Here is a 144,179-nt window from a genome sequence, read left to right on the forward strand (position 1 = left end):
TTTTCTATCCTCATTATCATCCTTAATTGTAATGGCAATTGTATATTATTCTCACTTAGTTATCCTCTAACAATTGAAGGAAAGTCAAGTGAGCACAATTGACTTTAGTCCACAACTCCTAATCAAATCCTAATGAAAGATTAGCCTTAGTGGAATTTAAGCCAACTAGCAACTTTCAATTACCAATCAACATTAGATTTTGATAATTCAAAGGTCTCTCATTGCTCAACCCCAAAGCCAAGAATAGAAATCTACTCCATATTCATAAATTGTATTTTCACAAACACTTGGTGGACATTAATAAGAAACATCATAAAATTGAAAAATTAATCCAAAATTAAATCTACCCACTACTAATTATCAACAATAGTAAATCAAATAACACCTATGGAACATAAAAAACCTCAATGCATTAATTAGAAATTAAATTCAAAAAGATCCAAAATTACAAACTAAGATAACTTGAATTGCAAGATTGCTAAACAAAATTAAACTAGAAAAACTACAATTATAGTAGTAAAACGGGAATTAAACAAGATCTAATCCATAGATTGAAACAAAAGTTTATCAAAGAACAATAAAACCTAGAGAGAATAGAGAGTTTCTCTCTCTAGAAATAAAAATAAGCTAATTTCTATTTAATGGTGTGTTGTATGTTGGTCTTCATCACCGCTCAGCCTATTTTCATCTAATTGGGCTTGAAACTGTGCCAAAAGAGCTTCAAAAATCGCCCCTCACGTGCGTTATTAATGAGGCAGGAATTTGGGTTTCGGCGTACGCGGCAATGCAATCTACGTACGCGGACAATGAGGAGATGCATATGCGGCAATAGTGGTGCGTACGCAGCAATAGTGGACCGCATTACCGCATACGCGGAATCCTAAACTCATGCCTCATTAATGAAGCACGTGGGGGACGATTTCTAAAACTCTTTTGGCTCAATTTCAAGCCCAATTAGAGGAAAATAGGCTGAGTTGTGATAGAGACCAACACACAACACACTATTAGATAGAATTTTTAGCTATTTTTTACTTGTAGAGAGAGAAATACTACCCCTTCTCTCAAGATTTTATTATTCTTTGATCAACTTTGGTTTCAATATATGGCATAGATCTTGTTTAATTCCCGTTTTACAATCATAATTGTAGTTTCTCTAGTTTAATTTTGATTAGTGATCTTGCAATTCAAGTTATCTTAGTTTGTGATTTTGGATCTTGTTGAATTTAATTTCTAATTAATGCATTGAGATTTTTATGTTCCATAGGTGTTATTTGTTTTACTATTGTTGATAATTGGTAGTGGGTAGATTTAGTTTTGGGCTAATTTCTCAATTTTATGAAGTTTCTTATTAATGCCCACCATATTTTTGTGAAAATGCAATTTATGGATATGGAGTAAATTTCTGTTCTTGGCTTTGGGGTTGAGCAATTTGAGACCTTTGAATTGTCAAAATCTAATGTTGATTGATAATTGAAAGTTGTTAGTTGGCTTAAATTCCACTAAGGATAATCTTTCATTAGGATTTAATTAGGAATTGTAGACTAAAGTCAAGTGTGCTCACTTGATTTTCCTTCAATTGCTAGAGAATAACTAAGTGAGACTAATATACAATTGCCATCACAATTAAGGATGATAATGAGGATAAGAAATCTAGTTCTCACCCCTAGCCAAAGCTTCTCGGATTGATTGATTGTCATCCCTTTTTGTTGATTTTAACCCCTTAGCTCTTTTAGCTTAATTTCATATTTCTTAGTTATATGCCCTTTTAATTGTCATCATTTTATTGCATGCTTGTTAGATAGTCGATTACTTGGTTGATATTTCTAGTTGTTTCAATTTAATTGTTAGTTGTTCATTGCTTTTAGATTTTAGTCACATTACTTTTCCCGCAAGCGATTCAAAACCCCCTAATTTTCTAATTAATGATGTGCATTCAATTGCAAGTTCTAGGGAGAACGACCCGGAATCCTACTCCCAGTAATTGATTTGATTCTTGTGACACTTTTCTAAACTTTGATTGGGGATCACTTGTCGGTTTAGGCTATACTTGCAACGTTCGAATTCGCGAACCTTAGAATTTTTTGAACGACATTTATCATCCATCAAGTTGTTGGCGCCGCTGCCGGGCACTTGCATTTGTGTGTCATATTATTGGTTTGTGTGAATATGTGCATATGTGAATAGTTGCTTTTTCATTTTTTCTTTGGTTTTGATTACTAGTTTTTTTTTTTACCAAAGATAGGAGACTCGAACCCGCAACCTCTTAATTGAGTATGGAGAGACTATGTCATTTGAGCTATTACTCATTGGCGGTTTTGATTACTAGTTAGGATTTATATTTAGTAGAAATTGATAGTTAATTTTCCTTAGACTTTTTTTTGTCACTATAGTTGCATGAGCTCTATGTTTCCTCTATTGAATGACGCGTTCATTACCGGATCCGAGTTTAGCCACATTTGATCCTGAGATTGAAAGAATTTTGTTACATCTTAGGCAAGTTCGGCATCGGTTGGCCTTTAAGGGTAGTCAAGTGGCTCGTGCTAATTCACCAACCTTTTCTGAGGTTGATTCAGCGTCATCATTCAACGAAGGAACTCTCTATTCTTCTGTTGACTCTTCTGATATTGCTTCTGTTGCTTCTAGTGATACAGGTGTTGAAACCATGGCCGCTACTAGGAGAAACACTCTTAAGGAGGCGGGTGCATCAGATATTACTCTCCAACCACTTCAAGTCCGATATTCCAATTTGGATCCTAACTTTGAGTTGAAGACTGGTTTAATCAATTTGCTTCCCAAATTTCATGGCTTACCTGCTGAGGACCCCATTAAGCATCTAAAAGATTTTCAAGTGGTATGCTCTACCACTAGGAGGCACAGATCGGATGAAATTGCTATCTTGGTCTTCACTTTCCCTTTCTCTATTAAGGGAAGAGCAAAGGAGTGGTTGTGAATTGGGATTTACTCCAGAGAAAGTTCTTGGACAAATTTTTCTCATCGGAGGTGACCAACCAATTGAGGAAATAAATCTCTTGCATTATACAAAGTGAGTCGGCAACACTTCATGAATATTCGGAGCGCTTCAAAAAGCTCCTTGACTCTTGTCCTCACCATCGGATAAATGACTTGGTTTTGATTAGCTACTTTTACCATGGTCTTAATCCTCAAGATAAGATTGTCCTTGACGCCTCAAGTAATGGCTCCCTTGTGAAGTATAAGACGGCGGACGAGGCTTAGCAACTCATTTCCGATCTAGCTGAGTCCACTCAACATGTGAGATCAAGAAACCATCCAACAAAAGTCATTGTGAAAGTATCTCCTAGTGAATCCTCACTCACCAAGACTTTGGGAGAAATGACTACTGTCCTTAAATTCACCAAAATCAACAAAAATCCCCAAAAGCTCAAGTGCCACCACAACAATACCAATCGGAAGCTCTACCAAGAGTGTGCGGTGTATGTGCTTGTAATTCTCACTATACGGATGAGTGCCCACAAATTCAGGAAGACAATGTATTGGCGGTGGCAAATCCGTCTTACAGCCGCTCCAATTACCACCCGGAAAACCAAGGCCCTTATCAACAAGGGAATAACTACAACCAAGGATAGAGAGATAATTACAATCAAGGGGGGAGGCTACAATCAAGGATGGAGAGATAGTAGAAATCAAAGGTGGAACAACACTTTCCAACACTACCGCAACTAACAAAACCCACCAGTTCAACAACATCAAGGCCAAAGATACCAACTCCCACACTAAAGGCAACCTCAAGTACCTCAACTCACACAACCTCAAGTACCACAAATTACCTACCCCCTTCTTCCTTAACCCAAGCCCCAATGGATGACACCCTTCGTACCATTCTCCAAGAGCAAAAAAAATTTCAAAAGAAACAAGACACTTACATCTCTACCTTAACCGAGGTTTTATCCCATTTGGCTCTACCATCCAATAATGACCAAAACACCTTTCAACTTTCAAGTTCAAGCAGAATCCCTTCTCAACTATTACCCAACCCCAAGGGTGGCCTTAATGCCATTACCTTGAGGTCCAACACTATTCTAGAGGAAAGGGTCCCAAATGCTCAAAATCCAATGGAGGATGTTTAAGAAGAAGACATTGTTGAGATAGAGGTTATAGATGAGGAGGAAGAGCAAGAAGTTGCTAGTGAAGAGGTGGAGCAAGCAAGAGACAAGGAGTCTAAGGAGAAAGACATAGCGGAGAAGCCTATTCCGGTCCCTTTTCCAACTATAGAGAAGAAAGCCAAGAAGCACTTGGAATTAGATCCTAACATGGTGGACATTGGCAAGAAAATTGAGGTAACTATCCCTTTATTTGATGCAATCCGCCAAGTCCCAAAGTATGCAAAATTTTTGAAGGATTTGTGCATTAGTAAGGATAGGATACATGACTTAGAGACCATTGCCTTAGGGAGTTCTATTTCCTCCTTGATGGGGACCATTCTTGAAAAGTGCAATGACCATGGACCTTGTCTTGTTTCTTGCACTACAGATGGTGTTGTGTTTGCTAACTGCATTTCTGACCTTAGGGTTTGTGTTAGTATTATGTCACTTTCGTATATGACAGGTTGAATCTACCTCCACTGAAGAGGTCAGCGGCTCGATTTGTATTGACCGATAAGAGTATAATATCTGTTAGGGGGATTGCGAAAGATGTTTTGATAAGCACAAGGGGTTTGGTCTTTTCGATTGACTTCTATATTCTTGAGATGCCTCCGAATGATTCCGGAAGGCCATCATCCATTTGGCTAGAAAGACCATTTTTAAAGACTTCAAGGTTTAGGTTGGATTTTTTTTTTGGTACATATTCCTTTGAGGTTGATGGAGAACAGTGAGCTTTAATCTAGAAGAGGCCATGAAACACTCACCGGAAGAACACTCACTTCTCTGATGTGACATCATTGATGCGATAGTAGCCGAGGTTCATAATGAGGCTTTTGATGAGATGAATTTGGATAAAAGTGCAAGTGTGGAGAACCCTAATGACTGATGAAGTCACTTTTGCCACCTCCAATGTTGCCGGATAATAATGTGCCAAGTCATGAATTGAATGATATGTTGAAACCTCTACCTCCCCATCTAAAGTATGCCTTCCTTGATGATAATCAAAAGTTTCCGATGATAATTGAAAGGGATCTCACCTCCCAACAAGAAGAAAGATTGCTTGAAGTGTTGAGAAAGCACAAGAAGGCAATAGGATGGAATATAGCGAACATTAAGGCTATAAATTCGTGCATTTGTGAGCACGATATCTTCCTCGAAAACAGAGCTAAACCCGTCCATCAACTCCAAAGGAGGTTGAACCTCACCATCATGGATATTGTGAAAAATGAGGTCACTCGACTTTTGGAGGCCGATATCGTTTATCTTATTTCGGATAGCGAATGGATTAGCCCAGTACAGGTGGTGCCTAAGAAGTCGGGTGTTACCATGGTTAAGACTGAGAGTGGAGAGCTCATGGCCACCAGAGTACAAAACTCATGGAGAGTTTGCATTGATTACCGGCGAGTGAATCTAGCAACCCGGAAGGATCACTATCCGCTCCTATTCATTGATCAGATGCTAGATCGCTTATCAGGTAAATCACACTTTTGTTTTCTAGATGGCTACACTGGTTACTTTCAGATTCACATTGCTCCTGAGGATCAGGAGGACCACTTTTACATGCCCCTTTGGGACGTATGCCTACAAACGGATGTTGTTTGGTCTATGTAATGCACCAACGATGTTCCAAAGGTGCATGACTAGTATCTTTTCTGATTTTCTTGAGCATTGTATGAAGATTTTCATGGATGATTTGAGTGTGTATGAAAACTCATCTGATCTTTGCTTGGATAATTTAGCTATAGTGTTAGAAAGATGTGCTAGTTCAAACCTTGTACTGAATTTTGAAAAATGCCACTTTATTGTGAAATAAGGTATTGTCCTAGGCCACATGGTTTCTAGTAATGGTATATCTATTGATCCTGCTAAAGCTGGGGTTATTTTTGGTTTACCTTACCTCTCTTCTATAAGGAAAATCCATGCGTTCCTTGGTCATGTAGGTTTCTATCGGCGATTTATCAATGACTTTAGTAAGATTGCTCTACCTCTCTCCTGCTTGCTCCAAAAGGATATAGAGTTTGAGTTTGATGATTCTTGTAAGGAGGCGTTCAATTCCCTGAAGAGCGCCTTAACCACAGCTCCCATACTAAGAGGGCCAGATCGGACAAGCCCATTTAAAATTATGTGTGATGCTTCCAACCATGTTGTAGAAGCCGCGCTTGCACAGCGCGTTGGTAAAGATCCTTATGTCATTGCCTATGCTTCTAAAACATTGGATAAGGCACAATCCAACTATACTACCACTGAGAAAGAGTTGTTAGCCATTGTTTTTGCTTTGGATAAATTTTGGGCTTACTTGATTGGTTCAAAAGTGGTAGTATATTCGGATCATTCAGCTTTAAAATTTCTTTTGGCAAAAAATGAATCTAAACCTAGATTAATGTGTTGGGTTTTACTTCTCCAAGAATTGATCTAGAAATCAAAGATAGAAGTGGGACACGTAACTTAGTGGCGGATCAATTAAGCCGCCTTGAGTACTTAAAACTTGATCCCACTCCTATTGATGATTCATTTCCATTAAATTCCTTGAATTCAATCTCTAAAAGCATACCTTGGTATGCTCCAATAGCCAATTACTTGGTAGCCCACACCTTTCCTCAGAGTTTTTCTAAGCATCAGAGGCATATGCTGAAAAGTGAATCCAAATATTATATTTGGGATGATCCCTACTTGTGGAGGTGTGGTGCTGATCAAGTGGTCAAACGGTGTGTGCCGAAATCAAAATTCCAATCCATACTCTGGCTTGTCACTCATCTAAGAGTGGTGGTTATTTTGGGCCTCAGAGGACTGCAGAAAGATATTGGACTGCGAATTATGGTGGCCGACTCTATTTAGAGATGTCAGCCTGTTTTGTAACTCGTCATATATGCTAACGATTTGGAAAGTCATCCAAGAGGGATGAGATGTCTCAATAACCTATGATAATCTATGAGATTTTTGACATCGACTTCATGGGTCTGTTTCCAAACTCGAATGGATTTATCTATATCTTGTAAGCAGTCGATTATGTTTCTATGTGGGTGGAAGCAATTCCTACCCGTAAAGATAATGCTAACATTGTTGCCTCTTTTGTGAGAGATCGCCTTGTGTGTTGCTTTAGATCGCCACGAGCAATCGTGAGCGATCAAAGCACCCATTTTTGCAGCAGGAGGCTAGAGACAATGATGAGGAAGTACGGCATTATTCATAAGGTGGCCGCTGCCTACCATCCCCCAAACAATGGCCAAGATGAGGTTTCCAACCTGGAGATTAAGCAAAATTTGGAGAAGATGGCGAAACCATAATAAACCCCAATTTTAGGGTTTATCTTGTATTGAATTTGGTGGGTTTCATCAATTTTTCATACATTTATCCACTAAAATTGCATGCTTTCCTCCCAATTATGCTTCATAGTTAAAAAGATGCTTTCAAGACTTCAAAGATGTTAATTTTTAATTCTCTTCTATTACTGTTTGATGTCATGATGCGTTTACTAGGTGATTTCAGGATCAATAGGGTAAGAATGGCTTAGAGGATGGAATGGAAGCATACAAAAGTGAAAGGATCCTTCAAAAGAAAGATCTCTAACTCCTTGTGGCTTTTGGGCTTTACACCATGATAGAGCTTGGGCCGGTGACCGTTCACTTTGAGAAAGCTAGGGTTTGAGGGATGACTTCTATGAATGACACCGACACACCGTAAGGCTCAACCTTCTCTACCGTATATAGGCCTTCCCATCTTGACCTCAACTTTTCGGGCATCAACCTCAGCCTTGAATTGTATAGTAGCACTTAGTCACCAACTCTAAACTCCTTTCTCTTGAGATGTCGGTCATGCACCGCTTTGGCTTTCTCCGTATAGAGTCTTAAGTTCTCATATGCTTTCAACCTTAAACACTCCAATTCTTCCAGCCGCAACTTTCTTTCAACTCCGGCCTTTTCCAAACCCGAATTGCACTATTTCTCTGCCTAGTATGCCTTGTGCTCAATCTCCACCAGGAAGTGACACGCTTTTTCATAGACCAACAGGAATGGACTCATGCCAATTGGTGTTTTATAGGCCGTCCGATAAGCCCACAAAGCATTCCAGAATCTAGAACTTCAGTCCTTCTTATGAAAGAATGAGGCATTTCATCTATGTTTTAGCTAATTTTTTGTTTTTAGTTCTTCTAGAGAGAGAAACTCTCACTTCTCTCTAGGTTTTAGTGTTCTTTGATTGGCTTTTGCTTTAATTTCTAGATTGGATCTTGTTAATTTCATTTTTTATCACCTTAATTGTAGCTCTTTAGCTTTCTTTTTGCATAGATATTTTACTAATAGTTTTCTTTTATCTTAGTTTTTCTCTTATTTCTCAAGTTGTGAACCTTGTTAACTTTGAATTTTTATTAATGCATTAATATTTTTATGCTTCAATAGCTTTATTTTAGTTATTATTATTGATAATTGTTAGTGGCCAATTTTAATTTCTATTAAATTGTACAACTTAGTTATGTCTTTGACTATTGCACATCAAGTGTTTGATGAATTGTTTTCATTAGTAGTGGAGTATTTTCTATACTCTTAGCCTAGGCTAAGGAAATTAAGTGACCTTGAGTCATTAGGTCTAATAGAAGTGATGATTTGGGAACCATTGTTAGCCAATTTGATGCTTATTGACACTAGTTTTCTACTAAACTAATTAGTGGTTAGATTGGAACTTATGGGTTGATGTTGACTAAGTCTATTTGACACACTACAATTATAGAGATAAACTTAATGGGATGGATCACTACAAAAAAAGTGGATTAAAATGGCAATAATTATACGGCGGTTACACAAAACTGCCATTTTTTCCTGCCAATTTTAGCGTTTTCAGTCTCTGCCAGAATTTTTCATATTTTTGTGGCATTTTAGTTTATTATGGAGGTTTAGACCGCCATTATGATTTTCAGTTTCTCTTTTAATTGGATGATTAGTGTTGCTGCATATGAGAAATTGGGGGTAATGTAAATTGACTCGCGTTTCTGCGTTCCTCTTTCTCGTCGTCGTGGTGTTCTTCACTGCTCTGCTCGCATCGTGTTCTGCTCTGCTCGTGTCATGTTCTTCTTCTCACATCGTGTTCTGCTCTGCTCCGCCATGTTCGATCTTCGGCTCGCGCCATTTTGAAACATTCGCTTTGCTCCGCCGTGGTGTCGTTCACATCTCCCTCTTAAGTCTCTCAGGCATGAAAAATTTCTCTCAAATTTTACTTACTAGTGATTTAATTTGGTTGAATTTTTGAAATAATAAAACTACTCCAACCATGTTCAATTAGAAACCTTAACCCCAACCACTTTGAATTTTGATTGATGTGCGATTTACTCTTTTCTCTTCGCGTTCCTTGTCACTGCTTGCGATTTACTCTTCTCTATTCAATTTCCTCGCCATTGCCTATGTTCCTCATTATTGGTGTCGTTGTTGGCGTCTCCGTCATGTTCGTCGCTGCTCGCCTCGCCGTTGGGTTCGTCCCTGCTCGTGTCGCCATCTGTTCATCGCTGCTCGCATTTGAAGCTTCTGATTTTTTGTCTTCTCGCTTCCAATTTTCTTGTCACCTTCCAATTTTTGGTACTTTTGATTTTGGTTTGTTGATTCAAAATCTAGTATTCATGATTATTGAGGAACATAATGATAGAGATCCATGAGAAGATAATGTCATTGAGGGACATAATAGATCTTTCTCTATGTAACAGCTCTGCTTCCTTACGTGAGGTGTGAAAAAATGTATTATTGTTATCATCATAATGGATTTGTGTTTTATAAATTTGTGAATCATGTGTATGTGTGACATTGCAGATTGTATTGAAAACCTTGGAAGATCTACAAAAGATTTATCTGGCGATCATACCTAAAAAGGAAGTGGCAAAGATTAAAGACAAGTCTACAGATCAGGTTTGAAGATTTTAGTAAACTTGAAATATAGTTGTAAACTCACTTGTTTGCAAGCTCATGTAAACTCTTCTCGTAGACTCGTACATGCATTGAACCTGTCATGTTAACAATTGCAACACAAATATAGTTGTTACTATGCTCAACCTGTTTTCTAATATATATAATGATGATGCACTTGATTTTTCTGTATTTTTTAATTCACGTTTATATTGTTTTGATAAGTTTCTTCTTTATAGGTATGAGTCTTCAGATTTAATTATAAGTTCTGGATTAATAATATATGATTTAATTATGCTTCTTCGATTCTGGATTCTGATTTTTATATGGCAATGTTTAGGTCTTCTCAATGCTCGATACAAGTAGACTGTACCATGCAGCAGCTACTTGTAAGTTGTTTAGAAACTGGGCTAAATACCCTTTCTGCTATTCACATATTGATTTGAGAACACCTGTTCCAAAGGTGAACGATGCACTAGTCGCCACTATCATACACCGAGCTGGAAAGGCACTAAGGTACTGAGTACTGACCCTTTCCATGATAAGTTGAATCATTAGAATCATCTGTTACTGTTTTGTTCCTATCATCTTTCTGATTCATTGTCTTATTTTCCTCTCATAGGTGCCCTTCGGCATTCTCTACAGGATAGACTAAGAAAAGGATAATCAGGTAGGAGCCGCGATGAAATATATCTAAAACTTCGAACCAGTACAGGTAGGCCAGGATCACTTGTAGTCCCACTTCCTTTATTTGGAAGCTCAAACACAGAAATGCAGATAAAATTGCTAATGCAGAAATGCTTAATTACATTACATGCATTAGCAATGTGAGACTTACACCTTAGTTCTGTTCTGAAATTCTACAGCACTGCCACTGAAATTGATTGACTTACCTGGATTGGACTAGCGGATTATGGATCACAAAGCAGTGAGTAGTTTTAAACTATATTCTCCTTTAGTCCTAGTTTGAGATTTATCAAATATGTTCTGGCAATTACACCTGTATTCTCCATTGAGGTTTTTTTTTCTCGTATACTTTCTTTGAAGAACAGTGTAATGTCTTCATGTTTTTCATTTTCAGATCAGTGGATATGTGGAGCACAATGATGCTATATTGCTGGTACTCATTCCTGCTTCTCAAGCACCAGAAATTTCTACATCATGAGCCCTCAGAGTGGCAAAGGAGTATGATGCAGAATGTGTGTTTTAAGCTCTTCTTGCTTTGTATTATCCTGTCACCTCATCTCAAATTTACAGCTATTTGTTAGATACATAAAATCAATCTTGAGATTCCATTTAAGAACTTAAACTTTTTAAAGAGTTGGTCCTAGATGTAGCATCATTTCCATTTTGACAATGAGGTTAAGACTTAAGAGTTTGATCCTTGGGTATACCTATCTCTTAAATGAATGAGTTCTAGCAGAAACTAGATTAAGCCTCTGCATTGTCAAGTTTAAGCCCAAATGGAATTTTTTGAGGGCATGTTAGTGATATTTTGCCATTCAAGAATCTCCATTAACAGTTTAAGTATTTAGGAAAGAGGGCACCTAATACCATTAAACCGCTTAATTTTAGAAACGTCATCGTTATGTTTACCTAATCATAAACTCATGGTAATGTTTCCTTTAACTAGTCTTTTTCTTGGGGTTTTCAATTGTAGCCACTAGAACAGTTGGTGTTATCAGTAAAATTGATCAGGCTGCTGCAGAACCAAAAGCTCTTGCAGCAGTGTAGGCTCTCCTATTGAACCAGGGACCCCCCAAAACATCTGATATTACATGGGTTGCTTTGATTGGGCAATCTGTATCTATAGCTTCTACACAGTCTTGGAGTGCAGCATCTGAGAACTCTTTGTAAACTGCTTGGCGAGCAGAGACTGAAAGTTTGAAATCAATATTGACTGGAGCTCCTCCAAACAAGCTTGGGAGAGTTGCCTTGGTTGAGTCTCTTGCTGGACAGATTTGCAACCGCATGAAACTAAGGCTTCCAATTCTTCTCACTGGGTACTTAGTTTTTGTTAGCTTATGTTTCCTTGTTTAGTATAAATGTCATATTTCCCAGCAAGGAACAGGATTAAGGGAGACTGAGCATGTTGTGTAACATGAAAATGGATAATGACTGCAAAGGGAGTGCACATTCAATTTAAAAGTGATGAAAAATCACATTGTTAAATTTAGATTTATACTACTAATTATCTGTAAAATGCATTTATAACTAATAACAAATGGCTCACTTTAGAGTGTGTTGTTTAATTTTATTAAGTTGGCTTGGGGTTTTGAGTGGCTTCAAAAACTATGATGATCCTTTGCTAAAAATTAAAAATGCTACAATCTTTTGATTTTTATATGGCAATGTTTAGGTCTTCTCAATGCTCGATACAAGTAGCCTGTACCATGCAGTAGCTACTTGTAAGTTGTTTAGATTTAATTAGTTCTTTTATTGCGGTGAAAAATGAATAACGGCATTTATTTCAACTTCTGTGAGCTTCTTGAACATAAATATCACATACCTTATTTAATTTGCAGATTGTAGCTGTACACTTAGTGTTGCACTTTGCATTGGTGACTCCTTTATAATATGTTTACCCTTTTAATTCTATAGGAGGTGATGAACATGCCAGATTTGGCTATGCAATCTTTGGCCTTAACAATTCACCATTTAAAGGAATTTGGGTTTGAGAGAATTGTATGCTCAGGTTTTTCTTTAAGGCCATTCTCAAGAAATATGGAAATGACCTTTTCAGCCAATGCGTTTCAACAACTAGAGGTAATTATATCTGGAGCATAATTTTTATTGGCATGCTGGATGATTTCTTTTTTCTTTTTCTGTTTGTTTTGAACTGTGATAACAAACTGTTATTGTATGTACTTTAATTTTCATCACACCATTTTGGACTCTGTTGTGTATACTTGTTGCTAATGGATGTTTCTATGTGATTTCAGATTTTAAAAAATAATAGTGATGGATCTGAGAATGGAACCTTGCTGCAAATTATGAATCGCACCCTTACTATATTCGGTTCTAGGCTTCTTAGGCATTGGGTACGAGGTGCTTCTAGTTTTGATAATCCACCATTGAATGTTGAATTATTGATTCTTTCAGCTAAAGAAAATCCTTTATCTAATTGTTCTTATTCATGAAACAGGTATCTCACCCGTTATGCGATCAGACCATGATTTCTGCTTGTCTTCATGCTGTATCTGAAATTGCAGAGTCCATGAAACAGGTATCAAAATATTTATTTTACATGATTCGCTTTCATTCTCATGGGAATACTCGTAGTAGTCTCACGATGGAATCGAACCCTATTGAGAACTATGAAAATTCAAGCATCTCCTTTAATTTATATAGCTTTGATGAGACTTGTGACACGGTGTTCTTTGACATGAAAAGACTGTGGCCCTTTCATCAAGTGGATGAACTTCAATAAGTACTGACTACGTACTAATAAGTGGTCTTTGATTACATTAAGGATTATCTTCAATCGTAACCATAATTTAAAGCCCTGGTGAAGAGCTTCATGAAAGATTAGTGCTAGCTGTAGGGGAAAGGATATTGGCGGAGACCACTTTATCAAACTTTAATTTCTTCTTTTTTGTTTTATAGTTAGTATATTGTGAAGCATGCAATTCTTTCTGTTTCCATAAATAAGCTAATTAGGAAACCTAAAAATATATCAGCAATAGTATTTTTATTTTATTTGTAATTCATTAATTCCAGAATTGTGTTCTTTATTTTAATATGATTTCATGGTTGGTGCTGATTGTTGCAGTCACACTATGTTTTGTTGCTCTGTTCCTTCAAAGAACAACTCCCAACATGTTCGTGTCCATGCAATGAAAGCAGTAATGGCTTGCTGGGAGATTGAGCAATCCTTACAAAGTCTAACAGGTGCAATAATTGTGTTCTTTTTTCATTTTTTATCTTAAAATAATAATAATAATAAACCAAGTTGTGAAATGAAAATTAATTAAAATGAACATGATTTTTTTTCAGAAAAAAGTTGGGCGTGAAAATAAGTACTCTAGAGCAAGACAAAAGAAGGATTGGACTGAGGATAGAAATTATGATGACAAAGTGCACCAAAAGCTATGATGAAAATTTTATGTATTAAGAGCTACATGTTAAGATATTTATAATTAAAAAATTATATTATGTTAGATACTTTATTTGTATAGGGGTTATTACTTTTGATTTTTAATACTAAAAAATAATATATTATGTTTAATACATTGTTTTGAGTTATATAATATTTTCTTTATGAGTATTGATTTTTTGTTATTGAAAAAGTATAATAAAAAAATTATTTGTTTAATTCGATAAAAATGATGGTTAAAATTTGTCTTTGTAAATGATAAAAAATGTCACTATTATCCGGAAAAAAAGGCGGTTTGTAACTGCCATTTTAAATAACATGTAATGCCATTTTAATTCGGTAAAAATGGCGGTTTCAAACGCCATTTTAACCAACTAAAAATGCCGTTTTAACCAATCAAATTATTGCTTTGTCAGGGTAAAAACGGCGGTTCGTAAACGTCGTTTTAACCAACCAAAATGTCATTTTCATCCTGGAAATAACGGTGGTTTGAACCGCCATTTTAACTAATCAAAACCGCTGTTTTAACCCTGGAAATAACGGCGGTTTGAACCGCCGTTTTAACCAACTAAGAAATTGCCGTTTTATTTGGAAATAATGGCGGTTTGAACCGCCGTTTTAACCTATCCAAAAACCGCCGTTTTAACCATGGGAATTGTGGCGGTTTTTAGAAAACTGCCGTAATAACCAGAATGGCGCCCAGAATTACGTCGTTTTCTAAAACCGCCATTTCTGGTAATAATGGCGGTTCAAACCGCCGTAAATACCCAAAAAAACTGCCATTTTAACGAAATTTTTTTGTAGTGGATCCCTCATATTTGTCAATATATGCTTATTAGACAAGGATAGTGATATCAATTTTTATGTCTTAGCTAAGAGTTCTTTTGCCATTCATATTTTAGTTTTAGTTGTTTAATTAATTCTATAATAGAATTAGATTCATATATTGTCTTGTTAGATTGCCATTTACTTAGATATTGCTTTAATTGTCTTGATTTAATTTCTTGCGATTTAAGTTTCTTGCATGTTAAGCCTTGTTAGTTTAAATTCTTGCGTAAGTCTTTCAATCCTGGAATTTTAGCCAACTTTGATGCACAAATTTGCCAATTCTCGTGAGGACGACTCGGGAGTAATACTCTCAGTTATTTTTATTGGGTTGAACTTGTGACAACCAATTTAAATTTGATTGAGAGCTAGTTGTCAGTTTGGAACTATACTTCAATGTGATTCTCATTGATAAATTCTAGACCGACGATCGGCTCCCATCAAGTTTTTGGCGCCGTTGCCAGGGAATGATTGCAATGTGTCTTAATGTTGGTTATGCAAATATGTAGATAGTGTACATAGTTTACTTGCTTTAATTTGTCTTTATTTTAAGTCTCTTTAATTCATGAGCTTATGCTTTCTAAGTTGAATGACTCGGTCACAACCGGATTCTAGTTTAGCCGAATTTGATCTTGAACTTGAAAGAAATTTACTTCACATTCGGCAAGCTAGACATCAGTTAGACTATACGGCTAGTGCATCAGCCTCTTTTAAGGGACCTTCCGCCGACACACTAGTCCAATCCGAGAGCGATTTAGAATTCTCATTCAACGAAGAAACTTCTTACTCTTCTGTTGGGACTGCTGACATACCTTGCTGATAATCATATGGAGGAACCTCGAAGGATCACCTTGCATGAACAAGGAGCGCCTGACCTTGTTCTTCAACCACTCCAAGCACAGTACCCAAACATGGAAAAATAGCTTGATCAATTTATTACATATGTATCATGGATTGCATGACCAAGATCCTTTTAGACATTTGAGGGATTTCCAAGTGGCTTGTGCTACTGCTAGGACACATGGCTCCGATGAAGTTGTTATGGTCTTTGCTTTTTCCTTTTCTCTTGATGGTAAACAAAAGAATGGTTTTATTCTCAACCTGACGAAGTGGTAACCGTTTGGGATTCATCGTGAATTCCTTCCTCCGAAAAGAACTTACTACATTTGAAAGAAGATTTCTAGCATTATGCAAAGGGACCAATAGTCACTCCATGAGTATTAGACTAGATTCAAGAGATTGTTGGAGTCTTGTCCTCATTGTAGGATGGATGATCATTTACTCATTAGCTATTTTTGTGGAGGCCTTTGTGCACAAGACAAGAGGCTCCTTGATGCATCTAGCGGTGGCTCTCTTGTTAAATACAAGACGGCAGATGAAGCATGGATATTGATTAATGACGTTGCCGAAGCAACCCAACATGCTAAAGTGAGAAATAATCCTCCAATGAGTGTGGCGGAAGTGTTTTCTTTCGATTCGGCTTTGACTAAGGTATTTGGAGAGATGACTACTCTTCTCAAAAAAATTCATCAAGGGCAAAAATCATCTTCATCTATCCAAACTATTCAAACTCCACTCCAAATCCTACAAATTGAGGGGGACCTCCAAGGGTGTGTAATGTGTGTTCTTGCACTTCACACTATACTGATCAACATCCCCAAATTCAAGGAGATTATACTCTTGCGGTAGCTAACTTTTACAACAACCGTTCTTCCTACCACTCTTAAAATCAAGGCAATTACTCTCATGACAATAATTACAACCAAAGGTGGAATCAAGGGCCGCCCAATCCTCCTTCTCAGTACCAACACAATTACCAATTCTCTTCTCAACCACCATTCAACAACAACTCTTACCAGGGCAACAAAAATCAACACAATCAACCATTTTAACATCTACAACAAAACAAATCCAACAACCAAAGATACTAACCACCTCACCAAAGACAAGTCCTTACCAACCAACCTTCTTTTTCTTTTACAACCCAACCATCTATTGAATAATCCCTTCATCCATTCTTCCAAGAACAAGAAAGAATCCGGTCTATGGTGAAGAGACAAGAAACCCAAATGGCCTCTATAGCCGAGATGCTCTCTAGAATATCCTTACCTCCTCCCACTAATACTATCAACACCTCCTAGGCTTCTAGTTCCTCTAGCCTTCCTTCCCAACCCCTTCCTAACCCAAAAGGTGGCCTTAATGATATCACTTTAAGGTCCGAAACCGTGTTGAAAGAAGTGACTCCCAAGACCATGGAGGATATCCATGATGAGGAGGTAGTTGTTAAAGCACATATTGAAAATGAGAAAGAGGAAACAAGGTAAGAAAAAGATGAAGTGAACATCAAAGAGCTTAAGACGAAGGCCGTGATGGATGAGTCCATCCCTTTTCTTTCATGGTGAAGAAAGCTAAAAAGACTCCGGAATTTGACCTCAATATGTTGCAAATCTTCAAAAAAGTTGAGGTAACAATTTTTCTCCTTGATGTTATTCAATAAATTCCTAAATATGCCAAATTCTTGAAAGATTTGTGCACACATAAAAATAGAATTTTGGTGAGCTTGAAACTTTGTCTTTGGGTAGCTTTATATCCTTATTAATGAACTCCATTCCGCAGAAATGTTATTCGGGACCATGCTTGATTTCTTGTTGGATTGGTGGTGTTGCTTTCTATGATTCTATGTGTGATTTCGGAGCATGTGTGAGCATCATGCTCCTTTCCGTGTTTGCAAGGTTGAAGCTAGCACCTTTGAAGAGGTCGGCCGCTAAGTTTGTTTTGGCCGACAAAAGTGTCATCACTATAGTTGGAATAGCAGAGGATGTGCTTAGTAAAACTAAGAGGAAAGATTCCTTACAAGCACATCCTCTACTATTCCAACTACAGTGATGACACGTTTGTCGGCCAAAACAAACTTAGCGGCCGATCTCTTCAAAGGTGCTAGCTTCAACCTTGCAAACACAGCATGATGCTCCCAAGTCACACATACAATCATAAAAAGCAACACCACCAATCCAAGAAGAAACCAAGCATGACCCAGATCACTACGTTTTTCTAGAATGTAGTTCATCAATGAAAATATAGAGCTATCCAAAGACAAAGTTTCAAACTCACCAATTCTATCCTTATGTGTGCACAAATCTTTCAAGAACTTGGCATATTTAGGGATTTGTTGAATAACATCAAGGAAAAAAATTACCTCAATTTTTTTTTTGAAGACTTGCAACATATTGAGGTCAAATTCCAGAGTCTTTTTTTAGCTTTCTTCACCATAGAAAGAAAGGGAATGGTGATGGACTCATCAATTACTGCCTTCCTCCTAAACTCCTTGATGTTCACTTCATCTTTTTCTTGCCTTATTTCCTCTTCTTCATCCCCAATTTGTGCTTCAACAACTATCTCCTCATCATGGATATCCTCCATGATCTTAGGAGTCACTTCTTCCAACACAGTTCCAAACCTTAAAATGATGGCAATTAAGCTACCTTTTGGATTAGAAAGGGGTTGGAAAGGAAAGCTAGAAAAACTAAAAGCTTTGGGGGTGTTGGTAGTATTAGTGGGAGGGGACAAGGACATTCTAGTGAGCATCTTGGCCATAGAGGTCATTTGAATGTCTTGTCTCTCCACCATAGATCGGATTCTTTCTTGTTCTTGGAGGAATGGACGAAGTGATTCTTTAATAGATGGTTGGGTTGTAGAAGAAGAAGGTTGGTTGGTAATGACTTGTTGTCTTTGATGGGGTAGTTGGTATCTTTGGTTGTTAGGTTGGTTTTGTTGTGAATGTTGAAATGGTTGATTATGATGATTTTTGTTGCCTTGGTAAGAGTTGTTGAATGATGGTTGAGAAGATGATTGGTAATTGTGTAGGTATTGATAAATTGGATTGGCCGGCTCTTGATTCTACCTTTGGTTGTAGTTGCTCCCTTGAGAGTTATCCCGCCACTCTGGATGTAATTATTGTCATGAGAGTAATTGCCTTGATTTTGAAGGTGGTAGGAAGAACGATTGTTGTAAGGATTAGCTACCACAAGAGTATAATCTCCTTGAATTTGATCAGTGTAGTGTGAAGTGCAAGAACACACACAACACACCCTTGGAGGTCCCTCAATTTGTAGTATTTGGGGTGGAGCTTGAATAGCTTGGATAGATGAAGATGATTTTTGTTGAGAAGAATAGCCATCTCCCCAAGTACCTTGGTCAAAACCGAAGCCGAAGAAGACACTTCTACCTGCACTCTTTGGAGGATTATTTCTCACTCTAGCATGTTGAGTTGCTTCGACAACGTCATTAATCAATCTTCATGTTTCATCTGTCGTCTTGTATTTAACAAGAGAGCCACCGCTAGATGCATCAAGGAGCCTCTTGTCTTGTGCACAAAGACCTCCACAAAAGTAACTAATGAGTAAAGGATCATCCATCCTACGATGGGCACAAGACTCCAACAATCTCTTGAATCTAGTCTAATACTCATGGAGTGACTATTGGCCCCTTTGCATGATGCCAGAAATCTCTTTTCGGATGTAATCAGTTCTTTTCGGAGAAAAGAATTTGTCCAAGAACTCCTTTCTCAATGAATCCAAGCGGTTACCACTTCGTCAGGTTGAGAATAAAATCATTCCTTTGCTTGTCCCTCAACAGAAAAGGAAAAAGTAAAGACCATAATAGCAACTTCATCGGAGCCATGTGTCCTAGCAGTAGAACAAGCCACTTGGAAATCCCTCAAGTGTCTAATAGAATCTTGGCCACGCAATCCATGATACTTAGGCAATAAATTGATCAAGCTATTCTTCAATTTAAAATTAGCGTCCATGTTTAGGTACTGTGCTTCGAGTGGTTGAAGAACAAGGTTAGGCGCTCTTTATTCATGCAAGGTGATCATTTGAGGTTCCGCCGTATGATTATCGGTTGCAATACTCAAAGGTATGTCAGCAGTCCCAACAAAAGAGTAAGAAGTTTCTTCGTTGAATGAGGATTCTAAATCGCTCTCGGATTGGACTAGTGTGTCGGAAAGTCCCTCAAAAGAGGCCGATGCACTAGCCGTATAATCTAACCAATGTTTAGCTTGCCAAATGTGAAGTAAAATTCTTTCAATTTCAAGATCAAATTCGGCTAAACTAGGATCCAATTGTGACCGAGTCATTCAACTTGAAAACCATAAGCTCATGCATTAAAAAGACTTAAAATAAAGACAAACTAAAGCAAGTAAACTATATAAATTATCTACATATTCACATAACCAACATTAAGACATACATTGCAACCATTCCCCAGCAACGACGCAAAAAATTTGATGGGAGCCAATCGTCGGTCTAGAATTTATCAATTAGAATCACGTCGAAGTATAGCTCCAAACAGACAACTAGCTCTCTATCAAAGTTTAAATTCGTTGTCACATGTTCAACCCAATAAAAATAACCGAGAGTATTACTCCCGGGTGTCCTCACGAGAATGGGCAAATGTGTGTATCAAAGTTGGCTAAAATTCTAGGGTTGAAAGACATAAGCAAGAATTTAAACTAACAAGGCTTAACATGCAAGAAACTCAAATCGCAAGAAATTAAATCAAGACAATTAAAGCAATATATAAGTAAATGGCAATCTAACAAGACAATATATGAATCTAATTCTATTCTAGAATTAATTAAACAACTAAAACTAACTAAAGTAAGAATTGCAAAAGAACTATTGGCTAAGGTATACGAATTGAGATCACCATTCTTGTCTAATAACTATATATTGACAAATATGAGGGATCCATGATGCGTGAGCATCTTTCCTATCTTTTCCTAGTGAATTTGCATGTAATTTGTTGAGTTTAATTAAGAATTAATTATATTTTAGCCACTATGGATGCTATTTTGAGTTTTGTGCAATACTGTTTATTTTAGGTAGCATTCGGCTGGATTTGATGGAGTTTCTGCAACACAAGAATCAAAGGAGATGGCAGCGAGGAGCGACGCGCACGCATGCCTGACGCGTGCGCGTGATTTGGAAATATCCATGGCGACGCGTGCGCGTGACTGACGCGTACGCGTAATTTGAAGATTTGCTCAGCGACGCGTGCGTGTGACTCGCGGAAAAAGACCATTGACGCGTACGCGTGACATGCGCAAGGTGCAAAAAAACGCAGAAAGACGTTGGGGGCGATTTCTGGGCTGTTTTGACCCAGTTTCCAGCCCAGAAAACACAGATTAGAAGCTGCAAAATGGAAAATCAAGTGGCCCCCACCCATCAGCAGAAGACTTGTTCATTAATTCGAATTTAAATTCAAATTTAATTTTTAAATAGGAAAAGATATTATTTTAATTTTAATTTTAGAAATTTGATTTTTAAATTATTAGGATTAGTTATAAAAGGGGATTCAGATCCATCAGATTGGAACTCAGTACATTTTACCTGAATCCTTATTTTCCCTCTCAATTATGAGCAACTAATCCTCCATTGTTAAGGTTATGAACTCTGTCTATTTCTATCGATTAATTTAATTACTTTTTCTATTTTAATTCATGTATGGATTTATAATTTAAGAATTGTTATCGCTCTTTATCTTATGAATTTGGGTGAAACGGAAGTATGACCCTCTTTCTACTTGAGTTCTTGTAAAACTTGGAAAAGCTCTTTACTTGAACAACAGCTTGAAAACATATTCTCCTAAATTTTAATTATCTGGATTTAACGGGATACGTGACATATAATCCCTTTATTTTTGGGTAATTAGAGTTTTTGTGGCATACAAATTGGAATTTGATCATCACCCTCTAATTGGAATTAATTGACCAAGGAATTGGTTGTTGATGAATTTTAGAAGAGACTAGGAAGGTATAAGGAATTAGGGACTAGTCACATATAGTTTGCCATAAATTAAATTCTACATAATTAAAAGAGTTAGTAACAAAAGTTAATCCGGAAGAATAGATAACTCTTAAGCCTTGACTATCTTCTTCATATTTTCTTCCCAAAGTATTTACTTGCCTTTTTTCAATATTCTTTATATCGTTTAATGTCTTTTATATTGCATCTCAACACTATTTTCTGTTTGTCTAACTAATCCTATCAAACACTATTGTTGCTTAATCCATCATTTCTCGTGGGATCGACCTTACTCACGTAAGGTATTACTTGGTACGATCCAGTAGACTTGCCAGTTAGTCTGTGGTTAGAAAATCCGCACCAAATTTTTGGCGCCGTTACCGGGGATTGATCGTGATTGACAACTACTCGTTGTTTGATTTTTTAGATTAGATAATTTTATTTTATTAATATTAATTTTCTTGATTTCGCTATTTATTTTTTTTTCTTTTTTCCGTTCTTTTGTTTTCATTTCCCTTTTTCCTTTTTTTTATTTTACTTCTTTTTTTTTCCTTTAAAAAAAACTTTACGTCATTTTTTTCTTTTTTTTCGTTACACTTTCTTTCGTTTACTTTCCCCCTCCCCTTTATACCGTATCTTTTTTTTATTTAATTAAAAAAATAAAACAAAAAATATAAATAAATAAATAATTAGGATTAATACTTTTTTTTATTTCTGAAATTAAGTTTGGTGTCACCTAGTGATTTTGTTTTATTTTACTTATCTATACTTTAAAAAAAATTCGAAAGTTTTAATTTTTTTGGTTGTTTTGTTTTATTATTTTACACAGGTTACCTCACAGGGACTTCTCTGCACTCTGACGTAGAGAGTCCCATCTTTTCTTGTCTTCTGTTTGTTTATGCGTAGGAACAGAGATAAAGAACATCTCTTAGACTTTGATCCTGAACCTGAAAGAACTTTCAGGCGGCGTTTGCAACAAGCAAGACTTTACAAGGCTGCAGAATCCACTATGGATCCTAATAATAATGCTAATGCCAATGTGGCAAATCCGAATGGGGATGAGCAACAAAGGAGAGTGCTTGGCTCTTATTCTGCCCCTACTGCGGATCTTTATGGAAAAAGCATTGTGGTGCCTCCTATAGCTGCAAACAACTTTGAGTTGAAGCCACAATTGGTCACCCCTGGTGCAACAAAACTGCCAATATCATGGACTTGCTCATGAAGATCCAAATCAGTTTATATCCGATTTTCTGTAGATTTGTGATACTGTGAAGACAAATGGAGTGAACCCAGAGATGTACAAACTCATGCTCTTCCCGTTTGCTCTGAGGGATAAAGCAAAGCTGTGGTTAGATTCCCAACCAAAGGAGAGTCTGAATACTTGGAAAAAAGTTGTTACAGAATTTCTCACTAAATTTTTCCCACCAAAGAAGCTGACTAAGCTCAGGTTGGAGGTTCAGACTTTCAGACAGAAGGAGGGTGAAACTCTTTATGAAGCTTGGGAAAGATACAAGATACTGACTAGGCAATGCCCTCCGGACATGTTTTCCAAATGGACCCAACTAGATATCTTTTATGAATATTTGGGTGAGATGTCCAAGATGAGCCTAGACACTTCTGCAGGCAGTTCACTGCACAAGAAGAAGACACCAGAGGAGACTATTGAGCTGATTGAATTGGTTGCAAGCAACCAATATTTATACTCATCTAACAGGAATCCTGTGAACTCTGAGACCCCTCAGAAGAGAGGCGTGTTGGAAGTAGAAGCTGTTAATGCTCTTCTTGCTCAAAACAAGCTAATGTCTCAGCAAATAAATCTACTTACTCAACAGATGGGTGGCATGCAAGTCTCAGCTATCAACACACAAAATTCACCACAAGAAATCTCCTATGACATGACAGGTAATTTTGTGCAAAATGATAATTATGATTATGCTCAACCTTCTTCTGAACAGGTGAATTACATGGGGAATGGTCCTAGGAATCCCAACAATGATCCATATTCTAAGGCATACAATCAGGTGTGGAGGAATCACCCAAATTTTGGATGGAGAGATCAACCTCAGAGACCTCAGAACTTCAACAATAGTTCTCAGGGCGGTTTCCAGCAGAACAATGATTTGGAAGCAATATTGACAGGTTTTAGACAGGAAACCAGAGCATCCATCAAGAACCTGGAGATTCAAATGGGTCAATTAGCCACAAAAATTAATGAAATTGATCAGCGGACCACTAATAGCCTTCCTGGTAACACAATTCCAAATCCAAGAGAGGAATGCAAGGCTATCACCGTCATAAGTGAACAAGTAGCAAGTACAGAAGCACAAGTTATGCAGGAAACCAGAGCCTCCATTAGAAACTTAGAGGTGCTAGTGGGCCAACTGAGCAAGCAAATACTTGAGAGGTCTGCAAGTACATTTCAAGAGGATACAGTGGTAAACCCAAGAAAAGATTGCAAGGTTATTCAATTGAGAAGTGGTAAAGTATCTGGCTCTGAGACCAAGGCCAATGAAGAGCTAGTTGAAAAGGAAGCTCCAGAGGAGAATAAGGAAGAAGTAGAGCACGCCCCTCCAAAGCGTGCGGACAACCCATTTTCAGACTCTCTTGACACTTATCCTACATTGCCAAAGGCTCCTGAGTACAAACCAAAAATGCCATATCCTCAGAGACTTCAAAAGGATACCAAGGACAAGCAGTTTTCAAAGTTCTTGGAAGTCTTCAGAAAGTTGCAAATAAATATTCCTTTTGCTGAGGTTTTGGAACAAATGCCTCTCTATGCCAAGTTTATGAAGGAGCTGTTGTCAAAGAAGAAGTCTTTAAAGGGAGATGAGACAGTGGTCCTGACTAAAGAATGCAGTGCCATCATTCAGAATAACTTACCAAAGAAGATGCCAGATCCAGGGAGGTTTCAAATTCCATGCACCATTGGGAGCACAACCTTTGAGAAAGCATTATGTGATCTGGGAGCAAGCATCAATTTAATGCCCTTATCTGTGATGAAGAAGCTGCAGATACAAGAGGCACAACCCACAAAGATAGCATTACAGATGGCAGACAAATCTATGAAGCCTGCATACGGATTAGTGGAGAATATCTTGGTCAAAGTGGGTAAGTTCTTCCTCCCAGCATATTTTGTAATTCTTGATACAGGGGAGGATAAGAATGCCTCTATAATTCTAAGAAAAGCATTCCTAGCCACTGGAAGAGCTCTAATTGATGTAGAAGTTGGTGAATTAGTGCTTAGAGTGTATAATGAGCAACTGGTCTTTCATGTCTTCAAAGATATACATTCAATAGGTGAAAAAGAGAGGTGCATGCAGGCTGAGCTTATTGGTCTAAACCTTCAAGAACCCCCTGATGATGCACAGCAGAGTTTGCAACTCAAACCTCCTTTGGTGACAATCAGTAAAATTCTTCCTGACATCAAACCTAAGTTTGGTGTTGAAAATGCATCATCCACCAATGAGGAGGTTCCCAAAAAGAAGAAAATACCCAGGGGATGGAGAAACAAAAAAATCCCCACTGAAGGTTTCTCCCCAGAAATGAAGGTGGTGTTGACTAAGACTCCAGCATGGATTTATACAGTAAACAAAATCCTCTCTTTGGAGCATATTGAGCTAATTTATGAAGACACAGGAAAGAAGTTCAAAGAAAAGGGTGAAGAGCTGAGCCCCTATGATCCCCCTCCTTAGAGGAGCTGACTGTCAAGCTAGTGACGTTAAAGAAGCGCTTGTCGGGAGGCAACCCGATGATTTCGTATCCTTGGTTATTTTTCGTAGTAGTAGTTTTCTTTCTTATTTGATTTTTACTGAATTTTTACTATTTTACTGATCATGCAGCTATTTTATCACAGGAACCGAAAACCTCAGGCTATATTTCAAAAAAAAAAAAAAAAGAGAGAGCACACGACGCGCAAGCGTCGCTGACGCGTACGCGTCATATGGGTGTGCGTGAAAAAAAATAAAAGTGAACAGAGAGTTGCGTGGGAGTGTCGCAGGAAGTGTGCCTGGCGCACAAATTGGCTCACGCGTATGACGATTGGATTTTTGACGGTTTAGAAATTCACTAATAAAATCTCGTTGTAAAGTATAGTTTCTAAACCAAGCAATAATCCTTTCATACAAAAAAGTTGTTTGTCACTAGTACAAACCCCTAAAATTTATAAACCGAAGTATTGGACCTCGGGTCGTTCTCCCTAGGAATTACAATAAAGTGTCTTGTTATTGGTTATGAGTTATTTTGGGGTTTTGGATAAGAAGCATGAAAAGTAAATGGCAATGAAAATAAACTAACAACTATAAAAGGCTCTTGGTAAGGTGTGAGAACTAGAAGCCCTATCCTAGTTATCCTTCTCAATTGTGATGAGAATTGTTCATTGCTACCACTTAGTTAACCCTTACTAATTAAAGGAAAGTCAAGTGGATGAATTGACTTGAGTCACAAGTCGTAGCCAACTCCCAAGGAAAGACTAGCTTTAGTGCACCCCAAACCAATTAGCAATCTCTCCAATTATCAATCAACAAAGGAATTAGATAACTCAAGTTACTCTACCTAGGCCAAGAGGAACAAAATCTACACTAAAACTAAAAGAGACATTTCAACAAACACATAAAGTGCAAGAGGAGTAAACATTATTAAATACAAGAATTAAAGGAATCTACAACTACAAAAACAAGAGATCAACAATAGAAAAGCAAAGAAGACACATTTATTATGAATTACCTCTTATTGAATTGGAAGAATGTAGAAGGAACAATACTAGATCTACAACAAAATATAAGAACAACATAAAGGAAATTACAATAAAAGAATAGAAGAAGATTGAATGTAGCAACAAAGAATTGAGAGATAGAAGTGGAAGAAAGCAAAGATTAAAAACCTAGATCTAAGAACTAAACCTAACCCTAATCCTAATTCTAGAGAGAAGTGAGAGCTTCTCTCTCTAAAACTCTAAACTAAAAGTGATTAGTGGTTGGGAGTGATGATTAGTCAAAAAGTGATGCCTTCCCCTTAATCCTTCATCCTTTTATTCCTTTCCCTTAGCAATTTGGCGCCAAAAATGGGTTCAGAAACCCTCTCAAATCACCAGGCACTTGTTGCATTAGTGAGGTCATGTGCCATCATCGGCGCGTGCGCGCATGGTACGCGTGCGCGTCCTTGGCCTGTTTCGCGATGTGCGCGTGAGCGCCTTATGCGCGTGCGCGTGCATGGCTCTGATTTTGCTTCTTTGACCTTTAATGCTTCTCTCCACTTGTATGCTTCTTTCCTTGCTTCCTTTGATCCATGCCTAGCCTATTTCATCCTGAGATTACTAACAAACACATCAAGGCATCTTATGGAATCAAAGAGGAAATAGAATTCATCAAAATAAGGCTTAAAAAGCATGTTTTTACACTTAATCACAAATACGGGAGAGATAACAAGATCATGCTAATTCCTAGGCTAAATGTGACAAAAGGTTATCAAAATACTCTAAATTCAATGCAAAACAAACCGTCAAATTGGGGTTTGTCAACCTCCCCACACTTAAGCCTTAGCATGTCCTCATGCTAAAATAAGAAAGAACTAAGGGTAATGACATTTATTGAATGCAACTAAACTATATGAGTCATATCTAAATGCAATTATCTAAAGCAATTGGAAATGCTTAGTTCAAACAAATCAATTCCCAAGAGAGCATGTGTAAGCACAGGAGCTAGGCAATAAGGACTAAGTCCAAACCACAATTGTATTGAATTTTCAAAAAGAGTTCAAACTTGCAAGAATATAGATAATATGGGTGAACACATGTGATTGAACTTTTGAACCCTCACCGGATGTGTATCCGCTCTATTCACTCAAGTGTTTAAGGGTTAATTCACTCAATTCTCTTCTAATCATGTTTTCCAAGATTTGATTTTCTTCTAACAATCAACACTTATTCAATGCATGCATACATTCATCATGAGGTCTTTCATTTAGGTTGTAATGGGGTTAGGGTCAAGGTAGGATCATTTATGGTCAAGTGGACTAGGATTTGAATCTTTGATTAGCATAGAATTTCCCACCTAACCTATTTAATGACCTATACAAATGCAAGCTATTCTAACTACCCATTCTTCACTTTTTCTTACATACTCATGCATTCTTATTTGATTCATAATACTTATGCATTGATCCCCTTTTTATTGGCTTCACTTTGGGGCATTCTGTCCCTTCTTTATTGTATTATTTTTTTCTTTTTCATCATCATCATTTTTTTTTCATTTTTCTTTTCTTTTCATCGTTTTTTTTTCTTTTCTTTATATATATATATTTTTTTTCTTCTTTTCAAACTAAATACAAGAACATCAATGCATAAGGTCTCTACATTTAATCAATACATGAATATGTGCCCAATTCCTAAACATAAAAGTGTACTGCCCCTTTTTATCCCATCCAATGTTCCCAAGCCTCACCAACTTTGAATAATAAAACACTCTCACTAGCCTAGGTCAATCAAAGATCCAAACAAGGACTTTTCATTGGTTTTCCGCCTTAGGCTTGTAATGTGCTAAAATAAGAATAAGTTGGTTAAGCATAGGCTCAAAATTGGCTAACAATGGAGAGTAAAAGGTTGCCTATTTGGGTAATTGGCTAATGAAATAATGGCCTCAATCATATAAATGCACAAACACAAGAAATAAATGGATATATAGAATCAAGCAAATCAAGGATCACAATCATGGAAAGAGAACAATTTCACACAAGAATGGAAAATAAGTGGTTATAAAAATGTAACCACATCAATAGGCTCAAGTCTCACAAGCTTGTGTTCTTAGTTCAATACATGCTTCACAAGGTATGAAATTCAAGCAAGTTTCAAAAATTCTCTTTCAATCAATTGGGTTAATGCCCTATATTTAAACTTCTTGAAAAATCTCAATGTTTGACTAAGCATTGTTGTGATTGAAAAGTTCAAAAATTTTCTTAGTTCACCCTTTCCTTTTTCACTTAGAACCAATATATTATGCAAAAAGGGTGACTAAATATTTGCAATCCAACGTATGATTTCTAATCACAACTACAAACTAAAAACAAAGATAAACAAAAATTTATAAAGAAGAATCCAACTAAAAGTACGGAATCTATCATCCAAAACATCTAAAAATATCCAAAAGCATCAAAATATCTAAAATCCAAAATAAGCAATAAAAGTATCCAAAGCAAACTAGAAATGCATCAAAATATATACAAAGATGTGCAAAATGAGATAACTAGGCCGAAAAGTTCACCGGTTCCCAGATAATGCTACCAGTGCCCTTCCCACACTTAAAATCAAGCATCGTCCGCGATGCTAAACCGGAGGATCAGTGGGAGGTACAACGATAGGCTCTGGCTCTGACTGTGGCTGTGGGATCTCGGTAGTGGTAGGAGCAGCTGGAGGTGCATCCCGCTGAAGTGGCTCATCCGCATCCTCCTCCTGATGATCCTGCTCATCGGAGGTCGGAGAATCTGGAAGCGGAGGTAACTCAGCGCCAAGGGAGATGAGTGCCTGATCCATCCGATCCAGTCGGCGTCTGACATGGAGCCTCTCGCACTCCAAGAACCGAAACAGACGCTGAACTAGTAGGTAAGTGGGCTCAGGTGCTGAAGGGGGTGGGGCTGCTGGCAAAGAAGATGGTATAGCTGCCTCGACTGCTGCTCTAGCTCGAGAACGGCGGCTAGTCGGGGGTCTCTCGTGCACCCACACACCCCAGGAAATAGTAACTTCCTTGTCGTCGTCATCTGGAGGTGGTGGTGTCACGTCATTGTCCTCCCACGGGACATCGGCTAGCTCAGCTAAGTTAGTAACCAGTGTCGGAAACGGTAACAAGCCGCGAATATGAGCTCTCCACATGCTATGCCTAATTAGTCGGGGAAAATATACTTCCTTCCCCTCCATGACACACCCAATCAAGACTAGCATATCCATCGGAATCTCTGAAAAGTGAGTGGTAGGGAAGACATAGTGGGCAAATATTTGTTGCCAAGTCCTAGCCTCCCTAGTCAGATGTGCAAATAGCATGCCCTTGGGCTTTGTGTTGCTCGAATCCATTACCCAAGAAGCATCTGGTGTAGCAATCACGCGCCTAAGCGCCTCATAGTTGAAAGTCATGGAGACGAGAGCTACCTCTGCCTGCTGGTAGGCACAAGTCTCAGGAGTACCAACTCTGCAGAGCAGTGCATCCCTCAAGGCATCCTCAGTGATCATAATCTCTCTACCCCTTAAGAATACTGAATCCAAGCCCGGTCGAAAGAAATTGCAGTAAAATTCCTTGACCCACGAGATGTTAATCCGTCCCAAGTCCCTATCGACGAAATCCAAGCCCAGCTCAGAAATACGGGCGTTTATGGCACGCCTCACATCATTGGGAAGATTCAGCTTCTTCTCAATATTCAGATTCTTCTTTGCATAACGGGAAAGGCGTAGCTCGCAGTAGAGATTTGGAAATTTGGTTGGCTCAGTGGACGGGAGTAACTGATTTTCTTTCTCCTCCTCATTCAGCGGATTCCTCGCATAGTTAGCAGATGGTGGGGGTGTAGAGGTCTTGGAGCGCTTCCTTTTTTTGGAAGCAGTGGCTATGGCTTTTCCTTTATCCGACATCCTGAGAGCCGGGAAAAACTGAGAATGGAAAGGGGGACTACGATAGGGCAGGGGCAGCAGAGACAGAAATTGGCACCGCCGTGAACGGTGGCGGTGAAGACGGCTGGCGCGGTGGTTTGGCCGGAGGAATGAGAAACTGAGGGGAGGAGGGACGGTGATGGTGAGAGAGGAGAATGATAGGAGAATGTGCAGGACGAACAGAGAGGGAGCGAGCCGCCGGCAGTGATGACGGGGTGGCGGCGGAGAGGTTGGTCACGGTGAGATGGGTGAGAGGAGTGAGAGGGAGAGAGAGAGGACGGGTGGTGGTGAGAGGGGAAGGGAATTGATGGCCAAGGACGGTGATGGAGGTAGGTCGTGCGGCGGCGGTCGCGGTGAGTGGCGCTCGCCGGAGGTTGCTGGGGGTTGAGTGGTGGGAGAAGAGAAATGGAACGTTAGGGGGAAAGAAGTGTGGTGCGCGAATGCGCTAGGGTTCGCGTCTCTGGGGTAAGTGAAAATTTGAATCCGCGCGTGCGCGCGCCGTGCGCGTTCGCGTGAGTGGAAGGAATGAAGGAATGGCGCGGGCGCGCAAGGTGCGCAGCAGCGCGGATGCGCTGGGCTGGAGGCTTAAAAGAGGCCCAGAGTTGGCACAACTCTCGGGTCCTTTGGCCCTGGGTGATGCTAATACGCATCGACGCGCACGCGCACTGGGCGCGTTCGCGTGAGTTGCTTGATCTTATTTGATGGGTGCGGAGGCGTGAAGTATGCCAACGCGTGAACAGCGAGGGGTGCGGACGCGTACAGCGTGCGTTCGCGCAAGTTGAGTTGAGTTGGGGGCTTAAAGTTGGCCTAACTCTCTGGAGACTGGCCTGGGAGTCGCGCACCAGACCTGCGCACACGCGGCATGTACGCGTCCGCGCGCATTGGGGGAAAGGGAGATTCATGCGTGAGCGTGCAGTGCGCGCTAACGTGGGGTGGCATATTAGGCAGGAGCGCGTGCGCGTACGGTGCGCGCACGCGTACATGAGATTGCGCCTGAGTCTTAGAATTGGCTTGAGGCACGCCCGACTCTCGGGTTCGTGGCCTAGATTGGTGGCAACACGCAAGGACGCGCGCACGGTAAATGCGCGTTCGCGTACATTGACAAATTGTGAAATGGCGCGCTGGTGCGATGCATGCGCTCGCGCAGATCGGGTTGGGCCTGGGGCCTAAAGCTAGCCCAGAAATGGCTTAACTCTCTGGGGTTTGGCTCAATCATTTGCAGCAGCAAATCGGCGCGGACGCGGCAGGTGCGCGTCCGCGTGGGTCAGGTTGGGCTCAAGGCACAATGTTTGCCCAAGAGAGGCCCAACTTTCGGGAGTGTGGCTCGTGGTGCATGCGCACCGGGACGCGTACGCGCGCGTCCACGCCCACCTTTTTTTTTTTTCTTCTCTTTTTTTTTTTTTTTCAGAAAAAAATTGCTGGGTGCTCCCCTTAGTGTTCACAACTCTTATTCACTCAACCATCATACAATTCACAAAAATGCAATTTTTGATATTATTCATCTACTACTAAACACAACATGCACGTGACTAAGCTAACAATTAAGTTGTACAAACAAATTTCTATGAAGCATCTACCTACAATGGTAACTCAAATCACTTATTAAATAAATTTAAAAGAGTGGAAAGAGTTTACCATGGTGGGGTGTCTCCCACCTAGCACTTTTAGTTTAAGTCCTTAAGTTGGACATTTTGAGAAGCCTATTGTCATGGTGGCTTGTGTTTGTACTCGTCCTTGAATCTCCAAGGATCTTTGCTTCTCAATTGGTTGACAGAATTTCCAACCATGTTCATTAAGCTTGGACACAGTTCTACCCAAGATGTGAGTCCCCATAGTTGGTTTTCACATAGCGAACCGGGATCCCATATCTTGTCTTCACACCCATCCGTTAGTTGAGTTTCATGGTTTTGTCGGATGAGCGGTTGACATAAAGGTGATTGACTCATAGAATTCTCTTTACTCCACCAATGCTTCCTCCTAGATCCGTATAAAGTAATCCTTGTCCCAACATCATCCCTATACCTTGAGGCCTTGGCCTTGATAGGCTTAACACCCATTTTCCAACCACTACACAACTCGTTTTTACTTTTAATTCCACAAAGAGTTCTAAGTTGACCATCATTTTCAAGCAAACCATATTCAAGTGAGAGATTAAAGCTCAGGGATAGAGATTTTACCCACTTAAATGTTGTATTGGATGGTAATTTGGGGAGAGAGGCTTCCCCACACTTAGACCATGCAAGGTCCACTCTCTTGTGCTCCTCTTTAGTTGTTTCCACCTCTTCACAATTCTCTTCACTTTCAACCTCATCCTCTTTGTTACGTGGCTTGGTGTTATCTTCAAGCACTTCATCTTGTTTAATGAGAGGCGATTCAATTTTGGATAGAAATTCATTGATGAACGAGGTCATCTCTTGATCAACCTCTTCATATTCTTCAATTTCAATATACACCGTGCCCTTCTCATCTTCCTTGGGAGGTTGTGCATACTCTTCTATAATTTCAACTCCATGTCCAATGGGTGAAGATTCCATTGTAGAGAGCAATTCATCTATGATTGAATCCATTTCTTGATAAACCTCTTCCAAGTCTCCAACGATGATATGTCTTGGAGATTGCGCACCCTCCTCAACATCAATATCAAACTTCTTGGAAGAGTTCTCCATGATGCTACATTCCCATGGACTTTCAACATCTCCGAGATCTTCAACCACTTCTCCCCTTTCTTCAGTGATCATAGGTTTCTCTAATTGTTCCAACACAAAATTTGACTCCTCCTTTTCCACCGAATTTTCCAATTTCTCCTTCATGCTTTGCTCTTCTTTTGACTTTTCACATGTGGTCACGGAAGTACCTTGAATATTCAAGCATTGGTGGGCTAAAGTGTGCACCACCTTAGTCAAGTTGGTCACGAACTCAAGTGTATCCCGTTTCATGGCCTCTTGTCCTTGAAGTAATAAAGTGAGAGAATCGTCTATTGGGGCTTATGGTGGGTAGGAAGGTTCGTTGTTTTGGAGAGAGAGTTCATAATAGGAAGGTGGTTCTTTTTGGTAAGGTTGTGGAGATTGTGTGTATTGAGGTGGTTCTTGGTAGTGATCTTGATAGGGTGGTGGTTCTAAGGGCTCGTGCTCATAATGGTCATAAGAATATGGTAGGGGTGGTTGGTTATATGAGGGGTAAGGATCATAGGAAGGTGCTTGGTATGGGAAGGCTTGTGAGAATGGTTGAGGTTCATGTTGAGGGTGAGAGTCATAGGCATATGGTGGCGGTGCTTGGAAGTCACAAGGTGATTCACCATAGCCATTGGATTGGTATGCATCATAGAATGGCTCTTCTTCATAGTGCATTGGTGGAGGTTGTTGCCATGAAGATTGATCATATGCATATGGCTCCTCCCACCTTTGATTGTCCCATCCTTGATACACATCTTCATTATAGTCCTCATTTCCTACAACATGTTGATAACCAAACTCATAGCCAAGGTGAGAATTCATGATAGCAAGAAGAAAATGAAAACAAAATCAAATAAGAAGCAAGAAAATTAAATCCTAAAACTAGCAAAAGCTAACAAAAGCAAACATATTCACACTATTCACATATATACAATAACCAATAACATAACACCATTGCAATTTTCCCCGGCAACGGCGCCATTTTGACGATTGGATTTTTGACGGTTTAGAAATTCACTAATTAAATCTCGTTGTAAAGTATAGTTTCTAAACCAAGCAATAATCCTTTCATACAAAAAAGTTGTTTGTCACTAGTACAAACCCCTAAAATTTATAAACCGAAGTATTGGACCTCGGGTCGTTCTCCCTAGGAATTACAATAAAGTGTCTTGTTATTGGTTATGAGTTATTTTGGGGTTTTGGATAAGAAGCATGAAAAGTAAATGGCAATGAAAATAAACTAACAACTATAAAAGGCTCTTGGTAAGGTGTGAGAACTAGAAGCCCTATCCTAGTTATCCTTCTCAATTGTGATGAGAATTGTTCATTGCTACCACTTAGTTAACCCTTAATAATTAAAGGAAAGTCAAGTGGATGAATTGACTTGAGCCACAAGTCCTAGCCAACTCCCAAGGAAAGACTAGCTTTAGTGCACCCCAAACCAATTAGCAATCTCTCCAATTATCAATCAACAAAGGAATTAGATAACTCAAGTGTCACTAATTACTCTACCTAGGCCAAGAGGAACAAAATCTACACTAAAACTAAAAGAGACATTTCAACAAACACATAAAGTGCAAGAGGAGTAAACATTATTAAATGCAAGAATTAAAGGAATCTACAACTACAAAAACAAGAGATCAACAATAGAAAATCAAAGAAGACACATTTATTATCAAATTTTGACAAATGAATTTTTGCCGGTATAGAAATTATCAAATGATCAATCGTAGTATAGTCTAAACCGACGCAAAATCCTTCATCAAACAAATCTACAATCTATATCCGAGAGCACTAGTCTCCCGAGTCGTTCTCCCTTGGAATTGCCAAAGTGTGCATCTTATTGATTTAGTAAGCCTTGTTGGGATTCTTTGAAGGTTTTAGCAAAGTAATGAGAAACAAACAATCAATTATCAAAAGACTTGGCTTAGGGTTGGCATTAGAAATTCTATCCTTATAGTCCATTCAATGTTGACAACAATTAGGCCTTGCTTCATTTAGTTATCCCCTAGGTATAGAGGGAGGTCAAATGAAAGCAATCAACTTGAGTCACAAGTCCTAGCTTCACCTTATGGGAATCTAGCTTTAGTGCACTCCAAGCCAACTAGCAATCCCTAATTCCAAATCAACTATTGATACAACTATTCAACTTCTTCCAAGGACCAAACCCTATGCCAAGTGTGAAAATTCTACTCCATAGCTAGTGTTGTCATTTTATCAAACATGTGATGAGCAAGAAGGAAAGTCATAGTAAAATGAGAAGAAAAGTCAAATTGAAAGTATTGCAACACAAAGATCTAACAACAAGTCTCAAAGAATAGCAATGAAAATCGAATTCTCAAAATAGAGACGAAATCCCAAATTACAAAGTTGAATTCTAGATCTATGAGAATTGATCAATTGCATCTACTACTTGAAATTGGAGAAGAAAATCTATGACATGAACAATGTGGAGTGAGAATTATAATGGATCTCACCAAAAAGTCATTGAAAATTCAGAAATTAGATGAGGATGAACCCTAGTGAAAAGCTTGGAATCTCCCTCTTCTTCTCCCCAAGGTGTAACTAACTCTCCTCTCCCCAAAATATCTAGATCTTAGAAAATGAACTAAAAAATTGTCCCTAACCCTTGCTCCTTTGGTCTTCTTAAGCTTTTCCCGCCAAGGTGTTTTCCCAAAAGTGGGATCCTTAACTGCCTCCACGCCTAAGTCACGTGACTTCTTAAAAAATCATATTCGCAAATCGGCGCGCACGCGCAAGGTACGCGCACGCGCCGCGGAGGCGTGATGTACGCGTGCGCACCCATGAAGATCCTGGCTTAGCCGCTTCTCAAGCCGGCTCTTGGCTTTGGCTTCACGTTGCCCTATCCGCGCGGGCGCGCCAAGTGCGCGCACGCGCCCATGCGGAAATTTCCAAAGCTTAATCCTCATGCTTGCTTCCTTTGTACCCGTCTTCCTTCTCTCTTTCGGTCCATTCCTACTCTATATCCTGAAACCACTTAACACACAAGTCACGGCATCGAATGGCATCAAGAGAAGATTAGAAATGTATCTATTTTAGTGCGAAATAAGAATGTTTTCATTCATGAGGCGAAATTAGGAAAGGAATGCAAAATCTTGTATTTTCATATAGAAAGTGTGTGGAATCATTGATAAAACCCCTGAAATCAGCACAAGATAAACCCTCAAATTGGGGTTTGTCAACCTCCCCACACTTAGATTCTAGCATGTCCTCATGCTTAGAGAAATGCAAAGAAACACAGAAGACCGAGGGATTGCAAAAGTATAAGACTCATGAAGTGCAACCTACTTATATGCATGCAACTATGACTAGTGCCACTATCCACTTGGTTGGGAGCAAATTAGCCTTCTTAGGACATATGCAAGCACATGGGATACGATGGTGGTCAAAGCATAGGACTTGCCACTTTCTAAGCATCAAATGCAATATGTGCCACCTTGCATGAGGAATGCTCGCGAGAGCCGGGAATCAAAGGATTGAGCATCGAACCCTCGTCGGAAGTGTTTGCACTCTAATCACTCGGTGTTTGGGGTTTATTCTCTCAATTCTCCCCTAATCATGCTTTCCAAGATTTGTTTTTCATCTAACAATCAACAATTATTCAATGCATGCATACAATTATCATGAGGTCTTTTCCTTAGGTCGTAATGGGGTTAGGGTCAAGGTAGGGTCATATATGGCTAGTGGACTTAGGATTTGAATCTTTGATTAACTTAAACTTTCCCACCTAACCTATATAATGACCTATACAATTAAGTACTAACCTAACTACCCATTTCTCACTTTTCCACATACTTATGCATTTTCTTTTCGTTTCACAATACTTATGCATTGATTCCTCTTGAGCTTCACTTTGGGGCATTTTGTCCCCTTTTATTATTTTTCCTCTTCTCTTTTTTTTTTTCTTTCTTTTTCTATTTTTTCTTTTCTTTTCCATATTGTTTTCTTTTTCTTTTGTTCTTTTGTTTTTCTCATTTTATTTTTCTATATACAAGAGCGTCAATGCATAAGGTTTTACATTTGATCAATACATGAGTATGTACCCAATTCCCAATATTTTCAATAATAATACAAAATACCCTTTTATTCACCCAATGTCCCAAGGTTCCCACACTTGAATGATACTCACACACACTAGCCTAAGCTAATCAAAGATCCAAATAAGGACTTTTATTGTTTTCCGCTTTAAGGCTTGTAATGTGCTAAATTAAGAACAAAGTGGGTTAATCGTAGGCTCAAATTTGGCTAACAAAGGAAGATAGAGGGTAAGGCCATTTGGGTGAGTGAGCTAATGAAATGATGGCCTCAATCATATAAATGCATGAATACACCAAATAATGGACATAAAGAATCAAACAAATCAAAGGTCACAATCATAGAAAGAGAATAATGCACACAAGAAGGAAAAATAAGTGGTTATAAGATGTAACCACACCATTAGGCTCAAATCTCACAAGCTTGTGTTCTTAACTTCAAACCCATGTTCCAAAATATAATTCTTCATGCAACTTTGGCATCAAAGCATTAAAAATTTGCAATGCCATGGTTGCCCCAAAGTGTTGGTTTCCTAAGAGAGAATTTCATTGTTCCAACCAAGCAGACTTATCATGCGAATGGTGCCAACTAAAACCTAATCATGCAACCTATCCTAATTTATTCGGATTTATTCAGATGTTACCTACGGAGATCGGTCGGCCGACCTCCCCACACTTAAAACTTAGCACGGTCCTCCGTGCTAGAGGTTAGGCGCACTGGGTGATCGAGCGCCGAGTGTGCCACATCTCCAATGCCATTGCTATCTCCGCTTGAAGTTGCGGTGGAGGTGGAGATATCGGGTTCCTCCATAGGTGGGGTGATTATGCTTAGAAGCCTCTTCACATGAGCATAGCGGCGTTGGTTACGCCTCTCATAGCGATCTAATTTGTTGTGAAGGTCCTCAAGGCGTTGGGCGGCCGATTTTTGTGATGTAGATGAAGTGGTAGCGTGGCCAGTTGGTGTGGGCAGTTCAATGTCCTTGGCGACTTCCGGAGGCTTGAGGCATCTCTTGGTCGGAATGATATCACCATCGACCGGTATTGAGGTTCGCCTATCTTTAGTCTCCCGGTTGACGCCGGCTTTCGCAACTAATGCCGTCACTAAAGCGGGGAATGGTAGATTTCCCTTGGCATGAATGCGCCCCATGGATTGGCGGATAGCATGTGCAACGTCGACCGGTTTCTCGGTCAAGATGCACCATATCGATAAGGCAAGCTCGGCGGTGATGGACCCATGTGTGCTTGGGAGCGCGTAGTGAGCTAGAATTTGGGCCCATGCCGTGGCTTCTTGAGTGAGGTGGCGGACATCTAAACCCTTGGGTCTTCGCTTTATGGTCCCCCGAATCCAATATGCGTCGGGTAAAGCAATGACGCGGAGGATCGCGCTCCAATCGAATGCGCGGTCAACGCATGTAGCCAAGACTTCTTGGTAGGCGTCATATGCATCCGTTGACGGTGCAATCCCAAGGACTTCTCGGATGGTTTCCACTGTGACCGACACTTGTTTTCGGCGCACAAATATTGATGTGAGATGAGGTGAGTGGAAGTTGGAGTAGAATTCCACCACCCATGAGAGATTGGCCTCCGTTGGTTGCCTCAAGAGGAACCTCCATTGCCTCCGGTCAATGTGTGGCATCACAATCGGAATGAGGTGAGCCGGTAAGACTAGGAGGGGTTCCGGATGGTAATTCCTTTCAATCATTCTGGAGTAAACAAGTTCGCAGTAACGGTTGGGAAACTTGTTTGAATCCTTAGGAGGGTTGTCCTTCTCTAGAACGTCAACGGGGCCCTTAGTCTTCTTCAGGAGGGGCCTGGCCGTTAGTTCTTGGCACACTTTATTGGAAGCTGGCTTCTTGGGGTCTTTCCCCTTGTTCTTTTTGATGACCATCCTGTGGAAGCAAGAAAGGGAAAATATCAAACCCAAAGAAGTGGAGGTACATGAGCTCTATGTAATGAAAAGTTATGCCATAGAATATGGGTATCTTTGTTACATGACAGTTGCAACATGTGACTAGGATAATGTGTGAAGGGCAAGGCAAATTATTATCATGTGGTGCAAGGGTAGTTTAAGCATGCAAGGAAGAGGCATGAGAAGCACACACCCTTAGGGACCATAAATGGAAGGCAAGCTAAGAAAATGGGAATGAATGGTTTGTGGAAAGTGGGGATGCACTCAAAAGTGATTGGTGAGAGGCAAGGTAGTCACAATGAGTCCAAAATTCAAGTGTGCCTTTCATCGAACACTTGGCGTGCATCCTTGAAGTAGTATGTGATTATGTAAAAATGAGAGCAATGTAACATTCCACAATCCATTATTAATGATTATAGTGCATATTGATTGCAAGAAAAATTAAGCAACACCATTCATCTATTCATGTAAGTGAGTTTGAGACCTAAATGCCCATGAAGAATTGGATTGAAAGAGAGGAGAGCAAAGACATCCCAAGGAAGTAATTAGAGAAAGAAGGAAGAGAGAAGAAAAAGAAGAAAGAAGCTACCTAAAAGATGGTGCAACTAAATGAATAAGAACTACAAGAGATCAATGAACTAAGAGGGAGCCTAGTATAATACCTTGTGAGATGGAGAAGGATATGGAAGAAGAAGAGAAGTGGAATGAGAATGAAGGGATGAGTGTGCCCTTTCTTTTTTTAAAGAAGGCGTCGATCACCGGCGCGTGCGCGCGCGGTGCGCGCTCGCGCAGGGAGTGAGGTGGACTAGGGGTGCGCGCGCGCACATTTCGCGTGCGCGTCCATGCGCTTGGGCTGGCGGCGCAGGAGAGGCACAGGGGTGGCATAACTCTCTGGACGAAGTACCAGAGATTGCTTCAGCGCTTTTTGGCGCGCGCGCGCACAGTGCGCGCACGCGTCCTCGTGGTTGTGCCCCAGGCATGAGAAGGGCCTGGAGGGGGCTCAACTCTCTGTAAAGTGGCTCAGAGAGGAGTGCAGAATAAAAGGGCGCGTGCGCGGCTGCGGCGCGCGCGCGCATTTCGTGCTTGCTTGGTATGGACGCGTGCGCGCCAGGTGCGCGCACGCGGCAAAGGTGCTGGGCCGGTGGCTTAGTGTAAGCTTGAGAGTGGCTTAACTCTCTGTAGGATGTACTAGGAGGGCAGCAAGGCAATCGGCGCGGACGCGCACAGTGCGCTTGTGCGTCGATTGGCAGATTTCGCCCATGTGCGCGGACGCGCCATGTGCGCGCATGCGCAGAGGGGTGGTTTTTTCTAAATTTGCAAGTGTTTTACCCCACTTTTGACATTTCAAAACCCCCCCTATACAGCCACTCAAGCACTATAGCAGGGCATTTTACTTGGTAAACTATCAATGAAGTCAACAAATGAAGGGGAGTTGTCATTAAAATCTAGCTAACAAACATGAAGTCAAGTGTCTATGTACAAATCTCAAAGGAAGATCTTACCATGGTGGGGTGTCTCCCACCTAGCACTTTTGTTTAACGTCCTTAAGTTGGACTTTCAGTAGCTTATAGTGTTTATTCAAGAGTTGCATCCCTCAAGAGGAACACTTCAAATTCCTTGGCGTTCTTTCTTTGCTCGCCATGATACAATTTGAGACGGTGTCTGTTTACCTTGAAGATGTTCGGGCTTGATGGGTGGCGCAAGTGGTAGACTCCATAAGGTTCTACTTTCTCTACTTGGTAGGGCCCATCCCACCTTGATCTAAGCTTTCCGGGTAGTAATCTCAACCTTGAATTGTAGAGAAGGACTAGATCACCGGGTCGGAATTCTCTTCTCCTAATGTTCTTGTCATGGATGGCTTTCAACTTTTCCTTATAAAGTCTAGAGTTGTCGTAAGCTTCCAATCTCAAACATTCTAATTCTGCCAATTGAAGCTTTCTCTCTACTCCGGCCCCACCCAAGCTCATATTACACTCCTTTACGGCCCAATAAGCTTTGTGTTCAATTTCCACCGGTAAGTGACATGCTTTACCATATACAAGCCGGAAGGGGCTCATGCCAATGGGTGTCTTGTAAGCCGTTCGATAGGCCCACAGTGCATCGGAGAGTTTAATGCTCCAATCTTTCCTATTCGGCTTTACAATCCTTTCTAACACATGCTTGATTTCCCGGTTAGAGACTTTGGCTTGGCCGTTTGTCTGAGGGTGGTAAGCCGTGGCGACTTTGTGGATGATGCCATATTTTCTCATGAGGCCGTCTATTCTTTTGTTGCAAAAGTGGGATCCTTGGTCACTTATGATTGCTCTTGGGGCGCCAAAGCGACAAATGATATTGTTCCTCACAAAAGAATACACAACATTAGCGTCATCCGTTCGGGTGGGGATTGCCTCCACCCATTTTGACACATAATCGACGGCTAACAAGATGTAAAGAAAGCCATTGGAATTTGGAAATGGTCCCATGAAGTCGATTCCCCATACGTCAAAGATTTCGCAAAAAAGCATATTTTGTTGGGGAATTTCGTCCTTCTTGGAAATATCTCCAAACCTAATACATTGGGGACAAGATTTGCAATAGAGAGAAGCATCTTTGAGAAGAGTTGGCCACCAAAATCCGCAATCAAGGATTTTTCTTGCCGTTCTTTGGGGTCCGTAGTGACCACCTCCTTCGGAAGCATGGCAAGCGTCCAAGATTGCTTGGAATTCGGTTTGAGGTATGCACCGTCGCATTATTTGGTCCGCTCCACACCTCCACAAGTAGGGATCATCCCAAATATAGTATTTGGATTCGCTTTTCAGCTTATCCTTTTTGTTTTTGTCGAGTTTGGGAGGGAAAGTGCGTGAAACCAAATAGTTTGCTATTGGGGCATACCAAGGAACCACTTCCGAGATTGCATGCAAAGCATCTAAAGGAAAGGAATCATTGATAGGGGTGGTGTCGCCTTTTGTGTGTTCGAGGCGACTTAAATGGTCCGCCACTAGGTTTTGGGAACCGCTCCTATCTTTGATTTCTAAGTCAAATTCTTGTAATAAGAGCACCCAACGAATTAATCTTGGTTTTGATTCCTTTTTTGCCAACAAGTACTTTAGTGCCGCGTGATCCGAGTACACTACTACCTTGGAACCAAGAAGATAGGCTCGGAACTTGTCCAAAGCAAAAACAATAGCTAGGAGTTCCTTTTCGGTAGTAGTGTAGTTGGATTGGGCTCCGTCTAATGTTTTGGAAGCATAAGCTATGACATAGGGAATCTTACCCTCGCGTTGTGCTAACACGGCTCCTATCGCATAATTCGAAGCATCACACATGATTTCAAAGGGTTGAGTCCAATTGGGTCCTCGTACAATAGGGGCTTGTGTCAATGCTACCTTGAGTTTGTCATATGCTTCCATACATTCCTTGCTCATCTCAAATTCGGTGCCTTTTTGTAGTAATCGAGAGAGGGGTAAGGCCACCTTGCTAAAGTCCTTGATGAATCTCCGGTAGAATCCTGCATGTCTAAGAAAAGAACGGACTTCCCTCTCGGAGGAGGGGTAAGGTAAATTGGATATGACATTTATCTTTGCCGGATCTACGGAGATGCCTTCCTTTGATACTATGTGTCCCAAAACAATGCCTTGTTTGACCATGAAATGACATTTTTCAAAATTTAAGACAAGGTTTGTTTTGGTGCATCTTTCTAAGACTTTTTCAAGGTTGCCTAAGCAATGCTCAAATGACTCACCATACACGCTAAAATCATCCATGAAAACTTCCATCGATTGCTCTAGAAAGTCCGCAAATAGGCTCATCATGCATCTTTGAAACGTTGCCGGTGCATTGCATAGGCCAAATGGCATACGCTTGTAAGCATACGTTCCAAAGGGGCAAGTAAATGTGGTTTTTTCTTGGTCTTCTAGAGCAATATGAATTTGGAAGTATCCGGAGTAGCCATCAAGAAAACAATAGTATGATTTACCGGCTAACCGATCAAGCATTTGATCGATAAATGGTAGTGGAAAGTGATCTTTTCTTGTGGCCGCATTCAATCTTCGGTAGTCTATGCATACTCTCCAAGAATTCTGCACTCTTGTTGCTATAAGTTCACCACTTTCGTTTTTGATTGTTGTCACTCCGGACTTCTTTGGCACTACTTGGACCGGGCTTACCCATTCGCTATCCGAGATAGGATAGATGATGTCCGCTTCAAGTAGCTTAGTGACTTCTTTCTTCACCACCTCAAGAATGGTTGGGTTAAGTCTCCTTTGAGGTTGTCGGACCGGTCTTGCTCCTTCTTCAAGAAATATGCGGTGCTCGCATACTTGGGGGCTTATTCCCACTAGATCCGCCAAACTCCACCCAATTGCCCTTTTGTTTTTCCTCAATACATTCAGCAATTTTTCTTCTTGTTGAGGAGTTAACTCTTGTGCAATTATCACGGGTAGCTTTTGGGCTTCATCAAGGTATGAATACCTTAAGTGAGGTGGTAGTGGCTTCAATTCCATCTTCTTGTCATTCTTTGAAGTTTGAGTTTCCGGATGGTTTGTATGATGTGTGGTATTTAGTTCGCTTGACTTTTCATTTGCTTCTTCGACCATGCACTTCTCATCTAATCTTGCAAGATGCACTTCGGCTACTATGTTATCGATTGGGTCACACCGAAATAGAGAGTGGTTCTCCGGTGGATGCTTCATTACTTCCTCTAGGCTAAAGCTTACAATTCTCCCATCTATTTCAAATGAGTAGTTCCCCGAGTAAGCATCAAGCTTAAATCTAGAAGTTCTCAAGAATGGCCTTCCAAGTAGGATAGATGATGCTCTCTCGGTTTCGCTTGACGGCATTTCAAGGACATAGAAGTCAATCGGAAACACCAACCCCTTTATATTCACCAATACATCTTCCGCAACACCTGCTACGGTTATTATGCTTTTATCCGCTAGGACAAATCTTACCGTCGACCTTTTTAGTGGTGGCAACTTCAACACCCGGTAAACGGAGAGCGGCATGATGCTAACACATGCTCCGAGGTCACACATACAATCTCTAAATTGAACTCCATTGATGGTGCAAGTGACCATACAAGGGCCCGGGTCATCACACTTCTCCGGCAATGTTCCCATTAAAGCGGAAATAGAACTCCCCAATGGGATGGTTTCCAATTCAAGAATTCTATCCTTGTTTATGCATAAATCTTTGAGGAATTTGGCATATCTAGGAACTTGATGAATGGCATCAAAGAGGGGGATGGTTACCTCAACTTTCTTGAACATTTCTACCATTTTGGGGTCGAGTTCTATGCGCTTTTTAGCTTTCTTTGCAAGTGTTGGAAATGGAAGTGGTTGAGCAATTTCTTCTTCCAGGGTTCTTTTGGCCTTGGTTGTCTCCCTTGTTAGTTGGGCTTCATCCTCGACTATGGCTTGTGGTGTCTCCTCTTCCACTACCTCTTCTATATCTATTCTCTCTTCCTCTTGGGCGGTTGTGATAGGACTTGGGTCCTTTGCTTCCTTTTCTTTTAGTTGTGTACCGGATCTAAGGGTGATGGCATTGATGCCCCCTTTTGGGTTTGGTTGAGGTTGAGAGGGAATGACACTTTGGATCGGGGGTTGAGGAGTGGGGGTCAATGGTGTGTCCATGCGTGCAAGAAGAGCTTGTAGTGTAGAGGTGAGGCCGGTGAGGCCGGAAGCAAGTGTGTTTTGTAATTCCTTTTGGCCTTGGATAATGGTCCGGAGTGTTTCGTCTTGGTTGGAGGGGGTGGTTGCATATGTGAGTTGAGGAGTTTGTGATTGGTTGGGTGGTGGTCTTTGATGTGGTGGTTGATATGTTTGGTAGTTTCTTTGTGGGTTTTGTTGATTGTATGGTTGATTTTGTAAGTTGTATGGTCGGTTTTGTGAGAAATTTTGCGAGTTGTTATTCCATCTTTGACCTCCTCCATTGTTGTTGTTGTCCCTATTCCCTTGTTGATGATTGTCTTTCCAATTTTGATTATTGTGTCCACTTCCTTGGTTGTAGCCTCCTCCTTGATAAGGGTGCCCTTGATTAGGATTACCTCCTTGGTAGTACCCTTGATTAGGGCGGTCATAGAAATTATGGGTAGCCGCCAAAGTGTTGTCTTCTTGAAGGCTTGGACATTCATCCGTGTGATGAGAGTAGCAAGAGCAAATGCCACATACTCTTTGAGGGACCAATTGTTGGTTGTGTTGTTGAGGTGGTGGAGGGTGTTGTTGATATGATTGAGGTTGTTGTGGTTGTTGTTGGTTCAATTGGAGTTGCCTCAAGACGGATGTCATCTCATTCAAGGATTGAGTTAGAGCGGTGGCTTCACCACTAGTCGATACCTCGTTCACGGTCCTTGGACGGTTGACTCTTCGCCTCATATGTTGATTGGATTCGGCTAAGTCAATAATAAGTTGCCATGCCTCCTCCGCGGTTTTATATTTGGACAAAGAACCATTGCTAGAAGTGTCCAAGAGGGTTCTATCTTGCTCTCGCATCCCTTGACATATGTATCCAAGCAATACTTGAGTGTCGATCATGTGATTAGGGCATGCATCTAGTAGTTTGCGAAACCGTTCCCAATACTCATAGAGTGGTTCCGTCTCACCTTGCACAATACAAGACATTTCCTTCCTTAGCCTATCCATTTTTTCCGGGGGCAAGAATTTATCCAAGAACCCCCTTCTAAGTAGGTCCCAATCGGAGGTAACTTCACTAGAGAAAGTGTAGAACCATTCTTTGGCCTTGTCCTCAAGAGAGAAAGGGAAAGCAAACAACCATATAGCAACTTCATCAGACCCTTCCCGTCTAGTAGTCGAGCATATGCGATGGAAGTCCTTGAGATGTCGAATAGGGTCTTGTGCGGGAAGCCCGTGAAACTTGGGTAGGAGGTTGATCAAAGCGGTCTTCAATTCAAAGTTCGCATTCAAATTGGGGTGAGTTACATGAAGGGGTTGAAGGACATAATCCGGTGCACCCGCTTCCTTGATGGTAACTCTCCTTGGAGCGTCCATGGTATTAGTACCTAAAACAAAAGAAGAATTGTTAGTGAGATTGATGGGAGTATGATTAAGGCCTTCTTTGAGTGACGGTTCAATGATCACTTCTAGTAAGGTGGTTGAGGTGGTGAAAACCTCTTCACCTTTTCCAAATCTTAGCCGCCTCCGAGCTTGTCTAATATGAAACAAAGTTCGTTCTATTTCCGGATCAAAAGGGGCTAAGCTCGGGTTCGGTTGTGAACGCATCATGCAATGAAGGGGAAATGGAATTCATTGTAACGATGAGGAGTTAGTCAATTGAGTAGTTTACAATGAAGTGCAACTATGTACATATATACACGCTTAATCCAAAACAATAACATGGCACACTAAGCAACTTCCCCGGCAACGGCGCCATTTTGACAAATGAATTTTTGCCGGTATAGAAATTATCAAATGATCAATCATAGTATAGTCTAAACCGACGCAAAATCCTTCATCAAACAAATCTACAATCTATATCCGAGAGTACTAGTCTCCCGAGTCGTTCTCCCTTGGAATTGCCAAAGTGTGCATCTTATTGATTTAGTAAGCCTTGTTGGGATTCTTTGAAGGTTTTAGCAAAGTAATGAGAAAAAAACAATCAATTATCAAAAGACTTGGCTTAGGGTTGGCATTAGAAATTCTATCCTTATAGTCCATTCAATGTTGACAACAATTAGGCCTTGCTTCATTTAGTTATCCCCTAGGTATAGAGGGAGGTCAAATGAAAGCAATCAACTTGAGTCACAAGTCCTAGCTTCACCTTATGGGAATCTAGCTTTAGTGCACTCCAAGCCAACTAGCAATCCCTAATTCCAAATCAACTATTGATACAACTATTCAACTTCTTCCAAGGACCAAACCCTATGCCAAGTGTGAAAATTCTACTCCATAGCTAGTGTTGTCATTTTATCAAACATGTGATGAGCAAGAAGGAAAGTCATAGTAAAATGAGAAGAAAAGTCGAATTGAAAGTATTGCAACACAAAGATCTAACAACAAGTCTCAAAGAATAGCAATGAAAATCGAATTCTCAAAATAGAGACGAAATCCCAAATTACAAAGTTGAATTCTAGATCTATGAGAATTGATCAATTGCATCTACTACTTGAAATTGGAGAAGAAAATCTATGACATGAACAATGTGGAGTGAGAATTATAATGGATCTCACCAAAAAGTCATTGAAAATTCAGAAATTAGATGAGGATGAACCCTAGTGAAAAGCTTGGAATCTCCCTCTTCTTCTCCCCAAGGTGTAACTAACTCTCCTCTCCCCAAAATATCTAGATCTTAGAAAATGAACTAAAAAATTGTCCCTAACCCTTGCTCCTTTGGTCTTCTTAAGCTTTTCCCGCCAAGGTGTTTTCCCAAAAGTGGGATCCTTAACTGCCTCCACGCCTAAGTCACGTGACTTCTTAAAAAATCATATTCGCAAATCGGCGCGCACGCGCAAGGTACGCGCACGCGCCGCGGAGGTGTGATGTACGCGTGCGCACCCATGAAGATCCTGGCTTAGCCGCTTCTCAAGCCGGCTCTTGGCTTTGGCTTCACGTTGCCCTATCCGCACGGGCGCGCCAAGTGCGCGCACGCGCCCATGCGGAAATTTCCAAAGCTTAATCCTCATGCTTCCTTCCTTTGTACCCGTCTTCCTTCTCTCTTTCGGTCCATTCCTACTCTATATCCTGAAACCACTTAACACACAAGTCACGGCATCGAATGGCATCAAGAGAAGATTAGAAATGTATCTATTTTAGTGCGAAATAAGCATGTTTTCATTCATGAGGCGAAATTAGGAAAGGAATGCAAAATCTTGTATTTTCATATAGAAAGTGTGTGGAATCATTGATAAAACCCCTGAAATCAGCACAAGATAAACTCTCAAATTGGGGTTTGTCAACCTCCCCACACTTAGATTCTAGCATGTCCTCATGCTTAGAGAAATGCAAAGAAACACAGAAGACCGAGGGATTGCAAAAGTATAAGACTCATGAAGTGCAACCTACTTATATGCATGCAACTATGACTAGTGCCACTATCCACTTGGTTGGGAGCAAATTAGCCTTCTTAGGACATATGCAAGCACATGGGATACGATGGTGGTCAAAGCATAGGACTTGCCACTTTCTAAGCATCAAATGCAATATGTGCCACCTTGCATGAGGAATGCTCGCGAGAGCCGGGAATCAAAGGATTGAGCATCGAACCCTCGTCGGAAGTGTTTGCACTCTAATCACTCGGTGTTTGGGGTTTATTCTCTCAATTCTCCCCTAATCATGCTTTCCAAGATTTGTTTTTCATCTAACAATCAACAATTATTCAATGCATGCATACAATTATCATGAGGTCTTTTCCTTAGGTCGTAATGGGGTTAGGGTCAAGGTAGGGTCATATATGGCTAGTGGACTTAGGATTTGAATCTTTGATTAACTTAAACTTTCCCACCTAACCTATATAATGACCTATACAATTAAGTACTAACCTAACTACCCATTTCTCACTTTTCCACATACTTATGCATTTTCTTTTCGTTTCACAATACTTATGCATTGATTCCTCTTGAGCTTCACTTTGGGGCATTTTGTCCCCTTTTATTATTTTTCCTCTTCTCTTTTTTTTTTCTTTCTTTTTCTATTTTTTCTTTTCTTTTCCATATTGTTTTCTTTTTCTTTTGTTCTTTTGTTTTTCTCATTTTATTTTTCTTTATACAAGAGCGTCAATGCATAAGGTTTTACATTTGATCAATACATGAGTATGTACCCAATTCCCAATATTTTCAATAATAATACAAAATACCCTTTTATTCACCCAATGTCCCAAGGTTCCCACACTTGAATGATACTCACACACACTAGCCTAAGCTAATCAAAGATCCAAATAAGGACTTTTATTGTTTTCCGCTTTAAGGCTTGTAATGTGCTAAATTAAGAACAAAGTGGGTTAATCGTAGGCTCAAATTTGGCTAACAAAGGAAGATAGAGGGTAAGGCCATTTGGGTGAGTGAGCTAATGAAATGATGGCCTCAATCATATAAATGCATGAATACACCAAATAATGGACATAAAGAATCAAACAAATCAAAGGTCACAATCATAGAAAGAGAATAATGCACACAAGAAGGAAAAATAAGTGGTTATAAGATGTAACCACACCATTAGGCTCAAATCTCACAAGCTTGTGTTCTTAACTTCAAACCCATGTTCCAAAATATAATTCTTCATGCAACTTTGGCATCAAAGCATTTAAAATTTGCAATGCCATGGTTGCCCCAAAGTGTTGGTTTCCTAAGAGAGAATTTCATTGTTCCAACCAAGCAGACTTATCATGCGAATGGTGCCAACTAAAACCTAATCATGCAACCTATCCTAATTTATTCGGATTTATTCAGATGTTACCTACGGAGATCGGTCGGCCGACCTCCCCACACTTAAAACTTAGCACGGTCCTCCGTGCTAGAGGTTAGGCACACTTTGCGATCGAGCGCCGAGTGTGCCACATCTCCAATGCCATTGCTATCTCCGCTTGAAGTTGCGGTGGAGGTGGAGATATCGGGTTCCTCCATAGGTGGGGTGATTATGCTTAGAAGCCTCTTCACATGAGCATAGCGGCGTTGGTTACGCCTCTCATAGCGGTCTAATTTGTTGTGAAGGTCCTCAAGGCGTTGGGCGGCCGATTTTTGTGATGTAGATGAAGTGGTAGCGTGGCCAGTTGGTGTGGGCAGTTCAATGTCCTTGGCGACTTCCGGAGGCTTGAGGCATCTCTTGGTCGGAATGATATCACCATCGACCGGTATTGAGGTTCGCCTATCTTTAGTCTCCCGGTTGACGCCGGCTTTCGCAACTAATGCCGTCACTAAAGCGGGGAATGGTAGATTTCCCTTGGCATGAATGCGCCCCATGGATTGGCGGATAGCATGTGCAACGTCGACCGGTTTCTCGGTCAAGATGCACCATATCAATAAGGCAAGCTCGGCGGTGATGGATGACCCATGTGTGCTTGGGAGCGCGTAGTGAGCTAGAATTTGGGCCCATGCCGTGGCTTCTTGAGTGAGGTGGCGGACATCTAAACCCTTGGGTCTTCGCTTTATGGTCCCCCGAATCCAATATGCGTCGGGTAAAGCAATGACGCGGAGGATCGCGCTCCAATCGAATGCGCGGTCAACGCATGTAGCCAAGACTTCTTGGTAGGCGTCATATGCATCCGTTGACGGTACAATCCCAAGGACTTCTCGGATGGTTTCCACTGTGACCGACACTTGTTTTCGGCGCACAAATATTGATGTGAGATGAGGTGAGTGGAAGTTGGAGTAGAATTCCACCACCCATGAGAGATTGGCCTCCGTTGGTTGCCTCAAGAGGAACCTCCATTGCCTCCGGTCAATGTGTGGCATCACAATCGGAATGAGGTGAGCCGGTAAGACTAGGAGGGGTTCCGGATGGTAATTCCTTTCAATCATTCTGGAGTAAACAAGTTCGCAGTAACGGTTGGGAAACTTGTTTGAATCCTTAGGAGGGTTGTCCTTCTCTAGAACGTCAACGGGGCCCTTAGTCTTCTTCAGGAGGGGCCTGGCCGTTAGTTCTTGGCGCACTTTATTGGAAGCTGGCTTCTTGGGGTCTTTCCCCTTGTTCTTTTTGATGACCATCCTGTGGAAGCAAGAAAGGGAAAATATCAAACCCAAAGAAGTGGAGGTACATGAGCTCTATGTAATGAAAAGTTATGCCATAGAATATGGGTATCTTTGTTACATGACAGCTGCAACATGTGACTAGGATAATGTGTGAAGGGCAAGGCAAATTATTATCATGTGGTGCAAGGGTAGTTTAAGCATGCAAGGAAGAGGCATGAGAAGCACACACCCTTAGGGACCATAAATGGAAGGCAAGCTAAGAAAATGGGAATGAATGGTTTGTGGAAAGTGGAGATGCACTCAAAAGTGATTGGTGAGAGGCAAGGTAGTCACAATGAGTCCAAAATTCAAGTGTGCCTTTCATCGAACACTTGGCGTGCATCCTTGAAGTAGTATGTGATTATGTGAAAATGAGAGCAATGTAACATTCCACAATCCATTATTAATGATTATAGTGCATATTGATTGCAAGAAAAATTAAGCAACACCATTCATCTATTCATGTAAGTGAGTTTGAGACCTAAATGCCCATGAAGAATTGGATTGAAAGAGAGGAGAGAGCAAAGACATCCCAAGGAAGTAATTAGAGAAAGAAGGAAGAGAGAAGAAAAAGAAGAAAGAAGCTACCTAAAAGATGGTGCAACTAAATGAATAAGAACTACAAGAGATCAATGAACTAAGAGGGAGCCTAGTATAATACCTTGTGAGATGGAGAAGGATATGGAAGAAGAAAAGAAGTGGAATTAGAATGAAGGGATGAGTGTGCCCTTTCTTTTTTTAAAGAAGGCGTCGATCACCGGCGCGTGCGCGCGCGGTGCGCGCTCGCGCAGGGAGTGAGGTGGACTAGGGGCGCGCGCGCACATTCCGCGTGCGCATCCATGCGCTTGGGCTGGCGGCGCAGGAGAGGCACAGGGGTGGCATAACTCTCTGGACGAAGTACCAGAGATTGCTTCAGCGCTTTTTGGCGCGCGCGCGCACAGTGCGCGCACGCGTCCTCGTGGTTGTGCCCCAGGCATGAGAAGGGCCTGGAGGGGGCTCAACTCTCTGTGAAGTGGCTCAGAGAGGAGTGCAGAATAAAAGGGCGCGTGCGCGGCTGCGGCGCGCGCGCGCATTTCGTGCTTGCTTGGTATGGACGCGTGCGCGCCAAGTGCGCGCACGCGGCAAAGGTGCTGGGCCGGTGGCTTAGTGTAAGCTTGAGAGTGGCTTAACTCTCTGTAGGATGTACTAGGAGGGCAGCAAGGCAATCGGCGCGGACGCGCACAGTGCGCTTGCGCGTCGATTGGCAGATTTCGCCCATGTGCGCGGACGCGCCATGTGCGTGCATGCGCAGAGGGGTGGTTTTTTCTAAATTTGCAAGTGTTTTACACCACTTTTGACATTTCAAACCCCCCCCCCCCATACAGCCACTCAAGCACTATAGCAGGGCATTTTACTTGGTAAACTATCAATGAAGTCAACAAATGAAGGGGAGTTGTCATTAAAATCTAGCTAACAAACATGAAGTCAAGTGTCTATGTACAAATCTCAAAGGAAGATCTTACCATGGTGGGGTGTCTCCCACCTAGCACTTTTGTTTAACGTCCTTAAGTTGGAGTTTCAGTAGCTTATAGTGTTTATTCAAGAGTTGCATCCCTCAAGAGGAACACTTCAAATTTCTTGGCGTTCTTTCTTTGCTCGCCATGATACAATTTGAGACGGTGCCCGTTTACCTTGAAGATGTTCGGGCTTGATGGGTGGCGCAAGTGGTAGACTCCATAAGGTTCTACTTTCTCTACTTGGTAGGGCCCATCCCACCTTGATCTAAGCTTTCCGGGTAGTAATCTCAACCTTGAATTGTAGAGAAGGACTAGATCACCGGGTCGGAATTCTCTTCTCCTAATGTTCTTATCATGGATGGCTTTCAACTTTTCCTTATAAAGTCTAGAGTTGTCGTAAGCTTCCAATCTCAAACATTCTAATTCTGCCAATTGAAGCTTTCTCTCTACTCCGGCCCCACCCAAGCTCATATTACACTCCTTTACGGCCCAATAAGCTTTGTGTTCAATTTCCACCGGTAAGTGACATGCTTTACCATATACAAGCCGGAAGGGGCTCATGCCAATGGGTGTCTTGTAAGCCGTTCGATAGGCCCACAGTGCATCGGAGAGTTTAATGCTCCAATCTTTCCTATTCGGCTTTACAATCCTTTCTAACACATGCTTGATTTCCCGGTTAGAGACTTCGGCTTGGCCGTTTGTCTGAGGGTGGTAAGCCGTGGCGACTTTGTGGATGATGCCATATTTTCTCATGAGGCCGTCTATTCTTTTGTTGCAAAAGTGGGATCCTTGGTCACTTATGATTGCTCTTGGGGCGCCAAAGCGACAAATGATATTGTTCCTCACAAAAGAATACACAACATTAGCGTCATCCGTTCGGGTGGGGATTGCCTCCACCCATTTTGACACATAATCGACGGCTAACAAGATGTAAAGAAAGCCATTGGAATTTGGAAATGGTCCCATGAAGTCGATTTCCCATACGTCAAAGATTTCGCAAAAAAGCATATTTTGTTGGGGAATTTCGTCCTTCTTGGAAATATCTCCAAACCTAATACATTGGGGACAAGATTTGCAATAGAGAGAAGCATCTTTGAGAAGAGTTGGCCACCAAAATCCGCAATCAAGGATTTTTCTTGCCGTTCTTTGGGGTCCGTAGTGACCACCTCCTTCGGAAGCATGGCAAGCGTCCAAGATTGCTTGGAATTCGGTTTGAGGTATGCACCGTCGCATTATTTGGTCCGCTCCATACCTCCACAAGTAGGGATCATCCCAAATATAGTATTTGGATTCGCTTTTCAGCTTATCCTTTTTGTTTTTGTCGAGATTGGAAGGGAAAGTGCGTGAAACCAAATAGTTTGCTATTGGGGCATACCAAGGAACCACTTCCGAGATTGCATGCAAAGCATCTAAAGGAAAGGAATCATTGATAGGGGTGGTGTCTCCTTTTGTGTGTTCGAGGCGACTTAAATGGTCCGCCACTAGGTTTTGGGAACCGCTCCTATCTTTGATTTCTAAGTCAAATTCTTGTAATAAGAGCACCCAACGAATTAATCTTGGTTTTGATTCCTTTTTTCCCAACAAGTACTTTAGTGCCGCGTGATCCGAGTACACTACTACCTTGGAACCAAGAAGATAGGCTCGGAACTTGTCCAAAGCAAAAACAATAGCTAGGAGTTCCTTTTCGGTAGTAGTGTAGTTAGATTGGGCTCCGTCTAATGTTTTGGAAGCATAAGCTATGACATAGGGAATCTTACCCTCGCGTTGTGCTAACACGGCTCCTATCGCATAATTCGAAGCATCACACATGATTTCAAAGGGTTGAGTCCAATTGGGTCCTCATACAATAGGGGCTTGTGTCAATGCTACCTTGAGTTTGTCATATGCTTCCATACATTCCTTGCTCATCTCAAATTCGGTGTCTTTTGTAGTAATCGAGAGAGGGGTAAGGCCACCTTGCTAAAGTCCTTGATGAATCTCCGGTAGAATCCTGCATGTCCAAGAAAAGAACGGACTTCCCTCTCGGAGGAGGGGTAAGGTAAACTGGATATGACATTTATCTTTGCCGGATCTACGGAGATGCCTTCCTTTGATACTATGTGTCCCAAAACAAGGAATTTGAAGTGTTCCTCTTGAGGGATGCAACTCTTGAATAAACACTATAAGCTACTGAAAGTCCAACTTAAGGACGTTAAACAAAAGTGCTAGGTGGGAGACACCCCACCATGCTAAGATCTTCCTTTGAGATTTGTACATAGACACTTGACTTCATGTTTGTTAGCTAGATTTTAATGACAACTCCCCTTCATTTGTTGACTTCATTGATAGTTTACCAAGTAAAATGCCCTGCTATAGTGCTTGAGTGGCTGTATGGGGGGGGTTTTTGAAATGTCAAAAGTGGTGTAAAACACTTGCAAATTTAGAAAAACCACCCCTCTGCGCATGCGCGCACATGGCGCGTCCGCGCACATGGGCGAAATCTGCCAATCGACGCGCAAGCGCACTGTGCGCATCCGCGCCGATTGCCTTGCTGCCCTCCTAGTACATCCTACAGAGAGTTAAGCCACTCTCAAGCTTACACTAAGCCACCGGCCCAGCACCTTTGTCGCGTGCGCGCACCTGGCACGCACGCGTCCATACCAAGCAAGCACGAAATGCGCGCGCGCGCCGCAGCCGCGCACGCGCCCTTTTATTCTGCACTCCTCTCTGAGCCACTTCACAGAGAGTTGAGCCCCCTCCAGGCCCTTCTCATGCCTGGGGCACAACCACGAGGACGCGTGCGCGCACTGTGCGCGCGCGCGCCAAAAAGCGCTAAAGCAATCTCTGGTACTTCGTCCAGAGAGTTATGCCACCCATGTGCCTCTCCTGCGCCGCCAGCCCAAGCGCATGGACGCGCACGCGAAATCTGCGCGCGCGCGCCCCTAGTCCACCTCACTCCCTGCGCGAGCGCGCACAGCACGCGCACGCGCCGGTGATCGACGCCTTCTTTAAAAAAAGAAAGGGCACACTCATCCCTTCATTCTCATTCCACTTCTCTTCTTCTTCCATATCCTTCTCCATCTCACAAGGTATTATACTAGGCTCCCTCTTAGTTCATTGATCTCTTGTAGTTCTTATTCATTTAGTTGCACTATCTTTTAGGTAGCTTCTTTCTTCTTTTTCTTCTCTCTTCCTTCTTTCTCTAATTACTTCCTTGGGATGTCTTTGCTCTCTCCTCTCTTTCAATCCAATTCTTCATGGGCATTTAGGTCTCAAACTCACTTACATGAATAGATGAATGGTGTTGCTTAATTTTTCTTGCAATCAATATGCACTATAATCATTAATAATGGATTGTGGAATGTTACATTGCTCTCATTTTCACATAATCACATACTACTTCAAGGATGCACGCCAAGTGTTCGATGAAAGGCACACTTGAATTTTGGACTCATTGTGACTACCTTGCCTCTCACCAATCACTTTTGAGTGCATCCCCACTTTCCACAAACCATTCATTCCCATTTTCTTAGCTTGCCTTCCATTTATGGTCCCTAAGGGTGTGTGCTTCTCATGCCTCTTCCTTGCATGCTTAAACTACCCTTGCACCACATGATAATAATTTGCCTTGCCCTTCACACATTATCCTAGTCACATGTTGCAGCTGTCATGTAACAAAGATACCCATATTCTATGGCATAACTTTTCATTACATAGAGCTCATGTACCTCCACTTCTTTGGGTTTGATATTTTTCCTTTCTTGCTTCCACAGGATGGTCATCAAAAAGAACAAGGGGAAAGACCCCAAGAAGCCAGCTTCCAATAAAGTGCGCCAAGAACTAACGGCCAGGCCCCTCTTGAAGAAGACTAAGGGCCCCGTTGACGTTCTAGAGAAGGACAACCCTCCTAAGGATTCAAACAAGTTTCCCAACCGTTACTGCGAACTTGTTTACTCCAGAATGATTGAAAGGAATTACCATCCGGAACCCCTCCTAGTCTTACCGGCTCACCTCATTCCGATTGTGATGCCACACATTGACCGGAGGCAATGGAGGTTCCTCTTGAGGCAACCAACGGAGGCCAATCTCTCATGGGTGGTGGAATTCTACTCCAACTTCCACTCACCTCATCTCACATCAATATTTGTGCGCCGAAAACAAGTGTCGGTCACAGTGGAAACCATCCGAGAAGTCCTTGGGATTGTACCGTCAACGGATGCATATGACGCCTACCAAGAAGTCTTGGCTACATGCGTTGACCGCGCATTCGATTGGAGCGCGATCCTCCGCGTCATTGCTTTACCCGACGCATATTGGATTCGGGGGACCATAAAGCGAAGACCCAAGGGTTTAGATGTCCGCCACCTCACTCAAGAAGCCACGGCATGGGCCCAAATTCTAGCTCACTACGCGCTCCCAAGCACACATGGGTCATCCATCACCGCCGAGCTTGCCTTATTGATATGGTGCATCTTGACCGAGAAACCGGTCGACGTTGCACATGCTATCCGCAAATCCATGGGGCGCATTCATGCCAAGGGAAATCTACCATTCCCCGCTTTAGTGACGGCATTAGTTGCGAAAGCCGGCGTCAACCGGGAGACTAAAGATAGGCGAACCTCAATACCGGTCGATGGTGATATCATTCCGACCAAGAGATGCCTCAAGCCTCCGGAAGTCGCCAAGGACATTGAACTGCCCACACCAACTGGCCACGCTACCACTTCATCTACATCACAAAAATCGGCCGCCCAACGCCTTGAGGACCTTCACAACAAATTAGACCGCTATGAGAGGCGTAACCAACGCCGCTATGCTCATGTGAAGAGGCTTCTAAGCATAATCACCCCACCTATGGAGGAACCCGATATCTCCACCTCCACCGCAACTTCAAGCGGAGATAGCAATGGCATTGGAGATGTGGCACACTCGGCGCTCGATCACCCAGTGCGCCTAACCTCTAGCACGGAGGACCGTGCTAAGTTTTAAGTGTGGGGAGGTCGGCCGACCGATCTCCGTAGGTAACATCTGAATAAATCCGAATAAATTAGGATAGGTTGCATGATTAGATTTTAGTTGGCACCATTCGCATGATAAGTCTGCTTGGTTGGAACAATGAAATTCTCTCTTAGGAAACCAACACTTTGGGGCAACCATGGCATTGCAAATTTTAAATGCTTTGATGCCAAAGTTGCATGAAGAATTATATTTTGGAACATGGGTTTGAAGTTAAGAACACAAGCTTGTGAGATTTGAGCCTAATGGTGTGGTTACATCTTATAACCACTTATTTTTCCTTCTTGTGTGCATTATTCTCTTTCTATGATTGTGACCTTTGATTTGTTTGATTCTTTATGTCCATTATTTGGTGTATTCATGCATTTATATGATTGAGGCCATCATTTCATTAGCTCACTCACCCAAATGGCCTTACCCTCTATCTTCCTTTGTTAGCCAAATTTGAGCCTACGATTAACCCACTTTGTTCTTAATTTAGCACATTACAAGCCTTAAAGCGGAAAACAATAAAAGTCCTTATTTGGATCTTTGATTAGCTTAGGCTAGTGTGTGTGAGTATCATTCAAGTGTGGGAACCTTGGGACATTGGGTGAATAAAAGGGTATTTTGTATTATTATTGAAAATATTGGGAATTGGGTACATACTCATGTATTGATCAAATGTAAAATATTATGCATTGACGCTCTTGTATATAGAAAAATAAAATGAGAAAAACAAAAGAACAAAAGAAAAAGAAAACAATATGGAAAAGAAAAGAAAAAATAGAAAAAGAAAGAAAAAAAAAGAAGAGGAAAAATAATAAAAGGGGACAAAATGCCCCAAAGTGAAGCTCAAGAGGAATCAATGCATAAGTATTGTGAAACGAAAAGAAAATGCATAAGTATGTGGAAAAGTGAGAAATGGGTAGTTAGGTTAGTACTTAATTGTATAGGTCATTATATAGGTTAGGTGGGAAAGTTTAAGTTAATCAAAGATTCAAATCCTAAGTCCACTAGCCATATATGACCCTACCTTGACCCTAACCCCATTACGACCTAAGGAAAAGACCTCATGATAATTGTATGCATGCATTGAATAATTGTTGATTGTTAGATGAAAAACAAATCTTGGAAAGCATGATTAGGGGAGAATTGAGAGAATAAACCCCAAACACCGAGTGATTAGAGTGCAAACACTTCCGACGAGGGTTCGATGCTCAATCCTTTGATTCCCGGCTCTCGCGAGCATTCCTCATGCAAGGTGGCACATATTGCATTTGATGCTTAGAAAGTGGCAAGTCCTATGCTTTGACCACCATCGTATCCCATGTGCTTGCATATGTCCTAAGAAGGCTAATTTGCTCCCAACCAAGTGGATAGTGGCACTAGTCATAGTTGCATGCATATAAGTAGGTTGCACTTCATGAGTCTTATACTTTTGCAATCCCTCGGTCTTCTGTGTTTCTTTGCATTTCTCTAAGCATGAGGACATGCTAGAATCTAAGTGTGGGGAGGTTGACAAACCCCAATTTGAGAGTTTATCTTGTGCTGATTTCAGGGGTTTTATCAATGATTCCACACACTTTCTATATGAAAATACAAGATTTTGCATTCCTTTCCTAATTTCGCCTCATGAATGAAAACATGCTTATTTCGCACTAAAATAGATACATTTCTAATCTTCTCTTGATGCCATTCGATGCCGTGACTTGTGTGTTAAGTGGTTTCAGGATATAGAGTAGGAATGGACCGAAAGAGAGAAGGAAGACGGGTACAAAGGAAGGAAGCATGAGGATTAAGCTTTGAAAATTTCCGCATGGGCGCGTGCGCGCACTTGGCGCGCCCGCGCGGATAGGGCAACGAGAAGCCAAAGCCAAGAGCCGGCTTGAGAAGCGGCTAAGCCAGGATCTTCATGGGTGCGCACGCGTACATCACGCCTCCACGCACATTACAAGACGCCTCGACGGCGCGTGCGCGTACCTTGCGCGTGCGCGCCGATTTGCGAATATGATTTTTTAAGAAGTCACGTGACTTAGGCGTGGAGGCAGTTAAGGATCCCACTTTTGGGAAAACACCTTGGCGGGAAAAGCTTAAGAAGACCAAAGGAGCAAGGGTTAGGGACAATTTTTTAGTTCATTTTCTAAGATCTAGATATTTTGGGGAGAGGAGAGTTAGTTACACCTTGGGGAGAAGAAGAGGGAGATTCCAAGCTTTTCTTGACAAACCCCAATTTGAGGGTTTATCTTGTGCTGATTTCAGGGGTTTTATCAATGATTCCACACACTTTCTATATGAAAATACAAGATTTTGCATTCCTTTCCTAATTTCGCCTCATGAATGAAAACATGCTTATTTCGCACTAAAATAGATACATTTCTAATCTTCTCTTGATGCCATTCGATGCCGTGACTTGTGTGTTAAGTGGTTTCAGGATATAGAGTAGGAATGGACCGAAAGAGAGAAGGAAGACGGGTACAAAGGAAGGAAGCATGAGGATTAAGCTTTGGAAATTTCCGCATGGGCGCGTGCGCGCACTTGGCGCGCCCACGCGGATAGGGCAACGTGAAGCCAAAGCCAAGAGCCGGCTTGAGAAGCGGCTAAGCCAGGATCTTCATGGGTGCGCACGCGTACATCACGCCTCCGCGCACATTACAAGACGCCTCGACGGCGCGTGCGCGCCGATTTGCGAATATGATTTTTTAAGAAGTCACGTGACTTAGGCGTGGAGGCAGTTAAGGATCCCACTTTTGGGAAAACACCTTGGCGGGAAAAGCTTAAGAAGACCAAAGGAGCAAGGGTTAGGGACAATTTTTTAGTTCATTTTCTAAGATCTAGATATTTTGGGGAGAGGAGAGTTAGTTACACCTTGGGGAGAAGAAGAGGGAGATTCCAAGCTTTTCACTAGGGTTCATCCTCATCTAATTTCTGAATTTTCAATGACTTTTTGGTGAGATCCATTATAATTCTCACTCCACATTGTTCATGTCATAGATTTTCTTCTCCAATTTCAAGTAGTAGATGCAATTGATCAATTCTCATAGATCTAGAATTCAACTTTGTAATTTGGGATTTCGTCTCTATTTTGAGAATTCGATTTTCATTGCTATTCTTTGAGACTTGTTGTTAGATCTTTGTGTTGCAATACTTTCAATTCGACTTTTCTTCTCATTTTACTATGACTTTCCTTCTTGCTCATCACATGTTTGATAAAATGACAACACTAGCTATGGAGTAGAATTTTCACACTTGGCATAGGGTTTGGTCCTTGGAAGAAGTTGAATAGTTGTATCAATAGTTGATTTGGAATTAGGGATTGCTAGTTGGCTTGGAGTGCACTAAAGCTAGATTCCCATAAGGTGAAGCTAGGACTTGTGACTCAAGTTGATTGCTTTCATTTGACCTCCCTCTATACCTAGGGGATAACTAAATGAAGCAAGGCCTAATTGTTGTCAACATTGAATGGACTATAAGGATAGAATTTCTAATGCCAACCCTAAGCCAAGTCTTTTGATAATTGATTGTTTGTTTCTCATTACTTTGCTAAAACCTTCAAAGAATCCCAACAAGGCTTACTAAATCAATAAGATGCACACTTTGGCAATTCCAAGGGAGAACGACTCGGGAGACTAGTACTCTCGGATATAGATTGTAGATTTGTTTGATGAAGGATTTTGCGTCGGTTTAGACTATACTACGATTGATCATTTGATAATTTCTATACCGGCAAAAATTCATTTGTCAAAATGGCGCCGTTGCCGGGGAAGTTGCTTAGTGTGCCATGTTATTGTTTTGGATTAAGCGTGTATATATGTACATAGTTGCACTTCATTGTAAACTACTCAATTGACTAACTCCTCATCGTTACAATGAATTCCATTTCCCCTTCATTGCATGACACGTTCACAACCGAACCCGAGCTTAGCCCCTTTTGATCCGGAAATAGAACGAACTTTATTTCATATTAGACAAGCTCGGAGGCGGCAAAGATTTGGAAAAGGTGAAGAGGTTTTCACCGCCTCAACCACCTTACTAGAAGTGAACATTGAACCGTCACTCAAAGAAGGCCTTAATCATACTCCCATCAATCTCACTAACAATTCTTCTTTTGTTTTAGGTACTAATACCATGGACGCTCCAAGGAGAGTTACCATCAAGGAAGCGGGTGCACCGGATTATGTCCTTCAACCCCTTCATGTAACTCACCCCAATTTGAATGCGAACTTTGAATTGAAGACCGCTTTGATCAACCTCCTACCCAAGTTTCACGGGCTTCCCGCACAAGACCCTATTCGACATCTCAAGGACTTCCATCGCATATGCTCGACTACTAGACGGGAAGGGTCCGATGAAGTTGCTATATGGTTGTTTGCTTTCCCTTTCTCTCTTGAGGACAAGGCCAAAGAATGGTTCTACACTCTCTCTAGTGAAGTTACCTCCGATTGGGACCTACTTAGAAGGGGGTTCTTGGATAAATTCTTGCCCCCGGAAAAAATGGATAGGCTAAGGAAGGAAATGTCTTGTATTGTGCAAGGTGAGACGGAACCACTCTATGAGTATTGGGAACGGTTTCGCAAACTACTAGATGCATGCCCTAATCACATGATCGACACTCAAGTATTGCTTGGATACATATGTCAAGGGATGCGAGAGCAAGATAGAACCCTCTTGGACACTTCTAGCAATGGTTCTTTGTCCAAATATAAAACCGCGGAGGAGGCATGGCAACTTATTATTGACTTAGCCGAATCCAATCAACATATGAGGCGAAGAGTCAACCGTCCAAGGACCGTGAACGAGGTATCGACTAGTGGTGAAGCCACCGCTCTAACTCAATCCTTGAATGAGATGACATCCGTCTTGAGGCAACTCCAATTGAACCAACAACAACCACAACAACCTCAATCATATCAACAACACCCTCCACCACCTCAACAACACAACCAACAATTGGTCCCTCAAAGAGTATGTAGCATTTGCTCTTGCTACTCTCATCACACGGATGAATGTCCAAGCCTTCAAGAAGACAACACTTTGGCGGCTACCCATAATTTCTATGACCGCCCTAATCAAGGGTACTACCAAGGAGGTAATCCTAATCAAGGGCACCCTTATCAAGGAGGAGGCTACAACCAAGGAAGTGGACACAATAATCAAAATTGGAAAGACAATCATCAACAAGGGAATAGGGACAACAACAACAATGGAGGAGGTCAAAGATGGAATAACAACTCGCAAAATTTCTCACAAAACCGACCATACAACTTACAAAATCAACCATACAATCAACAAAACCCACAAAGAAACTACCAAACATATCAACCACCACATCAAAGACCACCACCCAACCAATCACAAACTCCTCAACTCACATATGCAACCACCCCCTCCAACCAAGACGAAACACTCCGGACCATTATCCAAGGCCAAAAGGAATTACAAAACACACTTGCTTCCGGCCTTACCAACCTCCCCACAACTATAAAAGGCTCTTGGTAAGGTGTGAGAACTAGAAGCCCTTTCCAGTTATCCTTCTCAATTGTGATGAGAATTGTTCATTACTACCACTTAGTTAACCCTTACTAATTAAAGGAAAGTCAAGTGGATGAATTGACTTGAGCCACAAGTCCTAGCCAACTCCCAAGGAAAGACTAGCTTTAGTGCACCCCAAACCAATTAGCAATCTCTCCAATTATCAATCAACAAAGGAATTAGATAACTCAAGTGTCACTAATTACTCTACCTAGGCCAAGAGGAACAAAATCTACACTAAAACTAAAAGAGACATTTCAACAAATACATAAAGTGCAAGAGGAGTAAACATTATTAAATGCAAGAATTAAAGGAATCTACAACTACAAAAACAAGAGATCAACAATAGAAAAGCAAAGAAGACACATTTATTATGAATTACCTCTTATTGAATTGGAAGAATGTAGAAGGAACAATACTAGATCTACAACAAAATATAAGAACAACATAAAGGAAATTACAATAAAAGAATAGAAGAAGATTGAATGTAGCAACAAAGAATTGAGAGATAGAAGTGGAAGAAAGCAAAGATTAAAAACCTAGATCTAAGAACTAAACCTAACCCTAATCCTAATTCTAGAGAGAAGTGAGAGCTTCTCTCTCTAAAACTCTAAACTAAAAGTGATTAGTGGTTGGGAGTGATGATTAGTCAAAAAGTGATGCCTTCCCCTTAATCCTTCATCCTTTTATTCCTTTCCCTTAGCAATTTGGCGCCAAAAATGGGTTCAGAAACCCTCTCAAATCGCCAGGCACGTGTTGCATTAGTGAGGTCATGTGCCATCATCGGCGCGTGCGCGCATGGTACGCGTGCGCGTCCTTGGCCTGTTTCGCGATGTGCGCGCGAGCGCCTTGTGCGCGTGCGCGTGCATGGCTCTGATTTTGCTTCTTTGACCTTTAATGCTTCTCTCCACTTGTATGCTTCTTTCCTTGCTTCCTTTGATCCATGCCTAGCCTATTTCATCCTGAGATTACTAACAAACACATCAAGGCATCTTATGGAATCAAAGAGGAAATAGAATTCATCAAAATAAGGCTTAAAAAGCATGTTTTTACACTTAATCACAAATACGGGAGAGATAACAAGATCATACTAATTCCTAGGCTAAATGTGACAAAAGGTTATCAAAATACTCTAAATTCAATGCAAAACAAACCGTCAAATTGGGGTTTGTCAGCGTACGCGTCCATTAAGCGTGCGCATCATTTGCGACTTTGGCACGCCACGCGTACGCGTCAAGCACGCGCACGCGTGGATGAGTGAAATCGGCATAAAAGGTGTTTGGCCAGAGAGTTATGCTGGTGTGAGGCTGGAACTATGCTGGGTGCACAAGCCCCACCACACGGACGCGTTCCTAACGCGCTCGCGTCGTTTTCCCATCCTGGCCATCCACGCATACGCGTCCCTGACACGTACGCATCACTTGAAATTCATGCGGTCCACGCGTACACGTGCCTTACGCATACGCGTCGCATGCAACGCCCAATTAAATCACCTCAGCGCTGGATTTCAAATCATTCACCCCCCAAAATCCTAATTCTCTCTTGTTCTTTTATCCTTATATTCTTCTTTCCTCTTACTATTTGTTTTTATGTTCAATTCTTCTTTGCTTGAGGACAAGCAAACCTTTAAGTTTGATGTTGACGCTTCGCTTAAGGGTTTTCTATTTATTCCTATGGCACCAAAAGGGAGGCGAATCATCTTCGCTGAGGAGCACAACCTGAAGAATAAACGACTGCTAGGATAACTAAGGTGGTTGAGTTCCTTTCATTTTTTATTCCTCCCCTCTTTGTCTATGTTATGTTCCGGTTTTCTGCTATTTTGCTTTGTTTGTTGCATGATCCTTTATTAGTTAGAATTCGAGGACTAGTTTAGTTCTCCCTATTGCTTTAATTCTGAAAAGATGTCTCACGTATTACTCACTGAGCTTAAATTCAAATAAAAAAATACAGGAGTGATATATTGCATGAGAAAGTGAGTCTATATTGAAGAATAGTCTTATTTACTTAAATATAGTGGTATTTTCTATGATTTTGAATGCATGACATGAACAGTGCATATTTTTAATAGTGAAGTTTATGAATGTTAAAATTGTTGGCTCTTGAAAGAATGATGAAAAAAAGAGAAATGTTATTGATAATCTGAAAAATCATAAAATTTATTCTTGAAGCAAGAAAAAGCAGTGAAAACTACGAAGCTTGCGAAAAAATATAAAATAAAATAAAATAAAGAAAAAGAAAGAAAAAAAGCAAGCAGAAAAAGCCAATAACCCTTTAAACTAAAAGGCAAAGGGTAAAAAGGATCCAAGGCTTTGAGTATTAATGGATAAGAGGGCCCAAAGGAATAAAATCCTGGCCTAAGCGGCTAAATCAAGTTGTCCCTAACCATGTGCTGGTGGCGTGAAGGTGTCAAGTGAAAAGCTTGAAACTGAGCGGTTAAAGTCGTGATCCAAAACAAAAAGAGTGTTCTTAAGAACTCTGGACACCTCTAACTGGGGACTCTAACAAAGCTGAGTCACAATCTGAAAAGGTTCACCCAATTATGTGTCTGTGCCATTTATGTATCCGGTGGTAATAATGGAAAACAAAATACTTAGGGTAACGGTCAAGACTCATAAAGTAGCTGTGTTCAAGAATCAACATATTGAACTAGGAGAATCAATAACACTATCTGAATTCTGAGTTCCTTTGGATGCCAATCATTTTGAACTTCAAAGGATAAAATGAGATGCCAAAACTGTTCAGGATTGCAGTTGTAAACCCCACTATAAGAAGAGACATGGGCTTAATCGAACTCTCATTCTCATGCAAATTCACATCCTAAGCTTATATTAGTTTTTGTTGCTTGAGGACAAGCAACAGTTTAAGTTTGGTGTTGTGATGTGTGAACATCTTTCCTATCTTTTCCTAGTGAATTTGCATGTAATTTGTTGAGTTTAATTAAGAATTAATTATATTTTAGCCACTATGGATGCTTTTTTGAGTTTTGTGCAATACTGTTTATTTTAGGTAGCATTCGGCTGCATTTGATGGAGTTTCTGCAGCACAAAAATCAAAGGAGATGGCATCGAGGAGCGACGCTTACGCGTGCCTGACGCGTGCGCGTGATTTGGAAATATCCATGGCGACGCGTACGCGTAATTTGAAGATTTGCTCAGTGACGCATGCGCGTGACTGACGCGTACGCGTGACTCGCGGAAAATACCATTGACGCGTGCGCGTGACCGACGCGTACGCGTGACATGCGTAACGTGCAAAAAAAATGCAGAAAGGCACTGGGGGTGATTTCTGGGCTGTTTTGACCTAGTTTGAAGCCTAGAAAACACAGATTAGAAGCTGCAGAATGGACAAATCAAGTGGCCCCCACGCATCAGCTGAAGACTTGTTAATTCGAATTTAAATTCAAATTTGATTTTTAAAAAGGAAAAGATATTATTTTAATTTTAATTTTAGAATTTTAATTTTTAAATTATTAGGATTAGTTATAAAAGGGGATTCAGATCCATCAGATTGGAACTCGGTGAATCCTTATTTTCCCTCTGAATTATGAACAACTAATCCTCCATTGTTAAGGTTAGGAGCTCTGTTTATTTCTATGGATTAATTTAATTACTTTTTCTATTTTAATTCATGTATGGATTTATAATTTAAGAATTGTTTTCGCTCTTTATCTTATGAATTTGGGTGGAACGGAAGTATGACCCTCTTTCTACTTGAGTTCTTGTAAAACTTGGAAAAGCTCTTTACTTGAACAACAGCTTGAAAACATATTCTCTTAAATTTTAATTATCTGGATTTAACGGGATACGTGACATATAATCCCTCTATTTTTGCGTAATTAGTGTTTTTGTGGCATACAAACTGGAATTTGATCATCACCCTCTAATTGGAATTAATTGACCAAGAAATTGGCTGTTAATGAATTTTAGAGGAGACTAGGAAGGTCTAAGGAATTAGGGTCTAATCACATATAATTTACCATAAATTAAATTCTACATAATTAAAATAGTTAGTAAGAAAAGTTAATCCGGAAGAATAGATAACTCTGAAACCTTAACTATCTTCTCCATATTTTCTTCCCAAAGTATTTACTTGCCTTTTTCAATATTCTTTATATCGTTTAATGTCTTTTATATTGCATCTCAACACTATTTTCTATTTGTCTAACTAATCCTATGAAACACTATTGTTGCTTAATCCATCAATTCTCGTGGGATCGACCCTTACTCACGTTAGGTATTACTTGGTAAGACCCGGTGTACTTGCCGGTTAGTCTGTGGTTAAAAAATCCGCACCAAGTTTTTGGCGCCGTTGCTGGGGATTGATTGTGATTGACAACTATTCGTTGTTTGATTTTTTAGATTAGATAATTTTTATTTTATTAATATTAATTTTCTTGATTTCGCTATTTATTTTTTTTCTTTTTTCCGTTCTTTTGTTTTCGTTTCCCTGTTTCCTTTTTTTATTTTACTTCTTTTTATTTTTTTTCCTTTAAAAAAATAACTTTACGTCATTTTTTTCTTTTTTTTCGTTACACTTTCTTTCGTTTACTTTCCCCCTCCCCTTTATACCGTATCTTTTTTTTATTTAATTAAAAAAAACAAAAAAAATATAAATAAATAAATAATTAGCATTAATACTTTTTTTTTATTTCTGAAATTAAGTTTGGTGTCACTTAGTGATTTTGTTTTATTTTACTTATCTATACTTTAAAAAAAATTCGAAAGTTTTAATTTTTTTGGTTGTTTTGTTTTATTATTTTACACAGGTTACCTCACAGGGACTTTTCTGCACTCTGACGTAGAGAGTCACATCTTTTCTTGTCTTCTGTTTGTTTATGCGCAGGAACAGAGATAAAGAACATCTTTTAGACTTTGATCCTGAACCTAAAAGAACTTTCAGGCGGCGTTTGCAACAAGCAAGACTTTACAAGGCTGCAGAATCCACTATGGATCCTTATAATAATGCTAATGCCAATGTGGCAAATCCAAATGGGGATGAGCAACAAATGAGAGTGCTTGGCTCTTATTCTGCCCCTACTGCGGATCTTTATGGAAAAAGCATTGTGGTGCCTCCTATAGCTGCAAACAACTTTGAGTTGAAGTCACAATTGGTCACCCTGGTGCAACAAAACTGCCAATATCATGGACTTTCTCATGAAGATCCAAATCAGTTTATATCCGATTTTCTGTAGATTTGTGATACTGTGAAGACAAATAGAGTGAACCCAGAGGTGTACAAACTCATGCTTTTTCCGTTTGCTCTGAGGGATAAAGCAAAGCTGTGGTTAGATTCCCAACCAAAGGAGAGTCTGAATACTTGGAAAAAGGTTGTTAAAGAATTTCTCACTAAATTTTTCCCACCAAAGAAGCTGACTAAGCTCAGGTTGAAGGTTCAGACTTTCAGATAGAAGGAGGGTGAAACTCTTTATGAAGCTTGGGAGAGATACAAGATACTGACTAGGCAATGCCCTCCGGACATGTTCTCTAAATGAACCCAACTTGATATCTTTTATGAAGGTTTGGGTGAGATGTCCAAGATGAGCCTAGACACTTTTACAGGCGGTTCACTGCACAAGAAGAAGACACCAGAGGAGACTATTGAGCTGATTGAATTGGTTGCAAGCAACCAATATTTATACTCATCTAACAGGAATCCTGTGAACTCTGAGACCCCTCAGAAGAGAGGCGTGTTGGAAGTAGAAGCTGTTAATGCTCTTCTTGTTCAGAAAAAGCTAATGTCTCAGCAAATAAATCTACTTACTCAATAGATGAGTGGCATGCAAGTCTCAGCTATCAACACACAAAATTCACCACAAGAAATCTCCTATGACATAACAGGTAATTTTGGAAAAAATGATAATTATGATTATGCTCAACCTTCTTTTGAAAAGGTGAATTACATGGGGAGTGGTCCTAGGAATCCCAACAATGATCCATATTCTAAGACATACAATCAGGGGTGAAGGAATCACCCAAATTTTGGATGGAGAGATCAACCTCAGAGACCTCAGAACTTCAACAATAGTTCTCAAGGCGGTTTCCAGCAGAACAATGATTTGGAAGCAATATTGACAGGTTTTAGACAGAAAACCAGAGCATCCATCAAGAACCTGAAGATTCAAATGGGTCAATTAGCCACAAAGTTAATGAAATTGATCAGCGGACCACTAATAACCTTCCTGGTAACACAATTCCAAATATAAGAGAGGAATGCAAGGCTATCACCGTAATAAGTGAACAAGTATCAAGTACGGAAGCACAAGTTATGCAGGAAACCAGAGCCTCCATTAGAAACTTAGAGGTGCTAGTGGGCCAACTGAGCAAGCAAATACTTGAGAAGTCTGCAAGTACATTTCAAGAGGATACAGTGGTGAACCCAAGAGAAGATTGCAAGGTTATTCAATTGAGAAGTGGTAAAGTATCTGGCTCTGAGACCAAGGCCAATGAAGAGCTAGTTGAAAAGGAAGCTCCAGAGGAGAAGAAGGAAGAAGTAGAGCACGCCCCTCCAAAGTGTGCGGACAACCCATTTCCATACTCTCTTGACACTTATCCTACATTGCCAAAGGCTCTTGAGTACAAACCAAAAATGTCATATCCTCAGAGACTTCAAAAGGATACCAAGGACAAGCAGTTTTCAAAGTTCTTGGAAGTCTTCAGAAAGTTGCAAATAAATATTCATTTTGCTAAGGTTTTGGAACAAATGCCTCTCTATGACAAGTTCATGAAGGAGCTGTTGTCAAAAAAGAAGTCTTTAATGGGAGATGAGACAGTGGTCCTGACTAAAGAATGCAGTGCCATCATTCAGAATAACTTACCAAAGAAGATGCCAGATCCAGGGAGGTTTCAAATTCCATGCACCATTAGGAGCACAACCTTTGAGAAAGCGTTATGTGATTTGGGAGCAAGCATCAATTTAATGCCCTTATCTGTGATGAAGAAGCTGCAGATCTAAGAGGCACAACCCACAAAGATAGCATTACAGATGGCAGACAAATCTATGAAGCCTGCATACGGATTAGTGGAGAATATCTTGGTCAAAGTGAAAAAGTTCTTCCTCCCAGCAGATTTTGTAATTCTTGATACAGGGGAGAATAAGAATGCCTCTATAATTCTAGGAAAATCATTCCTAGCCACTGGAAGAGCTCTAATTGATGTAGAAGTGGGTGAATTAGTGCTTAGAGTGTATAATGAGCAACTGGTCTTTCATGTCTTCAAAGATATACATTCAACAGGTGAAGAAGAGAGGTGCATGCAGGCTTAGCTTATTGATCCAAACCTTTAAGAACTCCCTGATGATACACAGCAGAGTCTGCAACTCAAACCTCCTTTGGTGACAATCAGTAAAATTCTTCTTGACATCAAACTTAAATTTGGTGTTGGAAATGCATCATCCACCAAGGAAGAGGTTCCCAAAAAGAAGAAAATACACAGGAGATGGAGAAACAAAAAGATCCCCACTGAAGGTTTCTCCCCAGGAATGAAAGTGGTGTTGACTAAGACTCCAGCATGGATTTATATAGTAAACAAAATCCTCTCTCTAGAGCATATTGAGCTAATTTATGAAGACATAGGAAAGAAGTTAAAAGTAGGGTGAACAGCTGAGCCCCTATGATCCCCCTCCTTAGAGGAGCTGATCGTCAAGCTAGTGACGTTAAAGAAACGCTTGTTGGGAGGCAACCCGATGATTTCATATCCTTGGTTATTTTTCGTAGTAGTAGTTTTCTTTCTTATTTAATTTTTACTGAATTTTACTATTTTACTGATCATGCAGCTATTTTATCACAGGAACCGAACACCTCAGGCTATATTTCAAAAAAAAAAAAGAGAGCACACGACGCGCAAGCGTCGCTGACGCGTACGCGTCATATGGGTATGCGTGAAAAAAAATAAAAGTGAACAGAGAGTTGCGCGGGAGTGGCGCAGGAAGTGTGCCTGGCACACAAATTGGCTCACGCGTACGCGTCCATGAAGCGTGCGCGTCATTTGCGACTTTGGCATTCCACGCGTACGCGTCAAGCACGCGCACGCGTGGATGAGTGAAATCGGCGTAAAAGGTGTTTGGCCAGAGAGTTATGCTGGTGTGAGGCTGGAACTATGCTGGATGCACAAGCCCCACCACGCGGACGCGTCCCTAACGCGCTCGCGTCGTTTTCCCATCCTGGCCATCAACGCATACGCGTCCCTGACACGTACGCGTCACTTGAAATTCATGCGGTCCACGCGTACGCGTGCCTTACGCGTATGCGTCGCATGCAACGCCCAATTAAATCACCTAAGCGCTTGATTTCAAATCATTCACCCCCAAAATCCTAATTCTCTCTTGTTCTTTTATCCTTATATTCTTCTTTCCTCTTACTATTTGTTTTTATTTTCAGTTCTTCTTTGCTTGAGGACAAGCAAACCTTTAAGTTTGGTGTTGACGCTTCGCTTAAGGGTTTTCTGTTTATTCCTATGGCACCAAAAGGGAGGCGAATCATCTTCGCTGAGAAGCACAACCTAAAAAATAAACGACTGCTAGAATAAATAAGGTGGTTGAGTTCCTTTCATTTTTTATTCCTCCCCTCTTTGTCTATGTTATGTTCCGATTTTCTGCTACTTTGCTTTGTTTGTTGCATGATCCTTTATTAGTTAGAATCCTAGGACTAGTTTAGTTCTTCCTATTGCTTTAATTCTGAAAAGATGTCTCATGTATTACTCACTGAGCTTAAATTCAAATCAAAAAATACAAGAGTGATATATTGCATGAGAAAGTGGGTCTATATTGAAGAATAGTCTTATTTACTTAAATATGGTGGTATTTTCTGTGATTCTGAATGCATGACATGAACAGTGCATATTTTTAATAGTGAAGTTTATGAATGTTAAAATTGTTGGCTCTTGAAAGAATGATGAAAAAAAGAGAAATGTTATTGATAATCTGAAAAATCATAAAATTTATTCTTGAAGCAAGAAAAAGCAGTGAAAACTACGAAGCTTGCGAAAAAAATATAAAATAAAATAAAATAAAGAATCTAAGGCAAAGGGTAAAAAGGATCTAAAGCTTTGAGCATTAATGGATAGAAGGGTCCAAAGGAATAAAATCCTGGCCTAAGCGGCTAAATCAAGCTGTCCCTAACCATGTGCTTGTGGCGTGAAGGTGTCAAGTGAAAAGCTTGAGACTGAGCGGTTAAAGTCGTGATTCAAAACAAAAAGAGTGTGCTTAAGAACTCTGGACACCTCTAACTGGGGACTCTAGCAAAACTGAGTCACAATCTGAAAAGGTTCACCCAATTATGTGTCTATGGCATTTATGTATCCGGTGGTAATATTGGAAAACAAAATGCTTAAGGTCACGGTCAAGACTCATAAAGTAGCTGTGTTCAAGAATCAACATACTAAACTAGGAGAATCAATAACACTATCTGAATTCTGAGTTCCTATGGATGCCAATCATTTTGAACTTCAGAGGATAAAATGAGATGCCAAAACTGTTCAGGATTGCAGTTGTAAACCCCACTATAAGAAGAGACATGGGCTTAATCGAACTCTCATTCTCATGCAAATTCACATCCTAAGCTTATATTAGTTTTTGTTGCTTGAGGACAAGCAACAGTTTAAGTTTGGTGTTGTGATGCGTGAACATCTTTCCTATCTTTTCCTAGTGAATTTGCATGTAATTTGTTGAGTTTAATTAAGAATTAATTATATTTTAGCCACTATGAATGCTTTTTTGAGTTTTGTGCAATACTGTTTATTTTAGGTAGCATTCGGCTGCATTTGATGGAGTTTCTGCAGCACAAAAATCAAAGGAGATGGCAGCGAGGAGCGACGCTTACGCGTGCCTGACACGTGCGTGTGATTTGGAAATATCCATGGCGACGCGTACGCGTAATTTGAAGATTTGCTCAGCGACGCATGCACGTGACTGACGCGTACGCGTGACTCGCGGAAAAGACCATTGATGCGTGCGCGTGACCGACGCGTACGCGTGACATGCGTAACGTGCAAAAAAAACGCAGAAAGACGCTGGGGTGATTTCTGGGCTGTTTTGACCTAGTTTGAAGCCCAGAAAACACAGATTAGAAGCTGCAGAATGGACAAATCAAGTGGCCCCCACCCATCAGCTGAAGACTTGTTAATTCGAATTTAAATTCAAAATTGATTTTTAAATAGGAAAAGATATTATTTTAATTTTAATTTTAATTTTAATTTTAATTTTAATTTTAGAATTTTGATTTTTAAATTATTAGGATTAGTTATTAAAGGGGATTCAGATCCATCAGATTGGAACTCAGTGAATCCTTATTTTCCCTCTCAATTATGAGCAACTAATCCTCCATTGTTAAGGTTAGGAGCTCTGTCTATTTCTATGGATTAATTTAATTACTTTTTCTATTTTAATTCATGTATGGATTTATAATTTAAGAATTGTTTTCGCTCTTTATCTTATGAATTTGGGTAGAACGGAAGTATGACCCTCTTTCTACTTGAGTTCTTGTAAAACTTGGAAAAGCTCTTTACTTGAACAACAGCTTGAAAACATATTCTCCTAAATTTTAATTATCTGGATTTAACGGGGATACGTGACATATAATCCCTTTATTTTTGGGTAATTAGAGTTTTTGTGGCATACAAACTGGAATTTGATCATCACCCTCTAATTGGAATTAATTGACCAAGGAATTGGCTGTTAATGAATTTTAGAAGAGACTAGGAAGGTCTAAGGAATTAGGGTCTAGTCACATATAGTTTGCCATAAATTAAATTCTACATAATTAAAATAGTTAGTAAGAAAAGTTAATCCGAAAGAATAGATAACTCTGAAGCCTTATCTATCTTCTCCATATTTTCTTCCCAAAGTATTTACTTGCCTTTTTTCAATATTCTTTATATCGTTTAATGTCTTTTATATTGCATCTCAACATTATTTTCTGTTTGTCTAACTAATCCTATCAAACACTATTGTTGCTTAATCCATCAATTCTCGTGGAATCGACTCTTACTCACGTAAGGTATTTCTTGGTACGACCCGGTGCACTTGTCGGTTAGTCTGTGGTTAGAAAATCTGCACCAATCCATCCCATTAAGTTTACTTCTATGATTAAAGTATGTCAAATAGGCTTAGTCAACATCAACCCATAAGTCTCAATCTAACTACTAATTAGTTTAGTACCATACTAGTGTCAATAAGCATCAAATTGGCTAACAAAAGTTCCAAAATCATCAATTCAATTAGACCCAATGACTGAAGGTTTAATTCCCTTAGCCTAGGCCAAGAGTGTAAGAAACTACTCTATAACTAGTGAAAACAATTAATCAAACACTTGATGTGCAATAATTAAAGACATAAATAAATTGCAAAATTAAATAGAAATTAAAACTACTCACTAATAATTATCAACAATAATAATTAAGATAAAGCTATTGAAGCATAAAAACATCAATGCATTAATAAAAATTCAAAGTTAACAAGGTTCACAACTTGAGAAATAAAAGAAAAAGTAAGATAAAAGAAAACTACTAGTAAAATATCTAAGCAAAAAGAAAGCTAAAGAACTATAATTAAAGTGATAAAAATTGAAATTAACAAGATTCAATCCAGAAATTAAAGCAAAAGACAATCAAAGAACACTAAAATCTAGAGAGAATTGAGAGTTTCTCTCTCTAGAAGAACTAAAAACCAAAAATTGCCTCATTTTCTCATAGGAAGGACGGGTGGTTCTAGACTCGGAGATGCTTTGTGAGCTTAGCAAGCAGCCTATAAAACAACAATGGGCATGAGTCCATTCCTGTTGATCTACGGAAAAGCATGTCACCTCCCGGTGGAGATTGATTGAACATTTGAGAACAAGGCATATTGGGCGGTGAAATAGCGCAATTCGGGTTTGGAAAAGGTCAGAGTTGAAAGAAAGTTGCAGCTAGAAAAACTGGAGTGTTTAAGGTTAAAAGCGTATGAGAACTCAAGACTCTATAAGGAGAAAGCCAAAGCGGTGCATGACCGGCATCTAAAGAGAAAGGAGTTTAGAGTTGGTGACCAAGTGCTACTATACAATTCAAGAATGAGGTTGATGCCTGAAAAGTTAAAGTCAAGATAGGGAGGTCCATGCACGGTAGAGAAGGTTGAGCCTTATGATGTCATTCATGTGAGTCATCCCACAAACCCTAGCTTTCTCAAAGTGAACGGTCACCGACTCAAGCTCTATCATGGTGTAAAGCCCAAAAGCAACAAGGAGTTGGAGATCTTTCTTTTGAAGGATCCTCCCAAAGAAGAAAACTAAGTTTTATGACTGTCCAACTTAAGGATGTTAAAGAAAAGTATTAGGTGGGAGACACCCCACCATGGTAAGATCTTCTAATTTTCTTATTTTCTTATTTCTTACATACGCGGCTATATTGCTGCATACGCATCTATGCTTTTTTGGACCATATCGCGTACGCGGAAGGGCGCCGCGTACGCGACCTATAAATGTCGGTCTAGAAAATTCTAAGGTTTTCAAACTTAACGTTGCAAGTATATCCTAAACCGACAAGTGATCCCCAATCAAAGTTTAGAAAAATGTCACAAGAATCGAATCAATTACTCGAAGTAGGATCCCAAGTCGTTCTCCTTAGAACTTGCATTTGAATGCGCATCATTATTAGAAAAATTGGGGGATTTTGAATCGCTTCCGGAAAAAGTAAAGTGACTAAAATCTAAAAGTAATGAACAATTAACAATTAAATTGAAACAACTTGAAATATCAACCAAGTAATCGACTATCTAACAAGCATGCAATAAGATGATGGCAATAAAAAGGCATATAACTAAGAAATATGAAATTAAGCTAAAAGAGCTAAGGGATTAAAGTCAACAAAAAAGGATCACAATCAATTAATCCAAAAAGCCTTGGATAGAGGTGAGAACTAAATTTTCTATCCTCGTTATCATCCTCAATTGTGATGGGAATTGTATATTACTCTTACTTAATTATCCTCTAACAACTGAAGGAAAGTCAAGTGAGTACAATTGACTTTAGTCCACAATTACTAATCAAATCCTAATGAAATATTAGCCTTAGTGGAATTTAAGCCAACTAACAACCTTCAATTACCAATCAATATTAAATTTTTACAATCCAAGCATCTCTAATAGCTCAACCCCAAAGCCAAAAATAGAAATTTACTCCATATTCATAAATTGCATTTTCACATACACTTGGTGGGCATTAATAAGAAACATCATAAAATTGAGAAATTAACCCAAAATTAAATCTACCCACTACCAATTATCAACAATAGTTGCAAATCCTCCCCCAATAGTGCTAAGCTTATGATGTTTCTGATTAATGCCCACCAAGTATTTATGAAAATGCAATTTATGAATATGAAGTAGATTTTTATTCTTGGCTTTGGGGTTGAGCAATTGGAGACCCTTGAATTGTTAAAATCTAATATTGATTGGTAATTGAAGATAGCTAGTTGGCTTAAATTCCACTAAAGCTAATCTTTCATTAGGATTTGATTAGAAATTGTGGACTAGAATCAATTGTTCTCACTTGACTTTTCTTCAATTGTTAGAGGATAACTAAGTAAGAGTAATACACAATTATCATCACAATCGAGGATGATAATGAGGATAGAAAATCTAGTTCTCATCCCTAGCCAAAGCTTTTTGGATTGATTGATTGTCATCCCTTTTTGTTGACTTTAATCCCTTAATTCTTTTAGCTTAATTTCATATTTCTTAGTTATATGCCATTTTTATTGCCATCATCTTATTGCATGCTTGTTAGATAGTCAATTACTTGGTTGATATTTCTAGTTGTTTCAATTTAATTGTTAATTGTTTATTACTTTTAGATTTTAGGTACTTTACTTTTTTTTTTTTAGGCAATTCAAAACCCCCCAATTTCCTAATCAACGATGTACATTCAATGGCAAGTCCTAGGAAGCACGATCCAAGATCCTACTCTCAGTAATTGATTTGATTCTTGTGACACTTTTCTAAACTTTAATTGGAGATCACATGTCGGTTTAGGCTATACTTACAATGTTCGAGTTTAAAAGCCTTAGAATTTTTTAGACTGACATTTATGCTTCGTCAAGCATGGCTCGCCAAGTCATGGTTGTAGATGAGAATGTCATCAAAGATGACCAAGATGAATATCTGGAGTAAGGGTTTAAGAATGTCGTTCATCAAGGCTTGGAAAGAACTAGGAGCGTTGGTCAAGCCAAATGGCATGACTAAAAACTCGTAATGGCCTCACGAGCCTGTAAGGCAGTCTTGTGGATGTCTGAGTCTCGCATCCGAATCTGGTGGCATCCAGATTTTAAATCTAGCTTAGAGAAAACTACAACCCTCACCAATTCATCTAGTAGGACTGTAATACCATTTAATGCCCTATAATCAATACAGAACCTCTAGCTACCATCCTTTTTCTTCACCAATAGGATCAAGCTAGCATATGGACTAGAGCTCGGACAAAGTATCCCTAAAGCCAGCATATCTCTAACCATTTGTTCAATCACTGATTTCTGATGATGAAGGTAACAGTAGGGCCTTATGTTCAGGATTAAGGCTCCTTCCTTCAAAGGAATCGCATGATCATGGTGACGGTGTGATGACAATCTTGGTAAGGTTTGAAAAACCTTAGCATTAGAATCTAAAACCATTTGTATCACTTCCGCAACCTGAGATATAGTGGTAGCCTGTAAACTCATAGGCCACAGCTATACTATAAATGCTTCTCCCCCTTCTTGAATGGACAGAACTACAGATTGAAGGTGCATGCTGAAATAGCATAGGTCTGGATCTCCCTGCAAATAACCATGTTGCTCTCAATCTAAAATTGACGGCAGGATTTTCTGAAGTTTGCTATGATGTCCCCAGCTTATCTAGCAAAGTGAACCCCAAGACAAACTCCGCTTCGTCAGTTGGGAAGATGAAGAAATTTTCCTTGATTGACAACTCCTTAAAATTGAGGGTTACATCTAAGCATCTTCCTTGTCCTCCCGAATCTCTGCTGTCAACTACCCTGACTTGGAACTTATGGGTGCTATCAACCTTTAAACCCAGTTCTATGACAATCTCTGGTGTCGCGAAGTTGTCCGAGGCTACACATTCTATCAAGATGCGGACACGGCGGCTGTTCACCTCCCTCCAAGCCTTAATGGACCTATGATGGCCACTCAAGCTCATGAATTTGAGTTCCAATTGCTCCTATTCGCGTATTTCTGGAACAACCTCATATCATAACCAATCAGCCTCATAGTTTCATTCCATAATCAACCGCTTGAACTCCTTGCTTTTGTAGACATGATCTGCGGGTGTAAGGTTCATTGCAGAGGAAGCATTCCCCCTTTGCATGCTTCCCCCTATACTCATTGCAAATATGCCTCAACCTACGCCTCTTTAATGGATCTATGGATCTGGCCCTGCATATGTACCCTTGTTTGCATCAGAAATGGACGCAGTAGCAGGGTGCATAGCTTTGTTTGCAATGAAGTTGGAAGCGATGAAATTGGTAGTAGGTACCTTACTCCCACTGCGCCCTAATACACCACGCAAGGCAATGTTTCGATTTTCTACTTTCTGTGCCAACTCCATTAGTTTATCCACAGAAATAATTTGCATTTTTCACACACTTCAGGCTTCAGTCTGTTCATGGTCATGTCAATCAACAATTCCAACACGATTCCGCGAAGAGGCCGAGCATGAAGCATAAATTTGGGTGACATAATCCCTAACCGAGTTCATCTGCTTCAGTTTCAGCAGCATTTGATATGGACTCTGTAGTTGCTCAGGCTGAAAGTGCCGCCATTGAAGCACCGGCGCAGTTGCCTCCCACCACCAGAACCATGTGAACTCCCTCCCTCCCATCGCGAATGTGGCAAAAGTGAGCCATTCCTCCACCAGCACTGCGCGAAGCAAGAAGAATTGCTCCATTAGTTCGATCCAAACCACCGCGAAAGATCGAAAGCTCTAGCTTCCACCATTGCTCCGACGCACTTTGATTTCCCAATAACGAACCTGAGGCATGGTGCAATCCTGGTGAACCATGATCGTTCCAATTAGGAGCGTGATTTTCGAACGAATCCATCCTAGAATCAAATCGCTGCAACATCTTTTGCATCGATCGAAACATCTCCATTCATGACTCACTTGTATCAAATCGTGCCTCCCTTTTCCTCGATCACGATTGAACCATTCAGCACCAAGATTCTCGAGCTTTTGATACCATTTGATAGAATCATGGACTAGCAGAAGGTTAGGATTTTATTACTGCACAGAGACTACAATTCGCACTCCCTAGAATGTTCTACACAGTTGGAACTACCAACTTCGGGAGAGAGTTCTCTCCGATTCTAACTGAATTAACAAACAGAAAAGCATAGAAACAAAGCTAACTACAACCCAACTATTTATAGGTAGTTAGGAGTAGAGTTTAACTATCCAATCAGCCAGCTAGACCAAGCTAAAACTGCTACTTACCTTTTCTCTTGTAAAATAGCCCAAACCTGTTACCAGTCGTAATTCTATCAAAATTTTTATAATGGCAAATATTAAGATATGTTTATAGAAAGCTGATCTTCTCAATCCTGCCAAGATTCATGAACAAATTGCATATATACTTTGTTGCATTTTCTTATTTCACCTAAACAAATAGAATAAAGTAATGTTTATGATGACGCTAATTAGATTTTTTTTTTTTTTTTTATGGTTGCTAATTAGAAGTTATCCTAGATTTAACAAACAAATAAAGAAGAAATAAAAATCCATTACATTAAGTTTAGAAATATAAGCTAAACATGCTAGTATGAGCTAGGCCAGATCAAAATAGACGTCCTCGTCATTTATATTACCATTTACCGCAGAACATTCCTATTATAATTCAAGTTTAAGTACGATGGAGACTCTTATATGTGTGTTTGCAACTGGACCCCAAATATATTCAAATATAAGTCCTTAATCAATTTATAGAAAAATAAACATTTTAAAAGTGCTTCTAATGATATTATAATTACTCAATTCAGGGTAGGGTTGGTAATTGAACAAATCCCTAGATAAGCACTCTAGGATTAAAGCTCTTGATATTGCAAGTAAAATTCACTTGAGGTTGTAAATCCACTTCCCTGATGATCACAAACCATCAATTTGGAGCTACATTTTACCAGTTGTTTATTTCAACATTCAAGTCCCCTTCCAAGCCACAATTCGATGAAATCTATCTCCATACAATTACAGAAGTAAAATTGTTTTAATAAGGATCAGGGTTTGTACCTATAGGCTTTGTTTCCAAATACACTAGTATAGCAGATACAATACAAATGATGCATTGTCCCCAGCTGGCAGCACAAACCAGCCACTACACTAGTATAGCAAATTCATTTTAAATGTTGTAAAAAAAGGTCAAAAACTCAAACTTGAAGATACATAGATCAATATTTCTTAATACTTAATACAAAGAAGTCACAGCTTAAATGACAGAGCAATCAAAGTGTTCAAGACTGTAAAAAGGGGCCAACGGCTGGAGAGGTAAAGCTGTGTAAAACACTAAAACTTGATGAGCTAAGTGAGCAAACACTGCAGAGTGTGTGAAACGGGTGGGAATCAGGAAAGACTAAAATAAGGATGAATTACCTGAGGAAAGGCCAAAAACAGAGGCTGTCACTATAAAAAAATCCACATTCTGCAATGTAGGATGTGTTTCGTCTAAGGAATGGAGGCTGAGAGACCCTAAATTCACTCTCTGGGTGATGGATCAGGTGATCCAAAACCTTCCTAGAAAAGCCAGAAACATTTGTTTTAATTTAAGGGTGGGCAAAACAGAGAGTTTGATTTATGATGACTATAGCAGCCAGTATGGCCTCTATTCAAGCTGTGGTTCACAGTTATGACAATAGATATGGTACTGAAATATGGCATTACAAGCATTACTCTGAAGGAAACCGAAAATCAAACCTTTTTTCATATCAGAATGAAAACATCTACCCCAATTTTCTGAAATAATTGAATCGCTGCAATTCTTCTTATCAAGTGTTTTCCCCATGAATAGAAGTGTAGCTTATCATACCCAGCAGGAATTCAACTTTCTAGAATACTAGACCACTAGCAAAAGGTGTCAAAGTCTCCCACCAAATATTGATGGTTTTTCAAGTCATAATTCTACATGGAGCAATGAGCATATCCTTTACATATCAATGACAAATTTCCATCTTATATGGCCACTGAGGCTGAGGGTCAAAACTTACATATCTTTGATGTAGATGGGAAATTATCTGCATATATCTAAGAACTATCTTCCTGAGGGTCAAAACTGTTTAAAATGATGAAAATTTAGTAAATCCACAGCTGGGCTATTTTAAGTCACAAATTAAACCTATGGACTTGAATGTTTGATAGAAGTGCTGAACACCAGTCCGAAATACACCCTTACTAAAAAAAGCCAATACTACCAGTGCCAATTCAATGAATTCATTGAACTTGTACTACAGCTTAAGCAGTTCAACATCAAGATCAGGAGACACGAAACAATACCAAAAACAGAACAACAAAAGCATGTAATATAAGCAATAACAATTTCATGCCATCTCACTAATATCCCTCAATACTACTCTCGTAAGTCTTAAGTTTCTCCTAACCAAAACCTGAACGGATAAGAATATCTAAAGCCCAAGAAGCGATAAACCTTCGGGAAGATAATTCAAACAAATGGTACAAAAGTAGAAGTCTTAAATACTGTTTATATGATCAAAACTATAGTAACTACTTTGTGAGGCAAACCTGTTTTCTTCCTTCCCGTTCAACCAAAAAAATCTCATAAGATAAAATAAAATTCATAGCAAATCTCATAAGCATAGTTTGAACTCACTATATAATCATAGACACAAAATTTAATATTAAAGTTATAAATCAAAGCGCAAAAACGAGATGTTTCATTTTTTTCTTTTTTCTTTTTTCTTTCTTCTTTTACCCTAAAACCCGAATATGGAGTTATGTAGTAGTGTTGCAGAAAAGCAAGAGGTTCATTTCAAATAGATCATTTTCAGAGAGAGCATACTAGAAAGATAACGCACCATGAATATGACAAGGATTTTGGTTCCTAAAACAGCAACTCTTGCATGATTCATAGGGACACCTGCAGCACAGGAAACACCAAGAATAAACAACCATAGAGGTGACAATGGAATAGACACAAATTTAGGCATAAAATCTTATTATAATTTACAGGTGATTTTGCAAGTACTATATCATATTACCTTTGAATTTTCTTCTTTTTTTCTACTTTATTTATTTATTTATTTGTTCGGTCCCTTGCCCCTTTTGTTTGCAGGAGGACTAAAATTAGATATATTATCATATCATATTTTCATGGAAAGAACGTATTTAAGTTCGAATAAAGAAAATGGTGGAAAGAGAACTGAAATGACCTAGAACGAGCGACATTGCCGCATTGCTTGCACTTTGGCTTGTTTTGGCCGCGTTGGAATTTGGGCGAAGGCGTCTCCGCACGATTCGCGGGAACCGCTAGGGTTCCTGTCTTCGACGACGAAGGTAACGCGGTCGCTGGAGTGGAGGTGGCGTTGGCAGCATCGTCGGGGTTCGTGGTGAGCGCTGGCGAAGCCGCCATAAACGAGAGCACGAGCTTCTTCGTCCTTCGCAGAAAATTAGTTGAATTCAACGACAACTGCACCCAACAAACACAAACAGGGAGTGTCTTTTATTCTCTTCCTTCATTTTTTGAATAAAATACTGAATAAACTATTATTTTTAGTTACAAATATTTTGAAAGAATTTAATTTTAATATACTATTAATTTTTAATATAAAATATTTTTATATGTGTATTTAATTATATAATGTTACGGTAAAAATAATTATTTTTTATATTAATTATGTAAATAGTCATTTAAAATGACGGATGTAATTATATATCAGTGCATTTAAATTAATTCATTTTAAAATTAAAATTACAACTATAAAAAATAGAATTTAAACAATATAATTCAAAATTCTCAAATTATCCTTTTCTCTAACCTAACTTAATTTAAAATTTTCACTTACATTCTCTTTTCACCGGAACCCAAACAGTTTGCAGTCATCACCCTAATTCAAATAAGAGTTTAATTTTGATGTGCTAATAATGTAAAGCGTTTTATATAATTATGTAATTACATCTATTTTGTTGGATGACCATTCAAACCATCATGACTTTCTCTCCAGAGTTCTGATTGCCACACTGTTTACGGCCACGCGAAGCTCATCTCATCCTGTACAATTTTATCTAAAAAGATTGGTAAGAATTTTGAATTCTCTTACCCTATTTTCGCAGCATGTGTTAAATTCGAGTCTGAGCTTTGGGTATTGAGAAATCTTGTGATTTTGATGGTTTAGGGGTACTCTAGAATGAGCTCTAGCTGGGTTTCATCATATATTCTAGTAGACAAATTTTAAGAATCAATTCCTTGTGTTTATGGTATTTTATGAAATCCTAGTATATTGAGAATTGTGTATATTATGTGAAAATAGTATAGAGTGATATTAAAAGCACTATAATTGATCATTAATGAGGTTTGAAACTAAGGCTTGGTGGAAATTCACAAGTAAAAGGCTTGATTTTGACTTCCAAGAGGTATGGTTTAAGTTTTATTTAAATATCGTATAATGTAGTATGAAACTCTAAGCTAGATGCTCCTAAGATTAAGTTTGAATTGTGTATTTAGTCAGAATTGATATGTGTAGATGATGTGTTGTTGCAATTGATGATTGGATGAGGATTGTGTAATTATGCATAGTTGATGTGTTGTGGAAATTGATTATTTGGATGATGATTATATATTTATGAGTTATGTATTGAATTGCTGGATGTTGGGCCGGAGGCCATGAATTTGGTACGGAGGCCAGAAAAGGTAAGATTTGATAAGTTGGTAATTGAAATGTATGTGGATGCTTGAGATTGAAATGGTAAAGATTGGAATTTGGATTGAGGAAATTAGGTAATGATTGTTAGAATAGTGGAATTGAGGACTTGAGGTGTGAAATAGATGAATTTTGAGTTGAAATGTGTGAATGGAGTAGGTTTGAGTTTGGTTGACTGTGAATGTGTGGATTGAAGTGGTTTGGGGTCATTTTGTTGAGTTAAAACTATTTTGATTTGTGAACTTTTGAAAAAGTTGGTAAATTCTATTTTTGGTTAAAAACCAATTTTCGGCCAACTTTGGCGGACCGTAACTCGGTCCTCAAAGTTAAAAATTTTACAAAACTAGATTTTTATGAAAATTTATTTATTGATCTTTCCAACGGTTCAAGAATGATTGAAAAATAAATTTTGTGAAAAAAGATATGAAGGATTGAAATTTAGGCTGAAAAACTGGTTTTTATAGCATATCAGCTTTTTCACACTCTCATAGGCCATGCGTATGTGAAACTCATCATGCATACGCAGGAGTTGGTCTCTGCCAGCATCCATGCATACGTGCAAGTCATGTGTACGCGAGCAAGCCCTACTGCCCAAACCTTCCGCATACGCGAAGGTGGTCCGTGTACGTGAGTTTTGAAAATTTATACTCATGCATATGCGAACATGTGCATGCGTACGTGACAACCCCTGTTTTTCTAAAAAGTGAAATTTTAAGCTCTCAACCATCCTCGAGCCTTCTAAACCTTTATAATCCCTAATAAGAGTCTAAAACCAATGTAATTAAGGATAGAGGAGTTAGAAATGAGATTTAATAAAATGTGTTGGTGAATTGATAAGAGATGAAAAAATTTTGAAGATGGTGTATGATGAGGAATAATGTGATGATGAATGGTAAATGATTATGATGAAGGATGATAATAAATGAGTTTAATTATAATTGAATATGAATTGAGATGAGATTGACGGGGAGATTGTTAATGAAATTGATAAAGAAATTAATAATGAAATTGATAATAAAATTAATATTGAAAATGATTCTTATTGAAACATACCTGCCTTGGTAGATGCAGTGACGCTGCTTCACTTGTTCGGGTTAGGGTTTGAGTCTCCAAGTTAGGGTTTGCCTAATTGTTTATCTGTGTTTAACTACTATCTGATCTATTTGTTGTAACTGCTATCTATATATGTGTTTTCTTTGTCTATTTTGTATGTGTATGTATCTGAGAGACCCTCATATGGTGGAGGCGTGATGAGGGCTATTCCACTCGATGCTTAAGAGGTTTGAAGGAAACAGAAGATGTAGAGTTAGATTAGAATTAGAATCTCTTAAATAGATTACCGAAATTTTTGGTTTAGTATGGACTTTAAGTTTGATTTGGGTCATCAAACTTATAGGATTGCCTCTGACTTTTCCGGGACCTTATATATTATCTATGTAGGAACCTTTACCATGATGAGCACCCGCGGTTCTTATTCCATACATATATTGTTGTTTTTCAGATGCAGATCAAGAGGCACCTCGTTGAGCATCTGGAAAACCTCCATGCAAGCGAAGAACTATCTTTTGGGCCTTTACTTTTGTGTTTATATTGTATATATGTAGTTTTGTTCTCCTATATATATAACTTGTAATTTGTCCCTTCTAGAGATTGACTTGGAGAAACAAGTGTATTTATCTTGTCTTTTGGGATACTTTTAAGATGTATATATATATATATATATATATATATATATATATATATATATATGTATGTATGTATGTATGGATACTTTGGCCGGCCTTTGCTTCGCAGGGTTGAGTCTAGAGTTTGATAATTATATCTTTGGAACTCTAATCCTTATATGTATATTACTCTTTTCCTTTCGATTTTTTATCCTTATACGCTTACCCGGACGTGAGTGATATGATTTTCTGTTATGCTTTTGTTTAACTTATTTTTCAAGGCCCCTAGCTATAATTTTTTTCAACTATATTTATATATTATCTTTTATTTTAGAGGTCGTAATACCTCACCACCTCTGCTTTACAATTTAAGCGTAAGGCTTTGTATGGTAGGGTGTTACACATCATGTGCATTTGTATGATTTATTTGACTATGCACTTTGTGTTTTGGCTTGCCTAATTGTTTATCTATATCTATATGCTACAGGACTTAAATGTCTTATCTATTTTCTTAATTGTGCATTACTTGTATGCCTTGTATGTGTCTACTTTGAGCGATCCCTTATGCTGGTAGAGGTGATGCTGAGGGTTGTTCTAAACTAGCGATTAGGAGGTTTGTAGAGAACTGAAATTGAAGAGATAGATTAGAATTCTCTGGTAGAATTACCATTTTTCTAGTTAATGAAAACTCTAGGCTCTGATCTAGGTTGTAGAAGTTTAGGATTACCTTCGGCTTCCCGGAGTCTTATATCTTATCTATTGGGCATTGTTACCATACTGAGAACTTCTGGTTCTCATTCCATACATATATTTGTTATTTTTCAGATGCAGGACGCGAAGCATCTTGCTGAGCATGCTGAAGACTCATCTACTTTTGGGATTTTCCGATTATGTACTTATCTTTCATATTGATAAACCCCATTTTGAGGGTTTATCTTGTGCTTAATTTAGGGAATTTTATCAACTTTTCTCACATTTATTCAATGAAATAGCATGGTTTTGTAATTCTCCCTTAATTTGTGCTTAAGTGTGAAAACATGCTTTTTAGGCCTTTAATTTGCTAGTTTTAATTCACCTTTGATTCCACTAGATGCCTTGATGTGTTTGTTAGTGAATTCAGGTTGAAAAGGCTAGGAATGGATAAAAGGAGTGAAGAGAAAAGCATGAAAAGTGGAGAATTCATGGAAAATCAAGAATTTGGAGAGCATACATCGACGCGCACGCGTAACACACGCGCACGCGTGGATATGAATTCGTATGGCGATGCGTACGTGTGATATGATGCGTACACATGGGAAGTAAAAATGCTAATCGACGCGTACGCGTGACCCATGCGGACGCGTTGCAGCTCGCACGTGACCTCATTAAAGTGAAAACGCTGGGGGCAATTTCTGAGCTTTCCAGGTCCAAATCCAACTGATCCCAGAGACTATTTCATGCAGAATTGAAGATTGGACAAGGGGGAGCACTTGGATGAATGATGATGAGCCTTTAGTTAGTTTTCTAGAGAGAGAAGCTCCCTCTTCTCTCTAGAATTAGGTTAGGATTAGGTTAATTCTTCTTAGATTTATGTTTGATTTCATGTTTTCATTTTGTTTTCCTTTCAATTTCTTGTTGTTACATCCTTGTTCTCTTAGTTTCCTTGTCAATTTCCCTTTTTATGTCTCTCTTATATTGATACACTATTGTTGGATTTGGATTTCCTTTTATGCAATTTATGTTTTATGTTCCCTTGTTGTTTAATTGAATTATTGTTATTGTTTCTTCATAATTGGGTAGTTGTAGATTTAATACTCTTGTTGTCAATTTGCCATGCTTTCCTTTTATGCATTCCAAGTGTTTGATGAAATGCTTGGAAGGATGTTAGAGTAGATTTTTCTCTTCTTGGCTTGAGTTGAGTAATTGGAGATTCTTAAGTTATCAAACTCTTTTGTTGATTGATAATTGGAAGTTGCTAGTTGACTAGAATGCCACTAAAGCTAGTCTTTCCTTAGGATTTGACTAGGACTTGTTGATTCAAGTTGATTATATCCACTTGACTTTCCTTCATAGTTAGAGGTTAACTAAGTGGAGCAATGGACAATTCTTGTCACAATTGATGATGATAACAAGGATAGGACTTCTAGTTCTCATCCCTTGCTAAGAGCTTTCTTAGTTATTAGTTTATTTCTTTTGCTATTTACATTTCTTGTCCCTTATTCAAAATCCCAAAATATACTTTCCCATAACCAATAACAAGAACACTTCCCTGCAATTTCTTGAGAGACGACCCGAGGTTTAAACACTTCAGTTATTTTTATTGGGGTTTGTACTTGTGACAAACATATTTTTTATTAAGGATTATTTGTTGGTTTAGAACTATACTTGCAACAAAAATTTATTGTGAAATTCTATACCGACAAAATTTCTCACATCAAAATGGCGCCGTTGCCGGGGACATTGGAAATGTGTGCCTTGTTATTGGTTATTGTACATATGTTAATATTGTGAATAACTTGCTCTATTATTGGTTTGCTTGTTTGAGTTAGTATTTAGATTTTATCTCCTTGTTTTTGTACTTTTTGTTTTTGTCTCTGCTATTATGAATTCTCACCCTTTTGGCTATGGGTGTGGTTACAACTATGTTGTAGGAAGTGGAGATTACAATGATAATATGTATCAAGGATGGAACAATCAAAGGTGGGAGGAGCCTCAAGCTCATAGACAACCTTCTTGGCAACAACCTCCTCCGGTCTCTTATAGGTATAATTTCACTCCTAATGCATATCAATCCAATGGCTATGGTAGACCTCCATGTGACTATCAACAAGCATACGCCTATGAGCCTCACCCTCAACATAGCCCTCAACCACCATACTCACAAGCCTATTCTACCATACACCCTCCTATCCACCCCAAACCCTAATGGATGATTCTCTCACTCTATTCCTTCAAAGGCAAGAAGAGATGAAAAGGGAGGTACTAGAATTCACGGCCACCTTGACCAAAGTGGTAAACTCTTCGGTCTCCCAATTCTCATGCACTCAAAGTACTTCTGCAGCTACATGTGGAGAATCAAATGAAGAGTGTAGCATGAAGGAAAGATTGAAAAATCCGGTGGAAAATAAGGGATTAGATTTTGTATTGGAATAATTGGAGGAAGCTATGATTGTTGAAGAAGAGGAAGAAGTGTTGAAGACTTAAGAGATGCGGAACCACCATGGAAATCTCAAGCACCTCCCTCCAAGAAGCTTATTGATATTGAGGAGAGTGTACAACCGCCAAGGCATATCATAGTAGGAGACTTTGAAGGGGTTGATCAAGAGATGGATTCGATCATTGATGAATTCTTATCTATAATTGAATCCTCTCCTATTGGACATAAAGTTGAGCAAATGTTAAGTTCCATCATTGAGGACAACTCTACACCAAGTGATATTGGTGACCTTGTTGAAGATTCTTCTAATGGATGCGAAGTTGATGATGAAATAGACTTTACCACAACCTCTCAAATTTGATTTGGTTGATGATGAGGAGGAGTTGGAAGAAGTTAACGAGCAAGGAGAAGTTGGAAGAAGTTGTCAAGAGGTGGAAGTCACCAAAGAAGAACACAAAAGAGTGGAGCTTGTAAAGCCATTGGAAATACCTTTCCCCAAGCCATCACCATCCATTCTTTCATTCAAGTGGGTAATCTCGTATCACTAAGCTTTATGATTCCACTTGAATATGGTTTGCTTGAGACAGATAGGCAACTTAGAGCTCTTTGTGGCTTTAAGAGCAAAAGGGAGATGGTTATTGGTTGGCATTGTAAATCAAAGTTCATGATGGTTACATGTTCAAGGCTTAATAGCAAGGGTTGGTGTAGAGCTAGATTATTTGGGTCTAGAAGAATGTTTTGGGGCTCAAATGAGAATTCGGCGTGCTTACCACCCAATTGGAATCACGATGATCAATTAGAAGATGGGTGTGAAAATAAGATATACGACCCCAAATCACAATATGAAAAGCAATTTTGGGAGCTCATATCTTGGGAAGAACTGCACCCAAGCTTGGTGAAGACGGTTGGAAATTCTGACAACCGTTTGAGAAGCAAGCATCCTTGGAGATTCAAGGATGAGTACAAGCATAAACCACCTTGACAAAGAGCTCTCCATAAGTCCAACTTAAGGACGTAAACTAAAAGTGCTAGGTGGGAGACACCCACCATGGTAACCTCTTTCCATTCTCTTGTAGATATAATTAATGAGTGATTTGAGTTGCCATGGTAGGTAGTTTTTCTTCTTTGAGTATTCTTGTTTTAATGCTTTGGTTGTTAGTTTGTTTGAATTGCACCTTTTATTTCGCTTGAAGTGCAAGTTTTGTTAGTGTGGTATTTGAAAATTTTTCGAAAACTAAAAGATTTGTTGTTAATTTGCATTTTGGTTGGTTTTGAGTTGTAGATAGTGTTAGGAGAATTTTAAGCTCTATTTTAGTATTTTCTGAAGAAAAAAAGGGGGGAGGGGGCAGGCACGCGTACACATCGATGTGCCAACACAACCCCCATACATTTTCCACAGACTTGTGCCAAAGTAGTGCTGGAACTGTGCCTTTGGCACAACTCCATCCCACGCGTATGCGTATCTCATGCGTACGCGTTGCCTTGCACTATCTCCCATCGCGCGTAAGCGTCAACGACGCATACGCATTGACGCTCCTTTCTGTCCACCCACGTGCACGCGTCAGGGACGCGTACGCGTGGATTCAAAATCACTAACACCCCAGACGCGCAAGCCCTAGCCAGTCACGTCGCTCACCCCTTCCATTTCCAACGTTCCATTTCTTTTCTTCTCCCTCCAAAACACAGAACCACCATAACCACCCACTAGCAAGCTTCTGCAACTACCACTCCAGCGGCTAAACGGCTGCCGATCACATGCTTATCTCCCTTCTCCTTCTCTCTTTCTTTCTTCTGCCTTTTCTCCCTTCTCTCTGTCTGTTTTCTTCCCTGCCACCACCAGCGATCGCCGCGGTCCCCCATTACCACCGGCGAGCCACCAATCATCACCACAACTTCTTTTCTTCCTCCAATTCAGCCTTTCCTCTACTACTTCCTACCATAATAGATTCGGGTGTGCTCCCCTGTTCTCGGAGTCCGTGCCGCTTCTCTGCCACCACAGAACTACCGTGGCAGCGCTGCTACCGAGCCAGTAGCGTCTCAGTTCCCTTCCGGCCACTGTCCTTCTTCCTTCCCTTCTAGTTTCCATTTCTGCTTTTGCTTCTCCCAGGTTTCCCCATGTTCTTCCCCTGTTTCAATTCCTGCTCTGTTTTTAATTAATTTTTCATGTTAATATCAGTTGATTAAGTTTTCGTTTGATTAGGTTAGCTTAGATTGCTTATGGTTAGGTAGTTTTAGGATGTGGTTAGTGGATTTAGGTCTGATTTTTTGCTGTTTGTTACTGTCTAAATGGTTAATTGTAAACTGCTTTCTTGAGTGATGATGATGTTGGTATTTTATGCTTTCACATGATGTTGTAGTCGTTATTTTTGGATTCATATAAACTATTTGGTGTTGCCATGCTAATTTGAATTGTGTTATTTTGCTTGATGTTGCCTGAATCATATGAAATCATTGTTTGTTATACGTATTTGATTTATTCTGATTTGTATGAGTTATTTTGGCTGCTGTTTGCTATCCGGGAACGTCTGATTTACCGCCAGAATGCTGCCAAAATTTTTGAAAATTATCCTGTTTTGAACTTGTATGGATCGAATTTGGTACTTTTTGAATTAAAACTCAATTGGCTTACACCAAATTCATTTCATGGGTTAACTGGCTAGCATTTCCGTATCTCTTTTAGTTCCCTTTATTCAATTTGCATCCTTGATGGAATCAAGGAACTAATTGATGGAATTCTGTGTCAATTAGGACCTTGATTGACCAAATCATTTTGAAATCTTCTTTGTTTTAAATTGCTCAAGTTAAGTCCAATTTCTATCCTTCATGGTCGTTTTCAAGTATATTTTTCAAACTGACCATTGAAGTTGTTTTCCTAAATCGTTAAGTGGCCTAGTCTTGTCCCTTTTGAGTGAGGTTCTTTTAAGTTGTGATTATTGGTGCAATTTCACTCGTGTAGCCATTTTCATTATCCAATTTATCTTAGGTACATGAGTGCACTCTTAATTTTGCAACACCAATTTTTACACTTAATTGACTTACATTTCTCTTCTATGCTTTTGTGCATTTCATATTTCATCATCAATAACTTGCATCATCCTCATGAATGTGAGTATGCTTGTTTCTCACTTTTTGAATTTCTCTTGGTTAAGTTCAATAATTGTCATGCCACTGATTTCTAACCCAGTTTTCTAACTTTGACTTAGTTAACTCTCTGACTTTTCTTTTAGTTTTCAAACTGATTTTTTTTAGTTTCCTTTTGAGGCATGATAGTTATTGTAACTTAACAAACAAGCATCTTACTATTATTGCATGAATTCTTGGTTTGTGTTCTGATTGATACCTGAATTCTATTTTCTTGCACTCCAAGAATTCATCTCATTGACTCACTTCGTGAATGTGTTTTAATTTCCCTTTGTTGCCTGTTTTCTGTCTGTTGCTTATATCCTTGTTTTTCCACTCCTCTGCTTTGCTTAATATTCTGTATCCTGTGATTCCTATTTTCAGGATGCCTAACAGAGAAAAAGAAAAAGCAAAGGTTACCTCCAGGAAGAGGAAGAGGTCTCAGTCTTCAACTAATTCTGCGACCTCTGGTTATGCTGTGTTACTTCTCTCTGACAAGGATAAGGCGGATTAGCTCCTGCCTTCTGCCGACTCAGAGAGATTTCTTAATTTATACTGTGAGCTCAACTTTCCAATTTTTCAGCAACGAAAGCTCAACCTGGAGAAGAAGCTCGCTATTCCTTCCGATTTGAGGCGGTCTATTGAGCTTCGAATTAAGGGGATGGGCTTGTCTTTCGTGGATAGGGAGCTAGCCCAAGTGAACGAGTCTTGGGTCCGTGAGTTTTACTACAACTTCTTTAGACCAACCCTTGACTCGATTCACTTGAGAGGCAGACAGATTCTGATAACACAGGCTGATATTGAGGAGGCACTCCACTGTCAACCCAAGGTCAGTGATATAGACGCTTTTCAGCAGGCTAAGGTGGAGATGCATTGCCTGACATATGACTATGATGCATTGAGGAGTATAGTTGCCCATCCGGACGCCCCTTGGGAGATGGATGTCAACAAACTAAAACCAAAGGGGATGATGTTTGACTATCTGACGAAGGAGGCAAAGGTAAGGCAGCAGATTCTTGCTCAATATGTCATGCCTACCACGTACTTCACTGAGATCCCAGTCGACATGTTGGTTCTGATTAGGTACATTATGGAGGAGAAGGAGCTGTACTTTCCCCGACTTATCAGAAAGTTCATGTGGTGAGCCCATGTCAGAGGCACACTCCCATTTCCTAGTTTGGTCACAGAGATGGCTCAGCAGGCTAGAGCACCATGGCATTCGGATGATGAGTCGCCACCTGTGGTCCACGGGAAGGAGAGTGTTATTCTGTGGGGGACCTGGGTGAGTGACAGTCCCGCACCGCGTAGAGCTCGAGCCCTCTCAGCAGCAGCATCTGGGCCATCTTCCTCGTCAGCTGCAGCTGGACCCACCGCACCATCTACATCTACCAGGCAGTCACCATCTTCATCAGCACCCCAGCCGACTTACCGACTTGTTCAGCACCTCATTGAGCGCATGGATCGGAGTGAGCGTCGCCACACGCGTCGCTAGCAGCACTTGAGTCGGATGCTGGCATCACTGGGAGCCGTCATGTCCTCTGATGAATCCATATTTGATGATAAATTTTGGATTGATTTGAGTGGATTTCATCATATAAACCCACATTTATTCACCTATATAGCATACTTTTGTGTTTTCTCTCTAAATTGAGCTTAATTGTGAAAACATGCTATTTTTTGCTTAATATAACCACTTTTATCCCACTTTTATCCCATTCGATGCCTTGATGGTTTTGATGAGTGATTTCAGGTGTAATAGGTTGGGATGGCTTGATAAGAGTGGAAGCAAAGCATGGAATCGGGAGAAAACATGAAGATATCAAAGAGAAAAGCAAATAAGCATCTGTGCCCACGCACAGGTCTGTGCCGACGCACAAGACAGGGTCAAAATCAGCACCTGTGCCCACGCACAGGAGAAAAATCAGCAAGGGTGCCCACGCACAGACTTGTGCGTACGCACAGGTACCAGCGCGTGCCTCCATTAAAAAGTCACGTGGACTTGCGTTTTGAGGGGCTTTTTGTCCCATTTTTGAAGGCTTTGGAGCATATTTGAAGGGGGAAGCAACCATATATCATACATACACTACCGTACTTCATAGAATAGTTTTTAGGAGTAGTTTTAGGGTAGTTAGCTTAGGTTTTCTCTCTAGTTCATTAGGGTCTTAATTAGGTTTTCAATGTAGAATTTTATAGTTCAAGTTTTGCTTTTGGATTTTTCTTTCCCATTGTAAGTATTCCCTAATTTCCTCTTTTATGACATTACTTGTTCTACACTTTCTTATATTATTAATGCACTTCATCAATATACACATAGTTTTGCAATTTTGGATTTCTAGTTAGTTAATTTGATGTTTGATGCTTATTTTATGTTTGTTGAGTTGCCTTGCTTGCTTGTTATCATTTATGGTTCATAGCTTTCATTCTTTTCCCAATTTTGCCATATTTTATGATTATGCATATTAGGTGTTTGATGAAATTCCAATTTTGATTATGGGGTAATTTTCACCCTTGGCTTGGGAAAAATGAGTGTATGGATTGCTAGAGCCATAATGTCTAACATTTAGTGATAATTCTTGGGTTGTTAGTTGTTATTGTTTCCACTAACGCTAGCTTTTTACCAATTAATTTGGTAAGTTAGTTAGGATTTCTGGATTAATAACAATTATGCTCACTTGACTTATCCTTCGATGTTAAGGGTTGACTTAGTGAGATTAATCCATCATAATTATCATACTTGTGGTTATGGCAAGGAAGGGATTCTATAACTCATCCCAAGTCAAGGTTTCATTTATGTTTTAAACCACTTTTCCACCAATTTTGAGTATTACTTGTTTATATTACATACATAGTTCTTTTGTTCTTTCATTAGTTTATTAATTACAATTTTGAATCGTTTTTTCATCTCTTTATTTGTTTGCTTCCTTATCATTGAAAACACTTTTGATCTTCACAACTGATGAGCGGATAATTTATACGCTTTTTGGCATTGTTTTTAGTATGTTTTTAGTACATTTTAGTTAGTTTTTATTATGTTTTTATTAGTTTTTAAATAAAAATTACTTTTCTGGGCTTTACTATAAGTTTGTGTGTTTTTCTATGATTTCAGGTATTTTCTGGCTGAAATTGAGGGACTTGAGCAAAAATCTGATTCAGAGGCTGAAAAAGGACTGCAGATGCTGTTGGATTCTGACCTTCCTGCACTCGAAGTGGATTTTCTGGAGCTACAGATACCCAATTGGCACGCTCCCAATTGCGTTGGAAAGTAGACATCCTGGGCTTTCTAGCAATATATAATAGTCCATACTTTGACCGAGATTTGATGGCCCAAACAGGCGTTCCAAGTCAGCTCAAGAATTCTGGCGTTTAACTCCAGAACTGGCACAAAAGCTGGAGTTAAACGCCCAAACTGGCATAAAAGCTGGTGTTTAACTCCGAGAAATGTCTCTACACATGAAAGCTTCAATGCTCAGCCCAAGCACACACCAAGTGGGCCCCGGAAGTGGAATTTTACAATAAACACCCTAGCTTACTCATTTTCTGTAACTCTAGGTCACTAGTTTACTATAAATACTACTTTCAGTGATTTATATTGTACCTCATGACACTCTACACGTTTCTTGTTGTGTTCTCTACGGCATGAGTCTCTAAACCCCATTGTTGGGGGTGAGGAGCTCTGCTGTTCTTCATGAATTAATGCAATTACTACTGTTTTCCATTCTATTACGCTTGCTTCCATTCTAAGATATTCATTCGCACTTCAACTTGATGAATGTGATGATTTGTGACACTCATCATCATTCTCACCTATGAACGCATGCCTGACAACCACCTCCGTTCTACCTTAGATTGAATGCATATCTCTTAGCCTCATGATTCAAATCAGAGTCTTCGTGGTATAAGCTAGAATCATTGGCGGTCATTCCTGAGATCCGGAACGTCTAAACCTTATCTGTGGTATTCTGATTAGGATCTGGGAAGGGATGACTATGACGAGCTTCAAACTCGCGAGTGTTGGGTGTAATGACAGACGCAAAAGGATCAATGGATCCTATTCCGACATGATCGAGAACCGACAGATGATTAGCCGTGCGGTGATAGTGCATTTGGAACATTTTCACTGAGAGGACGGGATGTAGCCATTGACAACGGTGATGCCCAACATAAAGCTTGCCATGGAAGGAGTCTTGCGTGCATGAAGAAGAAGACAGTAGGAAAGCAGAGGTTCAGAAGACAAAGCATCTCCAAAGCCTTAACCTGTTCTTCATTACTGCATAACAAGTATTTATTTCATGTTCTTTTACTTTTTACAATTAAATATGAGAATTACTGATATCCTGACTAAGAGTTACAAGATAACCATAGCTTGCTTCAAGCCAAAAATCTCCGTGGGATCGACCCTTACTCACGTAAGGTATTACTTGGACGACCCAATGCACTTGCTGGTTAGTTGTGCGGAGTTACAAAAGTGTGATTGTAATTTCGTGCACCAAGTTTTTGGCGCCGTTGCCGGGGATTGTTTGAGTTTGGACAACTGACGGTTTATCTTGTTGCTTAGATTAGGAATATTTTATTTTTGTTGGTTTAGAGTCTTTTATTTGAGTCTAGTTTCATATTTTAAGTTTGGTGTCAATTGCATGCTTTTATTTTCTTTTAATTTTTCGAAATTGCATGTCCTTAGTTCCTTCTTGATTTTTAAAAATTCTAAGTTTGGTGTCCTCTTTGTGTTTTCCTTTAATTTTTCAAAAATTTGTGTTTAATTCTCTAAAAATATTAAGTTTGGTGTGTTTTTGTGCTTTTATTTACTTAAAAATTTTTTCAAAAATTTGTTCTTGGTGTTCATCTTGATCTTCAAAGTGTTCTTGGTGTTCATCTTGACATTCAAAGTTTTCTTGTTTGTTCTCTGTGTTTTGATCTAAAATTTCTAAGTTTAGTGTCATTTTGTTGTTTTTCTCTTTCCGCTTTAAAATTCAAAAATAAAAAAAATATCCTTTCCTTATTTTACTCATAAATTTCGAAATTTTGCATTAATTTAGTCAAAGATTTTCAAAATCACATCTTTTTTTTAGTCAAGTCAATATTCTAATTTTAAAAATTGATCTTTTCAAATCTTTTTCAAAAATAAAATCTTTTTAATTTCTTCAATCATATCTTTTCAATCATATCTTTTTTTTTTTATTTGCAATCATATCATCTCAATCATATCTTTTTCAAAATAATTCTCAATCATATCTTTTTTTTTTAATTTGCAATCATATCTTCTAAATCATATCTTTTTCAAAATAATTTTCAATCATATCTTTTTAATTGCTAATTTCAAAATTTTTTTAATTAATTAATTAATTTAGTTTTCAATTTGCTTTGATTTTATTTTCTTTTAGTTTTCGAAATTTTATTTTATTTTCCTTTTATTTTATTTTATTATTTTTGGTCACTTTTAATTAAATAAAATAAAAATAAAAATATAATTTAATTGCAATTCATATCAATTCCCTTTTCTCCATCATGGACATAAGTGGAAACGAACAGTCCAGAAGGACTCTGGGGTCATATGCTAACCCCATTACAGCTGCATATGGGAGTAGCATCTGTATACCTCCCATCAAAGCAAGCAGCTTTGAGCTAAATCCTCAGCTCATTATCATGGTGCAGCAAAATTGTCAGTATTCCGGTCTTCCACAGGAAGAACCTACTGAGTTTCTGGCACAGTTCTTACAAATTGCTGACACAGTACATGATAAAGAAGTGGATCAAGATGTCTACAGATTATTACTGTTTCCATTTGCTGTAAAAGATCAAGCTAAGAGGTGGTTAAATAACCAACCCACAGCAAGCATAAAAACATGGAGACAGTTATCAAACAAATTCCTGAATCAATTTTACCCTCCAAAAAGGATGACACAGCTAAAGCTGGATATCCAAGGCTTTAAACAAGAGGATCATGAATCCCTTTATAATGCTTGGGAGAGGTACATAGGGATGCTAAGAAAATGCCCCTCTGAAATATTTTCAGAGTGGGTACAGTTAGACATCTTCTACTATGGACTTACAGAAAAAGCTTAGATGTCCCTAGACCACTCAGCTGGTGGATCTATACACATGAGAAAAATAATTGAAGAGGCTCAAGAACTCATAGATACAGTTGCTAGAAATCAACATCTGTACTTAAACAGTGAGCCCTCCATAAAAGAAGAGGCTATGGCAATAACTACTGATCCCAATCCTCAAGAACAGATTGTTGAACTTAATCAGCAATTACTCCTTATGACAAGACAATTAGCAGAATTCAAAGAGATGCTCCAAGATACTAAAAATGCTAACAAGAATATAGAAGCACAATTGAATCAGACAAGACAGCAGCTATCTAAACAGATAACAGAAGAATGCCAAGCTGTCCAACTAAGGAGCGGGAAGACGTTGAATAACTCAGCTCAAAGTAGCAAAAAGTCAAGAAAGGAACAAATGACAGAGGATGACCAAACCACTGTCCAAAATCCCTCTGAGGACATCAAGAGCCCAGAGAAGAATAACTCTGGCGTTCAAACGCCAGAAAGGGGGGAAAACTGGCGTTAAACGCCCAATGGATGCCCAAATCTAGCGTTCAAATGCCAGAAAAGGGTGGGAACCTGGCGTTAAACGCCCGTTCAGCCCCTATTCCTGGTGTTCAAATGCCAATGAGGGATTAGACACCTGCAAGTGCTGATAGTAACCCCTCTAAGAAGGCTTCTCCAACCACTTCTATAGGGAATAAACCTACAGCAACTAAGGTTGAAGAATATAAAGCCAAGATGCCTTATCCTCAAAAGCTCCGCCAAGCGAAACAGGATAAACAATTTGCCCGCTTTACAGAGGCACTTGAGCAAATACCCTCTTATGCTAAGTTCATGAAAGATATCTTAAGTCATAAGAAGGATTGGAGAGAAACTGAAAGAGTGTTTCTCACTGAAGAATGCAGTGCAGTCATTCTGAAAAGCTTACCAGAAAAGCTTCAAGATCCAGGAAGCTTTATGATACCATGCACATTAGAGGGTGCTTGTACCAAGACAGCTCTATGTGACCTTGGAGCAAGTATCAACCTAATACCTGCATCCACTATTAGAAAGCTTGGGTTGACTGAAGAGGTCAAACCAACCCGGATATGTCTTCAACTTGCTGATGGCTCCATTAAATACCCATCAGGCATAATTGAGGACATGATTGTCAAGGTTGGGCCATTTGCCTTTCCCACTGACTTTGTAGTGCTGGAAATAGAGGAGCACAAGAGTGCAACTCTGATTCTAGGAAGACCTTTCCTAGCAACTGGACGAACTCTTATTGATGTACAAAAAGGGGAAGTGACCCTGAGAGTCAATGAGAATGAGTTCAAGTTAAATGTTGTCAAAGTTATGCAGCATCCAGACTTATCAAATGACTACATGAGCACTGATATTATTGACTCTTTAGTGGAAGAGATCAATATGACTGAGAGTCTTGAATCAGAGCTAGAGGACATCTTTAAAGATGTTCAGCTTGATTTGGAGGAACCAGAGGAAATAAAAGAACCTCTAAAAATCCCTCAGGAAGAGGAGAAACCTCCTAAACCAGAGCTCAAACCACTACTACCATCCCTGAAATATGCATTTCTGGGAGAGGGTGACACTTTTCCAGTGATCATAAGCTCTGCTTTAAATCCACAGGAAGAGAAAGCACTAATTCAAGTGCTAAGGACACACAAGACAGCTCTTGGGTGGTCCATAAGTGATCTTAAGGGCATTAGCCCAGCAAGATGCATGCACAAGATCCTATTGGAGGATGATGCTAAGCCAGTGGTTCAACCACAGAGGCGGCTAAATCCAGCCATGAAGGAAGTGGTGCAGAAAGAGGTCACTAAGTTACTAGAGGCCGGGATTATTTATCCTATTTCTGATAGTCTCTGGGTGAGCCCTGTCCATGTTGTCCTAAAGAAAGGAGGCATGACAGTGGTTCATAATGAAAAGAATGAACTGGTTCCTACAAGAACAGTTATAAGGTGGCGTATGTGTATTGACTACAGAAGGCTCAATACAGCCACTCGAAAGGATCACTTTCCGTTACCATTCATAGACCAGATGCTAGAGAGACTAGTAGGTCATGAATATTACTACTTTTTGGATGGCTATTCAGGTTACAACCAAATTGCAGTGGATCTTCAGGACCAAGAGAAAATAGCATTCACATGTCCTTCTGGAGTATTTGCCTACAGAAGGATGCCTTTCGGTCTGTGCAATGCACCTGCGACCTTTCAGAGGTGCATGCTCTCTATCTTCTCTGATATGGTAGAAAAATTTCTGGAAGTCTTCATCGATGACTTTTCAGTATTTGGAGACTCATTCAGCTCCTGTCTTGACCATTTAACACTTGTTCTGAAAAGATGCCAAGAGACCAACCTAGTTTTAAACTGGGAAAAATGTCACTTCATGGTGACTGAAGGAATTGTCCTTGGACATAAAATTTCAAACAAGGGAATAGAGGTGGATCAAGTTAAAGTGGAAGTAATTGAAAAATTACCACCACCTACCAATGTAAAGGCAATCAGAAGCTTTCTGGGACATGCAGGATTCTACAGGAGGTTTATAAAGGATTTTTCAAAAATTGCAAAACCTCTGAGAAATCTGCTAGCTGCTGACACGCCATTTGTATTTGACACAAAGTGTTTGCAAGCGTTTGAAACCCTGAAAGCTAAGCTGGTCACAGCACCAGTCATCTCTGCACCAGACTGGACATTACTATTCGAACTAATGTGTGATGCCAGTGACCATGCCATTGGTGCAGTGTTGGGACAGAGGCATAACAAGCTTCTGCACGTCATTTACTATGCTAGCCGTGTTTTAAATGATGCACAGAAGAATTACACAACCACAGAAAAAGAGTTACTTGCAGTGGTTTATGCCATTGACAAGTTTAGATCCTATTTAGTAGGTTCAAAAGTGATTGTGTATACTGACCATACTGTTCTTAAATACCTACTCACAAAGTAGGATTCAAAACCCAGGCTCATAAGATGGGTGTTGCTTCTGCAAGAGTTTGATATAGAAATAAGAGACAGAAAAGGGACAGAGAACCAGGTAGCTGATCACCTGTCCCGGATAGAACCAGTAGCAGGGGCGTCCCTCCCTCCTACTGAGATCTCTGAAACCTTTCCGGATGAGCAACTCTTTGCCATTCAGGAAGCACCATGGTTTGCAGACAGGAAATGGAAGAAGCATGAAAGGCTTCTCTCAATACAGAGTCAAATAAAACCCCCACATTCAAACTCTAAGTTTGGTGTTGGGAGGCCACAACCAAACTCTAAGTTTGGTGTTAAGAGGCCATCATCATGCTCTGAGTATCTGTGAGGCTCCATGAGAGCCCACTGTCAAGCTACTGACATTAAAGAAGCGCTTGTTGGGAGGCAACCCAATTTTACTTATCTATGTTAATTTCTATTTTCCATTGTTATTTTATGTTTTCTGTAGGTTGATGATCATGTGAAGTCACAAAAACAATTGAAAAAGCAAAAACAAACTGAAAAACAGAATGAAAAATAGCACACCCTAGAGGAGAAGCCTACTGGCGTTTAAACGCCAGTAAAGGCAGCAGAATGGGCGTTAAACGCCCAGTCTGGCACCATTCTGTGCGTTTAACGCCAGAAATGGGCACCAGACTGGCGTTTAATGCCAGAAAAGGGCAAGAAGCTGGTGTTAAACGCCAGAAATGGGCAGCAACCTGCCGTTTAACGCCAGGATTGGCAGCAAAGGGCGTTTTTGCAAGCCTAATTGGTGCAGGGATGAGAAATCCTTGACACCTCAGGATCTGTGGACCCCACAGGATCCCCACCAACCTCAACTCACTCTCTCACTTCTTCACACCTTTTCATAATACTCTTCCCAAAATAACCTCTACCAATCACCTCTATTACTCCTCCAAAACCATCATACAACCCACCTACACCCACCCACTCAACTTCAAACAATCACTCCTTCCTTTTCCACATCATAACCACCTAAAACCCCCCTTGGCTGAATAATTCACACACCTCCATCTCCTCCATCTCTTCTTCTTCTCCTCCTTTCTTTATTCTTTTGCTCGAGGATGAGCAAACCTTTTAAGTTTGGTGTGGAAAAGCTCAGCTTTTTTGTTTTTCCATAACCATTTATGGCACCTAAGGCCGGAGAAACCTCTAGAAAGAGGAAAGGAAAGGAAATTGCTTCCACCTTCGAGTCATGAGAGATGGAGAGATTCATCTCAAAGATCCATCAAGACCACTTCTATGAAGTTGTGGCCAAGACTCCTCATTGAAGAGGACAAGCCCATCACTAAGAAAAAGATGGAGCAAACAAGAGCATGAGGAAATTCCTCATCATGAAATCCCTGGGATGCCTTAAGGGATATATTTTCCTCCACAAAATTATTGGGAGCGAATCAACACCTCCCTAGGAGAATTAAGTTCCAATATGGGACAACTAAGGGTGGAGCACCAAGAGCATTCCATCCTCCTCCATGAAATTAGAGAAGACCAAAGAGTTATGAGAGAGGAGCAACAAAGGCAAAGAAAAGACATTGAGGAGCTCAAGCACTCCATAAGATCTTCAAGAGGAAGAACAAGCCGTCATCACTAAGGTGGACCCGTTCTTTAATTTTCTTGTTCTTTATTTTCTATTTTTCGAAAATTGTGCTTTATGTTTATTTATGTTTGTGTCTTTATTACATGATCATTAGTGTCCAAGTGTTTATGCCTTAAAGCTATGAAAATGAATCCATCACCTTTTGTTAAAAGGAAAATGTTCTTAATTGAAAAAGAAAAAGAAGTACATGAATTTATAATTTTAAAACAATTTAATTATTTTGAACAGTGCATATTTTTGAATTTGATTGTTTATGAATGTTAAAATTGTTGGCTCTTGAAAGAATGAAAGAAAAAGGAGAAATGTTATTTGATAATCTGAAAAATCATAAAATTGATTCTTGAAGCAAGAAAAAGCAGTGAATAGAAAGCTTGCAAAAAAAAAAGAAAAGAAAAGAGAAAAGCAAGCAGAAAAAGCCAATACCCCTTCAAACCAAAAGACAAAAGTGATAAAAAGGATCCAAGGCTTTGAGCATCAGTGGATAGGAGGGCCCACAGGAATAAAATCCTGGCCTAAGCGGCTAAACCAAGCTGTCCCTAACATGTGCTTGTGGCGTGAAGGTGTCAAGTGAAAACTTGAGACTGAGCGGTTAAAGTCGTGGTCCAAAGCAAAAAGAGTGTGCTTAAGAGCTCTGGACACCTCTAATTGGGGACTCTAGCAAAGCTGAGTCACAATCTGAAAAGGTTCACCCAGTTATGTGTCTGTGGCATTTATGTATCCGGTGGTAATACTGGAAAACAAAGTGCTTAGGGTCACGGCCAAGACTCATAAAGTAGCTGTGTTCAAGAATCAACATACTTAACTAGGAGAATCAATAACACTATCTGGATTCTGAGTTCCTATAGAAGCCAATCATTCTGAACTTCAAAGGATAAAGTGAGATGCCAAATCTGTTCAGAGGCAAAAAGCTAAAAGCCCCGCTCATCTAATTAATACTGATCTTCATAGATGTTTTTGGAATTCATTGTATATTCTCTTCTTTTTATCCTATTTGATTTTTAGTTGCTTGGGGACAAGCAACAATTTAAGTTTGGTGTTGTGATGAGCGGATAATTTATACACTTTTTGGCATTGTTTTTAGTATGTTTTTAGTACATTTTAGTTAGTTTTTATTATGTTTTTATTAGTTTTTAAATAAAAATCACTTTTCTGGGCTTTAATATGAGTTTGTGTGTTTTTCTATTATTTCAGGTATTTTCTGGCTGAAATTGAGGGACCTGAGCAAAAATCTGATTCAGAGGCTGAAAAAGGACTGCAGATGCTGTTGGATTCTGACCTTCCTGCACTCGAAGTGGATTTTCTAGAGCTACGTAAGCCCAATTGGCGCGCTCTCAATTGCGTTGGAAAGTATACATCCTGGGCTTTCTAGCAATATATAATAGTCCATACTTTGACCGAGATTTGATGGCCCAAACAGGCGTTCCAAGTCAGCTCAAGAATTCTGGCGTTTAACTCCAGAACTGGCACAAAAGCTGGAGTTAAACGCCCAAACTGGCATAAAAGCTGGCGTTTAACTCCGAGAAATGTCTCTACACATGAAAGCTTCAATGCTCAGCCCAAGCACACACCAAGTGGGCCCCGGAAGTGGAATTTTACAATAAACACCCTAGCTTACTCATTTTCTGTAACCCTAGGTCACTAGTTTACTATAAATACTACTTTCAGTGATTTATATTGTACCTCATGACACTCTACACGTTTCTTGTTGTGTTCTCTACGGCATGAGTCTCTAAACCCCATTGTTGGGGGTGAGGAGCTCTGCTGTTCTTCATGAATTAATGCAATTACTACTGTTTTCCATTCTATTACGCTTGCTTCCATTCTAAGATATTCATTCGCACTTCAACTTGATGAATGTGATGATCCGTGACACTCATCATCATTCTCACCTATGAACGCGTACCTGACAACCACCTCCGTTCTACCTTAGATTGAATGCATATCTCTTAGCCTCATGATTCAAATCAGAGTCTTCATGGTATAAGCTAGAATCATTGGCGGTCATTCCTGAGATCCAGAACGTCTAAACCTTGTCTGTGGTATTCTGAGTAGGATCTGGGAAGGGATGACTGTGAGGAGCTTCAAACTTGCAAGTGTTGGGCGTAGTGACAGACGCAAAAGGATCAATGGATCCTATTCCGACATGATCGAGAACTGACAGATGATTAGCCGTGCGGTGACAGCGCATTTGGAACATTTTCACTGAGAGAACGGGATGTAGCCATTGACAACGGTGATGCCCAACATAAAGCTTGCCATGGAAGGAGTCTTGCGTGCATGAAGAAGAAGACAGTAGGAAAGCAGAAGTTCAGAAGACAAAGCATCTCCAAAGTCTCAACCTGTTCTTCATTACTGCATAACAAGTATTTATTTCATGTTCTTTTACTTTTTACAATTAAATCTGAGAATTACTGATATCCTGACTAAGAGTTACAAGATAACCATAGCTTGCTTCAAGCTGACAATCTCAGTGGGATCGACCCTTACTCACGTAAGGTATTACTTGGACGACCCAATGTACTTGCTGGTTAGTTGTGCGGAGTTACAAAAGTGTGATTGTAATTTCGTGCACCAACAACCAATTTTATGCACTTGTTGTCACTAGTTCCTAGGGAGAACGACCCGGGAGTTTGAATACTCTCGGCTATAATTGTGTTTTGATTGTGACATATTATTTGGATTAAACATTTGATTATGAGAATTCATTGTTAGTTTGGACTATGCTACCAATGAACTGATTCTTGTTTCAATTGATTCTAAACCGACAATAATTCTCTATATCACACTTTGACTCCGACACCTCTTCCGACCAGTCTGAGGCGGAGGAGGAGGGTCAGCAGGAGGAGGCTCAGCTGGCAGAGGCACCTACGCAGATTCAGGCTTCCACAGAGCCACAACCTCAGCCACAGCCCCAGCCAGAGCCCTAGCTGGATGCAGATGTCGACCCTCTCACCTAGTCTCACTTGTAGCATCGGGGACGATGCTTCCTTCTAAGTGTGGGGAGGTCACCGTCGTCGGTGAAATTTCTATTTTGGGTGACCATTTCAGACTCCTGTTTTAGTTTGCTTTATTTTGTCTTATTTTAGTACTTGCACTTTGGATTATTGTATATATTAGTATTATAGACAACTTTGAGTTTGTTGCATTTGGCATCTTTGGTTTGTATATATATTTTTAGTTTGATTCATATTTTTAGTTGGTAGTATATATATATATAGTTATTTTAGTTATGTTAGTCTATTAGTTGTGATTGAAAAAAATTGTGGATCATTGAGCATAGTTTATCCTTTTTGCATATGAGATTTGGTTTGACTGAAAAGGAGATTAAACTAAGGAACTTTTATCTCTCTCAATCACAACATTGCATTTAGGATATAGATAATAAGCTTTGTCAAAATAATGAAATATCCTAAGAAATTTACTTATTGGGCCCCAATTGATTTGAGTAAAAAATTTTTTTATTGAACTTGCTTGAATTATATCTTGTGGAACATGTTTTGAGCAAAGAACACAAGCATGTGAGTTTTGAGCCTAATTGTGTGGTTACATCTTATAACTACTTATTTTCATTCTTGTGTGTGATTATTCTCTTTCTATGATTGTGATCTTTGATTTGATTGATTCTTTATGTCCATTATTTTGTATATACATGCACTTATATGATTGAGGCCATTGTTTCAATTAACTCACTTACTCAAATAGCTTTACCTTTCATCAACCATTGTTAGCCAATTTTGAGCCTATTTAATCCCTTTTGTTCTTAATTTTAGCACATCATAAGCCTTTAAGCGAAAAATAATAAATGTCCTTTATTTGGATCTTTGATTAGCTTAGACTAGTGAGTGTGTATCATTCAAGTGTAGGGAAACTTGGGACATTAGTTGAGGTAAAAGGGTAGTTTTGTATTTCTATTGAAAATATTGAGAATTGGGTACATACTCATGTGTTAATTAAATGTAAAATCATATGCATTGATACTCTTGTGTATATTTTAGTTTGAAAAAAAAATACAAAGGAAAAATAGAAAAAAATAATATGTAGAAAAAGAAAAAAAATGTAGAAAAAGAAAGAAAAAGAAAAGCAATAAAAAGGGGAGAAAATGCCCCCAAAGTGAAGCTCAATAATAATCAATGCATATGAGTTGTGATAAAAAAGAGAACACATGAGTGTGCAAAAAAGTGAGAAGAATGGGTAGTTAGGTTTGTTTAGAATTGTATAGGTTGTCATAGGTTAGGTGGGAAGTTTAAGTTAATCAAATATTTAAATTTCAAGTCCACTTGACCATATGCATCCTTACCTTGACCCTAACCCTATTACAACCTATGGAAAAGACCTCATGATATTTGTATGCATGCATGAAATAATTGTTGATTGTTAGATGAAAAACAAATCTTGGAAAGCATGATTAGGGGAGAATTGAGTGAATCAACCCTAAACACTTGAGTGACTAGAGCGGATACACATTCGGTGAGGGTTCGATTACTCAATTACATGTTTTCACCCATGATCATCTCTTTTCTTGCAAGTTTGTAAAATCTTTCAATAATTCAATTCAATTGTGGGTTTGATTTGATTGCTATTACTTTAGCCCTTATGCTTATATTGGTTTTTTTGGAAGTTGAATTATTTTGACCAAGTAATTGTATCCATTTAAATACTTGCATTTAGATAGATTGCATGTAGGTAGATTGCATATAGTTTATTTACATTGAATAAATGATGATACACTTTGTCTCTTTCTTGGTTTAGCATGAGGACATGCTTGGTTTAAGTGTGGGGAGATTTGATAAACCCCATTTTGAGGGTTTATCTTGTACTTAATTTAGGGGATTTTATCAACTTTTCTCACATTTATTCAATGAAATAGGATGGTTTTGTAATTCTCTCTTAATTTGTGCTTAAGTGTGAAAACATGCTTTTTAGGCCTTTAATTTGCTAGTTTTAATTCACCTTTGATTCCACTAGATGCCTTGATGTATTTGTTAGTGAATTCAGGTTGAAAAGGCTAGGAATAGATCAAAGGAGTGAAGAAAAAAGCATACAAAGTGGAGAATTTATGGAAAATCAAGGATTTGGAGTGAATACATCGACGCGCACGTGTGGATATGAAGTCGCATGGCGACGCGTACGCGTGACATGACGCGTACGCATGGGAAGTAAAAATGCCAATCGACGCAGCTCGCACGTGACCTCATTAAAGTGAAAATGCTGGGAGCAATTTTTGAGCTTCCCAGGCCCAAATCCAACTGATCCCAGAGGCTATTTCATGCAGAATTGAAGATTGGACAAAGGGGAGCACTTGGATGAATGATGATGAGCCTTTAGTTAGTTTTCTAGAGAGAGAAGCTCCCTCTTCTCTCTAGAATTAGGTTAGGATTAGGTTAATTCTTCTTAGATTTAGGTTTGATTTCATGTTTTCATTTTGTTTTGCTTTCAATTTCTTGTTGTTACATCCTTGTTCTCTTAGTTTCCTTGTCAATTTCCCTTTTTATGTCTCTCTTATATTGATGCACTATTGTTGGATTTGGATTTCCTTTTAATGCAATTTATGTTTTATATTTCCTTGTTGTTTAATTGAATTGTTGTTATTGTTTCTCATAATTGGGTAGTTGTAGATTTAATACTCTTGTTGTCAATTTGCCATGCTTTCCTTTTATGCCTTCCAAGTGTTTGACAAAATTCTTGGAAGGATGTTATAGTAGATTTTTCTTCTCTTGGGTTGAGTTGAGTAATTGGAGATTCTTGAGTTATCAAACTATTTTGTTGATTGATAATTGGAAGTTGCTAGTTGACTAGAATGCCTCTAAAGCTAGTCTTTCCTTAGGATTTGACTAGGACTTGTGGATCAAGTTGATTATATCCACTTGACTTTTCTTCATAGTTAGAGGTTAACTAGTGGAGCAATGGACAATTCTTATCACAATTGATGATGATAACAATGATAGGACTTCTAGTTCTCATCCCTTGCCAAGAGCTTTCTTAGTTATTAGTTTATTTCTTTTGCTATTTACATTTCTTGTCCCTTATTCAAAACCCCAAAATATACTTTCCCATAACCAATAACAAGAACACTTCTCTTCAATTCCTTGAGAGATGACCCGAGGTTTAAACACTTTGGTTATTTTTATTGGGGTTTGTACTTGTGACAAACAAATTTTTTATTAAGGATTGTTTGTTGGTTTAGAACTATACTTGCAACAAAAATTTATTGTGAAATTCTATCCCGATAAAATTGCTCACATCACATATATATCTACGTACGAATTTTCATTTTAAAGGTCTTAGTGCCTCACCACCTTTGATTTACGTTCCGTTTATAGCCTAAGAGACGGACTGACTATGCTTCTGAGCATACTCTAGGTTGTGTGTATATACTATATAGGATATCTAACTGATAAACATAGTATAAAATTCATGAGTAGTATACTTTTGAAAATTTGAAACACTAGACTTCAGATATTGAGACTAATCACCTTGATATCAATTATTTGATATGAATAGGACCCAAATGGAGTCTCATAGACGAGGTATAAAACGAGAAAAGATAGGTAATAAGAGAATCATACCGGTAAGTAGTCTGACTGACTTTATAGCCATGATGGAGAACGTGGCTGCTGCCATTAATGCTGCTGTTATTACGACCAACCGAGCAGTGGATAGGATGGGACAACAAGTTGGAAGTGGCAATGAAGGTGGTGATAGACATGACAATGGAGATAATGGTCGGAGTGCAATGGTACAAATAGAGATAGCGAGCATTTTGGAGTTGGTTAACATAGGTTGAGTAATGGGAGAATGCTTGAGAAGGATTGTAGTGGCAAAGGGTGACTGTCGGAAATTCTACAAAAAGCAGAAAGGCGAGAAGATTACACTAAGGAGCCAGAATTTCAAAAAGAATGGTTATGTCCTTCCACATCCTCAGCTCTAGAACAATCACTGGAGGAATGGAAACCACCAGCGACATGGTAAAAGAAAGCAGATGAGGACTCAGCCAGATAACTTGGAGTGCCTGAGGTGAAGAAAGTATCATCCGGACAAGCTATGCCGGTTGGGTACGAGTCTATGTTACAGTTGTATGTTACCATGGCATATGGCTTGAAATTGTCCACACAGAAAGAGTTGGGATATAGTCAAGTCTGATTCTCTGATCTAAGATAATTATGAATTAGTAACCAAACTTTAACTACCTTGCAAAATATTAGAGTATAGTGATGAGCGAATAATTTATACCCTTTTTGGCATTGTTTTTACATAGTTTTTATTATGTTTTAGTTACTTTTTATTATATTTTTATTAGTTTTTATGCAAAAATCACATTTCTGGACTTTACTATGAGTTTGTGTGTTTTTCTGTAATTTCAGGTATTTTCTGGCTGAAATTGAGGGACCTGAACAAAAATCTAATTCAGAGGCTGAAAAAGGACTACAGATGCTGTTGGATTCTGACTCTCCTGCACTCAAAGTGAATTTTCTGGAGCTACAAAAGCCCAATTGGCACGATCTCAATTGCGTTAGAAAGTAGACATCTTCGGCTTTCTAGAAATATATAATAGTTCATACTTTGCCCGAGATTTGATGGCTCAAACTGGTATTCAAACGCCCATCAGAGACCCCTTTTCTGGAGTAAAACGCCGGAACTGGCACCAGAACTGGAGTTAAATGCCCAAACTGGCACCCATGCTGGCGTTTAACTCCAAGAATGGCCTATGCACGTGTAAAGCTCAATGCTCAGCCCAAGCACACACCAAGTGGGCCCCGAAAATGGATTTCTGCACTATCTGCATTTAGTTACTTATTTTTTGTAATCCCTAGTAACTACTTTAGTATAAATAGCACTTTTTACTATTTTATTCATATCTTTGATCATCTCTGGACGTTTAGTCCTTAGACTTTATGAACCTTTGGACTTGGAGGCTGGCCACACGGCCATGCCTAAACCTCTTTCTCTTATGTATTTTCTACGGTGGTGTTTCTACACCTCATAGATTAAGGTGCGGAGCTCTGCTGTTCTTCATGAATTAATGCAATTACTATTGTTTCTATTTCAATTCATGCTTACTTCTTCTCCAAGATATACTCTCGTACTTAATTCAGTTAAGTCAGAATGAAGGGGTGACCCGTGACAATCACCCACTATCTTCGTTACTCGCTTAGCCAAGATCCGCGTGCCTGACAACCACAAGCGGTCTACATGATGTTCAACATAGTCATTAGACGATAGCCAGAGTATATTCTCTTAGGTCTCTAAGCCACGATTTGCATTGTCTCTCCTGACAACAGAGCATCTAAATCCGTGATTAGAACCTTCGTGGTATAGGCTAGAACCAATTGGCAGCATTCTTGAGATCCGAAAAGTCTAAACCTTGTCTGTGGTATTCCGAGTAGGATATAGGAATGGATGACTGTGACGAGCTTCAAACTTGTGAATGTTGGGTGCAGTGACAGTATGCAAAAGGATAGAGAGATCCTATTTTGACGCTAGTGAGAACCGTCAGATGATTAGCCGTACGGTAGCTGTACCTAGTATTTTTCATCCGAGACGAGAAATTCGACAGTTGATTAGCCGTGCAGAAACCGTACCTGGTATTTTTCATTCGAGAGGATCATACAGCTTGCCATGGAAGGGAGCATGCATGATTGGAAGAAGACAATAGGAAAGCAGAGGTTCAGAAGCAACAAAGCATCTCCAAACGCTTATCTGAAATTCCCACCAATGAATTACATAAGTATCTCTATTTTATTTTATATTTTATTTATCTTTTAATTATCAAAACCTCAAAACCATTTGAATCTGCCTGACTAAGATTTACAAGATGACCATAGCTTGCTTCAAGCCGACAATCTCTGTGGGATCGACCCTTACTCACGTAAGGTATTACTTGGACGACCTAGTGCACTTGTTGGTTAGTTGTGCGGAGTTGTGAAAAGTGTGAATCACAATTTTGTGCACCAAGTTTTTGGCGCCGTTGCCGGGGATTGTTCGAGTTTGGACAACTGACGGTTCATCTTGTTGCTTAGATTGGGTAATTTTATTTTATGTTTAAGCTTTTTATTTTTATTTTCGAAAAATACAAAAAAATTTTAGTTTTTGAAAAATTCATAAAATTTTTAAGAATGAATTCTAAAGCTTCATGAGATATGTTGAAGCCTGGCTGGCTGTTAAGCCATGTCTAATCTTTTGGACCGAGGCTTTAGACTTTCCATTGTAGAAAGGACATGTCTGTATTTGTTATGCTGAAGCTTGGCTGGCCATTTGGCCATGTCTAAATCTTTTGGACCGGAGCTTTAGACTAACATTGCATGAATCCTGGAATTCTTATTAAAAATTTTGAATTTCTTTATTTTCTTTTTCCAAAATAATTTCAAAAAATATAAAAAAATTTAATAAAATCATAAAACCAAAAATTTTGTGTTTCTTGTTTGAGTCTTGTGTCAAATTTTAAGTTTGGTGTCAATTGCATGTTTTTAATTTTTCTTATATTTTCGAAAATTCATGCATTATGTTCTTTCTTGATCTTCAAGTTATTCTTGATGATTTTCCTTGTTTGATCTTTAATTTTTCTTGTTTTGTTTCTTTTCTTGTTTTTCATATGCAATTTCGAATTATTAGTGTCTAAAGTTTAAAAAAATTTTAAGTTTGGTGTCTTTCTTTTCTTAAAAATTTTTAAAAATATGTTCTTGATGTTCATCATGATCTTCAAAGTGTTCTTGGTGTTCATCTTGACATTCAAAGTGTTTTTGCATGCATTATTTGTTTTGATCTTAATTTCTTTTGTTTTGTGTCATTTTGTTATTTTTTTCTTTCTTCATTAATTCAAAAAAATCAAAAATAATATCTTTCCCTTATTTTACTCATAAATTTCGAAATTTTGGGTTGACTTAGTCAAAAATTTTTAAAATTTAGTTGTTTCTTGTTAGTCAAGTCAAAATTTCAATTTAAAAATCTTATCTTTTCAAATCTTTTTCAAAAATAAAATCTTTTTCATTTTTCTTCTTAATATTTTTGAATTTCTTAAATAAATTTTCAAAATCTTTTTCTTATTTTTATCTCACATTTTCAAAAACTTTACTAACAATTAATATTTTGATTCAAAAATTTCAAGTTTGTTACTTTCCTGTTAAGAAAGGTTCAATCTTTAAATTCTAAAATCATATCTTTTAGTTTCTTGTTAGTCAAGTCATCAACTTTAATTTTCAAAATCAAATCTTTTTAAATTTCTTTTTCAAATATTTTTCAAAATAAATTTCAATCATATCTTTTTCAAAACTTAATTTCAAAATCTTTTTCTAACTTCTTATCTTTTCAAAATTTATTTTCAAATCTTTTTCAATTAACCATTTGACTTGTTTGTTTTTAATTTTAAAAAGTTTACTATTTCTTATCTTTTTCAAAACCCCCTAACTACTTTTCTTTCTCTAAATTTTGAAAACTAACTAACAACTTTTTCAAAATTTTTTAATTAATTAATTTATTTAGTTTTCAAATTACTTTTATTTCTCTTAAATTTCGAATTCTAACTTATAATTAAAATAAAAACAAAAATATTTTTCTTTTATTTTAATTAATATTTGAATACTCTCTCTCTCTCATCTCTTTCTATTTATTTATTTATTTACTAACGCTTCTCTTCATCTAATAATTTGAACCGTCTCTCTCTCTCTGTTCGAATTTCTTCTTCTTCCTTTTTTATTCTATTATTCTTTTCCTCTGACAGATAAAAGAATCTCTATACTGTGACATAGAGGATTCCACTATTCTCTTTGTTCTCTTCTTTTTCATATGAGCAGAAACAGGGATAAAGACATTCTTGTTGAAGCTGATCCTGAACCTGAAAGGACTCTGAAAAGGAAGCTAAGAGAAGCTAAAGCACAACACTCTGGAGAGGACCTTACAGAAATTTTCAAAAAAAAAAAGTAGAGATGGCAGCCGAACCCAATAATAATGGTGGAGATGCAAGGAAGGTGCTTGATGACTTTATTGCACCAACTTCTGACTTCTATGGAAGAAGCATCTCAATTCCTGCAATTAGAGAAAACAACTTTGAGCTTAAGCCTCAATTAGTTTCTCTAATGCAGCAAAATTGCAAGTTTTATGGACTTCTATTGGAAGATCCTCATCAGTTCTTAGCTGAATTCTTGCAGATCTGTGACACTGTTAAGACCAATGGGGTTAATCCCGAGGTCTACAGACTTATGCTTTTCCCCTTTGCTGTAAGAGACAGAGCTAGGATATTGTTGGACTCACAACCTAAAGAAAGCCTGAACTCTTGAGAAAAGTTGGTCAATGCTTTCTTAGCCAAATTCTTTCCACCTCAAAAGTTGAACAAGCTTAGAGTGGAAGTCCAAACCTTCAGACAGAAGGAAGGTGAATCCCTCTATGAAGCTTGGGAAAGATACAAGCAATTGATCAGAAGGTGTCCTTCTGACATGCTTTTAGAATGGAGCATCTTATGTATATTCTATGATGGTCTGTCTGAATTATCCAAGATGTCATTGGACCACTCTGTTGGTGGATCTCTTCATCTGAAGAAAACCCCTGCAGAAGCCCAGGAACTCATTGAGATGGTTGCAAATAACCAGTTCATGTATACTTCTGAAAGAAATCCTGTGAATAATGGGATGACTCAGAAGAAAGGAGTTCTTGAGATTGATACTCTGAATGCCATATTGGCTCAGAACAAAATATTGACTTAGCAAGTCAATATGATTTCTCAGAATCTGATTGGAATGCAAGCTGCATCCGGCAGTACTAAAGATGTCTCCTTTGAAGGAGAAGCTTATGACCCTGAGAATCCTGCAATGGAAGAGGTGAATTACATGGGAGAATTCTATGGAAACACTTACAATCCTTCATGGAGGAATCATCCTAATTTCTTGTGAAAGGATCGACAGAAGCCTCAACAAGGCTTCAATAATAACAATGGTGGGAGAAATAGGTTTGGCAATAGCAAGCCTTTTCCATCATCTTCTGAGCAACAGACAGAGAATTCTAAGCAGAGCCTCTCTGACTTAGCAACCATAGTCTCTGATCTATCTAAAACCACTCTCAGTTTCATGACTGAAACAAGGTCCTCCATTAGAAATTTGGAGGCACAAGTGGGTCAGCTGAGTAAAAAAGTTACTGAAACTCCTCCTAGTACTCTCCCAAGCAGTACAGAAGAGAATCCAAAGAGAGAGTTCAAGGCCATCAATATAACCAAAGTGGCCAAACATATAAAGGATGAAGAGGCAGTGATTTCCAGTAAGGAAGACCTCAATGGACGTCCACTGACCACTAAGGAGTTCCCTAATGAGGAACCAAAGGAATTTGAGGCTCATACAGAGACCATAGAGATTCCACTAAACTTACTATTGTCATTCATGAGCTCTGATGAGTATTCTTCTTCTGAAGAGGATGAAGATGTTGCTGAAGAGCAAGTTGCTCGGTATCTAGGAGCAATCATAAAGTTGAATGCCAAGCTATTTGGTAATGAGACTTGGGAGGATGAACCTCTATTGCTCATCAATGAACTGAATGCTTTGGTTCAACAGAAATTACCTCAGAAGAAATCGGATCCTGGAAATTTCTTAATACCTTGTACCATAGGCACCATGACCTTTGAGAAGGCTCTGTGTGACCTAGGGTTAGGAATAAACCTCATGCCACTCTCTGTAATGGAGAAACTATGGATCTTTGAGGTACAAGCTGCAAGAATCTCACTAGAGATGGCAGACAAATCAATGAAACAGGCTTATGGACTTGTAGAGGATGTCTTAGTGAAGGTTGAAGGCCTGTACATTCCTGCTGACTTCATAATCCTAGACACTGGAAAGGATGAGGATGAATCCATCATCCTTGGAAGACCCTTCCTAGCCACAGCAAGGGTTGTGATTGATGTGGACAGAGGAGAGTTAGTCCTTCAATTGGATGAGGACTACCTTGTGTTTAAGGCTCAAGGATCTTCTTCTGTAACCATAGAGAGGAAGCATGAAAAGCTTCTCTCAATACAGAGTCAAACAGAGCCCCCACACTCAACTTCTAAGTTTGGTGTTGGGAGGCAACCATTAAGCTCTAAGTCTCTGTGAAGCTCTCTAAGAGCTCACTGTCAAGCTATTGACATTAAAGAAGCGCTTATTGGGAGGCAACCCAATGTTATTTAATTATATTTATTATAGACATTTGTTTTCCATCATGTTATGTTTCTTTTAGGTAGATGATCATGTGAAGTCACAAAAACAGCTGTAGAATTAAAGCGGAATAAAAAACAGCATCAAAAATAGCACACCCTGAAGGACAAGCTTACTGGCATTTAAACAAAAGTAAGGATAGCAGAATGGGCGTTTAACGCCCAGTCTGGCAGTATTCTGGGCGTTAAACACTAGAATTGGCAGACAGACTGGCGTTTAACGCCAGAAAAGGGTGTCTGGTGTCTGGCTGGTGTTAAACGCCAGAATTGGCAAACAGACTGGCGTTTAACACCATAAAAGGGTGTCTGGTTAGCATTAAACGCCAGAAATGGGCATCAGCTTGGCGTTTAACGCCAGAAAAGGTAGCAGAGTTGGCGTTAAACATCAAAAATAGCACACAGAGGGCGTTTAAATGCCATAAAGGTACAGGGAGCAGAATTCCTTGACACCTCAGGATCTGTGGACCCCACAGGATCCTCACCTACCCCAACTCACTCTCTCTCCTTTTCACACCTCTCCATAACATTCTTCCCCAAATACCCTTGACCAATCGCATCAATACCTCTTTCCCAAATACCATTCACCTACCAAATCCTACCATCTTCTCCATAATCTCTTCACCACTCACATCAATCCATCATAAAACCACCTACCTCACCATTCAAACTCAAAACATTTCCCTCCCAAACCCAACCCCTTCATACACGACTTCCCTCTCTCTCTTACCCTATAAATACCCTTCCTTACCTTCTTCAATTTCACACATCATAAACACTTCAACCCCCCTTGGCCGAATCCAACACACCCCTCCATCTCCTTCATTTCTTCTTCTCCTCCTTCTTTCTTTCTTCTTTTGCTCAAGGACGAGCAAACCTTTTAAGTTTGGTGTGGGAAAAAGCTTTTCTTTTTTATTTTCCATAACCATTAATGGCACCTAAGGCCGGAGAAATATCTAGAAAGAGGAAAGGGAAGGCTATTGCTTCCACCTCCGAGTCATGGGAGATGGAGAGATTCATCTCAAAGGTCCATCAAGACCACTTTTATGAAGTTGTGGCCAAGAAAAGGGTGATTCCCGAAGTCCCATTCATGCTCAAAAAGAGTGAATATCCAGAGATCCGACGTGAGGTTCAAAGAAGAGGTTGGGAAGCTCTCACCAACCCCATCCAACAAGTCAGAATCTTAATGGTTCAAGAGTTCTATGCTAATGCATGGATCACTAAGAACCATGACCAAAGTGTGAACCCGAACCCAAGGAGGTTGGCATTCAACTTGCCAAAAATGCAAGGAGATCCTCACCCTTTCACTAGAAGGGTCAACTTTGATCAAAGGTTGGACCAAGTCCTCATGGACATCTGTGTGGAAGGAGCTCAATGGAAGAGAAACTCCAAAGGCAAGCCAGTTCAACTGAGAAGGCTTGACCTCAAGCCTGTGGCTAGAGGATGGTTGGAGTTCATCCAACGCTCTATCATTCCTACTAGCAACCGGTCTGAAGTTACAATAGATCGGGCTATCATGATCCATAGTATCATGATTGGAGAGGAAGTAGAAGTTCATGAGATCATACCTCTAGAACAATACAAGGTGGCGGATAAGCCCTCCACTTTGGCAAGGTTAGCCTTCCCTCATCTCATCTGTAACATATGCAATTCAGCTGGAATTGTCATAGAGGAAGACATCCACATTGAAGAGGACAAACCCATCACTAAAAAGAGGATGGAGCAAACAAGAGAGCCCACTCATGGACCTCAACAAGCGTATGAGGAGATTCCTCATCAAAAAATCCCTGAGATGCCTCAAGGGATGCATTTTCCTCCAAATAACTATTGGGAGCAACTCAACACTTCTTTAGGAGAATTGAGTTTCAACATTGAGCAACTAAGGATGGAGCACTAAGAGCACTCCATTGTCCTCCATGAAATCAGAGAGGACTAAAGAGCCATGAGGAAGGAGCAACAAAGGCAAGGAAGAGATATTGAGGAGCTCAAGCGCTCCATATGATCTTCAAGAGGAAGAACTAGCCGCCGTCACTAAGGTGGACCCGTTCTTTAATTTCCTTGTTCTTATTTTTCTATTTTTCGGTTTCTATGCTTTATGTTTTGTCTATATTTGTGTCTTTATTACATGATCATTAGTGTTTAGTGTATATGTCTTAAAGCTATGAATAATTCCATGAATCCTTCACCTTTCTTAAATGAAAAATATTTTCTGAAAAAGAAAAAGAAGTACATGAGTTTCGAATTCTATCTTGAAAATAGTTTAATTATTTTGATGTGGTGGCAATACTTTTTGTTTTCTGAATGAATGCTTGAATAGTGCATATTTTTTATAGTGAAGTATTATGAATGTTAAAATTGTTGGCTCCTGAAAGAATAATAGGAAAAGAGAAATGTTATTGATAATCTAAAAAATCATAATATTGATTCTTGAAGCAAGAAAAAGCAATGAAAAATACAAAATCTTGCGAAAAAAATAAAGAAAAAAAATAAAGAAAAAAAGAAAGAAAAAGAAAAAGCAAGCAGAAAAAGTCAAATAACCCTTTAAACCAAAAGGCAAGGGTAAAAAGGATCCAAGACTTTGAGCATTAATGGATAGGAGGGCCCAAAGGAATAAAATTCTGACCTAAGCGGCTAAATCAAGCTGTCCCTAACCATGTGCTTGTGGCGTGAAGGTGTCAAGGGAAAAGCTTGAGACTGAGCGGTTAAAGTCGTGGTCCAAATAAAAAAAGAGTGTGCTTAAGAACTCTGGGCACCTTGATGAACGGACTTTTGTGTGGTTTAGAATTTCACAAATGAATTCTTATTGTAAAGTATAGTTTCTAAACCAATCACTAATCCTTTCATGCAAAAATTTGTTTGTCACTAAAACAAACCCCTAAATTTATAAACCGAAGTATTGGAACCTCGGGTCGTTCTCCGTAAGAATTGCAATAAAGTGTCTTGTTATTGGTTATGAGATATTTTGGGGGTTTTGGGATAAGAGACATGAAATGTAAATAGGTATGAAAATAAACTAACAACTAAAAAGGTCTTGGCAAAGGTTGGCGGTCAAGGATCTCTATTCTTATCACTAACTACTACATGAGAATTGGCAAGGATCAACCCCATTAAGTCATCCTCTAACTAATAAAGGAAAGTCAAATGAGCTATGTCAATCCAAGTCCATAAGTCCTAGTTCTACACCAAATCAATTAGTGAGATCTAGCGTTAATGGCTCCCGATCGTCAATCACTTGGATATTAGTAACTCAAGAGTTCTTAAGTTACCTTCCCAAGCCAAGAGCATGAAATTCTACTCTAAAATCCAACCAAGCATTTTATCAAACACTTGGAAGGCAAAAAAGGAAAGCATGGTAAAAGTGCAAGAATAATAAATCTACCAACTATCAATTGCAAGGAAAGTAAATTCACAACTCAAATCAACAATTAAAAGAACATCAAACATAAATTTCATAAAAGAAAAGATCCAATTCCAATAAGAGTTCATGAACATAAAAGAGGTATTGATGAGCGGATAATTTATACGCTTTTTGGCATTGTTTTTAGTATATTTTTAGTATATTTTAATTAGTTTTTATTATATTTTTATTAGTTTTTAAATAAAAATTACTCTTCTGGACTTTACTATGAGTTTGTGTATTTTTCTATAATTTCAGGTATTTTCTGGCTGAAATTAAGGGACCTGAGCAAAAATCTGATTCAGAGGCTAAAAAAGGACTGCAGATGCTGTTGGATCCTGACCTTCCTGCACTCAAAGTGGATTTTCTGGAGCTACAAAATCCCAATTGGCGCGCTCTCAATTGCGTTAGAAAGTAGACATCCTGGGCTTTCCAGCAATATATAATAGTTTATACTTTGTTCGAGATTTGATGGCCCAAACCGGCATTCTAAGTCAGCTCAAGAATTCTGGCGTTTAACACCAAAACTGACACAAAAGCTGGAGTTAAACGCCCAAACTGGCACAAAAGCTGGCATTTAACTCCAAAAAAAGTCTCTACACATGGAAGCTTCAATGCTCAGCGCAAGCACACACCAAGTGGGCCCGGAAGAAGATTTCTGCATTAATTACCTATTTCTGTAACCCTAGGCTACTAGTTTTCTATAAATAGGACCTTTTGCTATGGTATTTTCATCTTTGATAAGTCTTATGCTATCTTAGACACGTTTGAAGGCTGGCCATTCGGCCATGCCTAGACCTTGTTCTTATGTATTTTCAACGGTGGAGTTTCTACACACCATAGATTAAGGTGTGGAGCTCTGCTGTTCTTCATGAATTAATACAAAGTACTATTGTTCTTTTATTCAATTCACGCCTACTTCTTCTCCAAGATATTCATTCGTTCTTCAACTTGATGAATGTGATAATCCGTGACACTCATCATCATTCTCACCTATGAACATGTGCCTGACAACCACCTCTGTTCTACTAGCAATGGCTTGAATGCGTATCTCTTGGGTTTCTAATCTAAGATTGGAACCTTCGTGGTATAGGTGATGAGCGGATAATTTATACGCTTTTTGGCATTGTTTTTACTTAGTTTTTAGTATGATTTAGTTGGTTTTTAGTATATTTTTATTAGTTTTTAATTAAAAATCACATTTCTAGACTTTACTATGAGTTTGTGCATTTTTCTGTGATTTCAGGTATTTTCTGGCTGAAATTGAGGGAGCTGAGTAAAAATCTGATTCAGGCTGAAAAAGGACTGCTGATGCTGTTGGATTCTAACCTCCCTGCACTCAAAGTGAATTTTCTGGGGCTACAGAACTCCAAATAGTGCGCTCTCAATTGCGTTGGAAAGTAGACATCCAGGGCTTTCCAGCAATATATAATAGTCCATACTTTTCTCAAGGATAGATGACGTAAACTGGCGTTCAACGCCAGTTCCATGTTGTAGTCTGGCGTCCAGCGCCAGAAACAAGTTACAAGTTGGAGTTCAACGCCAAAAACAGGTTACAACCTGGCGTTGAACGCCCAAAACAGCCCAGGCACGTGAGAAGCTTAAGTCTCAGTCCCAGCACACACCAAGTGGGCCCCAGAAGTGGATTTCTGCACTATCTATCATAGTTTACTCATTTTCTGTAAACCTAGGTTACTAGTTTAGTATTTAAACAACTTTTAGAGATTTATTTGGTATCTCATGACATTTTTAGATCTGAACTTTGTACTCTTTGACGGCATGAGTCTCTAAACTCCATTGTTGGGGGTGAGGAGCTCTGCAGCGTCTTGATGAATTAATGCAATTATCTCTGTTTTCCATTCAAACACGCTTGTTCCTATCTAAGATGTTCATTCGCGCTTCACTATGAAGAAGGTGATGATCCGTGACACTCATCACCTTCCTCAATCCATGAACGTGCCTGACAACCACCTCTGTTCTACATCAGATTGAATGAGTATCTCTTAGATTTCTTAATCAGAATCTTCGTGGTATAAGCTAGAATTGATGGCGGCATTCATGAGAATTCGGAAAGTCTAAACCTTGTCTGTGGTATTCTGAGTAGGATTCAAGGATTGAATGGCTATGACGAGCTTCAAACTCGCGATTGTTGGGCGTAGTGACAGACGCAAAAGAATCAAGGGATTCTATTCCGACATGATCGAGAACCAACAGATGATTAGCCGTGCTGTGACAGAGCATTTGGACCATTTTCACTGAGAGGATGGGAAGTAGCCATTGACAACGGTAACACCTTACATACAACTTGCCATGGAAGGAGCCTTGCGTGTGTGAAGAGGAGTACAAGAGAAAAACTGAAATAAAGAAGACAAAGCATCTCCAAAACCCCAACATATTCTCCATCATTGCACAATAAGTATTTATATTTATGCCCTTTGACTCTTTACAATTGAAGTTAAAAAAACACTGTTGTTGGCATCCTGACTAAGAATAATAAGATAACCATAGCTTGCTTCAAACCAACAATCTCCATGGGATTCGACCCTTACTCACGTAAGGTATTACTTGGACGACCCAGTGCACTTGCTGGTTAGTGGTACTAGTTGTGAAAAGTGTGATTCACAATTCGTGCACCAAGTTTTTGGCGCCGTTGCCGGGGATTGTTCGTGTTTGGACAACTGACGGTTTATTTTGTTGCTTAGATTAGGAAAAATTTTTCTTTTTGGTTTAGAGTCTCTTATTATTATTTTTGGTTAAAATTTTAGAATCCTTATTTTCTCTTTCAAAAATTTTTTCGAAAATTATATTTTTTTATTATTGAATTTTTCTTATTTGATCTTTAGTTTTTCTTGTTTTGTGATTTTTCTTGTTTTTCTTGTGCCTTTTCAAAACATTAGTTTTCAAAAAAAAAAAATATTTTTTCATTCTTAGTTATTTAAAAATACTTCTTCAAAACAAGTTTTACATTTATAACTCAGTTGGCTAGAGCGTTAGTCTGTGTTCTTGGTAATTGGGTCAGAATCTTTTATATTCTTTCCAAAATCTTCTTTTTCAAAAATAATTTTTCTATTAAATCTTGTCCCAAACTTTAAGTTTGGTGTTTTCTTGATTTTTCTTTGTTTTTCGAAAATTTTAGTTTGGTTTTCTAAAAATTTTAAGTTTGGTGTTCCTTCTTCATGTTCTTGTTATTCTTGTGAGTCTTCAAGGCGTTCTTGAGTTTTCCTTGTGTCTTGATCTTAAAATTTTTAAGTTTGGTGTTTCTTGGTGTTTTCCCTCCAAAATTTTCGAAAACAAGGAGCATTAGATCTAAAAATTTTAGATCTTGTGTTATTTTATTGTTTTTCTCTTTCCTCATTAAATTCAAAAATATCTTTTCCCTCTATTTTAAAGCAATTTTTCGAAAATCAATTTTAAAATTCAGATTTTTTTTTTCAAAATTTAAAACCCTTTTCAAAAAAAAATCATATCTTTTTTCAAAACTTCCTAACCACTTTCTCTCTCCTCATTTTTTCGAAAATCTTCACCCATTTTTATTTATTTTATTTTAATTTATTTTATTTTCAAAATAAATAAATAATTAAATAAATAAAAATATTTCTTCTCTATTTTACATCATCTCCCTTTCTCCATCATGGATCTAAGTGGAAATGAACAGTCCAGAAGGACTCTGGGTCATATGCTAACCCCTCTACTGCTTCATATGGGAGTAGTATCAGTATACCCTCCATTGGAGTCAGTAGCTTTGAGTTGAATCCTCAGCTCATTATCATGGTGCAGCAAAGTTGCCAGTATTCTGGTCTTCCACAGGAAGAACCTACAGAGTTTCTGGCACAGTTTTTACAAATTGCTGACACAGTACATGATAAGAAAGTAGATCAGGATGTCTACAGATTATTACTGTTCCCATTTGCTATAAAAGACCAAGCTAAGAGGTGGTTAAATAACCAACCTAAGGCTAGCATAAAGACATAGAAACAGCTGATAGAAAAATTCCTGAATCAATACTTTCCTCCAAAACGGATGACACAGCTAAGGCTGGACATCCAAGGCTTTAAACAAGGAGATAATGAATCTCTTTATGATGCCTGGAAGAGATACAGAGAGATGCTAAGAAAATGCCCCTCTGAGATGTTTTCAGAGTGGGTTCAGCTAGACATCTTCTATTATGGGCTTACAGAAAGAGCTTAGATGTCTCTAGACTACTCAGCTGGTGGATCTATCCACATGAGGAAGACAATTGAAGAAGCTCAAGAGCTCATTGATACAGTTGCCAGAAATCAGCATCTGTACTTAAGCAGCGAACCTTCCATGAAAGAAGAGGCTAAAACAGTGACTACTGAACTCAGTCCTGCTGAACAAGCTACTGAATTCAATCAGCAATTGGATTTTCTAACAAAACAGTTAGCCGAATTCAAGGAGAGACTACAAGAGACAAGGATGGCTAATATAAATATGGAAGAACAATTAAAGCAAACAAAGCAGCAGCTGTCAAAACAAATAACAAAAGAATGCCAAGCAGTTCAATTAAGAAGTGGGAAAACATTAAATACCCCACCTCAAGGCAGCAGGAAGCCAAGGAATGAGCAAACTACCCAAATTCCATCTGAGGACAGTAAGAGCCCAGGGAAAAATAATTCTGGCGCTAAAACGCTAGAAATTGGGTGGAAGGTTGGCGCTGAACGCCCAAACCATGCTCAGGACTGGCGTTCAACGCCAGTAACAAGCAAGGAACTGGCGTTGAACACCCAAAGGAAGCACAGTTCTGGCGTTTAGACGCCAGGAACAGATGAGGAGTTGGCGTCTAACGCCACTCCAGCTTCCAACCCTGGCTTTCAAATGCCAGTAAGGGATCAGACACCTACAAGTGCTGATAATAAATCCCTCAAGAAGGCTTCTCAACCTACCTCTGTAGGAAATAAACCTGCAGCAACTAACGTTGAGGAATACAAAGCCAAGATGCCTTATCCTCAAAAACTCCGCAAAGAGGAGCAGGATAAGCAATTTGCCTGCTTTGCAGACTATCTCAGGACTCTTGAAATAAAGATTCCGTTTGCAGAGGCACTTGAGCAAATACCCTCTTATGCCAAGTTCATGAAAGATATCTTGAGTCATAAGAAGGATTGGAGAGAAACTGAAAGGATTCTCCTCACTGAAGAATGCAGTGCAGTCATTCTGAAAAGCTTCCCAGAAAAGCTTAAAGATCCCGGGAGCTTTATGATACCATGCATATTAGAGGGTAACTGCACCAAGACAGCTCTATGTGATCTTGAGGCAAGCATCAACCTAATCCCTGCATCCACTATCAGAAAGCTTGGCTTGACTGAAGAGGTCAAACCAACCCAGATCTGTCTTCAACTTGCTGATGGCTCCATTAAATATCCATCAGGCATAATTGAGGACATGATTGTCAAGGTTGGGCCATTTGCCTTCCCTACTGACTTTGTAGTGCTGGAAATGGAGGAGCACAAGAGTGCAACTCTCATTCTAGGAAGACCATTCCTAGCAACTGGACGAACCCTCATTGACGTCCAAAAAGGGGAGATAACCCTGAGAGTCAATGAGGATGAGTTTAAGTTGAATGTTGTCAAAGCTATGCAACATCCAGACACATCAGACGACTGCCTGGGTGTTGATATTATTGACTCCCTGGTGGAAGAGGTCCATATGACTGAGAGTCTCGAATCAGAGCTAGAGGACATTTTTAAAGATGTTCAGCCTGATCTGGAGGAACCAGAGGAAATAAAAGAACCTCTGAAAACTCCTCAGGAAGAGGAGAAACCTCCTAAACCCGAGCTCAAACCACTACCACCATCCCTGAAATATGCATTTCTGGGAAAAGGTGACACTTTTCCTGTAATCATAAGCTCTGCTTTAGGGCCACAGGAAGAGAAAGCACTAATTCAGGTGCTAAGGACACACAAGACAGCTCTTGGGTGGTCCATAAGTGATCTTAAGGGCATTAGCCCAGCCAGATACATGCACAAGATCCTATTGGAGGATGATGCTAAGCCAGTGGTTCAACGACAGAGGCGGCTAAATCCCTCCATGAAAGAGGTGGTGCAGAAAGAGGTCACTAAGTTACTAGAGGCTGGGATTATCTATCCTATTTCTGATAGCCCCTGGGTGAGCCCTGTCCATGTTGTCCCTAAGAAGAGAGGAATGACAGTAGTTCATAATGAAAAGAATGAACTGGTTCCTACAAGAACAGTTACAGGGTGGCGTATGTGTATTGACTACAGAAGGCTCAATACAGCCACCAGAAAGGATCATTTTCCTTCACCATTCATAGACCAGATGCTAGAGAGACTAGCAGGTCATGAATATTACTGCTTTTTGGATGGCTATTCCGGTTACAACCAAATTACAGTAGATCCTCAGGACCAAGAGAAAACAGCATTCACATGTCCTTCTGGAGTGTTTGCCTACAGAAGGATACCTTTTGGTCTGTGTAATGCACCTGCAACCTTTCAGAGGTGCATGCTTTCTATCTTCTCTGATATAGTAGAGAAGTTTCTGGAAGTCTTCATGGATGACTTTTCAGTATTTGGAGACTCATTCAGCTCCTGCCTTAATCATTTAGCACTTGTTCTGAAAAGATGCCAAGAGACCAACCTAGTTTTAAACTGGGAAAATGTCACTTTATGGTGACTGAAGGGATTGTCCTTGGGCATAAAATTTCAAACAAGGGAATAGAGGTGGATCAAGCTAAATTTGAAGTAATTGAAAAATTACCACCACCTGCCAATGTGAAGGCAATCAGAAGCTTTCTGGGGCATGCAGGATTCTATAGGAGGTTTATAAAGGATTTTTCAAAAATTGCAAAACCTCTAAGCAATCTGCTAGCTGCGGACACGCCATTTGTGTTTGACACAAAGTGTCTGCAGGCGTTTGAGACCCTGAAAGCTAAGCTGGTCACAGCACCAGTTATTTCTACACCAGACTGGACATTACCATTCGAACTAATGTGTGATGCCAGTGACCATACCATTGGTGCAGTATTGGGACAGAGGCATAACAAGCTTCTGCATGTTATTTATTATGCTAGCAGTATTTTAAATGATGCCTAGAAAAATTACACAACCACAGAAAAAGAATTACTTGCAGTGGTTTATGCCATTGACAAGTTTAGATCCTACTTAGTAGGATCAAAAGTGATTGTGTACACTGACCATGCTGCTCTTAAATATCTACTCACAAAGCAGGATTCAAAGCCCAGGCTCATAAGATGGGTGTTGCTTCTGCAAGAGTTTGATATAGAAATAAGAGACAGAAAAGAGATAGAGAATCAAGTAGCTGATCACCTGTCCCGGATAGAACCAGTAGCAGGAGCATCCCTCCCTCCTACTGAGATCTCTGAAACCTTTCCGGATGAGCAATTGTTTGCTATTCAGGAAGCTCTATGGTTTGAAGACATTGCAAACTATAAGACACAAGGTTCTCCTTCTGTAACCATGGAAAGGAAGCATGAAAAGCTTCTCTCACTGCAGAGTCAACCAAAGCCCCCACAGTCAAACTCTAAGTTTGGTGTTGGGAGGCCACAACCAAACTCTAAGTTTGGTGTTGGGAGGTCCCAACCTTGCTCTGATTATTTATGAGGCTCTATGAGAGCTCACTGTCAAGCTATTGACATTAAAGAAGCGCTTGTTGGGAGGCAACCCAATGTTATTTAATTATATCTATTTATTTTCCATTGCTATTTTATGTTTTCTTTAGGTTGATGATCATGTGAAGTCACAAAAACAAATGGAAAATCAAAAACAGAATGAAAAATAGCATGAAAAATAGCACACCTTGAAGGAAGATCATTCTGGCGTTTAAACGCCAGAAACAAGCATCTGTCTGGCATTTAACGCCAGAAACAAGCACCAAGCTGGTGTTTAACGCCAGAAACAAGCATTAGTCTGGCGTTAAACGCCAGAAACAGGCTACATTTGGGCGTTTAACGCCAGAAACAGGCAGCAGTCTGGCGTTAAACGCCAGGATTGCATAGTAAGGGCATTTTGTACGCCTAATTGGAGCAGGGATACTAAATCTTTGACCCCATAGGATCCCCACCTACCTCCCCATTCAAATTCAAACCATTTCCCTCCCAAACCCACCCATTCACACACTTCCATCTCCTCTATCTTCTCTACTTCTTTCTTCTTTTGCTCGAGGACGAGCAAACCTTTTAAGTTTGGTGTGGTAAAAGCATTGCTTTTGTTTTTCCATAATTCAGTGGTAGAGCAATTGATTACAGATCAAAGAGCAACAAAGGCAAGGAAGAGACATAGAGGAGCTCAAGAGCACCATTGGTTCTTCAAGAAGAGGAAGACGCCACCCTCATTAAGGTGGACCCATTCCTTAATCTCCTTGTTCTTATTTTCCTGTTTTTCGTTTACTATGCTTCATGTTTAATTATGTTTGTGTCTTTACTATATGATCACTAGTATCTAAGTGTCTATGTCTTAAAGATATGAATGTCCTATGAATCCATCACCTTTCTTAAATGAAATTTGTTTTCTGAAAAAGAAAAAGAAGTACATGAATTTGGAATTTTAAAATAGTTTAATTATTTTGATGTGGTGGCAATACTTTTCGTTTTCTGAATGAATGCTTGAACAGTGCATATGTCTTTTGAATTTGTTGCTTATGAATGTTAAAATTGTTGGCTCTTGAAAGAATGATGAAAAAGGAGAAATATTATTTGATAATCTAAAAAATCATAAAAATGATTCTTGAAGCAAGAAAAAGCAGTGAAGAACAAAGCTTGTAAAAAAAAAAAAAAAAGAGAGCAAGAAAAAGAAAAAGCAAGCAGAAAAAGCCAAAAGCTCTTTAAACCAAAAGGCAAGAGCAAAAAGCCAATAGCCCTTAAAACCAAAAGGCAAGGGTAATAAAAAGGATCCAAGGCTTTGAGCATCAGTGGATAGGAGGGCCTAAAGGAATAAAATCCTGGCCTTAGCGGCTAAACCAAGCTGTCTCTAACCATGTGCTTGTGGCGTGAAGGTGTCAAGTGAAAACTTGAGACTGAGCGGTTAAAGTCGAGGTCCAAAGCAAAAAAAATAGAGTGTGCTTAAGAACTCTGGACACCTCTAATTGGGGACTTTAGCAAAGCTGAGTCACAATTTGAAAAGGTTCACCCAGTTATGTGCCTGTGACATGTATGTATCCGGTGGTAATACTGGAAAACAGAGTGCTTAGGGCCACAGCCAAGACTCATAAAGTAGCTGTGTTCAAGAATCAACATACTGAACTAGGAGAATCAATAACACTATCTGAATTCTGAGTTCCTATAGATACCAATCATTCTGAACTTCAAAGGATAAAGTGAGATGCCAAAATTGTTCAGAAGCAAAAAGCTAATAGCCCCGCTCATCTAATTAAGACTGATCTTCATAGATGTTTTTGGAATTCATTATATATTCTCTTCTTTTTATCCTACTTTATTTTTAGTTGCTTGGGGACAAGCAACAATTTAAGTTTGGTGTTGTGATGAGCGGATAATTTATACGCTTTTTGGCATTGTTTTTACTTAGTTTTTAGTATGATTTAGTTGGTTTTTAGTATATTTTTATTAGTTTTTAATTAAAAATCACATTTCTGGACTTTACTATGAGTTTGTGTGTTTTTCTGTGATTTCAGGTATTTTCTGGCTGAAATTGAGGGAGCTGAGCAAAAATCTGATTCAGGCTGAAAAAGGACTGCTGATGCTGTTGGATTCTGATCTCCCTGCACTCAAAGTGGATTTTCTGGAGCTACAGAACTCCAAATAGTGCACTCTCAATTGCGTTGGAAAGTATACATCCAGGACTTTCCAGCAATATATAATATTCCATACTTTTCTCAAGGATAGACGATGTAAACTGGCGTTCAACGCCAGTTCTATGTTGTAGTCTGGCATCCAGCGCCAGAAACAAGTTACAAGTTGGAGTTCAACGCCAGAAACAGGTTACAACCTGGCGTTGAACGCCCAAAACAGCCCAGGCACGTGAGAAGCTTAAGTCTCAGCCCCAGCACATACCAAGTGGGCCCCATAAGTGGATTTCTGCACTATCTATCATAGTTTACTCATTTTCTGTAAACCTAGGTTACTAGTTTAGTATTTAAATAACTCTTAGAGATTTATTTGGTATCTCATGACATTTTTAGATCTGAACTTTGTACTCTTTGACGGCATGAGTCTCTAAACTCCATTGTTGGGGGTGAGGAGCTCTGCAGCGTCTTGATGAATTAATGCAATTATCTCTATTTTCCATTCAAACACGCTTGTTCCTATCTAAGATGTTCATTCGCGCTTCACTATGAAGAAGGTGATGATCCGTGACACTCATCACCTTCCTCAATCCATGAACATGTGCCTGACAACCACCTCCATTCTACATCAGATTGAATGAGTATCTCTTAGATTTCTTAATCAGAATCTTCGTGGTATAAGCTAGAATTGATGGCGGCATTCATGAGAATCCGGAAAGTCTAAACCTTGTCTGTGGTATTCCGAGTAGGATTCAAGGATTGAATGGCTGTGACGAGCTTCAAACTCACGATTGTTGGGCATAGTGACAGACGCAAAAGAATCAATGGATTCTATTCCGACATGATCGAGAACCAACAGATGATTAGCCGTGCTGTGACAGAGCATTTGGACCATTTTCACTGAGAGGACGGGAAGTAGCCATTGACAACGGTGACACCTTACATACAGCTTGCCATGGAAGGAGCCTTGCGTGTGTGAAGAGGAGTACAAGAGAAAAACTGAAATAAAGAAGACAAAGCATCTCCAAAACCCCAACATATTCTCCATCATTGCACAATAACTATTTATATTTATGCCCTTTGACTCTTTACAATTGAAGTTAAAAAAATACTGTTGTTGGCATCCTGACTAAGAATAATAAGATAACCATAGCTTGCTTCAAACCAACAATCTCCGTGGGATTCGACCCTTACTCACGTAAGGTATTACTTGGACGACCCAGTGCACTTGCTGGTTAGTGGTACTAGTTGTGAAAAGTGTGATTCATAATTCGTGCACCAATAGGCTAGAATTATTGGCGGCCATTCCTGAGATCCGGAATGTCTAAACCTTGTCTGTGGTATTCTGAGTAGGATCTGGGAAGGGATGACTGTGACGAGCTTCAAACTCGCGATTGTGGGGCGTGTGACAGATGCAAAAGGATCAATGGATCCTATTCCGACATGATCGAGAACCGACAGATGATTAGCCGTGCGGTGACAGCGCATTTAGAATGTTTTCAGTGAGAGGACGGGAAGTAGCCATTGACAACGGTGATCCCCAACATAAAGCTTTCCATGGAAAGGAGTATGAATGATTGGAAGAAGGCAATAGGAAAGCAGAGGTTCAGGAGGAACAAAGCATCTTCATACGCTTATCTGAAATTCCAACCAAAGAATTACATAAGTATCTCTATCTTTATTTTATGTTTTATTCATCTTTTAATTATTAATTCTCCATCACCATCTGAATTCGCCTGACTGAGATTTACAAGGTGACTATAGCTTGCTTCAAGCCGACAGTCTCCGTGGGATCGACCCATACTCACGTAAGGTTTATTACTTGGACGACCCAGTGCACTTGCTGGTTAGTTATGCGGAATTGTGACAAAGTGTGATTCACGTTTAAGAGCTCCAAGTCCTTTGGCGCCATTGTTGATAATCACAATTTCGTGCACCAGGTATAAAAGTAAAATTAACACTACAAATCTTGAGAATGAAAGAGTAGAAGCAAGAAATCATAAAGGAAACAAGATGAAAACATGTAATTGAAGCTAAATATAGAAGAAATTAACCAAGAGGGAGCTTTTCTCTCTAGAAACTAACCTACATGATGCTATACTACCAAAACAATTGCTCCCCCTTTGCTTGGACTTCAATTCTGCATGAAATACACTCAGAAACAAGTTGGATTTGGGCCTGGGCAGCTCAGAAATCGCCCCCAGCGTTTTACCTTTAAGTGGGCCACATGAGAGTATCGGTGCATGCGCGCCATGTGTGCGTGCGCATCGATTGGCAAATTCTTCATCCGCGCAGACGAGTTATGTACGCGTGCGTGTCTCTATGCGAAAACCACTTCTGCGCGGGTGCGCCTTGTACGCGTGCGCGTCCATTGTTGCATTCCTAATCTTTGTTTCTTCATGCATTCTCCCCTTTGCATGCTTTTCTCCTCATTTCTTCCATCCAATACTTGCCTTATGAATCTGAAATCACTCAACAAACACATCAAGGCATCGAATGGAATTAAAGTGAATTAAAATCACCAATTTAAGACCTAAAAAGCACGTTTTTACACTTAAGCACAATTCAAGGGAGAATTACAAAACCATTCTATTTCATTGAATAAATGTGAGAAAAGGCGATAAAATCCCCCAAAATAAGCACAAGATAAACCACAAAATCGGGGTTTATCAAATCTTCCCACACTTAAACCAAGCATATCCTCATGCTAAGAATAAAGAAGGACAAGAAAAGGGTTATGAACATTTATTCAATGCAAATAAACTACATGCACCTATCTATATGAATGTAACTAAATACAAAATGATTCTACCTACTTGGTTAAAAGTAAATCAATCCCCAATAACATATATAAGCAAGTAGGGAAAAGGTCATATGACGACTCACAAACTCTACCAATTCAAATATCAAAATGAAGTTCAAATAGACTTGCAAGAAGAAAAGCTCATGAAAGCCGGGAACAAGGAATTGAGCATCGAACCCTCACCGGAAGTGTATCCGCTCTAGTCGCTCAAGTGTATAGGGTTGATCACTCAATTCTCTTCTAATCATGCTTTCCATGATTTGTTTTTTATCTAACAATCAACAATTATTCAATGCATGCATACATTCATCATGAGGACTTGTTCATAGGTTGTAATGTGGATAGGGTAAAGGTAGGGATGCATATGGTCAAGTGAGCTTGAAATTTGTATCTTTGATTAGCCTAGCTCTCACCTAACACATATAACAACCTATACAATTCTAATACACAACCTAGCTATCCATGATTCTCACTTTTTCACACACTCATGCATTCTTTTTAATTCACCACACATATGCGTTGATTTTTTTTTATTGAACTTTACTTTGGGGCATTTTTGTCCCCTTTTTATTTCTTTTTCTCTTTTTTCTTTTTCTATTTTTTCTTATATATATATGTTCTTTTTTATCATTTTTTTTCAAAAGTATATACAAACGTATCAATGCATATGGTTTTACATATTTAATGCATGAGCATGTATCTAATCCCAAAAATCTTCAACAAAAATATAAAAACACACTTTCCTCTCAACCAATGTCCCAAGTTTCCCATACCCAAATGATACACACCCTCACTAGCCTAAGCTAATCAAAGATCTAAATTAAGGACATTTATTATTTTTCACTTAGGGGTAGTGATGTGCTAACATTAAGAACAAAAGAGATGAAATAGGCTCAAAATTGGCTAACAATGGTTGATGAAAGGTAGGCTATTTGGGTAAGTGAGCTAAATGAAATGATGGTCTCAATCATACAAATGCATGTATACATGGAATAATGGACATAAAGAATCAAACAAATCAAGAATCACAATCATAGAAAGAGAATAATACACACAAGAATGGAAATAAGTGGTTATAAGGTGTAACCACACAATTAGGCTTAAAACTCACATGCTTGTGTTCTTAGCTCAAAAACCATGTTCCAAAATACATTCTTCAAGCAAGTTCAACAAGAAATTTTTTTTTCAAATTGGTAGTGGGGTGCCCTAAAAACAGTTTCTTAGAAAAGAAATCATCACCCTAACCAAGTAGTCCTAACATAAAAAGGAAGTGGTAAAAATATGTACAAATTCTAACTAACATGCAATCTATCATGCAATGCAACAACTAACTAACAAAGGAAATCAAGAATTGGTGTTGAAAAAGGGGATTGTTACCCATGGAGATCGGTCAAACGACCTCCCCACACTTAGAAATTTGCACCGTCCTCAGTGCATACAAAGAAGAGCAAGGTGGACGGGTTGTTACAATTGATGAGCTTCTTCAAAAGGTTGTGCGGGTGAACTTGTTTGTTGCTCCATTAGAAGCTTTTCCATTCCTTTCCTTCTTGGTGACCAACCTAAAAGGAAAGAAAAAGAAAGAAAATTAAGCCTACAATAAAGATAGCAAAGCAAGTAGAACATAGGCAGGGGATAATGCCAAATACAAGTAGGGTTCTCACTACATGTTAGCTACGCATGTAAGTGAGAGAACAATATAAGCTAAGGCATATTAACAAACACTTGATGCAAGAGTAAAGTCAAAGCATGAAGAGCACTTCAAAGCATCAATTTTAACTAGAAAAAGTAGGTCATGAAAGACATGCAGGTTCATATCAATGCACAAAGAATATAAGAGTCATACAAGATTAAGCATTGATTTAAAAGTTTCATCACCCAAAAATATCAAACAAGTCAAGAAGCACCAAAATAACAAAGAAATTCTCAACAATTGAGTAGGAAAATCCAACACCATTATTAAAATAAGAAACTTGAAAAAAAATAAAGTAAAAACAGGCTATAAAAACAAAATGAAAATGCAAAGAATATAAGTATGCGAATGAAATAGACAAAAAAAATGGAAGATGAGAAAAAAAACTCTTTCTTTTTTTTACCGGCGCGGACACGTCATGCACGCTTACGCGCCGATGTGCATTTTGGCAGAAGGGCGCGGACGCGCTAGGTGCACGCACGCGTGAATGAGATTATGCGCGGGACACAGAGTCAGCCCAAGGTTGGCTCAACTCTCTGGAACATGTACCAGGAGGGCAGGTGGCACTATCGGCGCACGCGCATAGCGTGCATGTGCCTGCATTGCGCATTTAGAGTCAACGGCGCGTACGCGCCAGGTGCGCACACGCGCGGGTGGTTTGTGCCTCAGGCATGGTTCTGGCGCAGTGTAGGCGCAACTCTCGGGTCAATGTATGGAGGGATGAATTTTTCAATCCACGGGTATGCCTACATGGTGCGTCTGCGTGGATGATCGAAAATGCTTGAGGCACGCGTACGCGCCAGGTGCGTGCACGCGCAGATTGGTGCTCTGTTTTACAAAATTTTTCAAGTTCCTGCACCAAACCAAGCATTCTAAACCTCCAAACAGCTACCAAAACACCATAAAACCTTATTTAACCTACTAAACTACCAATTATACTCAACAAACTCAACAAAACATGAAATTAAACTAATTACCAATATGTACAAAAGGGAAAAATGAAAAGAATTTACCATGGTTGGGTGTCTCCCACCTAGCACTTTTGTTTATTGTCCTTAAGTTGGACTTATGGGGAGCTCCTCTTAAGGTGGCTTATGCTTGAAGCTATCCTTGAACATCCACTAATGCTTGAATCTCCAATAAGCTCCATTCTTCAATTTTAATATCTTCAAGCTTTGATGGAGTTCTTCACAAACCATGGGCTCCCAAATTTGATTCTCCTTGTGCGATCTGGGATCCCACACTTTGTTTTGACACACATCTTCAAATTGATCATCATAATTCCAATTGGGTGGTTTAGCCTTAGAATTCTCAATTGAGCATCCAAACATTCTCCTAGACCCATGTAATTTGGTTCTACACCAACCCTTGTAATCAAACTTTAAGCATACAACCATAATGAACTTAGAGTGATGTGTCCAACCACTACACAACTCTCTCTTACTCTTAATTCCACAAAGGGCTCTAAGTTGACCATCATTTTCAAGCAAACCATATTCAAGTGAGAAAGTAAAGCTTAAGGATAAGAATTTTACCCACTTGAATGTTGTGTTGGATGGTGACTTAGGAAGGGGACCTCCCCACACTTAGCTAATGTGAGGTCTACGCCCTTGTGCTCCTTCTTGACTACCTCCATCTCCTTGCAAGCTTCTTCAACTTCAATTCCTTGCTCACCAACTTCTTCTATACACCCTTCATTGCTCAAACCTTGTGTTGGAGGTTGTGCACGGTCCTCCTTGTCATCAATTTCACAACACAATGAAGGAGATTCATCAATTCCAAAAGACTCATTAGTTGGTGTAGAATCGTCTTCAATGGTGGAGCTTGCTTCTTGCTCAACCTTCTCCTCTTGGTAGCTTCCTTCCAATTCAATCTCTTCTTCATTGCTTACCAAGGGTATGGGGGGTGAGGTATCTTCTTCATTATTCTCTATGTCTAGCCCAATGGAAGAGGATTCAATTGTAGATAGGAACTCCTCAATGATTGAATCCATCTCTTGGTCAACCTCTTCAAAGGCTTCAACCACTTCTTCCGGCTCAATTATCTCGACTTCCTCCCCTTATGACAATCCTTGTTTCACCCCTTCTTCTACACCTTGAAGCTCTAGACTCACTCCCTCACTATGCTCCTTGATTGCTTCTCCACATTCAACAATGGGAGTTTCTTGATCGCATAGGCTTAGGCGGGAGGAGACCATATTGCTAACGGCTTCCGCTAGGGTAGCCATATTGGCCTCTAGCTCCTTAAACTCCTTTTGGTTCTCTTCTTGCTTTCGAATGTAAGAACTAACACATTCTTGGAGAGGATCATCCATTGGAGGTGGTGTGGAAAAAGAAGGTTCATTGTTTGGGAGAAAAGTTTCATAATTGGAAGTTGGTTCATCTTGGTAAAGGTATGGAGGTGGTGTATATTGAGGTGGTTCTTGAGAGTAATTGTGTTGGAATGGCGGTGGTTCCATGTGTGGTTCATATGGTTCATAAGGTGGTTGGTATAGTGGATAAAAATTAGGGTCATAATGAGGTGTTTGGTGGTAGGGGGCTTGCGAGTAAGGTGGTTCAAAACCATGTTGAGGGGGTGGTTCATAGGCATGTTGTGGTGGTTCTTGACAATCACAATAAGGGTCACCACATCCATTAGATTGATATGCATTAGGATTAGGATTATACCCATAAGAATCCGGAGGTTGTTGTTGCCAAGAAGGGTGATCAATCCTTTGAGACTCCTCCCACCTTTGATTGTTCCATCCTTGATGCATATTGTCATTGTTGCTCCCATTTTTTACAACATAATTTGAACCAAACTCATAGCCAAAGTGGTGAGAATTCATAATGGCAAGAGAAAATAAAAACAAAACTAGTAAGAACTAATAAAAACTAACTCCTAAAACAAGCAAAAACTAGCAAAGAAGCCTATTAACATATATACAATAGCCAATAACATAACACCATTGCAACTCCCCGGCAACGGCGCCATTTTGATGATCAGACTTTTGTGAGGTTTAGAATTTCACAAATGAATTCTCGTTGTAAAGTATAGTTTCTAAACCAATCACTAATCCTTTTATGCAAAAATTTGTTTGTCACTAAAACAAACCCCTAAATTTATAAACCGAAGTATTGGAACCTCGGGTCATTCTCCCTAGGAATTACAATAAAGTGTCTTGTTATTGGTTATGAGATATTTTGGGGGTTTTGGGATAAGAAACATGAAATGTAAATAGCAATGAAAATAAACTAACAACTAAAAAGGTCTTGGCAAAGGTTGGCGGTCAAGGATCTCTATCCTTATCACTAACCACAACATGAGAATTGGCAAGGATCAACCCCATTAAGTCATCCTCTAACTAATAAAGGAAAGTCAAATGAGCTATGTCAATCCAAGTCCATAAGTCCTAGTTCTACACCAAATCAATTAGTGAGATCTAGCGTTAATGGCTCCCAATCGTCAATCACTTGGGACATTAGTAACTCAAGAGTTCCTAAGTTACCTTCCCAAGCCAAGAGCATAAAATTCTACTCTAAAATCCAACCAAGCATTTTATCAAACACTTGGAAGGCATAAAAGGAAAGTATGGTAAAAGTGCAAGAATAATAAATCTACCAACTATCAATTGCAAGGAAAGTAAATTCACAACTCAAATCAACAATTAAAAGAACATCAAACATAAATTTCATAAAAGAAAAGATCCAATTCCAACAAGAGTTCATGAACATAAAAGAGATATAAAAGTAAAATTAACACTACAAATCTTGAGAATGAAAGAGTAGAAGCAAGAAATCATAAAGGAAACAAGATAAAAACATTTAATTGAACCTAAATCTAGAAGAAATTAACCTAACCTAATTCTAGAGAGAAGAGGGAGCTTCTCTCTCTAGAAACTAACCTACATGATGCTATACTACCAAAAAATTGCTCCCCATTTGCTTGGACTTCAATTTTGCATGAAATACACTCAGAAACAAGTTGGATTTAGGCCTGGGCAGCTCAGAAATTGCCCCCAGCGTTTTGCCTTTAAGTGGGCCACGTGAGAGTATCGGCGCGTGCGCGCCATGTGCGCGTGCGCGTCGATTGGCAAATTCTTCATCCGTATAGACGCATCATGTACGAGTGCGCGTCTCTATGCGAAAACCACTTCTGCGCGTGCGCACCTTGTACGCGGTCGCATCCATTGTTGCATTTCTAATCTTTATTTCTTCATGCATTCTCCCCTTTGCATGCTTTTCTCCTCATTTCTTCCATCCAATACTTGCCTTATGAACCTGAAATCACTCAACAAACACATCAAGGCATCGAATGGAATTAAAGTGAATTAAAATCACCAATTTAAGGCCTAAAAAACATGTTTTTACACTTAAGCACAATTCAAGGGAGAATTACAAAACCATGCTATTTCATTGAATAAATATGAGAAAAGGCGATAAAATCCCCCAAAATAAGCACAAGATAAACCACAAAATCAGGGTTTATCACACCTCTAACTGGGGACTCTAGCAAAGCTGAGTCACAATCTGAAAAGGTTCACCCAGTTATGTGTCTGTGGCATTTATGTATCTGGTGGTAATACTGAAAAACAAAATGCTTAGGGCCACGGCTAAGACTCATAAAGTAGTTGTGTTCAAGAATCAACATACTGAACTAGGAGAATCAATAACACTATCTGAATTCTGAGTTCCTATGGATGCCAATCATTCTGAACTTCAAAGGATAAAGTGAGATGTCAAAACTGTTCAGAAGCAAAAAGCTACTAGTCCCGCTCATCTAATTGAAACTAATCTTCATTTGTATTTTTGAGATTTATTGTATTTTCTCTTCTTTGTATCCTATTTTGTTTTTAGTTGCTTGGGGACAAGCAACAATTTAAGTTTGGTGTTGTGATAAGCGGATAATTTATACCCTTTTTGGCATTGTTTTTACATAGTTTTTAGTATATTTTAGTTATTTTTTATTATATTTTTATTAGTTTTTATGAAAAAATCATATTTCTGGACTTTACTATGAGTTTGTATATTTTTCTGTAATTTCAGGTATTTTCTGGCTGAAATTGAGGGACCTGGGCAAAAATCTGATTCAGAGGCTGAAAAAAGATTGCAGATGCTGTTGGATTCTGACCCTCCTGCACTCGAAGTGGATTTTCTCAAGCTATAGAAGCCCAATTGGCGCGCTTTCAATTTCATTGGAAAGTAGACATCTTGGGCTTTCCAGAAATATATAATAGTCCATACTTTGCCTGAGATTTGATGGCCCAAAATGGCGTTCAAACGCCAATAAGAGACCCTTTTCTAGAGTAAAACGCCGGAACTGGCACCAAAACTGGAGTTAAACGCCCAAACTGGCACCCAAGCTGGCGTTTAACTACAAGAATAGCCTATGAACGTGTAAATCTCAATGCTCAGCCCAAGCACATACCAAGTGGGCCCCGGAAGTGGATTTCTGCACTATCTGCACTTAGTTACTTATTTTCTGTAATCCCTAGTAACTAGTTTAGTATAAATAGCACTTTTTACTATTGTATTCATATCTTTGATCATCTCTGGACATTTATTCCTTAGACTTTATGAACCTTTGGACTTGGAGGCTGGCCAGCCATGTCTAAACCTCTTTCTCTTATGTATTTTCTACGGTGAAGTTTCTACACCTCATAGATTAAGGTACGGAGCTCTACTGTTCTTCATAAATTAATGCAAGAACTATTTTTTCTCTTTTAATTCACGCTTACTTCTTCTCCAAGATATACTCTCATACTTAATTCAGTTAAGTCAGAATGAAGGGGTGACCCGTGACAATCACCCATTATCTTCGTTACTCGCTTAGCTAAGATCCGCGTGCCTGACAATCACAAGTGGTCTAGATGATGTACAACATAGTCATTGGACGACAGCCGGAGTACATTCTCTTGGGTCTCTAAGCCACGATTCGCATCGTCTCTCCTGACAATAGAGCATCCGAATCCGTGATTAGAACCTTCGTGGTATAGGCTAGAACCAATTGGCAGCATTCCTGAGATCCGAAAAGTCTAAACCTTGTCTGTGGTATTCTGAGTAGGATCTGGGAAGGGATGACTGTGACGAGCTTCAAACCTGTGAATGTTGGGCGCAATGACAGTGTGCAAAAGGATAGAGAGATCCTATTCCGACGCTAGTGAGAACCGACAGATGATTAGCCGTGTGGTAGCTGTACCTGGTATTTTTCATCCGAGACGAGAAATTCGACAGTTGATTAGCCGTGCAAAAACTGTACCTGGTATTTTTCATCCGAGAGGATCATACAGCTTGCCATGGAAGGGAGCACGCATGATTGGAAGAAAACAATAGGAAAGCAGAGGTTCAGAAGCAACAAAGCATCTCCAAACGCTTATCTGAAATTCCCACCAATGAATTACATAAGTATCTCTATTTTATTTTATGTTTTATTTATCTTTTAATTATCAAAATCTCAAAACCATTTGAATCCACCTGACTAAGATTTACAAGATGACCATAGCTTGCTTCAAGCCGACAATCTCCGTGGGATCGACCCTTACTCACGTCAGGTATTACTTGGACGACCCAGTGCACTTGCTGGTTAGTTGTGCGGAGTTGTGAAAAGTGTGAATCACAATTTTGTGCACCATGCAGCATTCATTCATAACACATAATTTGATTATGAGAATCGTAATTTTCAAATGAATTATCAGTCGATGACTTTCAGCTAATGAAACAAAGCGATTTGTGGGTTAACATAGAAGAATGGTTAAGTTCTTGGGTGCTAACAATCAGAGTGATGCAGCAAAAGCGGGTTGGACTATTTTGAGCATTCAATTTGAGTTATGTCTAAGGGATCGGAAATGCCGATAGTTGCGTGGTGTGATAATCTGAATTTAGTGACGAGAGAATGTAGTGGGGAGGATTATCAAGGATTTACCATTGTGGTTGCTAAATTGTTGAGGACTGAGCTAAGTTTGGACCAAATCCTTTATGCGAGAAAGAGAGTGCCAATGAATCTCGCTATTCGATATAGCCTTTCTTTTGTAATTTGCATTGGAATTTTATCTCGGATTTCTTCTTGAAAAATAATTTGATCATCTTCCCAATTTTATTCCTTACTCGCATGTATCTATACATGAATCGGTCCCTTTCGAGGTGAGACTGAGCTTGTTTTGGTATAATCAAGTGATCCTTGAATCCTGAAAACTTGTTGTGAGTTGAGTTGCTCTCCTTTGCAAGCTGGTATTTCTTTTAAAAATCAGCTAAGACTTACTTGAATCTTGAAAACTTGTTGTAAGTTGAGTTGCTTTCCTTTGCAAGCTAGTATTTTGTTATTTTTCTACCACTTTGTTTGATTACATACAAGACATCCTTCTAATTTCTTGCGAACACCATTTGTGTTGTTCGTTTATCTTTTGAACTTAGTATCCTTTTGAAAATTAACTCGAGCTTGATCTTACATTGCTCACAATTCCTAGATGTAGCCATTGGGACGTTAGTTCCGTAGAGCAAGACTTCTAAATGCGAAAAATGAAGCGTGTAAGTATGCAATGTCACGAGGAGGTGAGCTTTGATTCTTGCAGACTGCATTGCCTATGATTAAGTTGACTCTCAAGGATGCACAATCTGTATAGACGTCTGACCCTAAAAAGAGTGTTCAAACTCTAAAGGAAAGATTAATTACAGCGTCAATACTAGTATTACCTGAACCTAATGAACCATTTGAGAGTCACTGCAATGCATCATAGAAAGACTTAGGATGCGGGCTGAAGCAATATCATAATGTAGTGACAGCCCCCCTGAGCAAGAGATCTCTAAGTATTGCTTGGATGATTATTAATGAGGAAGAACTGTTAAATAAGTTTGGATTCTTAAGTTGGGTGTTGAGAAAGTGGCTGGAGGTATCAGATTGAATCAATTTAAATTACAAACAATGGTAAGACTGAAATTTGGGGAGCACAACAAGAAGATAAGGAGCTACAAAGGATGCCAAAGTCTGCTGAACAAGGAAATCAAGAAGAGATCGACGGAGACAGGGAAGGGATTTGGAGGAATAAGAGAGGATTTTTGTGTCGAATGTTAGAAGTTGAGACGTAAACTATTGTCTGAGGCTCTCAAAAGCAGATTTTCGATTCATCCTAGAGTTACTAAGATGTATCATGATTCAAATAAGGTATTTTGGGTGGCCCAGAATGAAGAATGACATGGCGGTGCATATGACTAAATGTTTGACATGATAAAAGGTGAAGATGGAGCACCAGAAGCCATCCGGAATGCTGCGACCTTTGAAGGTTCCACAATGAAAGTGGGAAGGTGTTGCTACGGTTTTTGTAATGGGTTTGCCGAGGTCTAGAACAGTATTTGATGTAGTTTGGGTGATCGTGGATCGAGTGACTAAGTCCGCTTAGTTTTCGCCTATCCGGTTGAACTATTCATTGGATGAATTGACGAGACTGTACATCAAGAAGGTAGTGAGGTTGCACGGTATGATAAGCGCCTCTGTGTTGATATGAACCTAGAGAATCAAGCGTCTTAGATCCCAAATTGATAAGATTAAGCAAATTTAAGCTAAGATTCTAACTGAGTAAAGCCGACAGAAGAGTTATGTGAATAAAAGAGGAGAAAATCTAGAGGGTTTGAACACGGAAGACATGTATTCTTAAAGGTTACTCAAATGACTGGGATCAGAAAAGCAATAAAAACCAAGAAGTTGAGAACCCCTACCGTATTGGTTCCTTCTAAATTCTAGAGAGGATTTGTGGCCAGTGGCATATCAAATACTTTTATCACTGTATCTTTGAACCTGCACGATATACTCCACATTTCGTAACTTCGGAAGAACACTTCTGATGCAACCCATGTTTTACAACCTGAATTGGTTCAATTGAAAGAAGATTTGACGTTCAAACTGATTCTAGTCAAAATTGATGATGTCAGCATCAAGAAACTCCGAGGAAAAGAAGTCCCATTAGTAAAGGTTTTTTGGAATCGAGCTGGAGTCGAGGAACATATGTGGGAACTTGAATTGGAGATGAGAAAGGGCTACCCGCACTTATTCTCAGATGATTGAATTTTGGGAACAAGATTCTTAATTAGGAGGGTAGGATGTAAAACCCGATAAATTAATAAATTAATTATGAGCCAAAAAAATTAAGAAATTAAATTTTATAATTTGAAGAAGTAAAAATAATTAAAATACGAATTAAAACACTAATTTTAAAGATTTTGGCCCGAAATTGGGCCAACGGACTAAATCGGTTGAACCGAGCCCAATTGAACCTAAAGCCCAACATATATAACCCACAGCCACTCCTCCCCTTTCATTTCTGCAATCTACGCACACGCACACAGCCACTCCTCCCCTTTCATTTCTGCAATCTACGCGCGCGCGCACACACACACACACAGAGAGAGAGAGAGAGAGAGAGAGAGAGAGAGGTTTAATTAAAGATTTAAACTCAATAATTTTTAACCTAATAAAATTCAAAAATTTCATAATTTTACATAATAAATTGTCCATAATTTATCAATAAAAATTTATAAACAACTTTAAACATCAAAGTTTATAACTAAACTAGATAAAAATACAGTAAATAACAAATACATAATGTTCTACTACCAAAACAAATAACATTGACACACAAGTTTTCAACTAAATAAAGAAACTAATCATAAAAAATCATAATCATAATTAAGTGCTTCAAGATCATTAATATACAGTCAACAAAAACTGTTCTATTAATAAAATTAACTCGATCAAAAAATAAAAAAAACCAGTAACAACATTATGGCAGAAAATAGCAACTCAGAATCACAATAATAACCACTAATAATCAAAACTAACCAAAAATCAAAATCACAATAACAACTCAGAAAATAGCAACAATCAACAAAAATTGTTCCATCTATAAAATTAACTCGATCAAAAAAATAAAAAAACCAGCAACAATATTATGGCAGAAAATAGCAACTCAGAATCACAGTAATAATCACTAATAATCGAAACTAACTAAATCTCAGAATCACAGTAGCAACTCAGAAAATAGCAACTTAGAATTTATAATCTAATAATCAAAACTAACCAACAAATTAGTAATAATCACTAACCACTGAATTTGCAAATAGAATCACAATGCTAACTACTCAATTTACAAACAAAAAGACTATGAAATCAAACTATAATAATAAATTAAAAAGCGGAAATTAACTCCCAAAAATGAAACTGAAGCAGTATAAGGATGGAGGCTTACAAACTCAAAAATTCAGTAACTCAAAATAAGTAGAAATTAACAAACTCAGAATTAGAAATCAGAAAACCAAATAAAAATTCAAAACAAGCAAAATTAATTGAAGACCGGCGGCAAAGGAGAAAACCAAGTGATGGTGACAGAAGAGGGGAAGTGATCTTGGGCACAGATGAGATCAAAGACAGAGGCTTGACGCGCGAGAGAGAGGGGGGTCGACGATGAGGATAGAGACATAATTTCATCATGGCCGACGACGACGACAGAGGCAACGATGCCAACAGTAGTTCTAAGCATACCTGGCGACGCGAGATGATGGGATCCAGGAGAAGAGGATTGCGACGGTAGGGCTCGATGCTGGCTGAGGAGAAGAGTTCGTCGGCGATGGTGGCACTGGCCACTGGCTGTCTGGGAGAGAGAGAGGCTACTAGGGTTTCTTCTGTAGAGCTCAGATAGCGAGTAAAGGGGGAGGGTTTATGTATTTTTTTATTTTATTTTTAAATTAAAAATTGAAAAAAACTGTCCGGTTCAAGCAATTCACTGGTTAATCGCCAGTTTGACCAATTTTCACCTGCTTTTCCAAATGGTTTTTCACTTCAATCAAACCGGCTAGTGGATCGATTCCCGATTAACCTAGTTGAACCGAAAAATCCGATTCAATTTTCAAAACATTGCTTCAAATTCATCTGAACAAAGTGGTAAAAAATTCATAATTTCTCACCCAATTGTTCACTCTATTCACTTCATGATTTTGGTTCATGGGTATTGAGGGATTTTGTATTTTTTATGATTTAGGTATACTCTAGCAGTGAGTAATTATTGCGTTTCGCCCTAATCATCCGTAGGTAAGGTGAGGAACCACTAAACTCTTGTAAATTATTGAATTAGTGAAACCCTAGTGTGATTTTGATAAATCATGTGAAATTTAGATTGAATTCATGTGGATAGAAGTTAAATTGGCATTTTAAGTGCTTAAATGGGAACTTTGGTGGCCGGGACTAGCTGAATTGGTGAATTGGAAACTTGGAGGGTTTTGTGAAAAAAAGGTTTTCGGTGGTGTTTGAGCTTGTGGAGAAATCAGCCAAGGTATGGTTTCAATTTCTTGTGAAAAAGGCTAGTTATCTTAGGA

General features: G+C 39.2%; 2 protein-coding genes, 3 non-coding genes and 1 pseudogene across 6 annotated transcripts; 2 read left to right on the forward strand and 4 right to left on the reverse strand.

The window, feature by feature from the left end:
• Window positions 1–11,094: 11,094 nt before the first annotated feature.
• LOC107613744 (DNA mismatch repair protein MSH3-like) lies at window positions 11,095–13,871 on the forward strand. Its single transcript, XM_088500431.1, has 5 exons — window positions 11,095–11,202; window positions 12,605–12,769; window positions 12,946–13,044; window positions 13,173–13,229; window positions 13,776–13,871. Exons 1-5 carry the CDS (start codon window positions 11,095–11,097, stop codon window positions 13,869–13,871), a joined length of 525 nt encoding a protein of 174 aa, XP_088356557.1.
• A 9,298-nt stretch (window positions 13,872–23,169) lies between these two features.
• On the reverse strand, window positions 23,170–23,278 carry LOC148576269 (small nucleolar RNA R71). The gene has a single exon (XR_015903172.1). It is a non-coding gene; the product is annotated as a small nucleolar RNA R71 (small nucleolar RNA).
• Window positions 23,279–31,719: 8,441 nt separating this feature from the next.
• LOC110270569 (uncharacterized) lies at window positions 31,720–82,325 on the reverse strand. Of its 2 annotated transcripts, none has more exons than XM_088501356.1 (3): window positions 82,033–82,325; window positions 81,679–81,740; window positions 31,720–33,801 (listed from the first exon to the last, which is right to left on the reverse strand). In XM_088501356.1, the coding sequence occupies exons 1-3, from the start codon at window positions 82,230–82,232 to the stop codon at window positions 33,338–33,340; spliced, it is 726 nt and encodes a 241-aa protein (XP_088357482.1). In that variant the 5' UTR covers window positions 82,233–82,325; the 3' UTR covers window positions 31,720–33,337. The 2 variants fall into 2 exon arrangements, with proteins under 2 accessions (XP_088357482.1, XP_020975819.1); XM_021120160.2 differs by lacking the exon at window positions 31,720–33,801 and adding an exon at window positions 63,012–79,826.
• On the reverse strand, window positions 68,019–68,127 carry LOC148576270 (small nucleolar RNA R71). The gene has a single exon (XR_015904299.1). It is a non-coding gene; the product is annotated as a small nucleolar RNA R71 (small nucleolar RNA).
• An 8,578-nt stretch (window positions 82,326–90,903) lies between the features above and the next one.
• Window positions 90,904–108,843, forward strand: LOC148576271 (uncharacterized; annotated as a pseudogene).
• Window positions 108,844–113,383: 4,540 nt separating this feature from the next.
• LOC148576272 (small nucleolar RNA R71) lies at window positions 113,384–113,491 on the reverse strand. Its single transcript, XR_015903735.1, has one exon. It is a non-coding gene; the product is annotated as a small nucleolar RNA R71 (small nucleolar RNA).
• Window positions 113,492–144,179: the final 30,688 nt, after the last annotated feature.

This window comes from Arachis ipaensis, chromosome B1 (assembly GCF_059453495.1).
Source record: "Arachis ipaensis isolate K30076 ecotype BB chromosome B1, ASM5945349v1, whole genome shotgun sequence".
NCBI lineage: Eukaryota > Viridiplantae > Streptophyta > Magnoliopsida > Fabales > Fabaceae > Arachis > Arachis ipaensis.

Coding starts and splice junctions, on each gene's coding strand:
- LOC107613744 (XM_088500431.1), top strand. CDS start 11,095: ATGTGGAGCACAATGATGCTATATTGCTGGTACTCATTCCTGCTTCTC. Junction 11,203..12,604: donor AAAGGAGTATGATGCAGAAT/GTGTGTTTTAAG, acceptor TTAATTCTATAG/GAGGTGATGAACATGCCAGA. Junction 13,045..13,172: donor CTAGGCTTCTTAGGCATTGG/GTACGAGGTGCT, acceptor TTATGCGATCAG/ACCATGATTTCTGCTTGTCT.
- LOC110270569 (XM_088501356.1), bottom strand. CDS start 82,232: ATGGCGGCTTCGCCAGCGCTCACCACGAACCCCGACGATGCTGCCAAC. Junction 81,741..82,032: donor GGCAATGTCGCTCGTTCTAG/GTCATTTCAGTT, acceptor CCTGTGCTGCAG/GTGTCCCTATGAATCATGCA. Junction 33,802..81,678: donor AAATCCTTGTCATATTCATG/GTGCGTTATCTT, acceptor AACATGTTGTAG/GAAATGAGGACTATAATGAA.